At 40.1% G+C, this 138,160-nt stretch overlaps 3 protein-coding genes across 31 annotated transcripts in view; 1 reads left to right on the top strand and 2 right to left on the bottom strand.

The window, feature by feature from the left end:
- Positions 1-20,060: 20,060 nt before the first annotated feature.
- Positions 20,061-45,742, bottom strand: RHOH (ras homolog family member H). Of its 4 annotated transcripts, XM_027642633.1 has the most exons (5): positions 45,312-45,742; positions 44,055-44,117; positions 39,515-39,571; positions 38,299-38,403; positions 20,061-24,932 (listed from the first exon to the last, which is right to left on the bottom strand). In XM_027642633.1, exon 5 carries the CDS (start codon positions 24,703-24,705, stop codon positions 24,130-24,132), a length of 576 nt encoding a protein of 191 aa, XP_027498434.1. In that variant the 5' UTR covers positions 24,706-24,932; positions 38,299-38,403; positions 39,515-39,571; positions 44,055-44,117; positions 45,312-45,742; the 3' UTR covers positions 20,061-24,129. The 4 variants fall into 4 exon arrangements, with proteins under 4 accessions (XP_027498434.1, XP_027498436.1, XP_027498433.1 ...); XM_027642635.1 differs by lacking the exons at positions 44,055-44,117; positions 45,312-45,742 and adding an exon at positions 44,722-45,101 and having other exon boundaries at positions 39,515-39,537; XM_027642632.1 differs by lacking the exon at positions 45,312-45,742 and having other exon boundaries at positions 44,055-44,288.
- Positions 45,743-49,442: 3,700 nt separating this feature from the next.
- On the bottom strand, positions 49,443-92,958 carry N4BP2 (NEDD4 binding protein 2). 18 transcript variants are annotated; one of them, XR_003527560.1, is made up of 21 exons: positions 92,870-92,958; positions 86,429-86,543; positions 85,962-86,134; positions 84,102-84,262; positions 78,795-79,134; positions 75,878-77,099; positions 74,906-75,030; positions 73,629-73,717; positions 71,879-71,955; positions 69,951-70,106; positions 66,520-68,858; positions 65,028-65,113; positions 64,304-64,346; positions 63,201-63,442; positions 61,673-61,791; positions 59,084-59,219; positions 58,791-58,976; positions 56,412-56,580; positions 54,482-54,605; positions 50,475-53,707; positions 49,443-50,440 (listed from the first exon to the last, which is right to left on the bottom strand). XR_003527560.1 is itself a non-coding variant. In XM_027642616.1 (21 exons), the coding sequence occupies exons 6-21, from the start codon at positions 79,009-79,011 to the stop codon at positions 53,662-53,664; spliced, it is 5,376 nt and encodes a 1,791-aa protein (XP_027498417.1). In that variant the 5' UTR covers positions 79,012-79,134; positions 80,169-80,270; positions 84,102-84,262; positions 85,962-86,134; positions 86,429-86,543; positions 92,870-92,958; the 3' UTR covers positions 49,443-53,661. The 18 variants fall into 18 exon arrangements, 16 of the variants coding, with proteins under 16 accessions (XP_027498417.1, XP_027498422.1, XP_027498427.1 ...); XM_027642616.1 differs by adding an exon at positions 80,169-80,270 and having other exon boundaries at positions 49,443-53,707; XM_027642621.1 differs by having other exon boundaries at positions 49,443-50,553; positions 53,629-53,707.
- An 18,872-nt stretch (positions 92,959-111,830) lies between these two features.
- Positions 111,831-138,160, top strand: part of PDS5A (PDS5 cohesin associated factor A) — a 78,299-nt gene continuing 51,969 nt past the window's right edge. For 2 of the 9 annotated variants that reach the window (XR_003527574.1, XM_027642842.1), the window contains exons 1-2: positions 112,615-112,820; positions 112,890-113,060. Coding sequence is in view for 8 of the 9 variants with exons in the window: in XM_027642842.1 (XP_027498643.1) it covers positions 112,674-112,820; positions 112,890-113,060 (318 nt within the window). In the remaining variant the exon portion in view is untranslated. Of the gene's footprint in view, positions 112,101-112,614; positions 112,821-112,889; positions 113,061-138,160 lie in introns of those variants that run through there. The other 7 variants (XM_027642847.1, XM_027642843.1, XM_027642848.1 and 4 more) reach the window with 7 other exon arrangements.

The following is a 138,160-nucleotide window of genomic DNA, read 5'->3' as shown; positions in this document are numbered from 1 at the left end:
CCGCACTTACCGGCCCCGTCCCGCACTTACCGGCCCCGTCCCGCACTGACCCGCCCCGTCCCGCACTTACCGGCCCCGTCCCGCACTTACCGGCCCCGTCCCGCATTGACCCGCCCCGTCCCGCACTTACCGGCCCCGTCCCGCACTTACCGGCCCCGTCCCGCACTTACTGGCCCCGTCCCGCATTGACCCGCCCCGTCCCGCACTTACCGGCCCCCGCCGCGCCGCGCTCCCCGCGGTGCCGGGATCCGCCCGCCTGCCCCGCCGCCTCGGTGCTGCACGGTGCTTCTGGGCTGCGACGCGGGGAGGTGACTGCCTGCCCAGCAAGGCCCATCTCCAGCCACTCCATACCTGGCTCCCGGGCCAGCAGCGCCAGCATGTCCCAGAAGGGCGCGGCGACAGGCGCAGGTGGGGCGCGGGCACTGCAGGCCATGGCAGGAGGACCAACCCAGCTGATGCCCCGCAACCCCGCGCCACACGAAGTCTGCCAGAGCTGAGATCCGCGGGGACCTTTTATGGCTGCGGGTCCGCCCGCTGCGTCTTCCTCCAAACAGCCCCCCCGGTCCGGAGCGCTGCCCCTGGAATGCGAGAAGAGTGTGCGGAACCGGCCCCCACCTTCGAACTGAAGTTGCAAAATTTCCCAGTGTTTAGCACATTGTCTTCTGACAAAGCCTGGAATGTGACTGGATTTAGTGATAAGGTTAAAAAGGAGAGAAAAGTACTTGGGCTACCAGACAGTTGTTTTCCTGGACTCTCTAAGACGGGGCTTCCAGAAAGCTTCCTATAGAGATAAGCTCAGGGCAGCTGGCTCCGTTCTGATTTACTCATCAATCCTCCTTCGCTGTTCATTACAGACAATGCATTGAGATGTTTTTGCACAGTGTAACGAGTGTATCTTGCTCATATTCATGATATGTGCCCTTCCACAGTAGCTATCCCTGTAAAATCCCAAGAAAACAGCAAAGGAAGCAGGCTATACAGCCAACAACTTGAGCTTTTGGCTTGGTTTTCCTTTGGCGTGCCTTCACAGAGCCCACTTGCACTGGGGAGAAGGTAGCTCGGTATCCCAAGGGCTCCTGGCCGTATGGGACACCACCTGCCCCTGCTTGCTAGTCCTCTCGATCTCGCTTTGAAGAAGGCTGTGCCGGGACGCGGTCAATCGCCTTCCCAGGGAGCCTCCTTTCCTTCAAGATTTAACCATTACTCCTGGCAGACACCGAGGCCGGTACCGTGCTTGTACCTCCCCCTGCTGCCAGCTCTCTTATTTTAGTTACACAAGGTTTTAGGCAGGAGAGAACAGGGCCAGAGCCAAGGAGGTCAACTCACCCGTGGGCCAACCCTCTGTTCCTTCCTTAGCCCCCCAGTTGCAGCACAGTGAAGGCGATAACGGGCCGCTGAAGCAGTTCCAAGGCAAAGTCTCACTTACAGGCGACTCCCACCCAGGCCCGTGGGAGGAGGAAGCAGGATGGGGGGAACCCCGCGCTGACCCTCAGGCACAGGCTCGGGGTGGGGCGCAGAGATGCACGCAGGGGGGCCGTGACAGTGGGACAGAAGTAAGGGCCGGGCTATAAAAGGGCAGCGCGGCGGCACCACTGAGAGGTCGCTGGTTCGTGCTTCTCACTGAGCGTCTGCTGTTTTGTTGTTGATGCAGAGAAGCAGGGTTGAGCTGCCGGCTGCCCTCTCACCCTTCTGGGCGCTGCTGGCACTGCTGCAGCGGGAGCCCGGTATGGGGTGGCTGCCGTGCAGCCCGGATGGCTGCAGCAGAGCACGGCGTACCCGCGGACTGGAGGCTGGCAATGGGGAAGAGGCTGGTGAGTGTGGCCTTGGGGAGTGTTGGCCGGCTTTGTGGTGGGGAAGGTGGGCTTGGCACGTTTTTCCATGGGGTCTGACCCCAGTGCTGGAAGACTTCTGGGACCTCTGTGCACTGCTGAATCTATTACGGGTTTGTGGTGGTTTTGCCACTCCCAGCCCCTTGTGCCTACCGAAGGAGGTCTGAAGTCAGAGAAACCTTGCAGTAGGGTGTTGCATCTGTCACCGGGCTTGAGATGTTGCTTTAAAGAGATAAATAGCTGGGGGGTTATGATTTTTGAGAATCTAATCTTTCTCCTGTGGTCTGACTGTTGGAAGCTGTGTAGATGAGAACCATAAGAATGCATGGGACAGGCTTTTTTAAGAGCAGTTCAAGTAAAAGCTGAAACATGTTGAAAGGGAGGGAACTTCTATCTGCTTTACTGTCTGTGAGACCACCTTTTTTGGCATTGCTAATGTGGCTTTCTTTCAGCAGATGAACTCAACCAGATTCCTGAGAAGCATCCCTTGGGCCCTTGGCCCCTGAAGGTTCTGCTGTTACTGGAGGACTCGAGAGATAGACACTTGTGGCAAATCTACCATGAAGGCCTGAAAAACTTTCTTGCATTTAGAGAAGGCATGGCTCTGTCCGCAGTCTGGCCAATTCCAGTCGATCAAATAAGAGAGTTGCTGGTTGCCATGGAGTCCCAGGATCTGCCTCCCACAAAAATAATAATGTATATGGAAGGACTGTCCTTTATCTCCATAATGGTAGATTATCCTGATCCTCTTAAAGATCCTGTTATCCGTTCCATGATATCAAGGTTAAAATGTAGGACTCACCCTTCAAATTATGAATATTGTCCTGTAACAATTGAAGTGTTAAGATCTCTCCTGGGGACTCTGGAGTCTGTGTGCAGCTCTCCTTATGAGTGTATATTGTTCCGTGCCATGTTTACTGTAGCTTTTTTTGGTGCACTCCGTATAGAAGAGATGGTGGCAAATCACCAAAATATATTACAGCCAGAGCTCCTGTACTTGAGTGACCTCCAGCTGACAGAAGGGAGCGCACACCTTTGTTTGCATACATTTCATATGGTCCAACAGAGGTATTTGATCCTACTGAGATTATCTGAAGAGATGTGGGTGTGTCCTGTTGAAGCTCTCCGTATCTGTATCTATGTGGCAGCACGGCCACAAAGACAGGGCACTCTCTTTGTGCACTCAAATAGTATGGCTGTGACAAAGAGGGAGTTCCTAGCTGTCTTCTGCCGTGCTCTTAGGTTTGCTGGACTTTCTCCAAACCAGTATGGTATGCATTCCTTCTGGCTGGGGAACTGTAACAGCAGTATCTCATGGGTATTCACATGAAGCGATTAATAGAATGGCAAGGTGGTGGTGAAGATTCATAAGAAGACATAGTTCCATCTATGTATTGGGCTTCCACAGTACAGGGTATCTTCTGCAATGCACAAATTTTATACTTTATACAGACTAAACTTTCAGTGCTCTGTAAAGTTAGAAAGAAGGGGAGGAACAAAGTAGAAGGTGACTTTTCCCATCTATGGTGGTTTTGAGAATGAAGTGTCATGGTTTTAAAATTGCTGGGACTTGTGGGGCAGTGTGTATGCTATTCAGCATGCTCTTTGTTCTAATTGTATTTTGACCTTTTGTATTAAACAATGTTTTCTTTCAAGAACTTCTCTAGTCCGTTTCACCCTGGTCAAAGGCTATTAATTGCAGTGGTGACAAGCATGCACTCTTTTTACTGTCTAATGTGATGACAGGTAAAGCTAACTGATAGTTGGTGATTGGAAGCTGTTAGTGTGAAGCTACTAACTGAATGTGACACCAGCAGGGAAGTTGACCATCTTGTCCAAATTGCAGTTCTGTAGCAGCTGCATCCAACCTCACCTGCTGCAGTCTCCTTACCTATAGAAGCCTTCCCCTTGACAATTCTTAGTATCTTTCACTGATCCCTCTTGAAAGGATGTATCAAATTTGTATACTGATAAAAAGTAGCCTTTAACTGAAGTGTGACTTACACATCAAAGTTGACTCTGCACAGTTCAGAAGTAGCAGAGAACATAAAGAGATAGATATCACAAATAACGCTCCCTCTGTAATTTGTGCACATGTTAAAGATGGACTTTTAATACAGATTAAATAACTAAATCTGACAAGCAGGATCATAAGAAGGTTGAGTGTCACCTTTCACACATAAGGGTGTTTGAAATAATTGGCATCCTGTGTAGTGCTCTGCATCAACATGTTCAGGAGCTACCTTGGTGACAACTAGATACTCAGAAAACAGCCAGCATTAACCGCACTCCTCAGTCCCCAAGCTAGTTTCCAAGAGGATCCTTAGTTACAGGAAGTTCACACTGCAAAGATAGAGCTGTGATAGTAGATAGCAATCTGTTAATTCGCTGGCATACGTTTGGTAGCTCCCCTTCTACAGCTTTACTACAAGATGCTGCAGAATTAGTGTAGTCTGATGCTGAGTCCCAGTCATCTTGCTCATATTCATGATGAAATGTGAAATGGTATGTCAGAGTGGCTAGATCTCTCTCTCTCTCTATGATTGCAAGGTGATTGGTTTGGTAAAAAAATCCCCGTGAAAAATGTGCCAGAGGAAGCAGAGGTCTCAGGCTGAGTAATGAGAGAGAAGGAAGAGTTTGGCTCATTGACCTTGGTTATTGAGGGGAGGCAGGAAGAAAGCTTGCTTCAGGAGTGAGAGGAAGACTGGTTTGAAGTCAGAATACAAAAAATTTTTCTGGCTCATAAATGTTTTACTCAAGAAGGAAAAGGGAGTTGTCAAGGAAGGACAAGTAGGATTTTGCTGATGGTGGAGATGGAACTGACTGCACAGGCACAAGTGTTTGTGGGCATGACCACCCAGCCTTATGCTGTGCGATCACGTATGGAATCCTGGACTGCTCTTTCATCCTGAAACTCAGGGGCTGGCATGTGGCAATGACATGTTGGAGGAAAGTGACAGGAGAACAAAAAGCTGAACTGACCCAGCTGAGGCCAAGTAAGTAAATGGCATAAGTTGGTTCTCCTGCCAATAAGTTTTCAAACTATGTCCTAAAAACACCTTTGTGGAGTAGTGTTTCTGGGGTGCTCTCTTCCTACAGTGCGGGTAGATGCAGACAGATATTTCACTGACAGATACTTGTTTGTTCTCTCCAGGCTCAGTCTGCAGCAGAGTGGGGCAAAATCGTATGTAAAAATTATCATCAGAAAGTCAAGGTAAACTGATGTAAAGACACACAGGTTCCTTACAAAGATCAAGCATTACATCCTACAAGTTTGGACTTGGAGAGCTCAGACCTTAAAATTATTAAAGCCTTTTGTGCTATTTCACACATGCATTCTGCATTGAGGATTTATAAAGAGATCTAATACTCTTTCAACACAAATTCCAACAGCGTTATTTAGGCTGGACCCCAATATCTAATACAAGTCACTCGGTTAGATTTATCAGGTTTTTATTTCCTGGCACGTTACCCTCATTCCTTTAGAAACTATGATTTACTTTAAGACTAGGTCAATCTGGAACCAAATCTTGCATCTCAGCTTGGCTTTCATGACAATATTCTGTGGCATTAGCTGCTTGGTCACTTCATGACACACTCCATCATCTCATCCCCAGTTGCTCAGCAGTGTGAGCTCTCACATCCTCATACCACAGACTTGTTTTGCAGTTTGCTACTGACCTTGGGAATGAAAGCCTTTAGGGGTTTAAACAGCAAAATTTATAAAGGATTTTACTGAAAATGCTCTGCTGTTTGTCATACACTAGAATAAACCAGCACATGTAATACTAGCATCCCCTGTGCACAGTGTCTGAGGGAAATTTAACCATAAAGTGAACTGCCACAAGCACAAAGAAACAGGGGCAATGCCTGTTGTCTGTAGAGCTGCAGCAACTCACTCAATCATTATGTTCCTTTTACAGGTCTCCTGCTCTGAATATATGGATGTGGCTATATTTCTGCCACTGAAGTCACTTTAGTGTCAGGGCATTATTTTCTTCTTTTTCTTTTTTCTTTTTCTTTTCCTTTTTAATTTCTTTTTCCTTTTCCTAATAAAGATATTCTTTATTCAACTGATATTTGTTTTAACCAGCTGATACTTGGTCTTTTCATGCCTTGACACCAGATGATCACCAAAGTTAGTTCCTCCACAAGCATTTTTGCAAGCATCCAGACAGCATCCTTTTGGCACACTTTGGCAGCTTCACAAAAGCCCATCCACTACAAATCAAAATGATAAAAGAGGTTTAGGAGATTCATCCACCCTGTCCTGATAGGTGGGACGTGCTCACAACAAGCAGCAGTGTGAGCTGCTCAGGATACAGTAGCTCCCAACCCAATGCCATCCTGCTGCCTCAAGCATGCTCAGCCCTCAGAGCAACCTCTGTCTGCAAGACTTGCTAACTACAGTCACCCAGACACTTGAAGGCACTAGGAGTGAGACCAAGTGGTGGTGCATAGCACTCCAGACCCTGCTGCTGCCACCCAGAGCAACTGCTGCTCTCATGGTCAGGAAGCAACTGGTGGGCTCAGTGCACTGCAGACCATATCCATCCATGCATCTGTATGTGTATTCATGTATGTTATGCATGAATGTTATGCATTGGTTCATCCACGCATCCACCCAGAGGTGTGAGTAGGAGATGACACTTGGAAGGCTAAGAGCTATCAAACCCAGATGGGCTTGCAAGGCTCAAGGGATGGCTTTCGTGGGCCACAGGTTTTCAGTATGCATGGAAAACATATCAGATTTAGGCAGCTTGCAAAAAAAAAAAAAATTGCCTGTGCTTTTACTGGGCCCATTTTAGCAAAGTTAGCAAAGTTAAACTTTTAGCAAAGTTAAAAGAGGCAGGACAATTTTTTTTCCCCCAGATCTTGACAGTTAAAAGTGCCCCAGCTTGGCAAGCCTCCCTTTTTTTTTTTGCAGGAAGAGCAGTGAATTGTGCACAGTAGGGAGCTGCTGAAAGGAGGAGGAGGCAAAACCGTTTAACTGTTTGTCCAGTCAGGCATTACAGACTGCCTCTCTTCTGCAGATGCAGGCTGTGAGCTGCCCTGGGCTTTTGTCATACAAGCCACATGTCAAAGAGTTCAGAAGGGACAGAAGCAGCCAGCTGCTCCTCCTCATGAAGCACCACCAAGCTATCCCTTCAGATTACTGAAATGCAAGGTCATTGTTCCAGCTGAGGACATGATATCTCTTTTGGTGAAACAGAGGGTCCAGGCCACCCTGGGCAGTGCTGCAGCACCCCTATTTCTGCAGGACCAGGGTGGGTGTGGACCCAGCTGTTAAGATCTTATTAGTGTTCAAAGTCAATAATACAGATTTTATTTAACAGTGACTGTGAGGTACAGAGATAGAAAGAAATAGAAGAGAGGAGAGGGAGAGAGAGATCAAGCAGAAGACAGTCACCACCTATGGATCCAGGGGTATTCTGTTGGTCCTTCCTTACCCTGGGTTTCTTGATAGAGGGGATCCTGAGATACTGCAAAACTTTTCACTATTTATACATTTTAGCAAACATGAATTAATGCTCATTGGCTACACAGTTCTCTTATTCTATTGGTTAAATGATTGCCTCACTTCTAATGCTTATTAGTCCATATGGCTCAATCTTTCCCTTCTTTTGAGTCGGTGGGTTTCTTGAGTCTGTGGGCCTTGAGTTGGTGGTCACAATCTCCCCCTGCCAGAATTACCTTTTACCCAGTCAGAGCAGATTTTAGCACAGTTGCTTTCCTTGTGGCCTGTAAATTCTGCTTTCTTTGTGTCCATAATCAGTCATACATTCTTCTCCCTCAGCTTTTAACCTCCTCATAGATCTGAGATAACACCTAGACAATAGTACGACCTTTATCTTAGGTTCCCACTGTGGGAGCTTATCTTACAGTCCAAGTTCCTGGTATCCACAAAAGCATATTCAGGGAAGGGCTTCAGTGATCATTAGTGGTTGCAGATGCCACCTGTCCCATAACTTGGGGTGATCTTTGTTTGACCAGTGATGTGTATCTGAGCAGTTGCTTCTTTACACAGTTTGCCACAGAGGGAACTTTTGTCTGGATCTGCTAACCAGATCTCACCTCTGCTAGGCCTGGAGTTATCACTATCCTGTCTCTCCATTCTGTGTTTACCTCATGGCAAAGTCCTGTGGCCTTAACAGTGTTTGAGACAGACAACTGTGCTCTTCGGTCCGTGCCTGGTAATAGCGTACCTTCAACTAGGCTATCTGTGAGTTCAAAGTTCTCATACAAAATACAAAAAAGTCCTCATACAAAATGTTCTCATGCAAACACATCTTACATCAGGCTCATACTCTATTCTCCAGAGAATAGAGTACAGTTCTGTCATAATTTAATCCTGACACAAAACAGAAACTGGCTTTACAGTTGGTGGGATGTTAAGTGAAATTTTTATCCCTTTTGAATTTAGTTGTCTTATTCCAAGTTGCTTTTTTTTTTAAATTTCAGTGGACAAAATCACATTCCTTTACAGTTGCTGTCACAGTAAATTGCACTCACAACTGGAAGTGTGTGTAGTGCAGAATGCACTACAGTTACCATATTGATTAGCATAAATAAAAGAAGTGATGTAAAGTAAAAAAACTTCTTAGGACACATGGTAGGAAACATTAGATTAGGTACATTAGATGTGTTCAAGTGGGAATACAAGTGGCATTTTGTATGTAATGTCTAACATGTTTGGTTCCAAGTAGAGTTGCTTGGCACCTACTAAAAGACTTTCTTGTGTTCTATCCATATTCCATCTGCAGTCCATGACTGTCCCTCCTTCTGGTCCAGGAAGGGGGACTTAATCCTTTTCCATGTAACATTTTCTTTTGTTTCATTCAGTCGTTAACAAAAATCAAACTAGCAATACCTAAAATGATCTGTCTTATATAATTCTGCTAATATTTGGCCTCCCAACAAGTTGTTCGCAATAAAAACAGAAATCACAAAAATTAATAAACTGATAATACAAGCAATTATGTGAGCAGTTAAAAGTTTCATTGGTTTCACACAGCTCAATCTCATCTGTTAGCAGGTTCCTATAAAAAGAAAAGTGAAAATTTGGCCTATTACACACCAATTATTAAAAGGAAGGAACAATCCACTGAATGTTGATCTGGTTTGCAAAGCTGATATTTGCACCCCTGTGTCGACTAAGAGACACAGGGGTCCTATGGGACCTATGGAAAAGGTTATCATAAAGCTTTCTGTGAGCCTTCTAAGGTGTCTCCAATGCCCATCCCCTGGCTTGCTTACTGTGGATGTCCCGAGGAGTTTCCCAGCTCCTGCCTGCTTAAATCGATCAGCGTTCCAACAGGCAGAGCTGAGGCATAGTCTCAGAGGGACTTGTGGACAAGGGAGGGTTTGCCTTGGGTGGAGAATTCACCCAATTTTCAATTAATGCCTTCAAATTTGCATCAGACTGGCCCTGCACAAGGCTTCTTGGAATACCCTTCTGTATATCTTTAATCCAGAACACATATCTTTCCCCTATTGCTAGTGTTTACTCCTTCTGATGTTGTACTCCCCAGAGGAGGGGTGTTCTCACCTCCTTCTGCTGAGCAGCGGCAGTACCTTGCCACTTAGCCTGGTGGATGGTAGTCTTAGAGGATGTTGGGTTAGGGTGTCCAAAACACCTGCAATAATTAATCAGGGCAACCTCATTTCTGCCATAAGTAATCTGGGCAACCTCACCCCACGCCCACATTTTTCCCCTCAGTCTGCTCAAACGTGGAGCGTTCACTGTCATCAGCTAGAGTAGAGCCAATTTGATCTTCCCAGTGAATTCCCAGATTCTTTAATGATTCTGGGAGGTCACGTATTAGTAGGATCAAGGGATCTGGATCCACTGGCATGGTCATTGGGGAGCCTTGGTCAGGTTCCAGCGTGTGCTGATGCATTAATTGGAGATAGGCAACCATTTGGACACTTTCAGTCAATTGATCCATACCAGTTACTATGGCAATTGGATCACCTCTCTCCCAGGGGATTCAAACCCCCAGGTGGCTCTTTGAGTGAGGGACCAGGGAGCTCTCTTACTACCTGTGGTTAAGAAGACCCTAGGCCCCCAGTAGCCCTCAGGTTCTGTTTCTATTAGCATAATTCATTCTCCTCCTGTAAGGGAGACTCTCTGCACATATTCTGTCAGACTCTTTCTGAGTGTGACTGTATTCTTCTTGTATTTAGCCAATTCAGTAGGAGTATAAGGTATTTCTTTGGTAATAATGCAAGGGAAAGCATCATTTATTCCCTCATATTGATATTCTGTTTTAATCAATGGCCATAAGTTTTTCATATACAATTGGCACAGTGTGCTGCCTTGAATTTAAACTGATGTACTGAGTATCATCTCCTGACCTGTTGCTGTATGGCTGGAAGTTTCATCTGGGGCTTTTCTTTGTACAGCCCAAGTGAATGCAGCCTTTTTGGCAGGTGTTTCCTGCAGAGAAAGAAAACAGGTCCCTGTGGTTAAGCCACATATTTTACTTGAGTTCACTCACCAATCAGCACCAAAAGCAAGCAGCTCCCCCAACTTATCTGAGCCCCTGTGAAAAAGCTCCAGAACAAGGAGAGTATTTTAACACCCACTACTAACGTCTGTACTTAATGTTATCCAAAGAAGGTAACTTAAAAAAAACCAAACACACAATAATTTATTTAGGTTTTTTGTAACAGTGGCTGCAAAAGCTGTGCTAGGGCAATGGTCCATTGGGTGCTCCCATACCCAGGAAAAGCTTCCCAGACACCCCTGCCCCCTTAAGCATATCCCAATTGCTAGATTTGTTCATCTTAATCAGACTGGAAGTGTGGCTACCTGTCTCCTTTCCAACAGGAAGACTGAGGTAAAATAAAGACCTCTGAAGGCTCCTGGAGGAAAATTAAGCAGCAAAATTAAGCTGAAAAAGCCAGTGATGGAATACATGGTAATACTTCCACAGGCAGAGCACAGACAAGCCCAGCATGAGTGCAGGAAACAAAGAAAGGCTTCCTGGGTTAAAGATTCAGGTGCATGTCTACCTCTACACCTCCAACCATACAGTAAGCACTGAAGCAAGTTCAGCTTTTTTCTTTTTTTCACAATATTTCCCCACCTTATCCTGCAGAAGCAAGCAGTAATCTTTTTTCTTGTTCTTTTTGTGGCTACAAACCCTGAGAAAGGGATTTGTGTGCCTACCAATTTAAATTGAGGTGTTGGCACCTGAGCTGAAGATGTCACCTTCAACACTCAAGCTCCCATTTCTGCCATCAGTCCCTTCCCTTTGCAGTTCTCTAGGGCTGACCCTGTGCTGCCAAGACCGTGGGGAAGCCTGCAGGCACTCAGTTTGCAACTATATGGTTTCTCAAACACTTTATTTTCCTACTACACAGCAACTTTGTTCTGACATCATATCTTCCTCATACCTCTCCTCACTCACCATCCAGAAACAGGGTGTTCCTCTGTCTAAAAGCATGGGCACATAAAGGAATTTAATTGATGGTGTGACTTTACAGCATGTCATTTCTTCCATGGTAACTACCCATGCATACACACTCCTGCTCAACAAAACATAAGGCAAAAATATGTAAATGACTTCCACTTGATCAAAGAGCATTCACCCAGAGGTTTCTTAAACAAGCAGTTTACTCCACAGTAAGATTTGCCTTACTACTGATCTAATCCAGACTAGACTGTGTCTCTTCCTTTCAGGCAATTAGCTCCCTGTCAAAGATAAAGCTTTCACATGTCCTTTAATCAAATGATGTGTCCCTATTTTGAGGTGTCGTATTTCTGTTCTGTGGTTTAGGATTGTACTGGTTTAAAGGTAAACCAGCAGGGGAAATGAACTCAGCTCAAAAGAGAGATTATAAATCAGAATAACAATTTAATAAAATAATACAATAAGTACGATTATACAGACAAACAATTGGTTTTAACCCACAAAACCCAAATGTATAACCCAGCATCCTGGGGCATGAACAGAGTGGTGTTCGTTGGGCCCTCTGAGTCCAAAGTAAAAGGAGAGGGGAAAACCTGTTGGTGAGAGTGCTGTTGCAGTCTGGTCAAGAGTGATGATTGCAGTCTGGTCGAGAGTGATGGTTGCAGTCTGGTTGAAAAGTGGTGGTTGCAGTCCAGTCAAGTGGTAGTCTGCAGTCTGGTTGAGAGAGGTGGTCTGCAGTTTTCCTCTGGATCCCATGAGAGGTTCCAAAAGTTCCAAGACTCCAAGATTATATATTCTCCAGTTCAGGCAGGAATGCCCAGTACTTCCCTCAGTGCGGGGAGTTCCACAAAAGAGTGTGAGGACAGAAGCATCCTCCTATCTCGCAGGCCTTTTAATACCTAGTTTATAGCCTGAGGAGTCAGGCTGCTCTGGGCAGAGGGTGTAAATAGTCTATTGATACCAGTTTCTGGGAAATGGCATGGAAGGCTATAGAATACACAGTTTTGGGTTATACCCATACAGTGATGAACCGGTCCCAGCTGTTCTAACTAGGACAAGGATAAAAACCACTTTGACTCCTTTTCAAGTGGTCAGGCTTCCAGTGAACAGGACCTGTTATCTCCTATTAAGTGGGAGGTAAAAGGACCCAGTAGCCAAATACTTTTTAGTGCAGGAGTCAGAGTCACAGAGCTATCTAGTGGTTTTACTTATGTGATGGTATTTCTTCCCATCCTAGGTAAAAACCAGCATTCAAAATTCAAAATAGGAATGAAGTGACACAATCAAGAGCTCTTATCTTGAGCCAAGAGCCTTATCTTCAGACTTGGAGCTGTACACTTGCAACTGATCAGACTGGCTAAGTCAGGAACTTTCCAGTCAGTCTCTTTAATTTAAGTTAAGCAGCCAGTGGCATCTCACCACCTTCCTAATGGCATTTGTCTGTGAAAGAGGGGTGAGAAATGCTAAGAATGCAGATTACAAACTTTTCAGTGAAATATTTTTTATTCTGAAATCATCATCTAAGGAATACTCCAGGAGAAAGTTTATGTAAGGACTGGTGAATGTTAAAGGGGGAGAAACTATTTGCTGTAGGAGGATGACACAAAGTTGGGGGGGAGCGTTGATCTGCTGGAAGGCAGATCTGCTCTGTAGAGGGACCTGGACAAGCTGGAGAGATGGTCTGATTCCAGTGGGATGAGGTTCAACAAGGCCAAGTGTCAGGTCCTGAACTTTGGTCACAACAATCCCCTGCAACGCTACAGACTGGGGACAGAGTGGCTGGAGAGCAGCCAGGCAGAAAGGGACCTGGGAGTTTGGATTGATAGGAAGTTGAACATGAGCCAGCAGTGTGCCCAGGTGGCCAAGAAGGCCAATGGCATCCTAGCCTGGATCAGGAACAGTGTGGCCAGCAGAACCAGGGAAGTGATTCTGCCCCTGTACTCAGCGCTGGTGAGGCCACACCTGGAGTACTGTGTCCATTTCTGGGCCCCTCAGTTCAGAAAGAATATTGAGGTGCTGGAGCAGGTCCAGAGAAGAGCAACGAGGCTGGTGAAGGGACTCGAGCACAAGTCCTATGAGGAGAGGCTGAGGGAGCTGGGGTTGTTTAGCCTGGAGAAGAGGAGGCTCGGGGGAGACCTCGTCACTCTCTACAACTCCCTGAAAGGAGGTTGTAGCCAGGTGGGGGTTGGTCTCTTTTCTCAGGCAACCAGCAGTAGGACAAGAGGGCATGATCTTAAGCTCTGCCAGGGGATGTTTAGGTTGGATATTAGGAAGAAATTTTTTACAGAGAGAGTAATCAGACATCAGAATGGGCTGCCCAGGGAGGTGGTGGATTCACCATCCCTGGAGGTTTTTAAGATGAGACTGGATGTGGCACTTAGTGACATGGCGATGTTGGATCAAGGGTTGGACTTGGTGATCTCAGAGGTCTTTTCCAACCCAGTTGATTCTGTGATATGCTGCATCCTTCTGAACAACTTCCCTGTTCTGCTGGAGACCACAGAACAGGGAAGGTGTTCAGTACACAGAGCCCCGTGACTGCTGATAGGTTTTTTTTGCTATAGATAACAAATATGGCAAAATTAATATAATTTGTAACTGCATACTAGGCATACTTTATAGTTAAAAGCATTCCCAAATCATAGGGAATGATGCTCAGTGCAGTGATCTAGAGATGCACATAGTAAGGGAGAGCGAGGTTCGTCTGCTATTAAAGGAGGGACTCTGCATCTGAGAGCTGCTGTTTCGGCTCTCATTACAGCCTTCTAATAAAAGCACAGGAATGTGCCCTCATCTCCCCAAACATTTTATATAGCAAACATTGTCTGGTACACAGACAGGAGAGGCCTCTATTTCACTGCAGTCTCCCTGAGCAGTTTCTTATGTGTGTGGACCTCAGAGGACAAGACCTAGTCCTTTCTAGACCTAGTCCTTTCTAGGTCTTGTCTTCTTTTTCTCCTGCATGAAAGTAGGAGAGCTCAACTCCTCCCCAAAGGTACTATGGACTGAATTATTGCTTGAACTCTAAGTATGATGCCCACTGCAGCTTCAGCTTTCCTCCCCCAGAATCTCAAGTAAAATTACTAAGTGCTTAGCCAGGTAGAAATAGTATTTCATTCTGATAATTCAGCTGGCATGCACTTCTGTAGTAAGACCACATCAAAATGAAACTGCAGTCTCATGCGGTTGTTTGCAGAGTAGATGAGTCAGAGCCTCTCTCTTTCCATGCTGCAGCTCACTAAACCTGTGCCAAGTTTAATAATTTCCACTCCCTTTAGGAGAGAGGATCACATTCAAGCTGGGTGATTTCCCAAACACTCTGCACCATGTAGTGAAAGATTTTAAGGTCTTAACCTTAACATGTAATTGATGAACAATTCTTCATTTAAATTGTTAGATTTATCACACATCTGCTTTGGCAGAAAAACATCATAGCTAAAAATCCAAGAGCAGATAAGTTTCACTGTTAATTCAATATAAAAATGAACTCTGGATTCCTCTCTGGATTTAATTGCAGCTGCAAAGTTAACAGGAACTATTTTACAAGGGAGCATAGCTATAGAGGGAAGGCTGCTGGGTCCTTTTACCTCCCACTTAATAGGAGATAACAGGTCCTGTTCACTGGAAGCCTGGCCACTTAAAAAGGAGTCAAAGTGGTTTTTATCCTAAACCATGGAACAGAAATATGACACCTCAAAACAGGACACATCATTTGATTAAAGGACACGTGAAAACTTTATCTTTGACAGTGAGCTAATTGCCTGGCACAGCCTGATGCTAATGTTGTACATCCCTCACACCCCATCAGTGTCCATCCCTGTCTCAAAAAATCCTGACATCAACTCATCACAGCTAACTTTATATTCCTTCCAATGGGAAGCTTGTGAAGTGGCTGATGTGAGATTGAACGCCTCAAATGCGCAGGGTAGGATATGCCTTGATCTTGATGCAGAAGTTGAACTTCAAACTTTTAGGTCCATAAACTTATCTTTGTCTCTAATTCCTCTGAGTTTTATTTGATTGTACTTCAAATATAGATTATTGTACCTTTATGCTGCTTTCTTGCACAAAGTCATTCCTGGCACTTTATAGTTCTGCCTCAGGTGTGACAGGTGGGGGAAAAAACCTTTAAAGTGCAATTAACTTCAGAAAGACAAACGATAGCTGTGACAAGTGCCTCCATCCCTCTCAATGGCATCATAATATAAAATAAGGTTTAAATGCAAGTAGAAATTTGTTTGTTATATCTCTGCCCACAGTTTCAGTAGCAGCATCTCAGTCATGTGTATTATGTTGCTGAATAGGTTGTTTGTTTGGAAGATTTTTCCCTAGGGATCAGAATAAGCACAGAAATAAGGTGATCGCTCTACTTGTCTCAATTCCTAAGAAAACAAGGATTATGTGATTGATTTCTGCTTGTTTCCAACAATTTGTTCACAAATTGGCAAATTTCAATTAAATTCAATGGAAGAGTAAAAACCTCAGGGCTACTCAGGTCTTAAAAATGTCTTGGAAATGTGAAAAAACTGTGATCTGAGTTGGTCTCATCCACCTTTGAGACATAGATCCCTGGGAAAGACAGCTTCACCTGTTCTGCTGGGATGTACAGGCACCACAGCAGCAATAGCTGCAGCAGGACATGTCCCTGAACCAGGGACATGTGACCTGAGCCCTGGACGAGGCTTGAGAGAGGAGCAGGTGGTGGGAAGGTGTGCACAGGGCCATGCACAGGTGTCACAGCCTGCTGCAGCACAGGCACAAAGCAAAGTTGTTTTTTTAAGGGAGCATATTACACTTTGGCTTTAACTGCCTGAAAGCACTGGCTTGAGGGTGGCCTTAGCTGTCCTTCCACAATTTGCTGTATCGTAGAGATCGACCTCAGAGGAGAGCCCTTTGATTTGACCATCAAATGCAGGTCATTCCTCATGTTGCCCTTTGATCAATGAATTCCTAGTTTGGGATATCACATTGCTCTTCTGACAGAAGAGGCATCAGAATAAATTGTTCAAATACCTTCTTGTGCTGTAAACAAACAGCTTTTGAAAACAGGATCACAGAGCTGAGGAAAAGATTCCTTCAGCCACATGATCTCTTGTCCAATTTCTTCAGTTCTCAGTAACCTTTTTCACTTTTTACAGCCTTAGCTATTTCCTTTAACTACACTTGAGCTCCTACTTACAGCAGCCCACCTCTCTCCCCTCCTTCGCCCTCCTGCCTTCTTTGAAGACCTTTTTGAGAGAAAACCACATCCTTACATTACTCTCATTGTTAGAGCCTCCACCAATGTTGCTGTTATTGTTCTTCACTACTTTTTGATAAAGCAGTCAAGCACAGCTCTGAACCTAGACTGTTCTTCAGATGTTCCCATCTGCAGGTGTGCAGACCATCCCAGTAAACTACATTTTACATATGTTTGAACTAAGTTTCCGTTAACTACATCATATATATCTCAAAACTGTAAATTATTCCTTGCAATAAGTGCAAGGCATTGGCTGTCACCTGTTGCAAAGATTAACTATACCAGAACTAGCTATTCGTGATGGGTTGTGGAGTAGAAGCAACTTCCCAACTAATGTTTTGCTAGGCAAGGCTCATTGGATTTTTTCATCCGTAAATTAAAAGTTAAATTGTGACATATGTGAGAGTCAAAAGCACGTGTCAGCTATGAATGCAAGAGGGAAATACCTTCAGTAAAGGTGCCTCATTTTCTTTAAATGTCTCTGGGTATTCAGGGGAAAATAACAAAGCTATAGCCCTACACAACAGAGAGCCAAAAACTTGAGAATGCTCCAGAGCAAGATAGTGCATCAGTTTTCTTGGCAGCCAGGTAGAAAATTGTGAAAGACATGGAGCAGAGTCAGATGCTCCTCTCCTTAACTTAACCTCCTTAAGTTATGTCTTGTACTGCATTGTGAGCCTGGGTCTCTATATGAGTAACCCTGACTGCTCCCACTGCAAAGGAGCTATTTGAGGAACATTGGTAATTTCTCTCCAGTATTTTATCATGGAAGGGTAAAATTCTAAGGGTAAAACGCCCAGAGTTTCTCACCTCACAGCTACTCTCCCAGGTCAAAGTCCCTAAGGCTAAATTCTTGCTGAGATTGTGTTCAGCCTCTTTTCTTTACCGGTAGAGGAAACAGTAATATTTTCAAGGTGATGACATTTCAATGAAACCTGTTGACTGGGGACTAAATCTTTACTGTAAAAATGTCCCTGTTGCATACATTGAGATCAGTCCATCCCAGAGTCCAGTAACTACAGGGAATGCAAGAGCATGCTCCAGAAAGAGGAACAGGGATAACTATGGAGAGACTTTCCCTCTATTTTAGCCTCCCAGCATTCAGCATAACTCCCTCAGGAAGAATTAGATTTCTAAATCACTGATGAATCAGATGCTAACTCAGCCTATACCATGTTTTGTACAGTTAAAAATGTCATTATGTTGATTACAAGCTGCTAAAACAGTAGTCGTTAATACATCATTATATATTGTCCCTTCTTTTTCTGTCCCTTATGTTTACCTACTCCCTATGACTTCAGTGAATTGAAATGCTGGAAAGCCCTAATCCCACAAAGTGTATTATAGATCCATTCAGAGCAAACTCCTCATGTCAAACCTGTCAGCAGGAACATTTGACAGACCTGACAAACACCAAAGTACCCACCAGCACAAAGATCTTTTATGACTGATCTGAAAGTACTTTAAAAAAGGGTCACTGCCATCTCCCCATATCCTGTGGGGGGCCAGCAGAGCCATGGTTCAGTGTCACCCAGCTGCAGAAGTGGGGCCAGGGACAGCCAGGGTGTCTGTGTAGTAGCATTTCATGCCTGCAGTTCATTGCCTGCCATCTACCAATCAGCCACAGAGAGCAGGTCGGTCACACCAGCAATCTGTTTGGAGTTGTGTATCTAAAACTTATTTGTGCAGCCTTACATAGGCCTGGTCCAGAGCCTGGTAAAACTTAAAAGCTTCCCATTAACCTGATCTAGCTTTGCCAGATCTCCTGCACAACGCAGGAGAGACTGAACAGCTAACATTTATTGTCGAAGCCACTGCTCTAATCACAAGCCAAGGCTGCAGCTCTGGTTTAGTTGGTCAATAAGTCTAAGACAGATCAAATACCAGCACAAATTCTACATACTAGATAATAATTTAAAATATATGTATGTATTTTAATGCCCAAGATTCATTACAAGTTCTAAACCAGTCTCTTAGGGAATCCCGCTTCACAGTGATAGATAAATGCAAGAGTTAAGGTAATAGCCAGAAAGTCACTTAGCATTTTACATATTAAAAACCCCATAATTTTCTGGGAAAGAGAAAATTCAGCAGTGCTTATGTGTTGCAAGCGGTTTGGCACATAAGACACTTAAGTCTCCATCCAGTTGTTTCTACATATTTAATTCATATACCAAGTTGAGGAGTATCAGCTTTGGGTCTCTCCCCTCACAGTCTGGGACTGGCTGTGCGTCTTTGGCCACCACAGCCGTGCCTGTGGCTAGCAGATACAGCCACATCCTGGGCAGCTAACATTGCAAGGGATCTTGGTTTTCAAAGCAAAGCCAGCACTTGAAAATCTCACCCTTTTGTGGTACCTGAACAGCGATGGAGCATTTTGGGAAGGCAACCCAGGCAGTGAGAGGAGAATCCCAGGTCTTGGCATGAGAGCTGCCCCAGGAACTTGCATCCTCCAAGGCAGAGCTGGGAGCTGCTGGGGTGCCTATGGGAGTCAGTACCCGGTGGAGACTTCTTAGAAACGCTGCCAAAGCGGGTGAGTGAGCGCTTCACACTGAGCACAGACATCAATCATCATTTCCTTCCTCTTTTCCAGAGACAGAAACAACCACCACCAGGCCCATGCCCTGCTGCTCCACCCCTGCATGAACATACCCAAGGTGAGAGAAGCAATGACAGAAACCCAGCCTTGTGGTGGTTGTGAAAGACCTGAGACAGATATGTCACTCATTCACTTCTTCATAACCAGAAAGGCAACAACAACTATTATTTTGTTAGCTGTTAACTGATTCACATCTCATGCAAGGCTGGAGGCAGCTCCCCACGCTCAGGAAGGGATGGACACAGGATTTAGCTTGGTCCTTTGAGACCCCAAAATGTAGCAGCTGGAGTCCTGCAACATGCTGTCAGCACAACAGAGCCTGGATAATGACTTGGAGACTGACACTGATTTTAGAAATGGCACACAAAATAAATCTGTTACTGCAAAGGCACCTGCAAGCGACAGAATTCTGACTGCGGCAGGGCCAGCTCTGTTTGCAGAGTAGGGCAATTGCCTATGATGCAGGTAAGAGGAGCCCTAAGCAGCATCTCTTCTACCCTGCTGAAAATGTAGGGCTGCTTAGTAGTGATGCTCTTCTGCCTCCTGAGTAACAGCAGCTGTGTTGTTGCACCGTGATGGAGCAAGAGGTCCAGGACAGGCGAAAGGCCCCCATAGCAGTAATTAAGCAGTTATACAATATAAACATCTACATATGCAAAAAGGTTGCTCTGTCCTCAATTTTGTTTTCAATAGCTGGCTGCTCAGAGCACAAGGTGAAGGGCACACAGGTCAGTTAGGACAGGTACACACTGAACTTTTGCACTGATGACAGTGAAGGAAATCTCTGAGACATAAAATATGTTTTCTCACATCCAGAGACAAAAATTCTTTACTGTCATTTCAGAGCAAGGAAGTTTGGCTTGTTTCAGAGGCTGAACTGACTTATTAATTGAGTAAAGGTAGTTAACTTGCTCACTAAGGCAAGAGCAGACAAGCATTCTGATGTTCTGAAATGAAGTTTTTTATTCTTTGTATATTAACCTGAGCCATGTGCAGCAGAAACGTTAGGAGAAAGTGTTAGACAAGAATCACTTCATTTATTAGAAATTATTTTAGTGGCTGCATTCACTTAAATGCCATAGTAATACAGGAAAGGCTGAGATGTCAGTGTTAACATTTCTTTTTCCTTCATGTCTGATCCCTGTGGTGACTTCTTTTATAATGGAGCCACATATAGCGTCCTTTAAACACATTTTCTTTATCAACACAAGCATCAGGTAGTATGTATTCATACACTTCAGGAATCGCAGAGTACTGACAAAAATTGCATAGATATTTGCAAACTGTTGATTGCAAATATCAGGCAAAACAGTATCAGTTATATTTAACAGGCTTGAATAATGTTCCGTATGAAAAACTGGAAGGCAAGATGGAAGATCTGAAACATATTATTATTATTTAATCTTATAAAATATTGATATTGTACACTGCATATCAATAAGTTTAAAAAGCCTGGGAAATCTGTGTTTAAAATAATGCAACTTGTACTCCCCTCATTTTGCAAATTACTGAAGGAAAATCCTTTTTTTTCCTGCTATAAAAATACTTTCTAATTTTAATCACAACAACATATATATTCAACTTTTTATCTGACTTGCAGAATTCATTAAAGTGATCCAAAATAACTTTTGCTGTCAAAATGAGAAGTCAGACAGTGATGAAAATAAATAACAATGCTATTTCTTCTCTCATTTTAAGTTCCAAGTGTTCTCTGGTTTTTTTAAACTTTTAACCTATGCTAATAGCAAGCAAAAATAAGATTAGCAACAGAGTAACGAACTGAAAGGGATTGATTTGAGAAAAAAGAAGGAGAATATTTGGGCAAGCTCTCTTCCCTCAGCTGAAAGCTTGACTCGACTGAGGCAAGGCTGCACATTGTTTTGCTGTTTTTCAGAGCAAAAGAAGTTGAAATTTCACATGTGTCATTTGAATGTATTTTGAATTCCAGAGCTGGATTTTAACCCCTAAGCGATACCCAAGGACACTGTTGCCCAGGTAAACATAAGCAAAACTACCCTGGTAGGGTTTCACAGGAGACCTCAGCAGTCCGTCATTGTTCCACCACAGGCAACATGGATGCAATTGTGCAAGCCCCACACCCCAATAAGCCATTTGGCCAAATTTTCATCTGAATTCCGGTGTGTCCAGATTTCAGCCTCTGTATTGGGGTTGTCACACTTCTTGGGCACATCAGTTGTACAGCTGCATAATTACAGGCACTAAAATATATGTGCTTTACAGTTGGTTCCCTGCGAAAAATGTGGTTTAGCTTTGAGAGTTTCAAAATAAGCAGGCTATGAAAATTTGAACCGTTTTTTTCACAGAGCACCTAACCAAAATCCCACAGTTACTTTATACTCTTTCCAATTTGATTTTAAATATCATCTGGCTTTCAGTGGTCTCACACCTTGCGCTGCCTCTAGGCACAATCAAGAGTGCATCAAGCCATCTTAAATTCCCTGTGCATCCTGTATCATCAGCTCAAGCGACTCAATGAAGCCTCTCCACTCTGCTTCACTAAACTGCAGCAAACACTGAATTCTTAATTTTGTAGCTTTGTGAAGCTTGTTATGGTGTGATTTTGGAGCACACCTTTATCTGGCTTTGTCTGAGACAGCAGGTCTCTGGAGCCTTCTGGTCCCTGAATCTGGTACCCCGTGGCAGATACCACAACACAGCATTCTGGCCTAGCGGTTACTGCTCTTCAGCACATAAAAACATGAACTGTTGTAACCAAACCTTAACCCTTGAGATTAAAAAAAAAAAAGACCATTGAATAGAGCATGCTGGAAAAATATGTCTCAAAAAATGCTGAAACCAGGTATTAAATCTGTTAGTGGAGTGGGGAACATAACAAAAATGTCCCCAATAGTAACAGGCTTGAAGAGTCGTAACATGACATTTTGCATGCAATCTTTAATGTTCGAACAGTAACAATGAATACTTTCAAATTATGGTTATAAAACCCAGGAGTTTCAGTGAAGAGGCACTGCAAAAGCTGAGATATAGAAACATATTTCTCCCAAAAGCCAACAGGTTTTTAACCAAGGACCGCAAACACTCAGGCACTTGCGTAACTCCACTTAAGTCCAATGGCATTCAAATTCTTTTACAAATATGTCAGTTTTAGTGTTTCCCAGGCAAAGGACTTGCAACCAACACCTGAGGAGAAAGAGAAGTAGGAAAGAGAAGAGTTCAGGAAAGACGGGTGGTGGTGGGAGTCCTTGTCTTGTGTGCACAGGTGCAGAAGCTTGAAAAGATTTAAAATTGATATAAAAACCTCAGATGAGACCAGTATATTTTTATGACCAGAAGCCTCCCTTATAATCAGGTTGATAAGTGGTAAATATTCAACAGTCTAGGAGCTGGTGGGACAATGACATCAGGTGTCCTGTGCACCACTGGTATTCAAGGTTCCGGCAATGCAAATACTTGCTCACCTGCATCACAGGTGAGATAATCCTAATGTGCTATGTGCCATCTTTTATGGCACCATGCTATAAGCCCCTCAAAGGTCAGTGCTATAAGACCCTCAAAGGTAAGCTCTATAAGCCCCTCAAAGTGAGCTAGTTGAAGGACAGGGAAAGGGACAAAGAAAATCTTGCTGTACTAAGATATCCCCCAGTGGATTTCCTCTGTGGGCAGCAGAAACCTTGGGATGAGACAGATCTGCAAGCCCTCAGAGATGGTGCAGGGCAGAGGGGATAGATAATCTGAGGGGGAGGGGAGTGCCACAACTCACAAGGAATGTACAACAATGTGTGTGCAGCCCACTCCATCTTCTAGCAGAGTTCTCTAACATACCTGGAGTTTCTACCTGCTTAGCCTGACTTTCTGTGCAGGAGGGTAACTTGGCCCGAGTAGGTACGTCAGGATTTGACTCTTAGAATTGACGAGCTCCCTAGGATGCAAAGCCTGTTTCAATCTTCCTTTGATACAGCCCAGGCAGTTAAACTTAGTATGCAAACTCAAAAAAATATATTGTTTAGCCATTCTAAATACACAAATTAAACACTGTCATGTACTTAATTTTTTACTAATGTAAGTGACTGGTTTCGCTAAACCCACTGCGTCAAAAAAAAAGTGTACTAAAAATATGTGAAAATTTTAGTGCTCATGAAAAAATAGCTTTCATCCCTGGAGACTAAAATCTTTTGTGTCCAGAATTACAGTAGGCACAGCAGAAGTGATGGTAGGTAGCACGGATTCATCTCTGCCACCCCAACCATATGCCTAAACCAGCCCTGACTGCAAGCCCTTCTGGGGTTGTAACCCGGTGAAGTCTAGGAAGAATCAGATTAGTTTTCCATGTTTGACCACATTGCTGAGGAACAAGATGAATGTAACAAAATAAATCTCACAAAGCTGCCAGACAGCTGTCAAATGCCACTAAGTTTTGATCATTCCTGTACTGGATTTGATGACTGTTATGCAATGACTTGGGCATGTCTAAGAAGTGCTAGGCTTCCCTGCAGGCCATTTCTGACATGGATAGGACAATTTGCTTCTGTGGTTAGCTAAAGGGAAAACCTCCAAAATACAAAAACAAACTTTCAGGATTTTAAACAATGTATACAAGAGTCCTTTAAATAGAATACACAGTGGTCAGATTTTATATATCAAGTTCTTAAAGAAAAAAATCCACATGGACAGAGGTAGGGGTTGATCCAGGCAGAAGTTCATCATTAAATAAATGCAGATGCAGACAAACCATCAACTGAGGAACATCAACAGAAACAACAACAAAATCAGCACAGCTGTTATCTGCAGATCTCCAGGCTAGGCCTGCTCCAGTCCAGGCTAGCAAAGTCCAAACACAGGCTTGTGAATAAGGGCGGGTACCTGCACCTTTTGTTTTTCAAGGTAGTGCCCATGTGTGTTTGGGAGGAGAGAATCAGATAGAGAGTACATCTGTCTCATGAGGCACCTGCGCTGTGGTCCTGCCAGGAGCCCTCCTTTGATTCACCTCCCATTCTCTCTGCCACAGTATCTTTGTGTGAGAACAGAAAGAACGAACATGAGCAAAACCACTGCTGAGAGTCCTCAAAAGATTTTGCACTCGTTAATGGAGAAGAGCTTCCGCCTGTTCCGCCTTTTGTCTTGATTGACTGCTGTCCTCACAGCATACTCAAACACCTGCTGCACCCCTCGGTTGCTGAGGGCAGAGCACTCCAAATAGCCTTTGGCTCGCACATCCTGGGCGAGCCGCTTCCCATCTATCGGGCTGATGCAGGAGGAACGGTACGGACCCGTGTCACGCTGGTCAGTCTGAGTGGCCACCACCAAAACGGGGATGCGGGGCAAATGGCTGCGGATCTCACCGATCCATTTGTTCCTCAGGTTCAGAAAGGAACTATGGTTTGCCACTGAGTAGCACATTAATACCACATCTGCCTGTTGGTATGAAAGGGGGCGAATGCCTTTGAAGGCATCACTGCCAGATGTGTCCCAAAGGCCTAAGCTAATCTGCACACCATCCATGAAGACATCCACTCCAGTATTTTCATATACGGTGGGTCTGTAGTCATCTGGAAACATCTCAGAGGTGAAACGTACCAAAAGAGATGTTTTCCCAACCGCAGAGTCTCCCACCAGGACACATTTGACTGAATCCAGCATTTTATTAACGTCCAAGGCCAAGAGCAGTGTATCCGTGCAACAGGAGTGGGATGGAGAGATGCAGTGGTCTCAGAGGCTTTCTAGATAACTTCCATTTAGTGAGAAACCATCCAAATCTCTTTACTTCTTATGACTTGATTTTGCCACTTGAGACTAAAATCCCCTTTCGTCCCACATGGCTCTGTGGTGCTGTCGGTTTTAAATCTTCAGTGAGTCAAACGACGTTTCTGGAACGGTAAAAATAAAATGTAACATTTATAACCCACAGTGAACAAACCATTCCTCAGCAACATAAAGGTGCTTGGACATGTCTTTGGACAGCCATGAGGAGTACCCGACTGAGGATGATGAACTTTGCCATTCCCTCCCAGTCGGCTCTGTGTAAAACAGTCATTTACATAAACAACCTTCTTGCTGCTCCACAGGGGCTACCAGTCTTACCACCATTGCCATTTTCCACTGACACCAACTATTTTTTTCCCTCCAATTGTCTAAAAAGTAATAAAATTAATTTAACTTTGGTTTAACTGCTACTAACCTGCTTTAAGTGAGACATTTCCTGTCTCTGACTTTCACCAACACTGACAGAATCCTGAATCCTTAAGCGACCAATTCAGATTCTCTTGAAAATGTACCCATGCTTTCCAGGGGTAGTCAAGAGAAAAAAAGTCCTTCACTAACCAATTCGACTGTTTAAGCAATCCTATATGGAACAGTAACACAGAACCACTTGTGATAATGAGGAAGCAAAGACTTCAGGTGTGAAACTCAAGCAACATGAACCTTAACAATTTTCAAAAGCAATAAAGGATTCACAGGAAAAGTACATTTAAAATTAATTTTTTTCTTACAAATCACTTTCAACAAGTAAGAAGCACAAGTCATAGGAAGCCCCATTACCTATACTTTTCCCAATTAAACCGTTTTATTTGAAGGGGACTCAACTGCCCTGACATTTACTTTCTTGTAAAACTGAACTAAGAGTACCTCTTCAGAGTATGTAATTGCTTTTGAGCTCCTGCCAGCATTCAGTCAAATTTTCCTGTTTTGAAAGTGTTTGCCTCTTCCCCAGTAGCTGTGTGCAAGACTCACTGCTCACACAGGGCAACACACAAGATGCTCCAAAAATCACTAGCGGCAAAACTGAAGGCAAATTAGTTCTGCTCAACAAAAGTAATTTTAAAAAGTATCACTGCATAATTTCAAAACGTCATGTGTATGTTACATAAATAATATATTTCTGTTTCCTTCATATATGAAGGGAGTCACCACAGCAGAAGGTTATTTGCTCAGAAATTAATGATGGCCACTGTATGTTACTTGAACACTCTCCAATTTCAGTACCCTAACGCCACCGCCCCCACCCCTCACACACATTCCTAGTACACATAAAGCTTTGGTTTACTCCACAAAGGGGAAAAACAAAGGAAAAGGAAAGTGCTAAATGAGCTTAGAGAGAACATTTTAGAGGCGCTGACAACGGCTATTGGCAACTCATCTGCTTTCATTTTGCAGCGAGGCAGCGCCCTACCTCCTCTCGCGTTGCTGGCATACCTGCACCTCTCCCCCGCGATGCACCAGCTGAAAGATGTGCGGCCGGAGCATGTTGCTTTATAGAGGAGGCACCAAGCCTGCGGGGCCGTCCTTGTGCGTACTTGAGTTACCGACAGCTACGGGAGGCATTGCAACAGATGGCGCTTCCTGGCCTGCCAGCGCGACCGCGCTCTCACCATCTCAGCTTTTTTCTAGGAAGTGGGATGGAGGCCTAGGCTGCTTCACGACATTCCTGGCTGCCGGGAAACAAGCTGCTGCATGACTTTAAATTTTGGTGGCAGCAGTTGAAAATTTGCTCTTAAAGATTCATTAAGTCTATCTCCACTCTCTCACCCTCTCCATCCTCCAAACAAGCTCTCAAGGGAATTAAACAAGACCTTTACAAAATACATCTATGAAAAATTCAAACAGTATATGTAGGATACACAGTCCAGTTGCTTAAATGCATCATCATCTCTCCTTCAGGGTATTCTACTTAAAATTTTGTCAGCAGTACAGTTTCAAAACACCGCAATTCACTACAAGCCAGTAGCATATTATTCAGACAAAACTGCATGCTCCCAGGAGAAAGTTTCCATGTACTAAGTCTCCTTTTCAGAACAAACATTTCTTTGGTGCAAGTGGTCCTTAGTGCCTTCAGATTCATTATTTTGTGTATATGGGAATGTGGGAGAAAATAAGGATATCCAAAGCATGACTTTTGTAATTTCTTAAATGCCAGAACAGAGAAAGACAGATAAAAGGATTGTTCTGGTACTCAACTTGTTGATTACCAGATTTGATTATACTGGCTATTTTGAGAGAAAGTATATAAATGATAAAAACCTGAAAGAGAGATTAAGGAGTAGTGAGTATGGCTAGTTGATACACAATAACAAAAGCTGAAATATTCCACTGTAACAGTGTGGAATTGTTTCCAAAGCAAATGATATTGTTCTACAATCCATTGATGAATAATAAACCCCCCCTCAGAATATAACTAAGTCCATATTCTGGTCCTGTGGACAAATTGCCCTCAGTGGCCCTGATCTTGCATTTGTTCATAACCACTTGGAGTTCATGTGCTTCCATATATAATTGGTACTACATATGTGCATATTGAAGAATTATTTTTAATTAAACACATAGCTGGTCCTTGTTGCAGCCTCAGGGTAAGAGCAGTATTAGTGTATTAAAATAAGTACACAACTTCACCTCAATTGACTCTCGATTAAACATTAAAAAAAGGCTTTAAAAGGACGGGCCAATTTTGGGTACTTCTACACCTCAGTATTCAACCAGTTGTGTAAATATTTGCAGAAGTTTTGGTTCCTTTCTCTCATATTCTGTCTTGGTCTGACAGAACAGTGTGCTACACCCATTACAAGACTGCACAAAACCTTCTGATCACAGATCAGAAGTGGAGTCTAAGGTGCTGATGGTTTGGGGTTTTTTCCCAACAATTTGATCTTCCAAATTTTACCAACTTTATTATGTTCATTTTGTATCTGGAATTTCAGATATAAAGCTGTATCTTCTTTTATGTTTTTTTTGGTTTATGCTTTCATCACTCCTAACAATCGAAGATATTTGAATAATAAGGTAAGACCTCTTATAATATCATTAAGTATAAGAATGCATGTCTTATTCTTGTGTAGTCATTCTGAGCAGTGCAAACTTCAGATTTTGTTCCCTCTGTCTTTGGAATATGTAACCCTGGCTCTAGTATGTGATTACAGAGCCCTCGGACCTCACTGACTATGTGAGCACAAGAACCTGTACAACAGTCACTCTCCAGGCACTGTCTGACCTGCACCTCAGCAATCTCATGCAAGTAAAATGCTTCAGACTTGATCATGGCTGAATATGATACAGAGGAGGTGAGTGGTGTTACCAACCTGCAATGTGATGGGAAGGGGAGCACAGCAGCACCAAGCTCTTTCCAGGTAGAGGCTTCATATGAATATACATCCCATGAAAAACTAATGTAGTATTTGTTGAAACCATTCTACCAACAAAGGAGAGCTGGACTGCTGTGTCAAAAGGCGTAAGTTAATCAGCTGAAACAAACAGGATTTTCATTTATGCCAAGAATGCCTCTGGCATCTACTATAAGATCATTGTGAGCATGGCTCACTGTGGCTAAACATCTCCAGGGACAGCATCTGATGACAGGAAAACAAAAACAGCCAGAAACTTCTAATTTCAAAACCTCTCTTGGATATTGATAGTGCAGCCTCAGGTAGGCTGATATTTGAAGGGAATTAGCTCATACGTAAACAAATCACGCAGGCAAGATGACAGGCTTTTTAGATCAGGCAGTCACAAAATGCTTAAGAGAGTTGAAGCAATTAACATGCTAACTATTATTGCTATTATCCAGTTCCTACCACAATTATATCTCAGTGTAGCTCCTGTTAATATCAGGATAAAAGCAGGCGAATTTTTCAGTTTGAGCACCGTGTATACTAGTTCTTGAAGAGATCTGACATTGCAATGAAATAAAATATTTATACTAACAGGAAAGGTTGAAAACCACTGGAGAGACTTCCACTTGCTGTGCAATGCTTGAATGTACATATTGTCTTTCCCTGTTTACACTACTCCTGTAAGTCCCACCTCACAGAGAGGTTGGGTCTGCAAAACAGTGCCTACAGTTCTCTAGTGTGTTGATTGTAACTAGTTCTCCTTCTAACTGCACCACAGGTATGTCAGAACTCTCCTTGCATCTCTTAGTAAGAGGCTGTCGAGGAGAGGAAGGACGCATGAAGACTACCCTCACGGACCAGAACAGTGTGCAGCTTTACACCTTCACCTCCACGGGTGCAGTGGGCACTGTAGGGCACAGACAGGGCCTGAGAACAACTCCTGCAAGTAGAAGGAGAGGAGGGAGGAGGAAGGCTGGTAGGAATCAAGACAGGACAGAGATGCTGTTGCCTGGTTAGTGACAGCATCCAGAAGATGCAGACCGTGTAACAGAGAAAACATGGCTGTTGTGAATCCAGTCTGGATGTTCAGCTAGATTACCAGGTTGTCAAGGTCATGCTACCTTGTTTTCAACTCTGTGGATGAGGTGTACTTGCTCCATTCAGATACAAACCTCTAGACTGCTGCCACAGCACAGGGCTCCTGAAAACTAATACATAAGCTGCAGTCCGTCTGGAGGCTGCAGCTGGTCTGCAAGCAAAGGGCCCCTTGCTGCGAAGTTTCCCATCATGAATTCATTAAACTAATGCTCCGACTTTTGCATTAGCTGCCTCCTGCTTTTTTAATTCCTTTTAAGACTATTTTGATCTATAGGACTAAGAGGCCCTGTCTTGCCAATCAGCCTCCCACCACCTCAGTGTCAGCATTTCAGTCAACAGTTGTATTCAGTTGTGGTACCACTGCTATGAAAGCACAGCCTTTACCTTTGCAACGTGCTGCACCTTTTCCACAAACTACTCCACCAAAAATCTGCATTCAACTCATTCGCTTTCCAAGCAGGGTACCACAGGGGCCATCTCTACTCTCTGACCCAAGAGCAAGATGGCATTATGCTTCAGTTATCTGATATATTTATAATACTGATGGATTAATTGCCATGCTATCTTTCAATATGGTTTTGTATTTTAAAGAGTTGAAAGAATGTTTAGAAGCTTAGGTGAGAGCTTTTATATGGATATTTTATCCTTAAGTACAATCATTTCTGCAACGGTTTCCTGAAGTTAGAAGAGTAAGCAACATGCAGAGAACCTCTATTTTCAAAGCCAAGATGCCTTTTCATCTCAAACACAATCTCTTCCAGTATTAAAAAAAAAAATGTAGATATAAAAACTTAAAATTTTTTTTTCACTCCCTTATTCACAAAACTGACAATGCTGTTCTCAAATTTCAATGTATTGTTTTGAAAAAACATAAAGCTAAATTTTGCTTTTAATTTCTAATTTATGAAATTTAGAGAAAATAGACAATCACTTCCTTAGGAACCTTTGCAAAAAATCACTTCTGGATCAAGACAACACCTGAAAATACCTCAGTTTCTTTCTTTGGCACTTTTAACAACTGAAACTGAAGAAAAGGATTTATAATCAAATATTCAGTGATCTTGTCAACTTTATTACTAGCAAGGAAATTCAATTTATCAGACTTAAAGGAAATTCCCTCATATTGAGAATGTGAAATCTTGCTATAAAATAACAGCAAACACAGATCAATGTTATATACAAGATGAAATAAGACATGAGGTCCTAGTAATGGGATGAAAGCTTTCCCTATAATAAAATTTACATATTTACACACGTACTTACACACTGCCCATATAAAACTGCTTAATGACATATCTTAAATAAAAAAATTTCTATTTCATTACTTTAGTAATAGTACCTATAATAATATATATATAAACAATGGATAAAGACTTGTCTAAAGATCTATTAAATTTACTATAGTCACTGAGAAAAAATTATTTAAATCTCATTTTAATTATCCATTTAGACAAAAGTAATATTTTTTTTTATCTTCAAGAACCCTCTTGCTGTGACTAATCACACCTTAATTCAGCTGCTTACAAATTACACAAATTATTAGAACACAACACAAACAAATTTAGAGTGGTTCTAAATTATTAGAACCACTCAAAAAATTAACCAAAAGCCTGTAAGACTCTCAGGTACTGATCCAAGATCCTAAATTTAGTAGAACTCAATGAGATCTGGCAGTGCTAAGTACCTGCTTAAAGATTCAAGCCATGAGTCTGAAGTAATTTTTCTCCACGTGTTTATGGCATGACATGGTAATTAAGCCCTATGAGATATTCATGGCACTACAGGGCATTTTCAAAAATTATCCATTTTCAGTATAAATGTTGCATCCTCTCCAAATAAAAATTTGTATAAATCAAGTGTAGGAAAGTAATCTTGTCACAGAGGACCAGCTCATAAGCCATTCTCAGTCTGATCCAATATCTTCCAGAGTTATCAGAAATGGAGTGGCATGTCGTGCCTGAAGTGTGGCACTCGCCCTTGTGTTTACCTAGTGTTTTCCTTATGCAAGATACTGGATATGTCATCTTTCTTTTCCACCCTTCTCTGTGATAATTTTTCTTCTCTGCTCTTAAGCAGAGAAGAAATCCTTGCGTCTCACCACAGATACAGCCCTACATGGAGCAGCTGGTGTGCGAATGTCACACACGTGTCTGTTCGAGCACAGAAGTTCATCAACCATCTGTCCATCTGCCTTCCCTCATAGTATCTGTCTTTGTACACACGCACATGCCTATACATATGTACATATATATTCACCGCTGACATAGAACTACTTTTGGATCCAGATGGGGATAGAGATAAGCTTGCAGATGAACATGGATAAAGTGCTACGCACTGACTATAGCACTATCACATGTATCCATGAAAAGTCACACTACCAGAACGGACTTACAGGTCAAAAGCAAATTTCCAGCAAGTCTAACTGCAATGTAGCCAAACTGAAGGACCAATATTATAAAATACATTAGATTTAAGGAACTGATTTCAATCAGACAACTGTGTGCGTAGAATTATTCTCATGTGGAAATGTTTGCAGCTTTGGGTCACAAACCACTTCAAATTTTTCATGCCACATCCTCTTTTAACACAGTTAACTTTTCTTGAAGTTTGAGACGAATCAAAAAGGCACTCACAACATATTTTTGTAGGGGTTTTTTTTGCAGATTTAAGTCTTCAGAATCTCCCCAGATTCTTTTGGCTGACAAAATGTGAAGTACTCATTTATTTACAACCTTCAACAATAATTGCATTTTCTTTCCAGAAAGCCTAACCTTTTCACTATTTCTGTTTGGGTTTTTTTTTTACCACCTGCAGACAGGCATAATCATAATGAAGTATCCATTTCCTTTTCATACACAACTAATATTTCTTAGTTTTAAAAAGCATTCATAATTTCTTGCAGGGTGATGCACTATTTGCTAGACTAGATTCATAGAAGTGTATATGCACACATGCACATATATATACACACAGAAATACTGAAAATAAATCAGTGTGTATTTAAAACATAACTATTTCAATAACGAGTCAATACATCCATTTACAAAAAAATTACGTCCATATTTACATGCATGTCTGTATGTCTATATACATATATATTTACATATAGACACATTGATATGAATTCGTTGCAAAAGACATTGCTACAGATTGCTGTACAAAACACGTATATATTTTCAGCAAGATATCTGACCATTAGTTGAAAATCTGCATACATATATTGCATCAAATGGATGCACTATTGAAATTACAGTGGTCTTTAAATTTCTTTATTTCCACACATATGTATGTGTGTGCACTTACATACACATAAGCAGAGACTACTGCTGTGCTTAATGTGGATTTGCAATAACCTAGGTATATAATTGACAGAGTTTTACAATTAAATTTACATAGTCACACATTGTAAAGAATTCCATTTCTACCGTAGATGCAGCCATTAAATTTTTTAGACACATATTACAGTATGTTACAATGATTTGTTGTTAAGGAGACACATGGATCTATATTGAATCCCACAGATGTGTAGCATGGTAAAATGTTAAAACAAACTGGCAACTCCACACACACACACTTGCATTTGCATGCAAAAGGGCTTCCTCTCTTTATAGCCCATGCCAAGCCCAGTGGAGAGGGCCGACTTCTGTGTGTTTTGCTCTAACCTGGGGTAGCCCTGCATTCCTCTTCCTTGTTTGCACACTACCTGATCTTCCTGACTGGGTCCCTTAAACACTACAAAGTAATCAATATTAACAGTATAGCTAAAAATTAATATATGAATGATACAGGTCATACAACCTCCTCCTCAATGTTAAAAAGTCTTAAAAAATTGTCCTCCCATTTCTCCACTGTCCTCCATGGCTTCCTTGCAAGATCTCCAGTGTTACTTTCAGAGATCTCTTCAGGTTTAACTTCAGTCTGGTTTTATAAAATGCCTATCACAAAAAAAAAAAAAAGGAGTCTCTAAAGTCCAGATCTTCTTCCCCCATTCTCAGGGGGAGGGGAAGGCAGTTTTCCATGTTCATTAAGTCATGTATTTGCATAGGTTTGATTTCAGTGGGAGGTAAAAGTGGAGGAGGAAAATATTAGTTAGAACAGAATCTGACAATGTTTAATGGAAGATTATTTTTGCATATTTTGTGATAAGGAAAATATGTGTTGAATGTACAGATGTTCTGAACAGCAAATAATGATGCTTCAGTTGACCAAACAATTTACAATAATGCCCTCTTGCTAAAGCATACTGATTTTTTATTTTTTTTAATTTAGGAGGAACTCATATTTACTGCATGTCACTGTTCTGTATTGTTGTGATGAATGTTAAACTTCTGAAATTAATGAGCAAAGCTAGTAAAGGAAGCAACAATAATTTGGTTGGTTATTTATTTTATAACACAGAAAGGCAGACCAGGGGAGATTTAGGGTGATATTAGGAAGAAAGTTTTTACAGAGAGAGTGATCAGACATTGGAATGGGCTGCCCGGGGAAGTGGTGGATTCACCATCCCTGGAGGTTTTTAAGATGAGACTGGATGTGGCACTTAGTGCCATGGTCTAGTAACCACAGTGGTAGTGGATCAAGGGTTGGACTTGATGATCTTAGAGGTCTTTTCCAACCTGGTTGATTCTATGATTATTTTAGCTTTTTCCCTTAGTTTTGCTAGCAACAAAAAGCTTTTTCTTGTCTCTGTATATATCAGTGTTTAAAATCATAGTCTACATTTCAGCCACAGTGAAACAGCCATCTTTAAGTCCATTCTTAAATTTTGTGTGCACACATGTACATTAAAATGTTAAAAATTTTGACGGTTTACTCAGAAATAATTTCAATTATTTTTCAAGTAGAAGGTGCAATACAAAAGCTACAATTATCATAACTTGTCCTGCATTTGTAGATTTAAAGTCTTTATCCTTCTGATTTGTTTTATAAATTAAAAATGCAGTTGTCTTCCACAATCTATCCCACGACTAGTATTCATGTACTGTATCCAGCACAACGATAAAATAACAGATAACATGTATCTACAGTACAAGTAGGATTTTTTTTTTCTCACTGTGTAGCTTCTCTAGAATTCCTGAATTGTAGCAAATTAAATTAGGCAAAATAAACAGGCATGCATACTTGCCTACATCAAACTGTCTATGTCCTATGCATAGTTATAATTAAAGCCCAATTTCAAAAGAACGTGCAGGCAAGATTTCTTCTTTTTTCTTCTGGAACTAGCACAAACCATACCTGGTAGCTCAGATTTTACATTGATTTATATCTTACACCAACCATACGCCAGAGCAAAATATATATTTTAGTGCCTGTTTTCCTTGACTTTTCTCTGGTTGCAGTACAACCTTAATTTCTTCCACTTTTATATAAAACAAATAATACTGCAGACAGCAGTGGGTCATATGGAATAGGTCAAGGGGAGAAAAGACTCTATTCTTACCACCAAAAGTAACACATAAATCCTTCTCACTCATTCTTCAGCTGAGTATTTTGAGAAGCCATTTCATATACTTATAGCTGACGTCTACTTGGCTTTAAGTTGGTTTCACGATCATGCAAATCCTCACACTATGGTAAATCTTAATGCAGAGTTCTTCAGTGAGAAGCATAGAAAGTTTTCCTTGATTTTCTTGATTTTTACATATTTTGAATGAAAGTGATGACACATGAAAAGAGATATTTTAGGAGAGCTGTGTTTGAACATTATGAGACCATTTACCATGCTTTATTTTTTTAATCCTGGTGGACTTGATTCAAACTCAGAGATATTTTACCCAATGGCTTTTCATCCAGAATTAAAATTCCACTGAAAGATACATGAATTTAAAAACTTACATTTAAAAACTTGCATTCAAACTGATGGAAATTAAAGAAATTACATGAAGGATTTTTATGACAGCTGTTTTATAGTATATTTTTATAATGAAAAAAATACAAGCTCACAGATGATGAGAGGAAGTTAATAGATAATTATATTAGTAATTCATTACCTTTGAACTCCAAAGACTTTTCAATAACTTTGTACCTAATAACTTCAAACTGTCCAAAGACAGTTTTTAAGCAGAGTCATTTGATGGAAAAAAAAAAAGGCAAGCTGAAGACTGTGTGTCCACTGGCATGCCTATTAATGAAAGGAAAGTACAGTTTTCTTACAAGAGTGAGAGGTTTCATATTCTTTCAGTGACCGTGGCATAGGAGACAACCAGAAGAGACCCCTTGCTACCTAGGGGTCTTGGTCTCAACTTTTATATTAGGAGAGCCAGTTATATCTGTAGTTTGACATAAACCAGGATAATCTTTAAAAGCAACTCACTGTCACTCATGAGAAAAAGAGATATCACCAGATGGTACAGCAACCTCCAACTGGGCAAGTGTCAGTTACTGAGACTGGCACTCCACACTCACACTTGCATGCGAGAAGCGACACTGTGCACAGTACGTAACCACAGCCCTCCGTGCCAGCTTCTACCAGTAGAGGTGTTCGTTCCTTTTCCAGCATATGCTGGGTCTTTCCTACGTGATAAGTCACCATGGTCCCCTCAGGGAAACCCCCAAACCATAGCAGAATCCTCCTGTGGTTTCCAGAAGGTTCATACATTTCATCAGGTAAAGACAAGCATGCTAAGTTCAGCCCCACCCTCATCCCTTAGGAATTTACACTTCTTGGCTTCTGTAACTGAAGATCAAATGTGTTTCCTTGTGCAAAAGAAACACGATGCAGACACAGCAGCAGGCAGGGTGGGAAAGATAAAGGATTTGCCATAAATCCAGGGCACAACCCCAGGCAGGGCTAGGCACAGGTGAATTCTCCTGTACCTGCTCCATGAGGAATACATGCATGCAGTAATTGTTCAGACTGTGTTCCCACCTATCCTCCAGCTGCCAGTGATAGCAATCTTCCAGCACAGCCTCCAGCAGAATGTGACTGCTAGGACTATTGCTCCATTTCACTTTGGCAGCTGCTTGTTTCTGACTGGATACACCAAGGTTTTGTACCCATGACACCCAGTGCTCACACTCACTGCTGCACTGCAGAGGTTTCACTGGCTCCAAATATCTCCCCTCTCACTGTAGGCTGACACTTCTGGTGGATTAGGAAGGTTTTCCAGTTCTTCACTGACATAAGAATTGAAGGACAACTAAATTCTGCCAAGCACATAGGCAACTCTATTTGGTTTTGTGGAGAAGAGCTACTGATAGGGTACAGCCCACAAATCTTGTTGTTACATTGCTTTTTGTATTTGTGAGATCCTGTTCAGTATTTTAAGGCCATAATGCTTTAATAGTTGGCTTGAGACAGCTGCAGCCAACTTCCTTTCTTAATTACTATGCTGGGGTTATCCCAAGACATTTTTCAGCTGTAAGCTGTGTCATAGCATGAAAACATTTGAAAACTGCTGATTTAATAAAACTACACACTGCTGGCCAAAAAAGTGAGAACCTAATTTGGAAATGATGTTAATTAGCTATATGGCGTGGTGTCGGAAGTATCACACTAAGACTTTGAAAAAGGCAAGTTTTGCAGTTGCTTCTATCTCTTTTCAAACAATAATCAAAAGCATAATAAAAAAATCTGCAAATTTTCACTTTATGATCAATGTCAATCAAAATAATCACTTAAATGGTGCATTCAGTAACATTCGACTGTTTCTTAATGAAAACTATAGAATCACAGCACCAACATTTTACAAAGAAAATGGGGTGGGTGTTTGCTTTAGAGAGAAGAGGTCTTTTTCATTGAAAATTTTTTCATTGAAAATCTTTTTCATTTAAAGTGCCTAACCCAACTGCTGCTATGCACCTAGAACTGCACAGCAAAAGCAAGAGGAGAAACAGTAGCATTTCATCTCCCAGCCTGGGTGTCCTCCTGGCTGATTATCAGAAAGCAACACCAGCAGAAGCTGGTGCAGACCTGCTGCTCAACAGGATGGGCCAGAGGCTCAGCCTGTGAGACCGCCACCACGGTTGCTGCTCATTTCCTGTGTGCTCTGGGTATACTGCAAATCACATACTTACATATTTGAGGATTTATATGCCTTGCCCCTCACTGCACTAGAGATTACCTCCCTAATATTACTGGCACTAGCAGCTGTTACCAGCGATGCGACTTTAGCATCAGCCTCTCGGTTGCTGGGTATATGCAGCAGGGAGAGTGCTTCCATTTTCTCTCCAAATTCAAACTCCCATTGCAGCAGCTGAGCCAGAATTTGTTAAACCAGTCACCAGGTTGGAAAAGTATTTTTAGTGTTTAATATTTGTAGTAACTTTGTGGAAGTACAGCTAAAATATCATGGTTTTCCTCCATGATATAGGGATTGATATGTGTGTAGATATAGGGATTGTCCTCTGATACAGGCAGTCATGTGAGGCCTGATGATCTTCTGATACAAGCTGATTTCACACTGCTTTGGCATAGTAAAATTACCTTAATATGGGATTAAATGACAGTAATTTAGAGCCATGTTGCCCTGCTGATGGACTATGAATTTACTATACACGAAAATCATGCCCATTTTTAAATTTAATTCTTTGCTCTGGAACTTGGACAGTAAGTACAGATTAGTTATAAAAACACAGATTCTCTATAAATACAAAACTACTATTTTTCCTGGTTTGCAGCACCTAATCTAAGGAATACAAAACTTGTCATTATGCCTCATCAAGGCCTACTCTCTAAACTCAGCAGGAAGCAAGTGCATGTGCGGTTTTTCAATCCTGAAGTAACTGCCTAGGTCTCAAACATGGTATTCATATTACATACCACTTTTTCTGGTACACTGAATTTCACTTGTATGATACATCTTTAGACCTGTCTCTGAAAAAGAAGATGAAACCCCATTCTAAAGTCAGATAAGTATACACATATGGTCCTTCCTACTGTAATCACACACTGGTCTAAATTGTGGGGGGCGGAAATGTGAAATGCGAAACAGCACGATAAAAAGCACAATCCCACCTTATTCCAACAGCAGCAGACACCAAAATTTGCTAATAGATATGCCTGCTAACAACTAACTAATCTCATTTACCCTACCTTTTTCTTCTGCAAGTATTTTCTTCAGGATAAATCCCATGCTAAAGCTGGCCTCCACAAGATGCCACAGCTGCACTTCTGCCCCATCCACAGGTGGAAACACTGCTGAAAGAAGAAGTTAGAAAATCTTAAATCCACATTCAGATTTTTTGTGGATGTCTGTGTCAAAGGAATGGTTCTGGCCTCAGTGTGCTCCATCCTCATTTATCTTTTAGGTTAACTGCATCTCACTGGCAATGTGACAAGACCATCCCATTGCCTCTAGAGCATCATAAAATGAAGGTTTTGTAAGCACGATCTAGAAATGGGTGTGCACAAATGTGCACACATGCATGCACACACAAACTGCTCTCTAAGGGGACCCCACACCATAAGCATGACACAGTTGGCTCAGAAAGCAGAAAAGAAGCCGTGGGGGTAAGTTGAAAGCAAAGTTACAGACATGGCCATTGAGACCATGTCCTTCCACCTCAGAAGGTGGCACACAAACCTGTTAGACCCCAGCAGGACCAGGCAGCCGCCGGAGCCACAGCCAGAGCCAGATACCTTGGCAAATTAAAAATACATTGAATCTCACTTCGGTCCTAAGACCAACTTTTCTCAAATTCTCACAATAAAATCTTCACCTAAATTTGCTTGGGAACTTTAAGATGAAGCAGAACAGTTTTCTCATAAGCATAATGTACTTCACAAATGAGGAAGAAAACCATCTTTTGAGGTGCTGCAGGTTTACACATGCCTATCACTCGCGGGTTCCCAAATCTTCGTTCGCAAAGCCCAGCCATGATGATGATCACTCGCGGGTTCATAGTTCATACAATGGCAAAGAGCATCAGAATCAGACCCACCATCCTTAGAGTAATTCCCATTTGCTCTTTTTAATTCTCTCAGTTAACATGTTAAAAATTGGCATGGCACAGCGCATCACACCCCTCTTTCTACTTTATACAAGGCCTTTTTATGCTGAAGTGGAAACAAACTCTGGAACAAGTGAAAATCCAGAAAATACACAATCTGGACCAGTGTTCAATTCTGTATCACAATACTGAGTAGTTACCAGATGGTATTAAAAGTCAGACTGATTACATGAACCAATGTCACAAACTTATTAATAAAAGTAATTAACAAATGTAAAACAAAAGATACTGAATTCAATTCAGAATATCAATTCACATTAAGACTTTTGGAAAAAAAAAAGAAAATGCAATGAACTCACCAGAGACAGGAAGCTGAAAGTGGCTGTTGAAAATAAACGTTACGGAAGTCAAGTATTCTAGACGAGACAGGGGAAGAAAAAAAGAAGAGTGGTGTTCTGTGTTCTTGGTTTTTTCAGATGGACTATTTTTTAGCAGATTAGAACAATTATATTCTTGAAAGGACAAAAAAAACAAAACCTCAAGAGGTAACCAGAGACCACTGCACATTCAGGCTAAATTAGTCCTGCAACTGGGTCTAGTTCATCTGGAGGCAGCACTGACAGCAGACCCAGATGCAGTGTGACGAGAAAGAGTGGAGAGGTTTAGCGTAAGTCAGCTTCCTGGTGAGAGCTTCTCAGCTCTGCCTGTGTGGGTTTGTTGTGGGTTGGTATATGAGTGTATATATCTTTCTCTCTGTGGTGACTATGGGAGCAGATGTAAAAACCTTGACTATGGGGGAGGGGGGCAAAACCTCCAGCCTGCAGAAAGCTTTCTCTTTGCACTCTGCTGCTCCTACAGCTGCCTCCTCTCTGCTACAGGGGCTAATGGCATAGGGCAGCCCAGCAGCTCCAATGTGAGTAGAAACAGAGCAGACTGACAACTGCCTGGTAGTGCTACATGCAATTCCCACTCCAGTAGCATGAACGAGACTTGGGATACTTTTCTGCAAACTGGAATATAGTCCTGCCTTTAAAAGGAGAGTACACGTATTTAGCTGACTTTGTGCAAAACCCAAGGCAGGCACTTTTGGGCGGATTCAACATTGGCTTTGTTGTAATTCAGTGAGGATCCCTCTGAAGCATTGGTTAGGATTGATTAGTAGTATCATTTTATCAGCGAGTATGTTCTCTCTTCTACCAGCATAAAGAGGCTGAGCAGGTGGAGGGACTACAGTCATTGAGACTCCCACCTTTACCAGCATAGACAAATTGAGCTGGCCAGATTCTCATCATTTGCAGATTTCCTTCCACAACACTGAAAGCACAGCTGTGATGATAGTTTCAGGATTTCAGGTGTCTATGGTCTACACTCCAGGGGCTGTCAGCACAGGATGTTGTCCATTTTATGTGATTAGACAATCAGACTGCAGGGACGGCATTCCTGTCCCATACTCCTTAAGCAGCCCAAGCACACCAGCACAGCAGAGCTGCCCCACAGCTGAACACGAGGGGCCCGGATGACCAGCACAGTGGACTTTCTGGTCCTCAGGCAGAGCAGTGGGTTCCCATAAGCTTTGAAACCCAGAGGCACAGAAATGGAATCCAAGTACTTTTCAGCAAATATTTTGGGTCAGTAAAGCCACTTCAGACCATCTCTAGCCATGAAATAGTAGGAACAGGTTGCCTGATCCATATTGAAAGCTATGAATTTTATGTTCCTTGCAGGAGGGGAACTCTCTGAAGACAGCTAATGAATTTGTCCACTTTAACAATGCGACAGTTCAGTGCATTCCAAGATAAATCTTGCTTCCAAGAAAGATTAAAAACCAACAGAATAATTTACAAGATAAAGCAAAAAGGAAACAAAAAAGAAAATTTATGTGTAGATGAAAGGCAGTTGTGCCAAAATATTAATAGCTGCTGAAAGAACACACCCTATGTAAACATGCTGTAAACCCCTGGTGATACAAAGCTTGCAGAACAGTGCTGCACAGTTAGGATGGGGAATCAGTTTGTTTCTTTCCCCATGAAATGAAATTGATTCAGTTAATTACCAACAGGGATGAAGGTAAGAAAGGATGGCTCAGAGAAGGCATTTATGGAATTCTATTTTATTAAAATCTTTAATCTTCCTTTTAGTTTGAGACAAAATTTTGGATAAGGGGCTTCAGTGCACTATCAGCTTGCATGAGAAATTCTGTTACTTAATTTTCACATTAAATATCTATTCATCTGTTTTTAACTGAGTTTGGGTTTTCCAATACCAGCGTATGCAATCAGGCAGTAAGTTTCCAATGCAGTTGTGATAAAGAAAATCAGACACCCAAACACTTTGAAATGTTTCCATCAGAAACATTCAGAACTGTCAGAAGCAGAGAAATAAATACTATTCACAAATTATACTGATATAAATGTCTTTGGTGATCATCACCAAGTATAGGTCTGCCGCAGAGAGCAGATACTTAAAAATGCAACTACTCCTTTCTGTTTCGTGCTGAGACTAATCCAGATGTGAGGCCATCTGGCTAAGTGATTTGCATTTCTGGAAAAAGAGTGCATCCATCTGTAAAATACTCCGTAAACAACTTTTGAGCCGAGTGAACCCAGCAAATAAACAAGACTAGAGTATAAGAAATGTGATCTAACATGTCTTGATTTCCACCCATTTCCCTCCATCGTGCTTCCTGGAGGAACTTGACTGAATAACTTCCAAAAAATAGTTGAATTTGATTAATTTGAGACCTTTCTTAGGGATACACATGCTTCACACATTTACCATGACTTCACTTCCAAGTGACCTGAAACTCCAACAAAAGACCCTCATCTCCATGCTCTCTGCACAACATGTAAGCAATGCCAAAGGTAGGTGTAATCTTGCACCCTGACCTGTTTCACTTGATCCTTGATTGGTTGTAGGGCTTTTTTTTTTTGGTGTGTGTGTCTTTCTTACTGCAATTTTTCTGCTCCCTTTCACCTCTTCATGCTGTGCAATGAAGGGGAACATCTGGCTGTGAGAGAATAGTTAATACATTAAAAAATACATCACTTCTCCTTTTTTTAAAACTCATTATGAGTCATTATCTGGGATATTCAGAAATGAACACTTTGTTGTGGAAAATAATTACAGGGCAGGGTGGAGGATTGCAATTTATTTTTGCATTGAAAAGTAAGCTGAGAGCAAAAAAAATAGTCTTAAACTGCAAGTAACTAAGGGTTTGTAACAAATTATCTAAAATGACGTGACCCAGGGTTTTGACGCGGTTCAGTTTACAATGAAAGGTCACATTTGTTCTTCATCCACTGATTTCTGTCCCTCTTGGAGAAACCAGCAAGCGGCTGATGGTAGGAAGGTGTTTGAGATTAAGGAAGGAAGCTGCTCCTATCCCCCCTGCCTGATTTCCTTTTTGTTCTCAGATTCACTCAGCTCTGATTTTGGTCTGCCTCAAACAGTATGGTATGTGCAATGCTCAGGAAGTAAACCATGACATTCTTAATATTCACTGTATTTAGCCCTACAAGCCTTTCTCCTGTCCTAGAGGATCATTATATTATAGAAAATAAAGCAAATTGTTGATTATATCTAGCCACTGCACCAGAGCTATAAACAACACACAAGAAGAAGTGTGCTTATTTTTTGTTTAAAAAAGAACTTAATTCTCTTTTTTTTGTATCCTTTTCAAAGAGAGGCAAGAAAAATATATGTGGTCAAGATGCCAGCTGTGCATTGGGAAAACTGGGATGCGGCTATTTGCTTTCATTCAAGTTTCTGGGCAGTACAGGGGAAATCAGGTAGGTTGCCCCGACCCATTTCAACCCAGGGGGTGAAAGTACTCCTTTCCCAGGAACAGATACCTCAGCAAAAGGGAGGCTTTCTCACAGTATGGCAGAGAGCGTTGCTAAGAGAGTCTTTAAAGCAGACCAGGCACAGCAACTTCTGCAGCATTACTCAATGTGAGAGCACTAAATCTGAAAGGGGAAATGAAAACACAGTTTCATAAGAACTTCCTACATGGATTCCGGTGGAACTCTCACGCTATTTACTATGCCTTGATGAATTTAGGCTCTGGTTCCTCAGCAAGCCAATGTTGTGTGTTAGACACCCTCGGGTTTGGTACTGCAGTGGCACAACCTGAAGCATGTGGTGATAAAAGAGAGTCCAAAATCTAGCATTTGATGCTATGTTTCTGACACATTGTGTGGGCAGGACTAGAAGCCTTCAGAGGGTGAGTCAAAGCCCTCCAGCATACTGAGGCTGGAGCATGCCTGACAGAGAAGCCTAAATGAGGGAACCTGCCTGAAATGCCACCCCCTCCCTATGGACCCTCCTGCCTCCCTCCTGAAAGTTCAACCTTCAACTCAATCCAGGTGAAGCCCCGTCCCATGCCAGTACCTCTTCCCCTTCAGTGACAGGCTTGCTTTAGGTGGCCACCTATGCTTTAGGTGGCCACAGAACAGCCCTCCAGCTATCCCTGCTCTGGGGGATTTGGCCCTTGGCCACCCAGTTTCTGAGTGTAGTGCTGAGATGGATCCAAGGTACTGAGCAATTCAGACCTGGGCATGCCTGAGCAGCACAGACCTCTCAGGCCCAAAACAGATAACCCTGAGTTGTGCAATTGATGATCAAACTTGGGTTTGGCATCAGCATTTGCATCCAGCCTCTTTTCAAGACTGATGCAGCTCCATACATTAAACCCATACACTTGTGCAGGTAAGGAAGCCAGAGATTTCCCCATTTTCTGAGACGAGAGCTTTCTGCTATCTTAACTACAGAACTGCTCTTTATGACTTTTATGTGTTTTCTCACTGTGTACAGATTAATAATTAGCTATTTCTCTGGGATATTTCTGTTGAGATTATATTGTCAGCAACATGTGCTGTGACAAAACTAATGTTTACACACCTTTTTTTTTCTTGCAATCTGATACACAGAAGCCAGTGTCCTAACTTCCTAGCACGATTCCTCCTGTGACACCAGCACAAAACTGGTGGTCAGCACAACGTACAGGAAGTGCTTTCCTCCAGAGCAATATGAAAACCTACATCCTCTTTCTTGAAAGTGAAGCGTGCTTAGGAACTGTGCTGAGGGTTACTTAACTCCCCCATCTCTCATTCTGGGACAGCCTGTGAAAGCAGTCCCATCACAGAATAACAGAATGTTAAGGGGTTGGAATAGATCTTAAAGATCATCTAGTTCCAAGCCCCCCTGCCATGGGCAGAGACACCTCCCACTAGACCAGGTTGCTCAAGGCCCCATTATCCAACCTGGCTTTGAACACTGCGAGGGCTGGGACATCCACAACCTCCCTGGACAATCTGTTCCAGTGTCTAAGAACAAATTCAATCTTCTTCCCCCAAATCAGGTACTATTCCCTAAATATCCATCCACCCTATCGAGGGAAGAAGATTCTTTCCGTGGTTGTCCACTTGTTATTTTTTTTGCTGGAGCTCTTGGGAGACATTTGCCCCCCACTGGGCAGCCCTGCGGCTGAGGGCAGCCCTCTCCAGCCGGAAAACGCTTCCACAGGCAGAACGTGCAAGCCCACATCTGTTTCTCCGAACCGTCAGACTTGTGCAGTTTTCTCTCTCCCGGGGGTCATTTACACTTCCTTCCCCCATCTGGATTTAATGCAAAAATAATCCCAGTGGCTTTGCCGAAACCGTGGAGGAGGTTCCAGTGGTTTCCCCTGTGAAGTCACACCCAACCAGAGGGTGCCCCGTGGCTTCAGGGCCAGCCGAAGGCCCTGTGCTCCGATGAGCTCCCAGCGCGGCTGCTCGGGGCAGCAAACGCTGGCGCAGGTGGGCAGCGCTGGGAAACGCTGGTTCCTCCTTTGCTTTCGCCCGGGAGGCGTCCAGCTGCGCTGTGTCGCAGCAGAGAAGTGTCGGAGGACGCCGCTTTCCTCAGCAGCCCCGCTGCAGCCGCCCCGGGGCTCCCCCTTCCCTGCGCCCGTGCCCCGGTCAGCGGCGGCTCCGGCAGCTCGGCCCCGGGCCCGCGGAACCGCCGGGCACACGGAGCCTCCCGGCACCCGCGGCGGGAGCGGGGCCCGTGCTCCCCGCTCCCTTCTCCCCAGCCGCTGCTCCTGCCCCAGCCCCGCTCCCGCAGCCTTGCCCTGCCCGTCGTTGCTGCTGTGTGTGCTTTAGCCTTGTCAGGAAAGGAAACCGGGCCTCCCGCCCCAGCTGTCAGAAGCCGTTGGGGTTCCTCTTGGTAAACTCAGCAATCTGAAGGCAGCAGCTGGTTTTGTTTTGAATGTACTTTTCCCACTTGCTTGTGTTTCAAAGAAGGAGATAGGGATAGTTAAACTTTGCAGCCTAAGGCTTTCTGCTGCACCAGCCAGTTTCTCCTTTCTAGTCCATGAACATGGAGATGTTGCCCCAGAACAAGGCTCAGAACAGGAGCTTGATATAGCTGCCCTGAACTGCTCCCAAAGCATTCTTTTGTGAAAGCCTCCCTGCCAGCCAGGGGGCATCATCCCTACAGGGATGTTCTGCTCTCCCTACAGCATATCAAGATAGCTACTTTACATGGTTATCTTGATAAGTGCCGAAAAGCTGAAGCTCCCAGTCACCCGTGACTTGTCTATATGGCACAGCAAGACAGTGAAAGGAGATAATCTGGAAAGGCAAGAAGGATAAATAGGTGAGGAAAACTACTTCTGCCCTGATGTTGAGGTAGGAATCTGAGGCAATGCCTTGAGAGTTAGCTGACGTGGAGCAAGCACTACCATGCAGAACTCCCACAGGCTAACGTGACAGGACTACCATTCCTCCATTTACAGACCAAACTGATTAAATCTGTGGCACAAGCAGAGGACTTCCACTGCTTGCTCTGCTGGCCAGTGTGTATGACTAGCCACAGGTGTGTACACAGGAGGAGAGTCCTGTTTCTCAAGATACACAAAAATAATACTGATCCATACAGTTGCTTACCAAGCTTGTAGAAAGAACATTTGTCATCACAGCACTGCCACACTCAAATGTTCTACTGCCCAAAAGAAGTTGTAGATATCAGATCCTGATCACACAGAGGAAATGCATCAGCATTTAATATTTTGCTATTCTTTTAGCATTCCCCAAGTCATGCAAGATTTCCCTGGGCCATGTTCCCTACTCACAAGGGCTACACAAATCTAGTTTCAAACCCAACACCATGACAGAGGACACAAAACAGCTTTGGACAACAGGGAGGAAAGAAAGCAAGATGGTGGCTTTTATCCTGTGGTCCCCCTCAGTCCTTTCTGTTTCCATAGCTTGAGTTAAAGGTCAGAGAGCATGACAGCACAAGGGTCTCAGGCCTCTAGTGGCACTGAGGATACAGGAATGTCTTTTTCAACCCTTGAAGTGGCAGGGATTGCCATAATGTCCATTGTGGATTGGATGCCAAAGCCCCATTTGTTCATCAAAAGCTACCAAAACTGCAAGTCTTCCCCACCACACCCCTAAAGTCTGCAACATAGTTTTTTTTCTCAGTCAAGACAAAGATCTGTGTAGTATTCTTAAAATACAAGTGTTACATAAATAAAGCTAAAAGAGGACCCCAAACCTAAACGTGGTACAAAACAAGGATGTTGAGCCCTATCTACTACATTTAATTCAGCAAGACCTCTGAATGGTGTATGCCAGTGACAGCCTGCTCTGAGAGGCTGGTTTGGATATACCACCACTGCTCTACTGGAGCTGAGGGAAATGGGCTGTCCCAGCAATAGCACCCCATCTATGCACGGTACCCTACTTTGTGATCCTGCAGCCCCTCAGGGTCTCTGAACACCTCTGCACTGCCCACTCACCACTCGACACCCTTCCCTATCAGGTTTTGCAGATCCCTTCTAGTGTTTGCCATCCTCTCAATTCACTGCCATGTCCTTACTTGGTGCCACCATCCATCCTCCAGCATAATGTCCCTCATGCTATAATGCCTTTCTTCTTCATCTCAGCAGTCTCTTGATATTGGTCTGGATCCAGTAGCCAGCCTTCTCCACAGCTCTTTCAGGGCCTGTGCCTGCACCTGGCAATGTGGTCGCTCAGACATGGCCCATCTACATGCCTCCATAGATCTTCCCCACAAGATTCTTACAGCTTACAAGGCATCTCTGTACTCTGTAGGCTCCCTCAACATCTCCCAGATGAATTTTCAGCTGAGATGTGGGGGAGAAGGCTGCAGAACTGATTCAGCATCCCAAAGGCTCTCCAGCAGTCAGGAACACAGGGCAGACTGGCCCAGAGAGTGGATCCTCTGAAGGTCCTAACTGTTATTTAGGACAAACACAGGCCCCGTTCATAAGAAGGATTCTCTGAGCTTATCTTCAGAAGACAAATGCCTCCCAGCTTCATGCCATGTAGAAGCCACTCAGGCTACAGAAAAAAGGAACTTTAAATGATGCCAACTAGTGAGAAGCCACTGCTAGCCCAGCCAGGCCCCCATGATGCAGAACGTCAGCCAACATCAAGAAGATCCACCCCCATGAGGGTTTTTAAGATGACTGTGCCACCAGCAACATCCACAGTGGCACAGGACTTCACCTGACAGCACAATGCCTTTATATCCATCTCCAAACTGATATAGCCATCTCCAGACTGATCTGTCCAAGCAATCAGACAACCAACCTACAAAAACCAACACAGTGCAGTTAACGGAGAAACCTCAGTATTATCATCTTCAAACCTGAGTGCAAAAATAAACTTGACTTGCCCATCTTTAGCACAGAGCAGCAAGTATATCTTAAAAACAAGCTACCCCACCCACCTGTAAAGAAGAAAGGTCACCAAAATAATACTCTGAATACAGGATTCTCCCCGAGAAAGAAATTAACAGCTCGTGATATGTAATAACATCCTTTAGCGCCTGTCATACAGAGAAACAACAGCTCTGGTAGGGCACAGTAAAAACTGCTGCCACCATCACTCTGTGCCGTTGGAAAGGGCACCACCTATTGTCGAGCTACCTGATATGTTCCACCAGCAGACACAACATTTAATTATGCTTTAATAATCTGGGCTGAAAATTTCTGTTTGCCTCCAGCAATATTTTTATATTACCACACTTCAATTGTCAAAGTTCAAATTATTTCCCTAAGTAAGGACAGAGAAAAACATTTCATTTCTCATATTTAAATAGGGAGAAAGACTCTCAGAAATCCCCAGAGTGCTGTTGAGGAACATCTCCCAGCTGGAAGCAGAGAGGAGCTCAGGGCTATTCCAGGACTCAGAGGAAATAAGGGCAAGAACTGAGACAGAGGCTAGTGAATCAGGATGGACTGTTTTAGCAAGGGTAGGAGTTAAGCTGGGTCTCCACATTGAACTGCAGTCCTGTCTCCAGAAAGAAGGCAAGTCCACTAGCAGTACCTCCACTTTAAAATGTCAACTTAAGAGACTAATCCCCAAGCTGGTCCTTGAATCACACTGCCAGAAGAAGTCCTGTAAGGAAGGAGCACACAACCAATAAGGCATTCACCAATGTTGTGGTCTAGTAATTGTGGCTCGGGATCAGCCATGTCAGATCTAAAACAAGATCTGCCAAGCTTTCTGTGTTCCCAAAACCTGCTTTCCCTGCTCTCTTGAACAGCTTGTGTGTTAGGGCTTTGCTGTGGAAATGCACAAGGCTGACTTGTTTCTGCAGCAATCCAAGCTACAAGGCAATTAAGTCATAGGAACAATTCTGCAGGAGTCAATTTGGGTCAAAGCCAGTTGTCCTTAAGCTGAGCTAATAAAATAGGCTGCACTCTAGCCAGCACTTTGGTCTCAGGTGTCTTTCTGCACTTCCAGGACAACACAAAGGAATATCTGCATCTGACCAGAATAGAGCAGGTTTGGAAAAAGCCAGACAGGCTTACTTAGCTCCGAATCCACAACAGTACAGAGTTGTGCTTCCTCAGGATCCAGCCTGTCACTGGCCCTGACCTAAAGGGTCTTGCTAAATCAGGTCTATGCAGAACACTTCCCTCCCCCAAATTCCCATGATTCCAGTGGTCATACTGGCCTCTCTCCTTGACGTACACCACTGCTCCACTCTCCCATAAGTAAGCTAGGCTGGAATAGCATATTTTCAGCTACTTCAGGCCAAAAAAAAAATCTGACACCACGATCCTCATTTTCAGTAATGTGAGCATTCAGCTCCCACTTGCAACACTGAAATTCAGGCCACAAATCTGTTACTTTTTATGCCTGCAGATGGTTGCTTCATCTCCCTACAGATGGTATCCTGAAGCCAAGGCAAGTGGCTTTCATGAAGAACTCCAAGGCTACTATTTGACACAATCTGAAGCCTAGTTTTCCAAGGAAAGACAGAACGCTATAATTGTGGCAAAAATCTTTATTAATAAACTAGATTTTGTAAATTCCTTTTCACATTAGAAATTCTAAATGCAGATTACAAAATTATTTCAGTAAAAAATGAAAGTTATAGTTAACAGCAAAATTACAACTTTATACAAATAAAAAAATCATTTTTTATTTTAATTTAAAAATAGAAATTTATATCTTCCAATATACTTACTGGTCCTAACAGCTTTTACAAGTGGTAGCTGCAGTACTAGGTCTTTTCACATGCATATTCACATATAGTCATTTAATCCTCTGCACAAGTTATTTAGCTAAAATAGCATGAACAGTTGGGCTTTGGTTGGGTTTGGGGGGGATGTACCACATGATATTAAAAGCAAAAGCCAAAGTATCTTGAAATATTTTTTAAAATAACATTTTTGCCCTACTACTTTCACAATCAACTGAAATGTTTTTCAACAGTCATGTTACTTCAGACAACTTTCTGCATTGCACCTCTGGGTCTTTTTTTTTTATACTGTAAGATCACTCATCAATGTTAGCACAAGCATTAATTTTGTACAATAAAAACAGGATAATTTTCCTAAATTAAAATTTGGGATAACTATTAAAATGTTTTGTAAAAAAGACACCAAAAGTCATATATTAAAGTCATCACAATCACATGCTGCTGAAGAACAGAATAAAAAGTAGTACACAAAATAGGTATTTTAACAGTTGCACATTATTTTAGAGTGCTGGTGGCAATACTACTGTTTTAATTAAAAGTGTAAGATGATACAGAATTTACATGATACTTCAGGATTCTCACTGATGTAATTGTAGAAGACATCAGAAAGGCGAGAACTTCTAAAATGTAACCTACTTTAACATACCATTTGGAAACAATTATATTTCATAGAATTCGTCACAGAATACATTATAAAACCAGTCAGAGAATACAAGATCTCCAGTGTTGTGTTTCTGGAATACTGGCAAGTAGCTGAAGGCATGAAGATCCTTACTGATAAAACTCTACTTACTTAGATCCTTCCTGATAAAACTCTACTTACTAACTCACTGTGCACTGAACTCCTGCTCCATTCTGCATCAAGCTCAGCACAGCTTTTAAGCACATGCTTAAGATCCTACAAAAGAAGAAGCTTGAGCTCATCATATTTTCTCTGAGTTGGAACTGCATCTTGAATTGCTGAAGCTGACAGAGGCTCTGTCACTATTTTCAACAGAGGCAAGACTGGTTCTACCCATGTTACAATTTTAAACCATCATCTTCCATCACAGTTCAGCTGGTAGTCAAACAACTTAAACTAGGTGAATGATCAGCCTATAACCAGACAGGGTTTAGTAGTGAACCTAAGTAGAGTACTGTAGTGAACCTCAACTTGTACCCAAAAGGACAATTAAAAGAGGAAGAGAGAAAACTACCCCAAACTGCTCTTAAGTTGTGAATGTCTCTGCTGACTTTTGACAGACTGAAAAAAAAAATTCTCCAAGCAATGGGTGGAGCAATAGAGGTTTTGCCCTGAACATTTTAAACATATTTATCCAAATAGGACTAAGAGATGGAAAAATAATATGGAAGGACACTGAAGCTCAGCGGGGACAGCTGCTTTTCTGAAGAGTCCTGGCCCACTTCCAGAGACTGTTTACGCACTCTTAATTCTTCAACCTCATTTGTCCCCTTGATCTCGCACTCTTAGCTTGCAGTGGCGATTTTGAAAGAGGCTCAGGAAGTGGCGACTTCAAAAATAGTCCCGAGTACATTGGTCAGAGCATTTTTCTGGGGAAGTGAGAGTCAAGTGCCATCATTATCATCCACTTGTGAAGCCAGAAGGCAAAAAGCTGAGTGTTTCTTATCTCCAGGATAAAGTTGTCAACTAGATTATGATGAACAGATGGACAAGACAACAACTCTTTCTGTTCATCTTTCAAAATAAAATCTAAGCTGTCTTTGTTCATGTTGGGAATGGTATGAATATGCTCGAATGAATCAGGCTCCCTCCCAAAAAAACCAGAAGTGTTGGTACTTTCCTGTTTACAAGCACATCACTGTAGGACTTGGGCATCCAGAAGCTCAACATGCAACAGCCACTCAGGCCGAGCAACAGGGTTGGTACTTCAAAGAGCTGTCCCAGAGAGTTGTACCTTGATTTGTTATAAACAGTAGCACTAAGGAAAACCTGTTCAGGAGCACAAGGGACAGCTCTTGGTGCAAAATAAAGATCCTAGCTCTGCTGGGACAAGACAGTTGATAATCTGAACTGTTGTCTTGAGGCCAACTGCCTAAATGGCACCTCAGTCCATTTTAGGCACTGTCACAGAGGATGAAGTGTGGGCTTCACCACACAGGACATTGTGCAGTGGCAGTGCTCTGCTAGTGCTGTTTGGGGAACACAGGTCTTTTACATTTCATCACTGGTTACCAGAGCAGGCCCAAGAGAAAGAAACAGAGAAAGGACACAATTCAGATGAACTAAGTACCCACAAAAAATATAAAACTTATTATGGCAGTCTATTATTTTAGAAAGAGTCCCTTTGATTAAGTATTATTCAAGCTACTCTTCCACTTGAAATCACCATGAAAACATTATTATATCTGGTGAAGCACGACAAACTCATTTTTAAGTCTACTGTGCATTACATTCACTGTGTATGTATCACAGTAAACACGGGTATTCAGGAAACACCATGTCTTTCAGCTTGTCAGCAACTTATACAGACACATTTTCAACTGAAATCTATTTCTGTGGACAGCTTTTCTCACAGAAGTTCCTTGCTTATTAGTATCCATGCACACAAATGGCAGAACTTGCACACACATATGGATTCATACACAAACTCTTATGTGCATGTAGGTCCTGCAAAAGTGGTTAAAAACTTTAAAAACACTCCCATTAATCTTTAACCTATTAATATTATTCCTAATACAAAACTCAGACCTGTTCTGAAAAAGCCTTACAACAAAATTCATATTTTAAGAATATGAATATTTCAAGAGGCAAAGATGTAAATGAAAGTAGTAATGCATTCTAGAAGATATTTCTATTTTAAAAAGTGTTCTGATTGTCTACTGGAAACACTTGCCAAAGTACAGATGTTTATATTTCACTGTGGAGGGGTTTTGTTTGCGGTTTTTCTGTGTTGTTTTGGATTTTTTTTTTTAAATAGGTATTTCTAGATGCTGATGCAACACCACCAAAACCAGAACTTTTGTACTCCTAGACTTTCCAGTTAGGCAATTACCAGTGCAGTATTAGCATTCACTTTGATGTTAAAAATACATTTAAAATGTTTCACAATCATATTTTCTACAAGGAAATCACCAAACTTAATACACAGAGAATGAAGACATCACTATTAGACACTTATTAAGTGAAACAGTACTCAATTTGGTTCACTTAAAAAGCCATAAAATAAGAAACACTTTTAATCCAGTAGATGGTAAAGGCAAAAATGTAAGGGTATTTCCTGCAAAATTACAGTTTAGCCATGTGTAAGAAGAGACTGAACTACAGCATTGTGGGTTTCCCTTTAACAGACCACACTAAGTCTGCAAAATTACCAAACATGGAGCTGGTCTTAATGCATAGGCCATTATATGCAACTCCCAGACTTGAGAGAAGTTTAGAATGGAATAAAGACAATAGAACCCGTCAACCCATCCCAACATAACCACTAAAGCAAACTTTTGAAGAAACCTGGAAATATTTAGCACTCAGCTGTAACTGTATTTGAAATATCAGTAGTTGCCCAGTTTCACCCTCTCCTTTTGTTCTTCTGAAGGGTTTAACACAAAGTTCTGAATCACAAAATAACTTTGTACAAGGTACTATGTTTTAAAAGCACAGAAGTCATGGCAATCAAAATGTCTGAGGGTCAAAAGAAATAGATTAGGTATGCTGAGAAGACAGTTATATTTAAAAATCGTACCTTATCTTCCCTTTAAAACATCACATATTTCTCAGCAAAATTCTTGATCTGCATTTCTGAGACTTCAAATCCCTTAAGTATCTTCTTTTTTTGCAGGTTCAAAAAGGATCCATTTCACACAAAAATTTTATTGGAAACATTATGACAAAACCACTTACTGTAAATTGAAATAATTTCTAATAAAATATCATCCTTTAAAACAGATTACAAAATACTAGTACAGTTGTTCAAAACATCAATCTTTTTTCTGTTATCTGGATGTAATCCAACACCTCAGTTTCTATATTCCTCTTCTCCACAACTCCTCAAATGAGCATGACTTTCAGGCAGCCTGGTTTTATTTCTGTGAACCTATAAAACAAGAAAAAATGAAGCTTCACCATGAAAACTATGTGCAATGCCATCTCCTTCAATCTTCAAACATATGGAAAGTGGTAAGGTTCTCAGTCAAGTATACGTGCATGTGAGTCAGGAAATCAGCACTATGTCCTCAGATGTGACAGTAAAGGAGGATTTTACAGAATCCGGAGATGTAAAGAGCTGGAAATAGCAGAAACTAAGATGAAAATCTAAGAAAAAGCTGCCCAGTATTCTTGGTTATATTCATTCTGCTCCTCTATTCCTGCTCCCCATTCACTCCCTCTTCTTTAAAAATGGATTTTAACCCTTGTATTCTGTAGAAGGTAAGCAGGAGATGGGGACAGAAGTCTATGTTATTTTTGAGTCACCTTCACAAAGTGCTCTAGAGAAAAAGCAGCACTGATGCTGGCCAGACTTGCTAAATTGCTATCCCCCATAAACTGAGCAATAAGGCAGGTATTGAGAACCAATAAAAAGCAGGATTAACAACTTTTCACAGTAAAGACAGCAACCTTGAATGGAAATATGTAATTGAACTATCTCAGAGGAAAGGATCTAACATGTAATAGGTGCCCTGTATAAAGTGCTACTGTGTCACGCAATTGCACTGGATTTGTGAAACAGCAAATTTACTTTAATCTGAAACAGAAGACCTGCCTTAATCTCTGTAGTCGCTTAATAGTATTCTAAAACTAACTTCAATTTTCAGTTAGTTACATGTGGGTTGAGAAAAAAAATGTATCAGTAACAAAAATCTAAACTCACCTGAAGTTGTGGGTTGTGAGGTATCTGATAGCTGCTGGTCTGATGCGAGCAACTCCTCCCTGACTATGGCTTCCTCTTCCCGTGATAACAGTGAGATATGGTTTACCACCAGTCTGCTGGTGCTCTGTAACAGCAGGAATTGTAACAGTTAAAATTTTCCCTCAGCAGAGAGTTGGCATTTAGTATATACCTTCAATGCATTCTTCTGAAAACTCTCACTATTGATTCAGAACCTTGCTTTGCCATGCTGGCTATGCATGTTTTATGTAAAAACAGCCATTTTTCCCCTGTTCTAAAAAAGATACTCTGAAAAACAAACATAGTCAAGCTTTTTAAATCTAGATTGCTTGCAATATGCATGTTGTGATCATCACAAAATCCTTCTAATTTCATAGCAGCTTTACTGTTTCTGTCATCTAATACTTAATTGGAATTTACATCCTGTGACATAAATTTAAATTGCAAAATTAAAAGAGGTGAGTGTAATTTACTCAATTTTTAAGTGACACTATTGTTTCATATTGTATCTTAAATTAATGTGAATAAAGAAACAACATTTTATTGAATAAAGAAATTAAGAAGAAAGAAAATATAAATCCAGCATTTTTGACATTTAAGTCACACTTATTTGGATTATCTTCTGCTATGCTGGAGCATGATCAACAGATCAAAACATTCCATGAGCTGTATCTAGCCCTGACAACAAAAGAAATTGCTCTCTTCCCAGAGATAACTTCTGAACCTCAACTGATGAAGAGTTTGAAAAAGAGGAAAAAAAAAAATTAAACTGGATTCTCAAAATGAGCCAAGATTTGCCAGTTTGGAATTAACAGTTTTCATGACATCCTTCCTCAACTACTCCCTCTCTCTTTCTCGCATAACTTTATTTAGGTTTTATATCATTTTACTGCCAGCAAAAAGTTCCTAGTATTGATCTCTTTCCCATGTCCATACACTGAAATTAACTTTTTTTTTTTAGATTTAGGTGAATGGACTGCACAGAGAGGCACTACTATCAATTCCAGAACTGTAAATGCAGTTCTGGAAATTTAGCTCTAAAAAGCATTAGGTTACAGCTTAAATGATACACAAATATCATTGCAAGAATAGCACAACATAATGCAATTTATTGCATATTGAAAGAAAAGGATTATCTAAGGCCCAACTGAACACTTCTGTTTATACTCTGTGGAGTAGCAGATTCAAAAAATCAGGTTTGTGCAGTCGTATCTTGCGTAAGAAATATTTCTTATAAAAGCATTCCCAGTGTGCTTAAATTTATAGGGTAAACTAGCAATGCAGAAAACTTATCTTTTTACAGCAAGTACACTCATGAAGTACTTGAACACTCCACTGGAAGAAAAAAAATGAGCCCTCAAGCAAAACTGCAGAAAATGACAGGTCTGGAAGCAGCAGTATTCTGATCTCAAGAGATTCTGCCCACAAACTGATAGAGAAGTTTCTGAAAGATGGCTCAAATCACACGCTTTCATGTAAAAGTTGAAGTCAATATAATCATTGTGGTTAGAATTCCAACATAATAATTTTTCTTTAAAGATTAAGAAAGCAACATAGTTCTGACAAAGTAATGCAAAGATGACACAAATGTTTGCATTATCACCTCGGTCAAAAATGTCAAGAAGGACAGATCATACAAAAAAAAAAAAAAAAATAAAACAGAAGAAAGATTTTCAAAGAAGTATGGGGGTTGGGAGTAGGGTGCAAGACAGAAAAAAGCAAGAATCATTGTCATGTCAAAGAAAAACAAACCATGGGTACTTTGAAAATAAGACAACACAAAGCCTAGTTGTTTTTAACACACATTATTAAATTAAATTAATTCCCTCTAATATTGCCATGAATCATGATTTCTTAGTAGAAAATGAGGAGAATAATTCTTAGGGAGTAAGAATTATTATCTAAACCCTACCTTCACTTTTTTCCTGCAGCACTCTGGACAACTGATTCACAGCTTCATCCACATGGAGACCATGCAAATCCAACACATTCATAGGCAGCAAGGAAGAATTTACTCTCTCAAAGATTTGCACAGCAGCAGCATGGTTGGCTTCCTTCATCTTCTGCTCATGAAGGCGACTCTTTATTCAAAAGCACAGTGACTATTAGACACCAAGACATAATCTAAGCTCCACACTGGTCATTGCTTTCAAAATGACAGGACTAGCAGGGTGCTTTTAGCTCACGGTTTGAAGCAGTAAAATTTATAATTGCAACAGAACTTCTGCAAGAGGCTCAGTGAGACCTACTCACAAGGAGATTTCATGAGACCTGTTCATAAGAAACTACTCAAAGCTGGCACAAAGAAGGAATTATAACAAAAGCCTTACAAGGAAAAAAAAAATGCCAGACAAGGCACATAACCATAAGTTCTTTACATAAGCTAAAAAGTTACACTCCATGCTGAGTTTCAGATTTATTCTTGTAACAACAGATTTTTATTTTCTGCAAATATTTTGCTAAAATTGTAATGAAACAATGTCACAGAAACTGCCCAATAGCTAAGGAAAAACCTGTTGACTGTTACATTTGAGGTTAAGTCTTCTGAACGCATTCCCTAAATTTCAGACAAGCCAAGAGTAACTGCTCTTTTTTTTTTAAATAGTTGTCTATTATCTCTCCTAATACTTTTGACAGCTCTTTTATGATTGACAAGGTCGATATAGCCCCTTCTTGAACGAGGGTCAAGAAGTAGTACAAAGTTAGTCATCTTACAGAGTAAACAACTACCAACTACTTCCCATGAACCTTGCAGTGATAAAGTCTGAGAGATCAAAGCAACAAATTATGGCCTTGAAGATCTGCAGGCACAGTCTGAAAAGGAATGGAAGACTTAACTCCAGGTATTAGACTGACACGGGCTCAAGAGAACAAAAGTGACAGTCTGTCTTACACTTTATTAAAATGGATCATCTGAAGTGTATTAGTGTCAGAACCAAGACAGCAGCTCTGTAACTCTCACTTGCAAAGGATTCTCAAGACAAAGGCCACCAAGCATAAAGTATTTTTCATGAATAAAGGTAGCTTAGTTTGCCTTTTTATTACCTAAATGAAAGTGTATAATAAATGCATTTCCAGATTGTATTTGTTCATATGGCTAAGTACAGAACAAAAGAGAGGACCTGAAATTAGATTTCTATTAAGAATCATGGAGACCTTTGTTTAGAACTTCTAAAAGCTTCAAGAATGTATGAATAAAGAACATAAGTTCATTATAAAGACTGATAATCAGTATTTTCTACATGCACAGTAACAATCTAAACATTCAGAGTTATACCACTTATGTGAGAGCTTTTTTAATAAGCAAATTCAAGTGAATTATTATTTCATTTTTTCTGTTATAATGCAATTCATAGATTAGAATTAAATGCCTCTATAATGTGGATTCTTACCAAATTTTTATATGCTATTAGATCAGGGAAAAACTGTTACCTTTGAAGACATTTGTAACAGAATTTTTAAGAGTGGTATGAATAGAAGGGTCTCCTGTGAAGGCACTAAGAAACCAGTGTACAGGAACGCTGGTTACAAGAACAGTTGATAATTAAAATCAAGAATATGATCAACTGCAATGATCAGCAGTAATCAAACTGGTACACACAGAGAAATGTGGTTGAACAAGACCAGAGAGCACACAAGACTGATCAGCAGCAGATCTACATGCCAAAAACAGATGAATTGTTAAAAGCCTGACATGCCACACCTCCTTTATCCCAACCCAAGACAGACTATAGCCATAAAGACAGACGAAATGAAGAAGCAAAGACAGCAGGCAGCAATCTTGCCCAAGATTTATGGTGGATGAAGCAAGCATGATTCTGTGGCAAAAGATCACATCTTAATACCCATCTGACTCCTAAAAAGTACAAAAAACTAAAAACAGTTCAGCACCAATTAAGAGGAACCCAACAGACATACAGAGGATTCAAAAACTGATGTTTGTTGCAGTACATGTCATACCCCAGTGAACCTGGTCAGATCGCATGGACACAAATTTTGGTGCTTACAAGTTTGTGGATGTGAGAGAGATCTAGGACAAGAGAACATGTGTGACTAAGCACTATCACCCTTCATGAGGTCTCACACTGAATTTGGTTACGTAGCTTCCTGTGCCAGTATCAATTCTATGAAAGGGAGTTTACTTGTGATTGTCACTATAACAATTACACAGGGAACAGTAACTGAGCAAATGTGTCAACTCTTAGTAGGCACAATGTTTTCCTTATCACTGTCAATTCAGTATTTAAGTACCTCCCTAAATTCAGACAAAAAGCACAATATTTAAGTTTACCTGATGTGCATAAAATGCTGCCACAGGCTTCATACCCATCCGATAGGCCTCCCCAGCCTTTTTCAAACATTCTTTTCTCTTTTGCTGGTGACAAAAAGCTTCTGCTCTTAAATCATCATATTGTGGATACTCAAAGTCTTGAAATATTTCACTCAAAGGATCATCCTCCTCCTTACATTTTTTTGCCTGTAGGAATTTGCAATGTTGAAGGTAAGTATGCATTGTAGGGTGTTTTCATTAACATAGCTTTGGATATCCTTATAAGTACTATTTAAAAAAAAAAATAAAAATACCTTTTTCTCCCGGTTTTTTGCACTGTAGGAAGTAACAATTTCATTTTGCTGGACACTTTCTTGAGCTATAACTGTTTTTACAGGATCTGCCTCCAGGACACAGTTCAGAAACTGTTCAGTTTGTTCTAAAGAGTAGCTGTAAAAGATAAGTAAAATCTGTGACCTCACTGTCAGAGACTGAAACAGTTAATGATTTACACATTCTAAGATCACCAAAAGACTTTTGCAAACTGAAAAGAAGCAGTTGCTCACGCAGCAAAGCCCACCCCTCCCTGAATACTGCCAAAGGACCTTCTGATCAGATAAGCAGGTGCCAGTGCCCCATATCCTGGGGCAGATGCCAGTCTGAGGAAGGGAAGAGGCTAAAAAGAAGCAAGTCCTGCAAAGCAGGAAAATCCCTTTTATCATGCCGATGTCCTCATCTAGCCTGGGCTATGCATCTCAAATGCTGGACCAGGACTGATGTTGGCACAATAGGCAGCTGCAGCTGTCTTTGGAGATGTCAGAGGTTCATGGCATGGTCCCATGACACTATCCATTCTAAAACTCCCTGCCCCAGGGAGGTACAAGGCATTCCCACCTGAGCTGGAAGTATATAATAACTCATAACATCTTTGAGTTGTGTGGGGGGGTTTCCCCCAGCCCCAGTGGACCAAGACCACCACTTCAACCAACAGACATGGAAGCTGCAACTACCAAGTTTCATCGCTGGACCCAGAGGGCAGTGACTATATACTTCTTTCCACCCTTATCCTTTCTTTCCTTTATGCATTTCCTTAAGTGTTACCTTTATGCTTTATTGCTATAGATGCTATGCTTTAACAATGCTTTATTGACATAGATGCTTTAATACTGCTATGCTTTAATAGTGCTATATTGCTATGTTTTAATCTACAGATACTTTAGTATTAACAATGCCATATTGCATAGATGCTCTAATATTGCCACGCTTTAACAGTGCTATATTGCTATGCTCTAATATTGCTTTACTGCTACAGATGCTTTAATATTACTGTGCTTTAACAGTACTATATTGCTATGCTTTAATGTTGCTATACTGCTGTATAGATGATAACATACATACAGATGTTGTATTGCTGTAGAATGATAACACCCAACATGGCAACATACCTGTTTACCTTCGAAACAAAATTGTTCTAAAATAAATCCTACATATATATGTTTACAAACCCTGATTATTCAGTGTCCTTTCAGTCTAATCCATCTCAAGGGATTTATTAATACGCACCTGGGTTACCCTCCCATTTCTGGGGCGGGTCACAACACAAATATATAACAGGTGCTCTATTTAACAAAAGGCATATTACAAACCTTGATATTGTTACAGAAATAGACTACACTGGAAATAAAGCACTGGAATGGAATATTCCACTGGAACAGAATATTCCACCTTATTGCAAAAAGGCTTGCAGACTTCCTGGCATTACTGACGTCAACATACATGCAATCTTGGTTGACTGAACTGTAATTGAGGGGCACTTGAATATTAAAAGGAAAATGACATACTAAAGTAAATTGCATCCTACCTTGATCAAAGAGACATAAGTAAATGCTGCTTTTTGGGTTGGATAAGATACTTTATCTTAAATCTTCTCTGGTCAGGGTTAGATAATGCATACTAATTTAAAACTAGCTCAGTTTTCTGAAACTCTTATGAAGGAAAATCCTTGTATTTTTAGTCAAGCTTTTTTATTAAATTTAATTAAATACTACATCAGTTGCCATCAGCTTTCTAATAAGCCCTCTTCTTTACTCTTGCTGTTCAGTAAGCTAACAAGAAAAAGAATGATCAAAAGTAAAGATAGATATTGGGAAATGCAACACTATGAAGAGAATTTAGAATGTGAAAAACAAGAGATGGTAAAATGTATGAGCTATAGAGATGGATGAAGGACATATTTTAAACAGGAAAGATTTTTATAACAACCTGGACAAGAAGAATGACTGAGAGGTAGGCATGCAAACCCATGTGTAGAGACAGACATTCAAATGGCTGAGGATAAAAGACATTTCTCTCCAAAAAAAGTTCAGTTCTCAGAAGAGTTCAGTTCTTGGATTTAAGAAGGTAGACATGTACCCCCGAAATATATTGCAAAAGAGAGAATGTCAGCAGGAAGAGATGAAGAGATGGTTCATTCCTTCAGAGCTGCTGTAGAAGCCAGGAAAGTACTCACAGCTAACATCAGGTGATGGTACTTTTCCTCTTGGGCAGATGACATTTTAACTTATTATTACCACACCCACTAATTTCTCCCACTTGATTTAAATCTCAGCTCTAGAGCAAATATGCAGTTACACTGACAATCAGCCAGTGGTCAGTAGCCATTCTTCTCCCAATGAAAGAAACTGTTCTCCCCCTCCACAAAAAAACCCCAAAACCAAATCTACACTGAGAGTTTTTATGCCCTTTTTGCCTTTAAGACCACCTAATTTTGCCTTTACTTAAATTACCAAAAAGTGTGCTAGTTTGTAAAAAGCCATTTTTTTGCAGTATCTTTAAGACAGCAAATGTGCACTACAGAATGTTACTGAGTACCATTTTTACAAAAACCTGTAAAGATTTCTTACTTGTTGTCCCTGAAGATATCCATTAAGAAACTTTGATTAATGGTTGGAAACATCTCAAAAAGTTGCTTTTCCTTTAGTTTAGCAGCACAGTCTTTTCTAGCCGTAGAAGGAACACGATTCTACCCAGACAACAAAAGAAAAATATTACAAGTTCTTGATTAGAAAAAATTATCATAACAGGGGAACCAATCAACTTTACTGTTATTTGTTAAGATTTAAAAAAATATCTACTCAGTTGGTATGCACCCACAGCAATGACAACATTCCAGTATCAGCCTGCCACACTGATCAGCATAAGGAAGGACAGGTGAGTTCTATTATACACCACTGCAGTACTCTGCAATCATCTGAAATTATGTAGCTGGAGCTACCTCATAACTTGGAAAAAGTAAAAGCAGGATTTTTTAGGAGGAACTTAGGTTTTGGAATTTATTCCCTGCTAGTCTATCTAGTCCACTGCTAAGCTTGTGCAAAGTCCATCTCTCTTCTCTATACTGAGGGCCTGGGGTTGAAACAACATTTTATTATTAAGCAGCCTAAACAATTTTGGTTTGCTGTATCTGAAGCTGTACTATAATATTCTTATTTGTGAAGTCATCTGAGAAGATGACATAGTTATAACTCAATATAAATCAGACTCATCATTCCAATACTGATTTTAAAAAAATAATTAAAAAAAAGTAGTCAAAATAAAGCCAAGCTCCATGAATTCAAACTGAAAATAAAGCTGCAGTCACGACACTTGTTTTTATCAGTAGGACACATACACGCAGTTCAAAGAAAGAATCCACAAGCCATTTTTCAAAGTACAGGCAAATCCATCCAACTTTCTATACCAGTTCAAAGCTCCTCTTTTTTAGGACAGCTGCTTATCAGAGACAATTACAAACTAAAACACCTATTCTGAACACCAGCAGGGCAGCAGAGGGCAGTACTAGGCACAGGCCAACAGGCAGGGTATGGGAACTGTGTAGAGAATAAAGAACCAGTAAAGATCTATTAAAAATTTACTATATTCTGACAAGAGGGTACAGAAACTTGTTTGAGATTAACCTCAAGTACTTATTTCAGTGTCTCATCTGCTAGAAGTGTTATAGGTTCTCCTTACAAAACATTAAAATCAATTCAATACACTTTTAAACAAACAAGGCATGGAGCCATTTAAGAACTTTTTTTGATACTGCTGTCACAATCAAAAGCATGGCAAATCACACTGATCTGTGCTTTTGGGTGAGCAATCAAAAAAGATTCAATGAAACAGAAATGCTAACCTATGCAGTGAAATGCACCATGATCTGTTTGGGAAACAATCAAAATACTGCATTCTAAATAAGACTATTTTTCAAACAGAACCATCTACCAAAAGCAAACTCCTGTATCACAGTAATCAACAATACTAATTGGCACACATTTGTCTCATAAATTCAGGCTGTAATCAGCAGCACAAATATGAGTCACCAAAAAGTCACATTCTGTTTTATTACTAGTAGTAAATCTAAACTGCATAGAAAACAGGCACTATCCATACCATGTCCTGTCTCTCCTGCATAGCTAGTTCTTCAGAAATTATTTGCCTGAGAGAAACTTTCTGAATCTGAGCATTCCAGTGATCCATAAAAGGAAAAACATCTGATGTTGCTGGTTTTTTCATCTGTATGTCATTAGATGTGCCTGAAGCCCAGCTCATTTTTTTCTTCTGTATTTTACTGTCTGCATTCTGAGATAGCAGCATTTCTGAGTCATCTGTATCTATCTGCTGAATCACAGGACCTTCAAAAGCAATAAAAATGAGGTGACAAATAAAATACTTATTAGCTTATATACAAGCAATGCCAAAATAATTAAGACAAGTTTTTTAACCTAGACAGTTTGAGTTTTGTTAAAAGAAGATTATTAATGCTAAAACAGAAACCAACACATTGTTTTCACTTTCCTCACTTCCATTTTACAAAGACTGTCTGATCATCTTTATCTACTTTGTGAAACAAAAGCAAAACAATCATACTTCCTCACCAAATTTGCAAGTGTTAAGACGTATCTTACAGCTGTAAACTACCCTGTAGATACCTTAAGTGTGTGTGGAGTTGTTTGCTGTTATAAGAGATCTGGTTTTACACTTCTACAAGTTAATGGCAACATCTGAATGAAAACGGGGTTGCCAGAGATGTTAACACTTTTTGAACAAGGCATCCACCTTCCTGCTACAATCATCTTTGACAAGAACAACATGTGAATGTTGCATTTCTGACCTCCATTCCTCATCTGCAGAAATTTTACTCTGCTAGTAATTCTCTGACCACATCTTTTCTTGTCACAGATATTACAGAAGTCACCAAACAGCTGTCTGGTTCAGCCAGAGATTCTTTTTAAGTTGTCTGAATTACACAAAAAATTATAGGCTCTTTGCTTGCATCTACTTGGTACTAGTGATTCTGCTTATAATTCTCTCCCCTCCCCCACACCTCCATAAGAGAAAGGTAAATGGATCCAAGGGCAATAAAGTTTAGCTTAATAAATGAATCCATCATTTTTCAGACAGAATATTTGCAACCTTACTTAAGTTTCAAAGAATTAAATATTTTTATAATGAGACCTAAGTATTTTTACAATTAAGAAAAATATACAACGTACCTTCTGCAGACAACTTACATGATTCATCTCTCCTCTGACGCTTCTAAATAAAAATAGTAAAATCATTAGAGTTATAAGTTATAGATTTCACAGCAAAACTTCAAGTAAACTTTTAAGTTTCTAAGTAAGCCAGCTACAAAATAAGATCTCCCAAAGATTCAATATTTTAAAAGAAGTATATTTAAGGAAAGTAATTATGAAGTGGAATTTACAAGCTAGAACTATCTTTCTGAAAACACAGACTAGAGGAATATGCCCCACTGCTAAGACTTCATAACCTTAATTAAATAAACCAAACAAAAATTTTACCCCAAAACACTCAAAGTTTCATATAGCTATGAAGGAACACAGGCTGAAGAACTCATCTCAATTAATACACATGGAGATGTTTTGTATACAGAATAATTAATAAAAGGATTCTTTTTACATGTCAAAAAACCAGTAGTAAGTTTTGGCCAGTGGAATTTTCGATCAATTTGGAATGAAATTGTGCACTATCAACCTTTTTTTTTAAAGAATCTCGGGTTCACGATGAGGCACTCGTGACATACCTTAAACTTTCAACAGCGTTGATGGTTATGACATACTGATATACTCCACATATTTTAAATTACTACTATATTTTATCATTGTCCTTACACATTTAGACCAAGAAATATGGAGATGAATGGTCTGACAAAGCACAAGCGTGCCATACCATATCACAAGCAAGAAATCTACTAACCAGAATAGATTCTTTCCATTTTTCATGAATCACTTTTGCCAAATTTAGATCAATGTGAACCACACAATCCTCAACAGTCAGTGATCCTTGTGGAACAAAGAAAATATATTCATTAAAGCATTCTACAAAACTTATCTAAGCAATTAAAGTACAATAGCCAGGACTTATAAATTCTAGTTCTGGAGATTCTGCATAAACTGTCAGGCTTGAATAAAACCTGCAACTGCCAAGTTCAACAACAAAAAAAGCATTCCACAGAAATTGTTATCTGGTGTTCAAAAACTCAGAAAGGGTAGGAAAAAAGCAAGTTAACTTTAATTGTATATTGTTGAAATGTGACTACCTGAACAATGGTGTTTTTTCCTTTTTTCCATTTTTCTAGCAAAACCTTCTTTTACAAAGCCATTATTAATTTACAACAGTTTCATTCGTGAAACTGTGACTCTCCCTATTCCACTGCAATCCACATGGCAACTGCTCTTCTGTGCCACAACATACCCACCACAGCCCAACATCAGTCACATCCCTTCTTTCAAACACACAAACTCAGAGAGTCAAATTCCAAATATCACCTCTAACTCTAGAGAAAGTGGTAGGAATCATCATGGTATCAAAATGATACATCTTTTCCCTAAAAGATCTTTCTGATCTTTCAAAAATAAAAAAGCAAGAAGCACACATGTGTCAAATAAAAATGCAGGGCATATTTCAGACACAATAGAACACTTTTCTGCTACAGGAAACAATCTTTTTCTTTTGATGAGGTAGGCATGGAAGGCAAAGAGGCCAGCAGTCAAACCCACCAATAAATCAGGTATCTGGGGTATCACATCAAGTAATCTTCAGGATAAAAGAGGAAAAAAAAAAAAAGAAATAAAAAGGGGGGGGGAAGAGAGAGAAAATCACCAAGCTGTATATTCCTTCTATTTTCTTCTCTTCCTTTTTCAATCAGTCTGTAACTTTTGAGATGCTTGTTCAAGCTGCTTGTGGCTTCCTTAATCATAATCTCCCAGCAACAGACTAGTCTGTTTTCATCTTTTAAGTACAGCCACACTTCATCTTCTCTCTAAACCATTTATCTTCTCCTTCCCCAACTCTACTGATGCCTAAAGCTTTCTTTTTTCTTTTTTTTTCCTAATCAGCCACAATTTGCATATTCCTCATCATCTTAATATCTCTTCAGTTTGAATATAGGCTCAAAGGCCTATTGTTCAAAATGCAAATAAGTCCATGTATTTTCTTAATATTTTAAAGTATGTACATGTACAAAAAGACAAAGGCAAACGGTAGCATTACTGCATTTATATTTTATGCCACGCTTAATTCAGTTCCATTTTTGGATTAACAACAGCAAACAGTATCATGAGGAATTATGCAAATCTAATCCCTAAAACTGAAGCATGAAGGAAAAAAAGCACAGGCAAATAAAGAAAGGTTTTCTTACCTAAACCAAGGTTTTTTCATAAAAACACAGATATAATTATGCCCGTACCTGCATCAATGCCAACAGGCCCAAATATCTCTTTCAGCTGGAGTGCCAGTTCAGGAGGTAATGTTAGTTCTAGGCAATCTATGCTGAAAGCTGCATGTGATGCTGGTACAGGGCTTTGTCTCTTGGCTTTAGCTGCAGACCAGCTTGGACTTTCGATTTCTTCTTTACCACATATCTCCTCAGAACTTTCCCAGGTTTCTTTATCCACCTCCATTTCTTTATCACTCCTAGGACTGACCAGAAGCGCATGATCCATTTCCAGTAAAGAAGCAGTCACTTTGGAATTCTCTGCATTGCTTTCTGAGGGATTAATGTCACTTTCATTATTTAATCCACATTTCAAATTGGCAGAAGTTGTGTTAGGACCATGAGGCAAAGTCACGGGTGTACAGAAGGTTGCATCAAGTTGTAAAAGTGATGGCTTATTTACAGTTCCTTCAACAAGACTCTCAGACTCTACAGACTGCTTTCCTGAAATGGACAGCTCAGTGACACCTGCTGCTGAGCTGTTTGTGTCGGTTCTAGGGGCTGCATCCATGGAATTTTTCAGTTCCTCTGTATCATTCAGTGAGGTAGCAGTGAATGAGTCAGGTACATCAGCATCTGTCACAGCTGCCTTGGCAGCCCTACTTTCTGCAATGCTGAGTGATGAGTTCTCACCTTCTGAAGCCTCAGAGATACCACCAGCCCCAACTACTTCTGCTGTTGGTTCGCAGTCTTTGAGATTCTCATCACAGTTTATACTTGCCTTGAAATCAAGGTCTGTGACAACTGGCTCAGCTTCTCTTACCTGAAAGCATTCAGTATCAACAGCCTTGCACAACTTTTCTTCAGAGTCTAACAGCAAACCTGTGGCCCAGTCTATGTCTTTGTTACATCTTTCATAGAGATCTTTCAGAGCTTCAAATGAAACAGACTCAAAGAGCTTACACAGTGTATCCAGCTTTTCAGAGTCATCAATATTGGTAAGTTCACTTTCTTCTACAAACGTACTTTTATCATAAGTAACTCGATATGGTATTTTTTCCTGAGAATCTGAGGCATTATCAATGTGCTTGGGTTTGAAGCCATCTAGTCTGCCATGCAATACTTTGGTAGTGTCAGGAAAAAGCATTTTCTTCTCTAATCTCCACAGGAGAGCAAAGTCCTGTGATTCAGTCTGTGAATGGCTACTTTTTTGTCTACATAAGCACGTGTCCTGTTTCTCTTCTGTAGTGTTAAGGTTCGACAAGTGGTCCTCTTCTTTGGGATGGGGCAAACTGTTGTTTGTAAAAGTGAGGGCTAATCTGTGATGTTTCTTTGTTCTCTTATTTTGCTGGCTTTTTTCCTCACCTCCTGTTTCACTGGTTACTATTTCATCTTGGTGCATAGGAAAACTCTTTATATCTGGTTGCTCTGCAGTGCTCACAGGTGTCCCACAAAGCACATCTACAGTCTCAAGAGCATTTATGTCAATGTCACCTTCAGGATTTCTACCTTCATCAGACTGATTTGTCGTTTTCATTCTCCTTGACCTTTGTTGTCTCTGTTCTAATGACGCTGAGATAGGCCAATGTCCTACCATTTGCAATTCCAGTGTAACTTTATCTGAACTAATAGAGGAGCAGCTAGAGGCTGGATTTTCTTTCTCATGTCCTCTCTCAACAGTGTATGTCTCAGGCAGGCCCACTTGCTCTTTACCTAACTCAGGATGCTGCTGACGCGGAGTTTCACTTTCCTTATCACTCTTCAGAGAAGATTTTTCTAGTCTTCTAGATCTTTTGACTCTCTGTCCCATTGTTTGTTCTACAGGCCAGTCACCCAGGAAGTTTAGTAGTTCAGGTTTCCCTGACGTGTCAAAAGCTGAACTGCTTGGTTCCACTGTGTTACCAGTTTGTGTTGATTTTGGTTCCGTACATATGGAATCCGATTGTTGAACTTCAGTTTGAACATTGACAGTGTTGTTATCACTGTGTTCCTCAGCTCCTCCTGTATGCAAATTCGCAGTCTTTTCAGTTGTGATGACATCAACATCATCTATTTCTGCTTCAGCATTTTTTTCTACTTTTTCTCCCTTTTCTTCTTTCTTCTCCAAGGGCAGCTCTTTTTCAATGCACTCTGATAAACAGACATCCAAGTCATCTTGAACAGCGCTGTTCTCAGAATTGTGTTCCACTGAGTTATTTTTCATTTCTTTTTCCTCTTGCTGAAAATGTTCAGGATCACAGCTGCTTTCTAATATTAGAGAATTACAGGGAGAAGTTTTATCAACTTCAGCTAATTCAAGAGGCTCCACATCAAAAGCAAAAGGTGGTTCTTCCTTTGCATCAGAATGTGCCTCTCTCTTTCTGAAACACAAACCGGAATAAAAGATAAACACATTTCAAACCTTCTTAAAGCATTTGTATACTTTAACTCCAGTTAGAACTAGAGTGAGAGTTTAACTCTAGTTAGAACTCTAGTGAGAGGAAAACAAATTTACAACAACTTAGCCCTAACTTCAACGCTCCTCTACAAAAAAGAAGGAGCTAAGGAAAGACCAACTTTCCTTGGTAAGTATCCCCTTCTTACTACAGAACAAGACTAAGAACACTTTCTCAGGAGTCAATTTTCCCCCATTCCCAGCATTCAGTTATGTACTGAAACACTCCGCTGCCAGATATTTCCTCATTCAGATAGCAATCTGGTAAATATACTTTTATTTAATGACTGTTGTTCTCTCCTGATGCCTTAATGCTAAATAAAATCTAGAACTAGGAGAGCATGTGCCACTTCTTGTCAAACCATTCTTCACAGTCAACTACATACCATTAATTATCTGTGCCAATTTCATTTCAAATACGTTAAGCATGCAAAACCCAAATGAAATAATAACTACAGTAAAATCTGGGTTCCTCTGCATTATGATACACAGCATCATTCAAATTAGCCACTACAAAACAGTCATGTATACAACCAACATAAGTCCAGGCAAGTTTCAATTAAGTATATTGAAGGGCAAATAGGTAACTCTGCATGAAGAATCCACCTTCTACCACAAAGATAACATCAATACTAACATACAGATCCAGAAATAGTAATTTGCTCCTCTTTGGGACTACACTCTTCTAAAAAGCATTTTATAGATTTTAAGCGCTTCATATCTACAACATACATCCAACAGCATATTTCTATGGTAAGAGAAAGTCAGTCAAAATTGGCTTCTTGAAAAGTAACACACAGCCATAATGGGAGGATTTCAAAAAGCATTGGAAAGTGACTAGATCCCTTAAATGCTCATTTCTAGAAATCCTGAAATTCTTAAAAATTAGGAAAACTATGTAGTGTTTTGGTTTTTTTAACTATCTTTTTTAATGCATTCACTGTTCAACAGTATTATTCAGGTTCTGTTGCTAAGAAGTCTTTTTCGCCTTTTATTTGAAGGCTATACAAAGCTAGTGAAAGAATCTAACCTATGGCTTTCCTCCTGAGAAGGATCTTCACTCCAACCAGCAGCTTCTGATTTGTCTGGAACTGAAGAATCCAATATTGATCTAACAGTAAGGCAGCGTTCATATCGTTCCAACATTCTTTTGATCTTTTCTTTAGATACACCATGAATGTTTCGCCTATGAATTAAAAAAAAAAAAAAAAAAAAGAAAAAGAAACATTTCAGATTTGTGTATTAGAATGACAGAAGAGAAAAAGTAAATAATAATTTCATAAATTTACAGCAAGACTAATCAAAGAATTCATGGGGCCAGAGGAAAAGCTGTGAAACAGCAATTCTTTCTGTATCAGTGCATTAAGGCATTCCAAACAGGGCATCTCAGACAAACTGCTGTTCCACTTGACTTCTCCACCCCACTTGGTGTCCCTGTACTGCAATGGGATATTTTGCATACTACTAAAATCTATAACTTTGTCCATAATGCATCATCTTCAAATAAGTTTCAGAAACATGCCATATCAGATCCTGACAGTGATGCAGGATACCAAACTAGATATGGAAGATTTCTGAACTCAGTCTTCTTTCTCTGGTTTTGCTAAACTAAGAACTCCTTGAGCCTTGAGGAAAACCTATTCACCTATTATTTTGGACAGGAGTTGGCTTGAAATTTTCACTAACTCTGTTAAACACCAACTGGCACTGTGTTCTGCAGCATTTGCACCTAGAAAAGTGAATCCTGCCAAGGATGGCAAAACAGAAACTGAAGATACGGGAGAATAGGTTTAAGATCTATTTTAACAAAGAAACTAATCTTCCTTACCTCACTTAAAAAGCGGCCAATCTTGAGCTAAGTATGCAAATTCAGATGACAACTTATATTATGAAATCACAAAATAACTTATTTTGAAAGGGATATCTGGAGGCCACATACTTCAATCTCCTACTCAGAAGAGGTACAGCTAGATCAGCTTGCCCAGAGCTTTGTAATGTCCAATTTTGATATCCCAAATGACAAAGTCTACAAACTCTCTGGGCAAACTCTTTCAGTACATAATCAACTTTAAAGCAAGTTTTGGGTTATTTTTCTTTCATGTAATCAAAATTCCTGAAGTTTCAACTTGCTGATGTTTGGTTTGCCCTATCCCTGCAGAGTTCTTCTTCATCTTCTCTATAACCTCTCAAAAGGTAGCAGAAAACAATGTAATCCTTCCTTAATGTTCTCTTCCTAAAGCTGAATAAACTACCCTTGCTCAGTTCAGTATCATCTTCAAATTTTCTATGAGTGCACTCTGTCCCAGGATCCAAGTCATTAAAAGGACATTAAATAGTTGCAGTCCTAGTATTCATCATAGGGGGACATCAGCCTTCACTCTGGACTTTGGACACTGATCATACCATTTAAACCTGGCATCCAGCCAATTTTATTATTCACTTACATATGGATTATGTCTTGCTTATTTTGGCTCTAGGTAACAGAATGTCCTGCTAAAGAAGAGGTAAGCAACAGTGGTGATGCACAGGGGTTTGCCCCTCTCAGGCCATGAGGTGCTGATTGCCCTAAACTCAGTGACAGCAGAAACCTTTCAATTAAGGCAACAGACCAGCTGGATGCAAAACCACCCCAACTGGACATCATTTTTCCAACCTCAGGAACCCAAAGGAAGAGTCACTGTACTTTAAACGTAAAGAACTTGGAATAATGAAAACATCCCATAATAGGTATTGCTAACAGTATCTTTTGTATATAATTAAACTAAGGTGACAAAAAAAATCTTTTAATACATAGAAAATCACATAAAAGTTAATATTGTAGAAAGAGAATGTTAAAAAGCTACTTATCATCACCAAATCTGGACTGGTATCTTGTTACTTCATTAGCCACTTTGCTTTTTAAAAATCATAGTGTAAAAGATATACTGTCTAATGTGGTATTTTCCTTTAAAGTCTTACCTTTCAAGTTCTTTTGGTTTAAACTTCCACCAAGTGTCTGGTTCTCGGAACATTACTTCGTATTTGAACTGCTGAGCCTGAATAAAACAGATATAAAAAAGAACAAGCCACATCACCCATTTCTTATTTCTATGACAAAGCACACGATATGCATAGTCTGCTTTTTCAAAGCTGTTTTTCGTATTTTTTGATACCTGTTAAATACTTGGAATAACACTTCCATTCAGTGTTTCACTTATGTTTATGTAAATGGAGATTTTTAAAAACACGTATATGCATCTCTTACTGTAAAATTAAATGTGTGCCATGAATTGCCTCCTCTGAGACAAGACTGCAGAACATCTCCTCTTTCCAGATACAGCATGCATATGTCTATGCAGCCTCTCGAAGACAGAGAAAAGCTCTCTGCTTACATTCAGAGCTGACCAGACCCAAACCAGCTCCAAAACAAGCAATTCAGTTACATTAACAGAGCTATTGTGGATGACCTTCCTGCCATATGGGAAACCTGAGTGAGCTGCAAGTAAATGGTTCCTATATGGTCTATTCTCACCATGATAGAAAAGGAGTCTAAGTCTAATCAGGAGAAACACTGTGAGTAGTACTGTGCTGTTTCTCCCCATTCCTGTTTTCGGAAAAAATTCTTGTCATCTTACCAAAGAACTTTTGTTGCACCTTTATTTCAATATACAGCAAAATCAAGGACATAATTTATGAAAGAACTGCTAATCTGACAATTGTTAATAAATACAAGGAAACATTTTATTAATAAAAACTATCTGTGTTAAGTCCCACTGTTCACTAATCCCTTACCACATGCAGCATATGTAGAGTATCTGCTTAAAAGCCATCAATTCTATGTACTACACTCTCTGATGTCTTTCTGTATTGTGTAAAGAGAAACAGATCTACTTCCTAACATTTCTTCCAATATATTATTTCTGTTAATCACAACCAATTTCATAAAATAATGCAGTTCTATAAATACCAACCAAAACACTGAATGCCCAACAGCAAAATAAGAGCTAGAGTCTGAAAGTGCTGATGCCCATTTAGAAACTATTAAATGAAAAGGTGAGAAGGTCCAGAAAACTGGAGTATGAGAAACCTATAACAGAAGTTCACAGAATTATTTAAATAATTAAATATAACTTTGAAAGTTAAATGTAGATTGCATTAACTTAATAAACTAAAGCAGGTCACTTTCAGTCACTAAATAAAAGCACCACACTCCTACCATAAAATAGTGCAGGTGCATTATTTTGATTACATCGCTTCAGTAAAAAACATTAAGTAAATCTGCATAGCTTCAAGCAAGCTAGCAACATCTGATAACTCTAGACTTCCAACTGGTTAGCTGGTATCTGTCTCTATGTCATATTTAAGGTGAAACAGAGACTGAGTCTTCAAGTTTCACAGAGCATCAAATATCATTCTTACTGATTAATGTTGATTATCTTTTAAAGTAGATTCTAATGTTACTAATCATATGAAAGAGGAAAAAAATTTATTTATTTTTGGCCTCAAGTACAAAGCACTTGGCTTTGCCTCTAGGAAGCCAGGTCAGGTCAATACTTGGATATGCACAGAATATGACACGGGGTAATATGATTCCATGTAACACGTTTTTTACTCCAAACTTCATTGTGGAATAGCACCTAGACTGAGAAAGACAATCCCCTATTAAAACAATGTTGTTGCCATCCTGGTCAACAATCCCTTTTCACATTGGTCAAAGTGTAATACTAACCAAAGTAACATAAGGCTTCATCTCCCATGCTTGTATGTTGGTGTTGTCTATTATTATAGGAGAGATTCCCATTTCAAATGCTTCTTTGGCTGAAAAACACACGTACAAAAGAATGGGATACAGTTAATTTCATTATAATAGGGTGACCACGTAACATTTATACTAATTCTCTAAATTTGTTTTATTTTAAAGTACATAATCCACAATGATTAACCACTGTGTGAAAAACTGTTGCCACAGCTTGATCTCTTCCAAGACCCTCTATTTCAGAAATCCCCCCTCACACATAAAGCTACTGAGTTATGGCATTATTCTTTTGAATTAAGGTAGGTATGATAATCAAGAAATGAAAATGCAGATGTAAAATGCACCAAGATGACTAATCAATCAGTAAATTAAACTAAAAAAAACTACATGATCACCTTAAAGTGGACTTCATTGTTGCATACAAAATTCTTGGCTTTATAACAGTCTTAAGATTAGCCCACTCTGTAAACTGTATAAAATACGAAAAATCAAATGAATTATTGTAATTTAAATACACAGTAATGAAATGTTTAGAATCACTAGCTCTGAGACACAGCATCATGTTTCTGTAGCTATGTTACAATGAGTCTGAACAATCACATTACTTGTTGAACCATATATTTCTACCAACCCATTTCTCCACTGGTAGAAATATCACAGTAGAAAAGTGATCATGGTTCAAATTTAGCAAATGAAAGCTTCAAAAGAATTGTTCTGTGGGGAGTTTAGCATAAGGCACTGTCAAAAAATAAACTGATTATGGAAAGGGGAAAAAAAATAAATCTTGTCTTGCTCTTGTAATTTAGTTTTAAATTTCCCAACAATTTAATGCTCAAGAGAAAAAAGGTAATGAAGAGCAGGAAAATATCTGTGTTACTTGTATCAACATCCTCATTACTTATTGCATATGCATATTATAATGGATCATCTCAGAAGAAGTATTTTTGGGAGAGGATATAGGTAACCACCCCAGCAAGGGGACACAAACCAAAATACACATCATGACAAAACCTGAGGATAAAATAATCTTGTGACAAAAACAAAGGCATTTTTAGTTGCAAAACACACAATGAATGGATGACTTCTGAGTTTGTGCTCATACTATTTTTTCACACATATTAAAAAATACTTCTATGATGGGATAAATGCTTGTCCTGTGATGCAGGCATTACAAGCCAGGCAGGTTTTTTTAAACAGCACACAAGCACTGAACTGTAAATGAGCAAGCTCATCCCTTATTTACTTCTCACCTCGTTTCCTGTTCCAGTCATGCGCTTCCCCTAAGCAATTGGGATCATAATGGTATTGTCCATGTTTATTAAAGTAATCATCAGTACTAAGAATGATTCCTCCTGGGTTATCCTCAAGGATATTCCTGTGAAAGATCAAGAAGTAAATAGCTTTTCCCCCTTCTTCTCCCAAGCCCTGATACCTGCTACCACACATACATTTTTTTTAGTCTCTTGCACAAAACCAAGATTATTTGGAATGGAAGCAGCAAATTTAGGTGAGGGGAAAAAAAAAAATCACCCTCCAGGCAAATAGTCTATATTATAGGTCTATAATACTTTCTGTCCTTTTTCCAAAAGCTGAGGATTTATCTAGGGGAGAGAGCTCACAGAGGTTCCCTTCAAGTCTCATTTCAAAAAAAAAGAAGAGAGGTATTTTTCCATCTACATGAAATGACACACTTTCACACTGACAAATACACAGTCTTAATTGCACCAAATGTTTCAAGTGCCAGCCAAAGGAGTCTAAGCTCAATCTAGGCTTTTGGAGAGTAAGAAAATAAATCAAAAATTCACCCCAAGAAGCTTTACAAATACTATCTATACAAAAGAATTCCCACAGCGGAAGGGGAATTTCTGCCTGTAAAGAGCTGGCATATTTCCATAGATGTTATTTGAAGGAAACACCTGAAATAAACAGGGACTAGAAGAACATAGCAGATCCAACACTGTGGCAATGGTACTCTGCTGACAAACTCCTTCATCCAGTGACAAGTTAAAGCTCACCCTTACTACTTCAGTTTCCACTAGAGGTCAAGGAGCTGCAAGTAACTGGGCTCTCAGCAATTCTTAGTCATCACGCTGCATGTACTGTGGCATTTAGGGTATAAGCACAAATATTTACAAATGTCAGAAAATTGTCTCTGCCTGTGCTAAATCCTGTAAACAATTAAGTGATTTTTTTTTTAGAAGCTCACAATATAAATGTTCTACCTTGCCAAATATGATTTTCCTGATCCTGGAACACCTCTGAGAAGAACAAGTACTTGACCTACAAGATGCATCTTTTTTCTCATCATGTGACAAACACGTGGTTGCTGTACTTGCGAGAGGTTCAATTTTGAGTTTCTATCTTGATTTCCCCATACCTTCAGAGATGGGTTGCTATCCCAGGCATTTGAAACCACTGGGGAGAAAACAAAAAGTCCTTTTTCTGAAGTCCTACAGTCTGAACCAGGTCTCCACTGCCCTGGACTGGTAGCCACAGGAACTACAAAGCTGTGACTTCTACTGGATGGATAAAACACAGGAGCCATGAGATTCCAGCGTTGCTGTGATTGACCTGATGGTGTAGAAAAATTTAAGTTATAACCCTGCTGAGTTTGCTGAACATCTGCAGGTTTTTGTGTTTTCAAACTGGATGTTTCAAGAGAGACATATGCCTCTGGAAGAGAAGTGCTCTGGTAGCTGTTAAAGGCAGTCACTACCTCTTCAGGCTGTTCCAGGCACCTTGAATTAGGATCTCCAGTGACTCCAAGTTCCAGAGGGCTTTGGGAGGACTCACCAGAAACAGGAGTGACACTACTTTGATCCAAAAAAGTATCTTGTGTCTGATCAGAATTTTCAGATGATATTTCTCCATTTAATTGTTTATAGACTTCTGAAGCTACATCATGTTGAGCATGTATTTCCAACAAATCAGAATCTTCCATTATCTGTGTAGAAGTGCCTGATGCAGCTGGTGAGCTCGTCTGGATGCTCAGCTGACTCAGTGGTGGCTGAGAACAGAAGTTTTCTAAAACCCCATTATTTGTTTCTGCTTGCTGTGGAAAAAGTAGGACACTGCAAACTGAATCAGACTTTTCCCACTCGGAAAATTCAATTAAGCCATCGTGCTCCACAGGGTGCTTATGTACTATTTGGTCATTTGCAGAATTAGGTAATTCATCACTCAAGCTGTAACTCTGAAAGGCATTTTCTATCAAGGAATCCAGTTCTTCAGTCAGCTGCACATCAGATGACAGGACCTTTTCTATGGCTTCTCTGGGTTTACTTCGTTCTGCAGTACTTTCCACCATTCTTTCATTTGCAACAGATCTTTGCTGATTGACAAGAGCTAATGATGCTGCTGCTGAATCAAAACTCAAGGTTTTTGAAGATGCTACTCCTTTGGCATGGGTGGACAGCTCTAGAAGATGATCCATAGCATTTTCTACTGTTCAAAAAGGTAAAGAGAATAAAACATGGTCAACGAACAAACCCAACATGAGGTACATGCAATTTTTTTACTTGAAGAAGTATTTATCACCACTAAAGAAACAACCAAAAGACAGTTTACCAATTCATCTTTAAACACACGTTCTGCAACTCCCTTGATCTCATTAGAAGGCAGAACTTAATACAGATATACTAAAAATAATAACCTAATAAGCGTAAAAATTACAAAGTTTAACTGGAAAAAATATCAGCACTGGATGTTTAAATGGATACTTATTTCTAAACTGTCTCATAGAGGTGAAGTAGTGTAAAAATAACTGAAAAACTACTACTGAAGACAAAAGAGATAAAAGTCCATGAAATATGTTCATTATGGCCCAATTTAAAACGTCCTGAAAAATCCAGTACCTGCATTAATCTTTGTAAAGCCACTAAATAGGTTGCCAGTGATCAACAATATGAAAACCTGGCACAAGTACCATCTCAGCCCTAAGGTTAAGTTTCTGTTTTCCTGAAAGACAGTGCAGCAAGAAGTCTAAGTCCATTAAGGTCCGACTCTTTCTCCATACACGTTAAACAAAATCCCCATCATCCTTCCATCTTTAAACTACTATTGATAGTACAACACTATCAATTCCACGTGTTTACTGAATTCTCCAATAAGCTTTACATAAATCTGTTATTTTGATAAAGGTGAATCTTATTAAATAAGAGTTCAAAGCATGAATTGGTAATTCCATCAAATTCAATTTTAAAAGGAACAACAATCATAATAGCACTCTCACTTTTTTATTCAGTTATAAACTGTACAATTTAGGCAATAAAAACAGTCCTTTTAATGGCTACCTAGCTTTCACATATATTAAAAAAATTGCCAAACTCTGCCTTCTTTCAAATATTCTTAGAAAAATCTCAGCTAATCACACCTGATCATAGGAATATAGATTGATTAAAATGCTCCATATATGACATTCTCCTGGCAAATAACTCTTCAGACGTTGCTATCCAGCATCTCATCCAGTATTTTCATTACAAGCAAACAAACTTGCATATAGAAGAACTTTAAAACCACAAACAAATGGAAAGGACTGGGCATAAACATGAAAACAGTCTGCCAGGAGAGGTGGGTATGTAGCTTGACAGAATACAGGGAAAGAAACACAGTTAAAGCAAGACTGCAGAGAATTAAACATGACAAAGAATTTATCCTGCAAAAACTAATCCTCAGTGGAGATGACAAGATGACAGTGCAAAATAAAAGTAAAACAAAAGCTCAGTTCAAGTATTAAAAGAAAAGCAGCTGTCAAGATCACACATGGTACACCATTAAAAAATTGTCATCTAGAATATAAAATATCCCTCCTGCAGAAACAGTTTAGGCATTTTGCAGATATGCACAGAAACTAACTGGAAAAAACAGATTCTTCTCACAACTCCACTACTGCCTGCTCTGTGACACAGAACAATCCATTTATGAAGCACACTGCTCCATTTACCAGCCTCACAGAAACGTCATCAAACTTGGAGAATCTTGCCTGGTTGTAAAATTTCAAAATATTATGACTCACCTACTCATTAAAAGCTAAACTCACAAATATGCTTGCAACACCCCCACCAACTTTTGTGGTGTCACCCTAGTTCAGAGCTGTCTGCATATAAAACAAAACTGTAATGCCAACTGTACATTATTTACCTTTAAAATCGCATTCAGACAGAACCATATAAACCACGCTAGGATCTAGGATAGAAAACATCTCTGACATGCTGTTGAAAAGCTCTTCTTTATTGACATAATGCACTGCTTGAGACATTAAGTGACTTGGGTCCCCTTGGGATACAGCAAGAGCAGTTCTGTCAGAATTGCCACTCTTCTGAGAAGGACTCCCACCAGTTTTCCTTCTCCGTGGCATTTTGTTTTCTAAAAAACAGCGTGCTTTTTGTTTTGGTTTGTTCACATGAGGCTGACAGCACCACGCTCAAAAGTCACAAAAAAAGCTCTCATAACTGGGACAGACATAACAGAAACAGCAGACCTGAAATAAAAAGAGAAGAGAGAAACTTTAATAAAATACAGTCACATTTCCATGTCTCCTATTTAGATAGCTAAAAGATCAAAAAATACAAAAGCATACAGGCAAGAATTTTGTAGAAGTCTGCCTTTCTTCTTTTCTAATGGTTGAAAGCTAAAGAGTAGCCTTATTTTCCAATTAACTAGATATTGAATCTGCATCTGGAAGAGAGAATAAGTAAAACACAACTTAAAGGAAATCCAGAAGAGTAAAGTTTGCAATGCAAGGCAGTCAGTTCACAAATATTCTTCTGCTCCTGATGATCAGTTAACATTATGGAAAACCTATATTCCATTAGCATTCAGAAATTTTACTTCTCTTACAAAAGTACTGGAAAACCAAACACACAGCTCCAAATCTTCTAGAAGTCTTCATGACTTCCCTTCACCCATGATCTTTTAAGAGTAAACAGTTGGGGTTCTTCAATATTGAAACACTGGCATAGGTTGCCCAGAGAGGTTTTTGGAGTCTCCAATCACACACATTTTCAAAACCTGACCAAACACAGCCCTGCTTGACCCAGGCTGCTTCAAGGCTCAGGCAACCTGCTTCAAGAGCCCCTGCTCGAACTGCTGGGATGAACCAGATGACACTCAGAAGTGCCTCGGCCTGTGTGAAATTTATTTCATTATTAACATCGTTTACAAACCATAAAGCAAGAATTCTGTCCACCCTCCAGACTTCTGCATGAAGCCTTTGAGTACATCTAGTTAAAACATTACGGTATCTATAACTGCAATTACTGCCCTAATCTTGTATAGAAAAGGAAACCGATTATTAATTGAAATACACACACACACAATGGCATGGTCTTCCTTTTTTTCTTTATATCAACAACAAAGCTCTCTTGTGCTCTGGTGATGGTCATAATAAACTAGATTTTTTACAAATAATCATTCAGAAGACTAGCAAACCTTAGTGAGGCTCAAAATCTGAAGCTAATTACAGCAAAGAGTCACTATTTATTGATAACAGTTACGGATTAGGCCATAAAATACCTGTTTGTAAAGACTATTTTGTCAGTGATGATCAATTCAACACATGCAGATAAATCAATGGCAGCACTTCCAGGTTCACTTAGTCCTTCCCTCCCTGGATCTCTGGCACAAATGAAATGCCAGATTAGTGGCAAATTCAGGTAGCACATCTCCATTATTCTCCAACAATCTCTTCCAGCAACCAAGAGAAGTATCAGTTAGCAGAAGGTGGGCTGTTACGTTCTGAAGTCACAGAAACTTAAGAAAGCAAAACAGACAACTCCAGAATCTACCACATGTACACGGACCTTACACAGACAAATGAGACGGATGTCTGAAACAATGAAGAGGTCAAGAAGTCTGAAACTCACAAGGAAAACAATACACAGGAAAAGGAAGAAGCAGACTTCCAAAAATAAAGGAGAAGCCACAGTGAAAAATGCTAGTTATCCAGACTGAGCTGGGAAAATTGCAGCTGTTTTTTTCATCAAACATTTTTTTGTTCACTCTCTGATTAGTCATCCTTACACCATTCTTTACCATCATGAAAAAGTATTCAACAATCAAAAAAAATTACAGCAAGTCCCATCTTTCAAATTTCTATTTCTAATTGATTCATCCTCTAACTTCACACATTGTCAATGCTAAAAAATGTGACTGTTCCTAAAAAACAGGTTGTGGTGGTTTGAAACTCCTGAGAATTTAATTTTTAAGTTCAAGTCCCCCTCCCACAGTTTGCTCTTGTGAGAGGGTTTAGTGATGGTATGGACTTGATATCTTTTTCACCTCATGTGTAGAGTTTTCAGACAAAATACAACCATTCCTTATTGGGGGAAGGGGAAAATATTTACGAAGGTTTATTTACACCCACATATATATTTACATTAAATTACTTTTCTCCTCTTCTTCAATAAAAGTCCAAGAAGAAAAGAGAAAAGTCTTTCTATCACTTCTCAGGCCACAGTTCCTTCATTTCAGTTTTTGTGGCACTGGTTAGTGTCCTTCATTTTCCTGAGGCAGCAGATTTACATGTGGCAGTCAGGATTTTTGTTCTTACTTTGTGGAAATTCCAAACTCCAAGCCCGAGTCTTTGGGGGATTTCCTTGTGGATCTCCACTCCTCTTGGGTTAGAACATTGAAGGCAGCTTTCAGTTCAGTCTTACCCAAGCTCTGTCTCAGCTCAACAGCTTGATAGAAGCAGAAGCACCAGCAGCAGAGGGCACAGCCACCTCCTCCGCATTCCGTCCTGGCTCAGCTCTCAGGACAAGTCAGGGTTTTTCAGCTCCTTTCTCTCTCTCTCTAGCTGCTGCTGCATTTTGGGACTCCCTAAAGGTTTGGAAGTCCACCCCTCCTCTTCAAGGAGTCTCCGGGGTTTGGGAAAAGTAATACAGTCTTACCCCAAACCAGCTCTGTTGAGTTTACCTCTGTTTTGTTGCCAGCTCTCCCTCTCTGCCTCTCTCAGCCGGTTTCACGTTATCTCGTTGCTACTGGCTATCTTTTGGCTTTCAGCCATTGCTGTCTCTGTTCAGGGCTGCTCTGCTGCCGCTTTCAGTGTCTTCTGCTGCTGCTGACAGTAAGGAAACTTTTCCAGCTCTTGATTACGGGACCCGGTCCAGCTTTGACATTATACCGGGTCTCTCGTAGCCTCAGCTGAGGGCTGGGGGCCCTTGGCCCCCAGAGGGGCTCATTGGCCCCCTGCCTCCTCGTGGCTCAGATCATGGTTACCAACCTACAAAACTATCTTCACTGCCTTCTCTTCCGTTTCTGTGGGCATGTAATTTCCGCAGGGCGCACGTGGACTATTGATTGGCCCAGTATTATCAGTGGGGCAAACCATTACTATATCAAAAAAAAAAAAAAAAAGGTTTTTCAAACCACCACACAGGTTCAGTGACAAAGAAAAGATCCTGCAAGGGAGAAAGTTATTCACGTTCTTTGACATTACTGTGCAGCAACACTTTAAGCAGAACATTTCAAGTGTTGTCAGTGTTTTAATTCAGCTCTCATATAATGATCAATCCTGTAAGGACCTGCTGCTGAAAAACGTGCTCTGTAGCTAGGACTTTATACCATTGATTGCCTTATCTCACTGCAGGATATTCCTGCATGTATTTCCTGCATTGGGCTGTGTATCCCACTATATATTAGGATGCTTTACTCTAAAAAAGCCACACACTTCAGTCTGGATTAATCTAAATCAGCAAATCTGCAGTGCATTGCTTCAGGATTATTAAGGCCTAAACTGTCAATCACAACTAATCACAGAAGAGGAAAGATGGCAGAAGGGAAAATGACATCAGTCACCTCAGAAATTACACGCAGGTCAAAACCTTGGTGACCCCCACCATGTCCCAGTATGCTAAGGAAATGCACAGATCCACACTTCATTCCATCTCTCCATCTTCAGCCTATCAAAAAGATAGATCCTCATTTCCCAGTATTTCACTTTAGCAAGGTATTTATCATGGCCAGTATCTCAGACAGATATTTTGACAGAATCTCCTTTGTTTATCACAATATAGACAGATTCTTAGGAGATAGCTTCTGTTGATACTACCAAGGACAATGAAAATATATAGAAATAGATGCTGATGAATACTTCTTATGCAGGTGGCCTGACCTGCAAGCTGCAAATTGAGACTGAAATGCAGATTGGGCACTGGGTGGGAGCCCAATCTCTGGGATAACAAAGGACATGAAGATGGGTGACAGCCAGCCAGGTGAATGAACAATTGAAAGATTGTTCACAGCAAGAGCTGGGAACTGTGAAGCCAGCAAGGTGGATGGACATGGAACAGCGAGTGAGGGGGGCAGGAGGGGAGAACAGAAAGAAGAATGGGACTGATGCTCAGAGGAGACTGTGAGGGTACAAAAGCTTAGGGATTCTCGGGTTTGGGGATCTCCTCAGAGGGACTGTCTTGAGCTGTTGCTGTGATACTGTGCCAGGAATAAACTGCCTTATGGAATGGGATGTCTTGTACTCTGCTATTGGAAATCTGGGGTCGAACCAGGAAAGAAACCTGGTCTGGCTGTGTGGGGAGCCATGTGGGGACCAGTCAGCTCACTGGAGCCACCCACCATGAGGGGGCCTTGGTCCAGCAGACAAAGTCTCTGGCAGTAGGAGTGTGACAGTCAGAGAGCCTCGTGAATGGTCACATTGGGAAGTTTCCTTAACATAGGTGCCTGCATACAAACAAAGCACACTTTATTATACTTCCTAGGAGTCAACACTAGTGCACTCAACAGAAAGGAGTAATTTTCACTTGCTTTTAAGAGCATGCCCTGAACTTTAAAAAGGGTTTTTATCTAGGGGTTTGCCTTTTTATATACTTACATTTTTTTTTGACTATTACCTTTACCAAGAAAGAGGAAATAATTCCAAATAACCCAATAGCCTGACATGTGGCTCAGTTATATTCCTTGGTTCTGGATAACATAATATGAATCAGTCTGCAGTTTGCTGTGGGTGGGGGTGGTTTTTTTCCACCTGAAGATGAAAATAGAGTTGTAATAACATAATGATTAGGAAGAGCAGGGCTGTGTTGAACACAGTGACTGGGAATTCTAGACAATTAGTGAGAGGCTGCAATGTACTCAGAGGTTCAGTAGTCAGTTCTGGGTACCACCATCTGACACACATCCAATCAGAGCAAACAGCTGTTTCATTTCAGCACAGATAAAAAACAATACTGCTGTGAAAAATCTCAACTTCACCTTTAAAAACACAACAAAACAAAATCCCTAAGCACTTCTTCACATACAGTTCTTCAGATATACACAGCTCCTGACATTAAGGATCCCCTCACACTGTAATTCAACTACCATAAACAAGCACGTATACAAAAATATGCCTGTAAGAAAATTATCTTCCAAATTATGCAACCTTACAAATAAAGCAGATATTAAGATACCTGCATTCTCTACAAAGTAAGATAATTTTCAAATGCTACTAACCTAGGAAAGAAGAAGCAGACTTGTCAGGTCAGGGTGCTTTAACATCACCATCTTTCTAGCTGGCCAGAGTTTATTTCTGATGGTAGATTATGAGCCTCAGGTGATGCCTGTTCCAGTACTGCTACCCCCCTAAGGAGCTGGACAGATGCATCATAGACATTCTGCAGATACAGACCAGATATTATTACAGGCAATCCAGTCACTACAGAAACAGGCAGGCACCTACGTAATCAACCTAACACAACACATTCTTCTTTTCTGTTTGACAGATAGAACAATGAAGTGTCGAGAAGTGGCCAACCTGGCACAGCAAGATGATGGACCAAGATATCAAGTCTCAATCTCAGCATCTTACTAACAACATTCAACTTTCCTTTTCGGTGGAAAGGAAACCAATCATTTAATAAACTAGTTCTAAGAATGCATTTATAACTCCCATGGGGAACTTAACTGTAAGGTGTCCTTAGAAATACTCAAAGTGCACTCTTACTGATGACACGTAAGCTAAAGAACGCAAAACATTTAAACCATCAAAACAAAAATCTAAGGGGGAAAAAACAATCCCCAAGACCCTCCAAAACAGAATCCATTATTTTTAAAATATCTAAGTTTTCATTTATTTTAGGAAATAATCATTAACATACACCCGTCACACACAAGTCACCACGTTGCTAACCAGTACAGTCATGTCAGCAAACTTTCTGCAAAGAATTCCTAGTACTCCGAAAAAAGTTTAAAAAACAAGGCTACAAATGTATGTTCTAAAATTAAACTGAAAGGCATGAGTGATGTTTGTACTGAGGTTATATTAAATTTGTCCAGTTTGTTTTCCATAGCAAAAGCCAGAAAAACTCCCTGGCTTTCTAAGAACTCCTATATATTGTTAAAGAGACATATTTTTACAAAATCAGACAAAAGCAACTATGAAGAGTATTAGGCACCAGAAATTGTAAAATTTCTGGAAAAATAATATAAATCTCAGGTTTGTTTCATTCTCAATGTAATATAAAAATGTTTACGTAGCTGCTGAATAAAGATCTGATGAAGAGCTGACACATGTCATACACCTTCTACTCTGGGATGTCGTCTTAGAAACCATGTATGGTAGCTTGCCTTTTCAGGATATGTCAAAATTCTCAAGTAAATTGGACTGACTGCAAGTTCTGTTGGAAACCAGTAGTATTCAAGAAGAGACAGAACATACAGAATAAAGGAAGAAATACATTAAACTATTTTTGAAGTGAGTTAGATAGTCGATACCAAAGTATTCACAAAGCTCTTTACATCAAACATACTGCATCAGCAAAAAATCAACAGTAAATATAATTTTTCAAGGTCATTACAAGAACTTATTTTTTAAGTAAACAGACCAGCAAAGTATTCTAACCACTATGGAAAATTTACTAAAAGCACTAAGCAGTACGAGACACTTCTGGTTTAACTGTGACCAACTTCAAATGACAAATGTTATCAAAATTATTTCTACTCTTCTTTTAAGGACAGAGGAAGTCTCCAGTCTTGACACAATGTAAGATTCAAGCAATATGAATAAAGTTGCCTGATTTACATATATTTTTAAATTTCTCTGAACAATTTTAGGAAGTTAACTCCATACATATAAAAGAGGCTGGTTTAGTTTTGGTTCTTTGGTGGTGGTGGCTTTTTTTATTATTTTGGTTTGCTTTTGAGGTTTTTGAAGCATATTTTAATTTTAAATTATATAAAATATATCTCATGTAATGTTCATGTTTATCTTCCAGTTTTTAAAAAACACATATGCACATATACAGTGACATGATGAGGACTGAAAAAAAATCTCAACTGGTAATACAAATAAAATAGCAATGGCACAGAACTTACATTTTCAGCTTCACTGAATTGTTCTGCAACGGGTGTCTTCTCATCTTTCCAAAACCACCACTGATGGCACATTTAATAAAGATCTGCTGTTATAAAATATAATGCACTGTTCTGTCAGGAAACCATGCCTCCCAGCATAGAAATCAAACATCAGCAGAAGTAGATTCTTCCTCCTGACAAAAGAATAAGCAGCATGCAAATTAAAATTTGCATTTTGCAAACTATAAGCAAAGTTTTAAACACTGAGCAACACACTTAATTGGTTTTAGTAGATTAAACACAGCTAATACTTTAACTAAGTACCCAATATATCAAGTTGAGCTCAAGTGTAAGTCTTCCAAGGATAAAAATACCTACTTGATTTCAGCTTTTAAATGATTTCTTATCTAAAAAGGCTGACTTATGTCAGGTAAACACATAACATAATGGCAGAAAAATTAGTTAGAAATAAACGTAAGTTTCCTCACTTGCCATTCCACTTGGTTCTTCACCACAGTTCTTAACCATCTTGAAAAGGTCTACATATCCATGCTGGTCAAGAACAGATTTGTTCCATCATGTGGGAAATTAGGCAAAGAAAACCTGGTACATCAAAATAAGATTATGTTACTTATACCACTTCTTTGCAATGCTCTTCTGATGCTAAAGAACTGCACTTCTGTTCATCAAGCGGATTTAAACCCCTAAACCACTGTGTACACACTGAAGATGTTTACATCTACTCAAAGCCTGACTTAATTCCAGTGTACATATTAGCCTAGAGCTCATGCCTAACAACAGTCTTGTGCTTTCAAAGTAAAAAGAAATAAAACCAAAACCAAACACCAAATTAAGCATATACACCTAATCAGGCAAAGAATATGAAACAACTATTCTGTCACACTCATAACATGACAGGTTGATGGCTCAAATACTTTATAACATTCTTCAGAAGAGATGAAGAAACCCATCTCACATTCTGCATGTAACCTCATGCCACTACTCCTAAGCAATAAGAATTGCCATCAAAACATATAGAGCACTTCATGTGAGCAAGAACTTGATGATGAGTACCCAAATTTACAAAGGATAGGACAAGTTGCAGACACAGAATGTTATTCACCTCACTCTCAAACACATGGATTCAGAAAAAACCACACCAGGAAAGGCTGAAAGCCATTCAGTGGTTTTACAGAACAACTTTTTAACAAAGGTTATTTCCACATTTGCTCATTTGCATTTTGAGGTTTCATATATGGAGCAAAATAAGCATTTAAACACCAGCACAAGAGAAAAAAGCAGCCAATGAAATCAAACTGAGACCAACTCATTGTACTTTCTAGCTGTACTTATAAAAAAAAAGAAGCTTTTCTTTTTGTACAATATTCGAGTCCCCTCTCTAAAAACCAGAAGGTAAAAAAAGGGAAGAAAAAAAAGGAAATAGCTTCCAGCAGATTTTTTTCAATAAGCCTGAGAGTAGCAAAGGAGATGGTTTAGGAGCCTTTTGTGTTCTTCCATTTCCACCAGCAGTCAGCAACAGAATGGGCCACCTAAACACTTTGTTATTGAATGTGAAAATTGATACTGAGCTAGAGACAAAGTGCTTCTAAAAACACTTCAAGTGTGTGTTCTGCTCTTCCCTTCTGTCCCTCAGTAGTATTCCCACTGGTTGTTCCAAGGGCTTTGGCTAGTTCAACAGTTTGAAGTAAGATCCTTTTTTTCCCATCAAATTCTGTCAAAGTGCATAACACCGAAACATAGAACTCATTCTTAACTAATGTGCATACACTTGCTTTATGCAATCTGTTCTGCTAGGATTTTTTTCCACTTTTATGATTTTAAAGTCTGGTCCAAGCCATACAGATTGTTTTGAAACTGCTACCAAAAAAAAAAAAAAAAAAAAATCTTCCTTTCAGTATGAAACAAAAATTTCATCTAACTACGCACACAGTTCCAGAGTACAAAACCAGCACAAACTCATCAGAAGCAGATGCTTAGGAAGTAAACAGAAGGAAGAACAGAGTCTGTTTACTAGGAGGGACTCAAAAGCTCTTCTCCACGTGCCAGGTCACAAGAAGTCAACCTGCAGTGGCAATCAGCTGGTATTTGACAGGTGACAGAAGCTGCAAGCTCCACATCATGCAGTTTCCTTTTAAGCCAGGAAACTGCTCTTGCTAGAAGCCCTCCATAGAGGTGAGCACAGGCTCATGTACACCACGTGCTGGGTGTACATGATTAAAGTAGCAAGGCAGGAGGAGGGAGAGCCACCAGTGATCTTGTTCTCCAGCACCAAGTCTGCTTGAAAAGAATTACTTTTGTATTCACCCTCCTGTTGCTGTGTGCTAAAGGTCAAAGTCTGGCCTTGGGATTATGGAAGTGCAGATATGTAACCTGACAAGCTGGAAAAATCAACAAGCAGTTGTTTTCCTTGTTTAGGTAGAGTGTTGTTGCTTGTTATGTTTTGAGTTCATGCATTTTTTTTCAGAAAATAGTAATACAGAGTATCTGCAAAATGTATTTCCAGCCCTAGAGAGTTGAGAGTTAGTCGATCCTTTCATAGCTTCCCTCCTACGTCCTTTGGTAGCCTCCCACACAGCTCACAGCCCTCTCGAACATGCAGAAGTAAGGGTTACCCATGGTGAACTCGGCTTTGAGGAGAGCTCTTCCAGGATGCAGAGCTCTCAAGCTGCCTGGGCCGTCCACACAGCTCAGCTACACTGCCATGACCTATGCCCAGCCTCCAGAGCAATGCCACAGGCTGCAACAAAGACCAGACTCATGTTCATGGTGGTGCTTCCGCAGTTTCACACCTGCAGTCAGTACTACTCCTTAAGGTTGTATTCCTGGTCCACACTATGAGACACAGAGAGGTATTTGGAAAGAGGAAAGAGAACTCCTCCCAGGTGGAGCTGTGACTTCCCACATTATGCTTCTGAAGACTGCTCAAAACTCAGGCTGAAGGGCAGTGAATGAAACCAAGACATCTCTGGAGAATTAACATTTCCTCAGCATCACAGAATTTCCTTTCATGTCGTCTCCAGATGAACTTTCATAACTGTCTCTGAAAAGCCTTTCTAAAGACAGCAGTGCCTGGATCTTGTAATTCAAGTCTTGGGGCCTGAGTTGCAGGAAATAGTTTGTAATCTTTTATAAATTGCAACTCTGGCATTATCTAGCTAAGCAGCTATGCCATAGTACATTTGAGGCTGATAAAAAAAGGAAAATGTAAAGTTTTTTTTTCTGTGTCTAATACCTGGCCAAAGGATGAGCATTTATTTTAGTGCTTGGAAAGCCAGCAAAAGGGTGGCAGTGAGGGTGAGGGCTGGTTCTATCAAGATGAGAAGATACTGTAAAAGAGGAGTATTACTGAAGATCACAAATGATGCTTATTATTATGGGCACACACATGCAGGTGACATTATGGAGGAAGGAAAAGTGGAACATTAAAGGAATACTTTAATTTAGACTTTTCTGCACTGGCAGCAGTCAGAGCTGGCAATAAATGCAAATGCTACTTCCCCAAATCTTGGCTTGCTTTAGCTGTTGATGTAAATGAAGACAGGTTTACTTTCTTATAGATGATGCTGCAATTCCAACACACCCGGGAACAAAGGGAAGTGTCTGTCAAAGACTAAGGCTCCAGAGCATGAGTCTTCAGACCTCTGCAGACACCTAACAGGGCTTCTGCAATGTGCCCAGGTCTTGGTTCTGGTGCTTCCACACAGGCTTCCACAAAAGTTTCTCAGCTCTCCACCTTTCCTTTGTGTGTGATACATAGAACAACTCAAAGGTAGCACTATCTGGCCAACTCTCCAAAATAATCTCTTCCTACCTGAAGGTCAGCTTACATTCAAACTGACAACACACACAGTGCTGCACTCCAGTGATCCCCAGCAGCCACTTCCCTCCAAACAGCCTCATACACTTTTCAGTGCTGTGACTCTAAAGGAAGGTTTGTTGCACACTGGGACAAAGCTGAAGCACAAGAAATTTTTGAACAAAATGATGTACTCAGGTTTGCAGAAAGCACTTGAAAAAACGGGAGCCTGAGGAGATCATGCTGGAGCATCAGAACACAAAGTGTGCTGGAACTTAATATTTTTCACCAAGGTGTTACCTATTAACCACTGACCTCAGAACGGTAGCAGCCACAGGGAGAGCAGGAGGCAGGTTACAAGGAAACATAAAGCAGTTTATGAATTTTCCTGATGGCCCACATGCAACAGGAACGTGAGAACCACTCCAGAATTTCCTGAACAGGAACATACCATAGTGATACCTAATACACTTCACCAGCTCACACTGAGTCATGTTGCATCATACAATTACAGCTTAAAAAATAAAGCCAGAAAACAAATCACATAAAGAAAGCATGATAGCTTATTCATGAAGAGATCTTAAATATTTTCAGGGGGGAGGGGAAGGAAATAAAATCACATGTGAGGTCCCAGGCTGGACATTTACGTTGATCTTATCAGGGCAATTATTTCTACTTCATATGTTCAAATGCACTTCCACTGCTGAATCCACCAGGCCAGTTGAACGTAGAACACACACGGCCATTACACAATAAACACTATTCTGAGTTTGATATAACCCATAGATGGATGCCCATCCTGATCTAGGTACATCAACAAAAAGCTTACAGCCTCCAAATGACTGCCATTACTTACTTCATAGATCTGGACTTAAACCTGTCATTTACTTTCAGAAAGTAGTTCACCCGAGATGCCTAAGAAAACATCAGCCAGAACCATTTGAACAGTTTTAAATGGTGGTTTGAGTTAACACAGGCAATTTTTGAGATGGAACAGAGATTAGTTACATAAACCAACCCACTGGTAATCAAAGAATCCCCTGCAGAATCATGAGAAGAAACAGCTGTAAAACAGCCTCTTCCACGACCACAGCCAGATTGAGGTGAAAATGTACAGCATTACTCACTTCTGAGGCAGTGTAACTGACAGCTAATTAATAGCCTACTGACATTTTTATAGCAGAGCCTCTGTGAGAAAAACAAAGGCAGCAACTTCATAAAAGTCGAGGATTAATAATTCACAAACTTTTACAGAACTAAATTCATATGCAGAAGAACTCCATTTAAAATACTAATTAGACTAATTAAGTCAGTGATTTAACACAGACTATAGATCAGTACAGTGAGTGCACTAACAGTGACAGACTGGAGCGAAAGATGAGATTGTGCAATACATCAGATCTACAATCCCCCAGTCCCTAATACAATATTTCTATATCTTAATTCAAGACAAATTAAAATTCTCTTTTGTAAAATGGACAAGGTAACAAGTAACAAGCCACCTACACCATAAAGTGAAAGAGCTGTAAGTCTGGATGGATGTTTCCTAACACCATGCCTAGGCTACCATTTTTGTCAGGTACTACTGCACTTTCACATTGTATCATTAAGAACTTCATTTCCCTCTACATCAGTAGCTTGCCCAGCTGAAATGCATTAACGTTAATACAACACAAAAGGAGTTCTCTAAATAAAAAGTGTAAACAAAACTACAAAAGAATTAGAGGACAACTAAAAACCAAAACAAAAAGTAAAAGACAATAGGAAAAAGCCTATTAAAAAGAAAACAAAGGATTTTAAGATGTGCTTCTATACTGTTAAATTTTCCTCACAAGTTCTTCACTTAATCTACAGAACATAAACTATTGCAACTTGAAAGCTGCAAACATGTGCTGCAACCACATGACACACACAAGCCCCACCCTACCCATGGTGACCCCACCCAGATGAATGAGGGCTACAATTTTCAAGCTTTACAGACCTATACCATACTTAATTTTTCCTGCCCTTCTATAATTTTCCTCATGTTTATATTTCAACCTTTGGCTCTCCCATTACATCCAAAGACACATGATCTAAAACTTCTTTTTCTTTTTGGAGGTCTTTTGCTTAAGTTCTTAAGCTTGCTTATTTTGCTTAAGTTCTATATAAATTATGCTCATCTTTTCACTGCAGGTGCTACTGCAAGCCTGAGATGCAGACCAAACTTTGTCAAGACACTGTATAAAAGCATTAAAGTGTTTCTTAAGAGTCAAACTGTCCTTAGTCTTTTAGAACAAAAGTTAAGAAAAGTAATCTGGTTTTTATTCTCGCCTTGGAAGTCAGACTTCCTCCCAAGCCCCAGTGACCTTATCGTACGTGATCAGCAAAACTGCACACTGTGTCCAAAGCGTTCAGGGATACTACGCTATGGAGTAAACGCGTGGTAAACACCTTTCAGCGGTTCTCTTGTTCAGAACGCACAAGCCCTAAGAGTACTTAGAACCTTCTGATTTCATTTAGAACGGGGTGAATTCATACTGCGGGGCTCTATTTTACGAGACGAAGTTCACGAGCACTCCGCACTGTCTGCCCGGGGCAAGCGGGCGAACCCTTTTCGCCGACACGCCAACCCCGACCCTTCCTCCAGCGGCCACAGCCGCCGGCGGGGCAGGAGCCGGGATTTCTGCGGAAGGCCGGGCACCGCGGTGACGGGCGAGGAGGAGCCGCGGGCGGCCGGGGCAAACGGCGCCGGCTCCGCGGAGCGCCGCCAGCGCTCACCACAGCGGCGGGGAGCGCCGAGGCCACGGCCAGGCCCTGGGGAATTCAGGCCCGAGTGGCGGACCCGGCCTGGCGGCGGCGGGGCCCACCCGCGACCGCGCTGCCCCAGCCGCTTCCCGCCAGCGGCAGCCCCCGCCCCGCCGCCCCCCCTCCCACCCGCAGGCAACTCCTCTGCAGTGACGCCGGGGACGGGCCCCCAGCGCAGCCGGGCCCGCCGCCATGCATAACGCGCCGCGGGGGCCGCCCGCCGCCCGCCCCCGGGAGACCGCGACGAACAGCCCCGCGCCCTATCGTGAGCAGAGGGAGGCTGAAGCTCCTCCCCGGCCCCGCCGCCAGACCCGCCGGCCGTTACCTCGCTCGGCTCAGCTCAGCTCAGCTCAGCTCCCCTCACCCGCTGCCGCCGGCGGCGGGCGCGAGGCTGCGGCCGCGGGAAGGGGCGGCTCGGGCGGGGCGAGCGCCGCGGGGACACAGCGCCGCTCCCCGGCCGCCCGGGGCAGCGCAGCCCGGGAGGAGGCACCGCCCCCGCCCCTTTCCCGCGCCGGCCGGCTGAGGGCAGCGCTCCGGCCCGGGAGGCGCCCCCGCCCCTTTTCCCGGTGTGGTTACCGGTCACACCTGCCTGCCCATCCAGCTTCGCGTGCTCAGCTTTGGGGAGGGTCGCAATGCTCTGCCGGGGTGAGAAACCAGCGCGGGAGGACGGAGCTGTCTGTGGGGGCCGCGCTGCTGGGTACGGCACAGGTGAGGTCAGGAACAGCGGGGGACCCCCGGGGTTGAGCACGGTGACTCAGCCGTGTAGTGACAGGTTTCACACGTTTAGTTTCTCGTACCGCTGCCCTGTGCTACGGAGCATTTTCTCACGTCGAGAAAGCTCCCACAGTCTGGAATGATGCCGTGGGTCAGAGGGCTGATGCTGAAGGGGCAATGGCAGTAAGCAGCAGAGGAGATAGAGAGTTTTTACGAAGTTGAGGCGTCTGACGGGATCTGGCATCAGTGATTGCTGTGGAAGTGAAGAGCTGCAGCAGGAGAATAGAGGAGCAACTGGTTAGGAGGAGAGGGCTTGGTTATCTCCACCAAGCAATGGACGTTTGATGGAGATGGACAATGGAAGATTATGGAAAGATGAAAGAGAGATGTGCGTTTGACAGACTAAGATGATGATAAGCAGCTCTTAAATTAGAACTGCTGTGAAGCCACCACAAAGGGAACTAAGCATCTGGACAAGAGTTTTGAATTTATCAACACATTTCTTGTGTTGATACACAAGATGCAAAAGGCTTTTATGGGCAGAGCTCTTATAATAAAATGAAAAAATAATTAAAAAACAACACTCGAGGAGGTTCTGCAAGAAGAACTTTCAGGTAGTTTTATAGAAGTTCATTGATCTGAGAAATTTCACAGTCACCAAACAGGCTTTAAAATCTAGTTGGGAAATTACATCTGAAGTTTACCCATTACTGATTTCTAAGAATAGGACTTCATTACATAGCCATAGGCATCCTTGTCAGCTCTGTCTCCCTGCCTGTCCCAGCAAGATAACAGGCAGGGTCTCCACTACTTCAGATGCTAGTACATCTGATTCTCAGATGGAGCTGAGCACCTTCTTATGCCCCATTATCTTGAGACATCTCCCTGCCATCTGTATGCGACCACCTCCCATCAGGGCACAGCGCTTCAGGAGGACGTTTGCTGGAGGTGTCCCACTGCGATCCTCCTAGGGAACAGAAATATGACACTCCTGTGAAAAGGGAGAAGCATTTTCCCCAGAGGAGTGTCACGACCCGCTTGGTAGGATGTGTGATGTTCTTTATAAATTCTCGTCAGGCTGAACAAAGACACCAGTACTTATGTCAGGGAACTCTTATGGTTTATTGTATCTTAACTTCTTTAACTCCAGCAAATAGCCCACTATTTAGTCTCAGATGTGTTGGCAAACAAGCCCTTAACTTTTACAAGAAACTTCAGCAACCTCCCAAGTCCCGCTGTCCCACCTCTGCAGGACGCTCCCCTCTCTTCCAGTCACAACTTTCCTGTAGCAACAGTCAGAACATTTGAGATAAAACATGCTTACCTTCTTATACCTGGTCCTTCACAAGGGGACTAAAGTTGTCTCCCAGTCCAAAGATCCCTTATATTGTGCTTCATCCCATTCAAAGGAAGGGGCACCCTGAGTCTCATTTGTCATTCCTTTTCCTTCAAAGAGGGAAACATGGACAGACTGCTAAAACGCTGCTTATTTAGCATGTAATCTAACGTGCTTCACAAGAAAGACCAAGAAGTCATGGCCAGCTTTGTGTCTGAGTGACTCATACTCCCATTGCTGCTTCCTTAGAGGCCTGGAGAGTTCTCCTTCTGCCACCAGGATGCACCTGTTTGCACTAGAAATGTAACTTTAGTTTTAATGCCAATACTGAATAAACACGTGCAAAAATAATAGATAGTTCTAGGGTGAACTAAGTATGCATGAGTAGCTCACTACAGTTGTTTTATGAAAACTGTGGAACACTGCACAGAGTAATTTGTCTAGAATTGTAGGGATCATGGTCCTAAGGTGCTGGCTATTTGGTAGCAGCAGAACGGCAAGTATGTTTTATATATAGGATTGTATACATTCCTCAATAAAAGTAGTGTTAGAAAATTAGTATTCAAAGCATTTAATGTTTTAGGAAATAAATTGATTTAGGCATTGCTAATTTGCCCATCACTTTGCTATTTCAGTACCTATCTTGTAGCAATATAGTGTGCAATATTTAAATAAACAAGGACAAACATTCCCATTTCTAATACAATACATAAAGCCTTCACATCCACAGGATGTGCTGGTAAGCCTCAAAAAAGCTGTCTCTTGCCACGACTCACAAAAGGAAAATAAATAATTATTCAACATGCTGCTATTGAGAGCATCCAAAAATCTGCAAGAAAAGCATTGATCAGAATTTGTGTGTGCATGTGGTGTCAAGTAACAGTTTCATGGATGTACTGGGAACAGTTTCCTTGCCTCATGTGTTCAGTATCTGGATAAGTATCAGAAACAAAATCGTTTTTCTTTAAGGGTGTGATGCTGGTAATGTGTTAATCATACATTTGGAAAAATAGGTCATGTAAATTCCAGTGTAATGACTGTGTCTTTATATTCTTAAGGTTGCCAAAAAAGAGGAAGAGAGAGGTTTTCAGTATGCTCTAGTGTGATAGCCTTCTTTAAACTGCATCGCTTGGGATGTTGCTGCTGGCACTTGATGCATGAAACTATGTTGTTCTTTGCCAGTTGTACATATTACAGTATTTGACACCGTGAAAATACCAGACTAATTTGGATACTGGCAGATTTCTCACTACCACAGTTAAGACTTTAAATAGGAGAGATTTTGATATCTAGAAAATGATAATTACTGTAATAGGGTCTCTGTCAAGTATTCATGTCCTTTTTTTTTTTAATTTTCACACAACTTTTTCAAACAATACAATAATCCCCTATTATTTATTTTGTTGTTGTTTTAGGTTTGGGGTTTTTTAATTCCTTTCTCTCTCCTTATGTCTCCAGTTGGCTTGTTTTTACTTGGAGTGGTTTGAACATACAGCCTGTAATCTGTGCTGTTTGGCTCAAGTGTTTAGTCTGGTCTTCACTGAATACTTTAAGAACAGATTTTCCATTTTAGTTTCTACAATGCTATCTTCTTAAAGTAAAAATACTTTACTATGTTCTTGCTTATGTTATAAATCACAATAAAATAGCAGTATTACTAGAGTTGGGCCATAAAAAAAGGAAATGTCAGTCCCTATAATATTTCTGATTATATACAGCCTATGTCTACTCAGCAAATTGTCATTTCCTTTCTTCTATACTCAAAATGTCTTTATAGTTAAAAAAATTATTAGATTTTGATTTGCAAGAACCATTTGCAATTAGACTTTTGGTTTGAAGAACATTCTGGCATGGCAAGAAAGACACATTTAACTTTGCCAGTTTTAAAGACTTGTTTTTACTTACAGGAACATGTTGAATATACAATAATAAATATTGTAGGAAAAGCCCTGAGAAATTAGTGGGCATTAAAAATTAATGCCTGCCTGCAGCAAATTTGAAATAAGTTATCTTTCCAGGAACTTAAGGTACAGTTTTCATAAATATTCAGAACTTTACTTTATACATTAATATACATAATCAAAGCCCCAAATTATCATAGGTTTTTCCTTCTTTCAGAAAGGAAAGATGAAGAGCCCTCATCTAGTTCCTGCAGAAATCATTTTCATCAAAGTTAATCCAGTCCCTCCATGCAGTAACCCCTCCTCTTCTGTGGAGTCTTTCACATTCTGTTGCCAGCTTCAAGTTTCATTTACCATTGCAGAAAATAAAAAATGTTAGCCTTCCCCCTCTATTTTTTTAATTGATTAACCTTAATGCTGATTTGAGATGTTTAACTTGGCTTCTTGGAATGTCTGTGTCTCCAGTTAATATTACTTTGTCCATGATCTTAGAGTTTGTGTTCCTACAAAAGATAACTCTTCCCTCTGCCAGAATTTGATTTTCGAAGTACAAATTTAATTCCCTAAGGAAAAAAAAAAGAGGGGAGAATGGAAATTTTATAATAACAAATATTTGCAGAATAACTCACATAAGTGTCTTGTCTCCTCCACCCCTCTCTAGATTTAAGTCAAATGCATAGTGATTTTTGGTGCTTTATCTCCATAAAGGAACTCCATATCTGGCTTCTGTACTTGAAATATATTGATCTTCTATTCCCTATAGCTATCATTTCCATAGTTAACTGTAGAAACAGACTGGTATCACTGCAGTAATGTTAGTAATTTCACATAAACATTTTTTATTCCAAATAGTACAGTTTTACTATACCTACATTAAAATAATGCCTTAATTCCCTTTATACATGGTTCTATTTCAGCATTATTTTAAACAGGGAAAACCCCCAGTATTTAGAAGCAGCAGAAATCTAGATTATGAGGCACTTTTTGCCCCACTGAAGACAATAGCAAAAATTCTGCTGGTTTCAATAGGATCACATTTTTAGATGAACAGGTCACATTAATTCCAGCATTATCATAAATGAATACTAAAGAAGTTACTTAAGAAATCAGTACTTCTGTTCACATACACATCAGTAAACTATCAAAGGAGTTTATAAGGTTATTGCTGAATGTTAATAGTTGTAAATTTTCAAATTCTGGTTTAAAGGTATTCTAAAGCAGCATAATACCAATCTTCATTTAAACTACTTGTACTTTAATGAGATACTCCAGATACATTCCAGAACAAAAATAGAATTTCCTTATTATACCTGGTATGCTAAACATCTCCAGAATATATGAACTACAAAGATGCCTGGGTTTTTGGAAAGAAGATGCAGAGATATGACAATGAACACTATAATCCAAGAGCAAAAGAATTACACTTAACTGTATCTTCTCTGCAGGCATAGAATGAGGTTTTGCCTATGTAGCTGATAAAATCCTCACTGCTACAAGGACCCTCTGAAGCTGAATAAGCTCACACTTCAGATTTGATTTGTGGTGAATCTGATTCCTGTATTGGATGTTCCCTGCTGTGCTGTCTTTATCAGTCTGGTACGTCAAATTCAATAGACATCAAAAATACATCCTAACCTGTTCAAAGTGCGAAAGGTAGAATAAACAATGCTTAATATGCTTCCTTGGCATATGATGAAAAGTAGTAAGCTGACTTCCATTGTCATGTTTTTATCTGTTGCATATCACTGTCTTTATTTTTTAAAACTGCACTGATCCTATACCATGGCAAATTTAATATCAGATATCTTAGAAATCCATGTATTTAAGACATGGCCTAAGAAAAAGGCTAGCAGTAAAATTGTACCTCTGTATTATTTTTAAAAATCAGATTTCATTTCTATCACTGCAGTTATCAATCTAAGCTTAACAGGAAAAAATTAATAATGGTTGACACTTCTGTAACTTCTACCATCCCCAAAAATGCAAGAGCTGTTTAACTACACCATGCAGTACCACAGAGTAGATTATTAGGCAGTTGTTATACATCTGAAATCATAGGAACTCTGTAAGCAGGGTGCTGTTATCTGAACTGGAATTTGACCAGGATGTGAAAGTTTACTTACTGTTTTTAACAAAACTACTATTGTATGCTGATTAAGAAAGAGGAGGCTTCCAAGGAACAGTATCATTGATGGCCTCCAGGCATTCATAAAGCCAGACTTGTAAGAACAAAACTGCCCTGGGACTGAAAATCTCCAAGTGTCCCATCTGCAAGGTATCTGCCTTCAGGCAGCTGATAAGAGGACAGGCAGAGCTGCAGAAGTTGTTGAACTGATTTTGAACTGGACTAAAATTTTCTAAGTTAACACAGAACTAACATACTTCGAGAATTTGCAGTGACACTTCAGCATTTTATTTTCTTGGGTAGCTGAGCTTCTCCTGGGATATCTTACTGAGAGTCAAATCCCTAGCATAAGTGATAGTTACTGAATCCAAACCATTCTATGTTGGACTTTGCCTTCACTAAGGAAAAATTAGGGCAGAAGTAGAAAGGAAAAGAAGTTTTTTTTAGCTAGGACAATAGCATATTATATGTATTAGAGGGTTAAAATAGTCTTATGCTCCTACCTGTTTGCCTTCATTGAAATAGCAAGTAATTACTACAAACTACCTTGCTCGTATTAGGATTTTATCACATTAAGGTACTCTGTATTTCCTAAAGTAAATGTTTTCCTTACAGCAAAAGAGATGCATTTCCTCAAATATATTAATTCCCAAGTTTACTTAAGGTGACCAAATTCATGCTGAGATGCAGAATTAAACACTTGGAAAACAAACCATTTAAAAAGTCAATTTGAAATAAAATTTTTAAAAAAGTTATCAGTTATTATTTTTCTTTTGACTATATAATATTTTAAGTAAAAATTTAGCTTATATATTTTCATATTTTATGGGTTTTGTGATATTAAAGGCTATTAGTCCATTTCACCTTACTAAAATACTGGGGAAAAGTCATGAAAACTTTTCAATGATTCTAAATAAAAACCAGTACTTTCATTCCAGTGGAAATTTTGGGATGTCTCCTGTTTGCTTCGATTCAGAAATTTTTAAATGTTAAACTATTGGACCTTGATGCAGAATCGCATTTCTAAGTAGATCTAATGATAAGTACAAGCCTGAATTTTAGGCATGTTTCAGTCATCTGTTGATGTTACTTGAATGAAAAAATGCTTTTACCTGTCAAGACAGACTCTACTTCATTGCCCATAAAATTCATTTACCAACAGTTAATTGCTTGCCAATCTTAAGTGATTTACAAACCTGTTTACCTCAGAATGACTGACCTTCAATTAATATAAGATTAAAACCATACAAAAATCTATTTTATTTCTTTCCCAAAATAGTTTCATAGAGACCTTATTTTCAAGTACAGATCCTATCCAGACCTGTGTATTTTACAACATTTTCTGATACCACAACTCAATGGCTTCAAAATTTTATGATAAATATCTTGCAGGTATCCTGCTTGGTGTCAGTTTTCCTCACTCACCATCTGTTACACAAAAGCTGCTAGTTACAGCAATCCTTACACTTCACATCTGTCACAAACATCTGCAAATTATTTCAACTGCTTGTAAAAATAAATTAGGGAAGTTGTTATGGTCTAAACTCACTAGCACTCATTTATGAATTAAATTTCACTGAGTAGTTTCTAAACTTGAATAACTTGTGTGCTGCACATCTTATGCTGAAACAAGAAGCCAAGGAGATGGGGGAAGGGAGCAAGGAGTGAGTGATGTGCATTTAAAAACAGCTGTATAGACTACTTCTTTTTTTAATGGAAATCCTTTCTTTAGTATGTGATTCTTTGTAACTGTCACATGATGGAATCTAATTATTTAGATAGGAAACCAACTCTATGGCTATTTGGTTGTTGCTGAAAGGGGAACAAGGCCTTCCTTTGCTTTCCGGTAAATTCTGACCTCTTTGGTTGTTTTTTTTTTTTGTCTCTTTAAAATCCACCTATCACTTCTATTTTTTAACATTTCACACCCTCTCTCATTGGAAATGGGGCCACATTCTTTCCTGGTGAATAACTCCAGCAACAAAAGAAACTCAAATTTAGAAAGCGACAGGCAGCTAAGAAGCATCTTACAGAGACATAAAAGGACAGTCAATCCTTGTAACAGGACAGTCTATGGTTTCCAATTTATTTGAGGACTAGGCAAAAATTAGTTAGCTTGGACCTGTCAAATTCATGACAATTCCAAGTCGAAAAAACAGGAGACTCATATCTTAAGAGAACTTCACTCCACCCTGCTCTAGCTCATGGCAGTCAGATTGGTATCTGCAACCAGATATAGCTCACACACACAATTCATGATGGAGCAGAGGTGGTGTCATTTGGATCTGAGCCCATCTGTAATAGACAACTTATTAAAAAAACAAACCAATAAACCCAAAATCCAAACGAGTTGATACAACCAGCATGAAAACATGTTTAAGCCTTCTTAAAATAGATGATGAAACACTGAACTCTTTCAACTGATTTATTCCTCTGATTACATTCCCCAAAACCTGGAAGAAAGAAGACACTCATTTAAAAGAACATTGAAATAGGAGTAATTCAGATTTTCTGTGTAGTTCTTCAGTTTCTGAGTTAGTTTTTCTTTTTCTGTGCAGTGGTAGTGGTTAGGATAGAATGATGTGTACCTCAGCACTAAGTAAGAATTTTATCTTTATACCAGTTTTTATTATGAACTTGCCTATTTTTCATGTACAAAAAAATAAACTATATATACTACACAGTACTGTAGAGTAGAAAATTAAAAGCAGCAGAACACATTGCCGATTTCCCCCTAATTCATTGTGCTGGTTTTGGGTGGGGTAGAGTTAATCTTCTTTGCAGTGGCTGGTATGGGACTGTGTTTTGGATTTGTGCTGAAAACAGGGTTGAGAATACAACAGAGATGTTTTTGTTATTGCTGAGCAGCACTTACACAGTCAAGGCATTTTCTGCTTCTCTTATCACCCTGCCAGTGAGGAGGCTGGTGGTGCACAAGGAGTTGGGAGGGGACACAGGTGGAACAGCTGACCCCAACTGACTAAAGGTATATTCCAGACCATATAGCGTCATATACATATATAGATAGTGTCTTTTAAATCTGGGGGAAGAAGGAAGAAGGGGGACGTTTGAAGTAAGAAGGAGGAAGGGGGGATGTTTGGAGTGGTGGTGTTTGTCTTCCCAAGTGACTGTTACATGTGATGGAGCCCTGCTCTCCTGGGGATGGCTGAACACCCGCCTGCCCACGGGGAATTGTGAATGAATTCCTTGCTTTGTTGCGCGCGCAACTTTTGCTTTACCTGTTAAACTGTCTTTACCTCAATGCATGAGTTCTCTTACTTTTACTTTTCAAATTCTCTTTCCCATTTCACTGTGAAGGAGTTATTGAGCAGCTGTGTGGAACTTGCTTGCTGGCTGGGGTTAAACTATAATATCCATACAAATGTTGGTAATTATTTTCCTCAGCAGCATTATGCAGTTTCTGACGACTCTTAGAGGCACGTTTTTGGACTTTCCTAATTGTTGCTGGTTATACTTCTACTTTTCAAATTCAGCAACTATAAAAGACACAAGTTAATCTGTATCTGGATTATGTTGAAACTTATTATAAGAACAAAATAGAAAACAAACAACATTTCCATAATTTAAGCTTGTTTTATTTACCTTTCAAAACTCTACACTGTCAGGTTCACCCCTTTGTGGATGGAAAGTTGTGTCACTCCCAAATGCAACTGAAGCCACTGTCACACATATGTTCTTCCCCAGGCTCAGCAAGAAGGCTAACCATGGCAGCATCAAAACAGCAAGCAGGAGATATGCACACAGAAATAAAAGCTCCCAATATATTTTGATGTAGCTCTCCAGTTGACCTGAAACTCCCCTTTGTATGTAAACAGGGGGCAAAAGAAATCCACAACAATCTCCTTTCTAACTTTGAATTTTAATACTATGCTGTTTTTTAAAAATCTTCTTGCAAGTTTGTTCAGCTAGTTTCAGAAAAGATTATTTTAGTGGCTTCCAAATACGCAAAGACAAAATTGAATTTGAAAGGAGCCCTAATTTTAAGTAAATAGAACTGTAGCTATAACTAGTTTTAAGATATATAACAGAACGTTTAATCATATTGTTCTCAGAATTTAGCTTCTCCAGTTCAGCTTGAATTTGGCAAAACTGTACTTACAGCTCACAAATAATATTTAAAATATACTTACAATTTACTCAGTGCTATTTATTTCACCTTCTATCTCTGCATTTTTTGTTTGCTCACGTGAAACTCCCTAGTGCCCAGCCAGCTTCAGAATCTCTACCAGGTGTTCATATTTGCTCCACCCATTTCTTCTGTTCGTTCATACCTTTTCTCCTGTTCCCATTTCCCACACTCAGCAACAGGCCAAGGGGCAAACCTTTCAGAAAGGAGCACAGAGACAAACACCAAAATAAGGCTTTGGTATGACAGACAAAATATTACTGCAAATTTGCTTAAATTCAGGAAACTGTAAAGGCCTGGGGTTTTTCTCACCCATAGATTATGTCAGCCTTTTTGTACTTCCTTTAGTGTTATTTCATACTTGCTATATGAAGCAGCTTCCTTAGGGGTTTAAGAATCTATTTCTTTTCTCCCCTAGAAGTAACATTATTCTGTTCTGACTTACAATATTCAGAATCTGATACACTTAACATATTTTTCATTTAAATCTTTTTTTACTATGAAGCTGTGAGAGAACATATTGTTACCGGTTTTGAAGCAAAATTCAAGCCCAACAGTGCATCCAGGCAATGTTAAGCTAAATGATACTGAAAACGGATGAAAATATGGTTCACTCAAGTTTTCTTCTCCATGTGCTGGATTAGAGCAGATCTTCAAGGAGGTTTAAAAATTATCGATTAAATATAGATCAATGGCATTTCATAAACAAAAAACGAATTCATCTAAGGTAGTGACTTAAATATTCACATGCTGGCTAAAAGTCTTTGCTTGCCTTATTAAAGGACTTAGATAAAAGAAGTTTACAATTTTAGCAAGTGCTTCCCTGAAAATATAAATGATTAGGTATAAGTATGCAGTGTCTGGAAGATAAAAAGCACAGAGATAGACTTAAGAAAGCAAGTGTTTATGTGCTTGATACACTGTAGTTATAGCATATTACAAAAAGTACACATGAGCTGCCTTGCCAAATTCAGATAAGATATAAAGAGTGGTATTAGATGTTGGTGAAATTGTAAGTGGATACATATCAGTTTTTACTTTACAAGCAGTAATCCCTCTGCTGGCATTTAATATCATCACCTTCATTGATCACCATCACAGACTTTTTCATATTTCATCATGGAGAATTTTTGGCTAGAAATCTGACTATTGTGAACAGTTTTGGTATTACTAAGAACATTCATGTTTGTCAAGACAATGCTTTTCTCGTATCTCTATTTGCTATTGCCTTGTCTAGGCTACTTCTCTCTTTGTCTGCTCAATGCTTGATATTCTACGCTCTCTTTAGACACCAGTTCATCATCTGCTTTGTTAAACACTCCAAGTATAGGCTCAAATAACCTTAGTAAGGTTCTCTGCTGCCACATATCCAGAATTTAGGAAAATCTTCTTCCACTGATACTCAGTATCCCCTGCTGCTGGATCACTGTGTTATCAGTGTGCTACTCTTGTCATGCTGGCTGATGACCCGCACGGATGCAAATGCCCAGTCCGTTTAACTGAAGTAGAATTCTACAGATGAAGTGACCAGAGGGGCAGAAACCAAAGAAGTAATTTTATTTCGTAAATTCAAATGCAAATTGTCCTTTACAAGGGTTTGAAATTCCATCAGGTTCCCAAATAGTGTAGTGGTGTAACTTGTTAATGATTATCTCCTCAAGCCATTCACAGGACACATTGACTGAATCATCATTAGTTGCTCCCCTAGCAGCATAAACCTATATGATCAATATATTTCCTGACTTTGTTCAAAGGCAAACTGTAATGATTCTGTTGCTCACAGTCATACCCACACACTTTGGTGCTTCCATGAGTTTGATAAATGCAACCTCTTTTTAAGCCTCTGAATAATACACCACATAACCTATCCATCAACGTGAAATGACCCCGTCATTGCAGTACAGCTCTGAGACTGCACATCCATTCATCAAACGCCTTTCTTTGACCATAATGGTAAATTCCAAGTTCATAATAATTTGTAAAGTTTCATATAATTCTTTTCTGTACTGAGACCAGCAGACATTATATCTGTGAAAGAATTAGGAGCTGCAGCATCACAAATATAATCAATACTTTTCACAAAGGAGCCTCTCAAAGAGAACTTGTTGCTACCACATGTTCTCATTTTTTAACAGATCATAGGACAGTTATCATCTAATGGGGCAGAGGGAGAGACTCATATTGTCTTCCCTCCAGAAAATAGCTGCCGTGGGCTAAATATATTGCCAAACTTTCCCAATATTCCCAGTGCTATTTCCTCTGAGCAGTCCCATACACTCAGAATTTCCCCAAATCTGCCTTGTTGTTTGAAAAAATAACAAGTGAACATAAATAGCCATATGCTACTATTAAAATTACAGGTAACTGAATTTCCTTGCAGCCTGGCTGGGACCAAAAAAAAAAAAAAAAAAAAAATCTGGGAAGGACCATACAGAATGGAAAAGTTTGATTTGAAATGGACTCCTTTTAAGTGACCTTTGGCTGATGACATAGTGTTCTGTCACAATGGCTTCTGCTGTGCAGCAAGTATTAGAGAGCCAATAACAGGGTAATGAAAAACACAGGGCATTCTTGAGTGTGCCATAAATAAAATATCTTTACTTAATTAATAAAAATAGCATATAAGCTCACTTCATGCTTAATGGTCTAGCTACAGAGATTGTCCATAAATTCAATTACCTGGGATCAAATTTTTCCAATCAGAACCTGTCCAGTAGAAACTGGAAAATTTTGAAGAATAATTGATAAGGGTTCCCTTATAAAAGCCTGGAAAAAAACCCACCACAAAAGTAGAAAGATTTGCCTGGTGAAATGCTTAATTTTTTGCTGTAGCAACTTACAAATGTGACTTCTGGGAAATTATTGATAGTGACAGAAAGAAAATTGAAGCTTTTGAGATGCGGTGCAAGCAAAGACTCTTGCATATCTTCTGGACAGAAAAAAAAGATAAATGCTCATATTAAATATATTACTGGAGAAAAGTAGACTTGGTTGTCAGAAATGAATAGGTGTAAATGTATGTGCTTTGGACACATCAGGAGCAGAGATGGAAATAACCTTGAGAATGTAATTATGGAGTGAATGGTGACAAGTCATCATAATTGAGAGCAGCTAGAAAGGAGGTGGATAGATGACATGCAGTAGGCTGCTGTGCCTCCAGTTTCTGAATGCTCAAAACTAGCAATGGATCACAGAGGCTTCTAAAAATTCTCCTGTGAAGTCACCAGTATGCAGATGCCAATACATTGATTTTACTTCACTTGCAAGCAAAGGAAACAAGTGCGATCATTCTGTCAATATAGTGGTTTGTAGATTACAAGTGTATTCACAAATACACACTGTTTCACAGTGGCTTCAATGTTACGTACAATGACAATCTTTCTCATTTCTGAGCATCCCGGGATATTACAGAAGTAGTAGACTTTGTCTAGTGGCAAGTGTAACTGTCTCTGGCAAGTATATATAGACAGACCAGGGAACTAACAGATCGAGAGCAGCCCTGCTGAGGACTTGGGGGTGCTGGTGGATGAGAGGCTGGACATGAGCTGGCAATGTGCTCTCACAGCCCAGAAAGCCAACTGTATTCTGGGCTGCATCCAAAGCAGCGTGGCCAGCAGATGAGGGAGGTGATTCACTCCCTCTCCTCGGCCCTCAGGAGCCCCTGCCTGGAGTGCTGTATCTAGCTTTGGGATCTCCAGTGTAAGAGGGAGTGAGTTGGAGTGAGTTCAGAGGAGGGCCATGAAGATGATCAGAGTGTTGGAGCACCTCTCTATGAGTAAAGGCTGAGAGAGCTGGGGTTGCTCAGCCTGGGGGAGGCTCCGGCGAGACGTACTGTGGCCTTTCAGTACAGATGGGGACAGACTTTTTAGCAGGGCCTGTTGGGATAAGACAAGGGGTAATGGTTATAAACTAAAGGAGGGTAGATTTAAACTGGATATAAGGATTTTTTACAAGGGTAGTGAAACACTGGAATAGGTTACCCAGAGAGATCATGGATGCCCCATCTGTGGAAACATTCAAGGTCAGGTTGGACAGAGCTCTGAGCAACTTGATCTAATTGGAGATGTCCCTGCTCACTGAGGGGGGGGCCGGACTGACTAGACATTTAAAGGTCCCTTCCAACCCCAACTATTCTATGATTCTGTTACAAACTGCCTTATCTCCAAGCATGTCTCAGAATAAGGACATTTTCAGACAGCACAGATAAAGCCCTCCTTACCAAAATGGGAGCAAAAAATAACATTTAGACAAATCATGGCTAGAGATCAGTTTCAAGGCGGTTTTTCATCCATACAGTATCTGGTCCTTCCCTTTATTCAGAACTGGGGGTACTCTATGAAAAGTTAGTGAGTTGTGGGACTCTTCCACAGCAGCACTTTGCATCTCCAGGTGATTGTCTTAATGAGATCATACACACAAATCCCCCTGCACTCTTTTACAGGTTTTATCTTGCAAGTGTAGAACATGGGAGACACAAAAGTCCCTGGTTTGGGACAAAACTCGCTTCCTGGTCTATTCTTAGAGTAATTTCACTGCAAATACCCTCTGGAATGGAACACTTCTGGAGCTTTTTTATTATAGCAATGCACGTTGTGAAGAAGCCCACCTCTGACCCACCTCAATTTACAGCAGATGTAAAATGCATCAGTTATTAAAATAGGCAGTTAAAACAATTAGGTGGTGTTATCAAAGACATGTTACACTGCAAAGTTTAATTAGAAATGTCAGGGATAACTCTGAAGGTCCAGGGTAGCAAACTTAGAGGCTATAATTTTAACTGGACAAGCTGCATGCAACTACATGTGCGAGAGACTCAACAGATGGACTAAGAGGAAAGACAACCAGAAACAAGGACTAATACCACAGTCAAAAAGCTATGAGGGAAAGCTTCTGTGTAAAACTGAGGGCAAAAAATTATTTTCCAGGGTTTGCTTTTTACTGAGTTCAGAGGAACTGGTATATTGTAGGAAACAATGCTTATCACTGGAAAAAGTAAATAGGCTTTCATAAGGAGAGGAAATAAACACCAGCATTCATAATTAGGAGGCAATCTGACAGAGAGCAACCTTCTAGATACAAAGAACTGGCCAGATATTACAGTTGAAAACAAGAAATTAAGCATTTTCCCCCCTCTTGACTTATTTGATTGTGATTTAAAAAATTTAATACTGAAGGACCACACTCCACCACCTGGTTCTGCAAAGCAGGAGCTTTCAAGAGCATAGCTATTATTAGGAAGACAAGTGCTTTCCTAACCTACTGGATAGGATTTCTTACTTGTCTGCCCAGCTGACTGATAGGTATTTCTTATTGTGCAGTTCCCAACACACTGTCATGCTTTAATATGACTGTTTAGTTCTTAGTCATTGTTACTGTCCATGTTTACTGTACTAACAAAGACCTGAGGACAACCATTAAGCAGTTCCTGGAAATGTGAGCATAGCTTAATTTAATCAACATGAATTAAAGGATTTTCTGAGCTTAAAGTAATCACTCCATACTCTCTTCTGTTTCACTTGAAAGCTGTTTTTTCTGAAAACCCTGTGCTGCATTATTTCTCCTACCAATAAAAACACATTTTTCTTTTCTTGGTCCTTTCCATGAACCTCTCCTGTCACGAGAAAGCACTTTACAGGTGTTCAACACCCTTTATTTCAGTCTGCTTATAAATTACACTTGCAATCATAGTCTAAAATATATTAATTAACAAACAAACAACAAGCAGATCAGAGTAAATACATCCCAATAAAAATAATGTGAATAAAGCTAATAAAATATCAATGGAAACAATAAAATCTGGGTAAAGACGAAAAGCACTCAGTCATATTATTAGACAGAGCTATCCATTAAAACTCATGGGATCATGTGAACCTGGCTACAGCTGTACAAGAAGCAGAGTCCAAGTCGGATCTCAGCTGCTTGCTGAAATTAGAAGGGTGAAGGTCAAACAAGCAAAAGCAACAAACCAGACACTAGCAGCTGTAATCATATCTTCGAGCAGATTTCGGGACTATACAGATTAAGAGCGCTACAAGTCAGATTACCTGAAGGTTTTATGTTTCTACATTCTGAAAATGCCATGCATATATTCAAGCTAATTGGCAGTTAAGTGTTCATCCATACCTCCCTTCCTTGGTTGTGATATCAGAACCACGCGCTCTGTTTTAGCGCTTCAGAATTTCAAATGGTGCAGAAGTACACTGCCTCTCTTCTGAGAAAAGATGGGATCTCTGCCTAATTAGCCCATGATTACAGAATTTGCACCTACTCCTCTCTCAGCCACTTGCTGATCATGACTTGTCTAAGGCTCGTTCAAAGCACCATATATCTGGCTAACATACTGCTGACTCATTATTACCTGTGAAAGCAGGAGTCTTGTGTGAACCTCTCCTAGACAGTCAACTTTCCGCTGATGCTGTTCAAGACTTCTTCTGTGTTATACAAACTTCGCTATTTGTCTGAAGTCTGCAAGAAGAGAAAGTTCTTGGTCCACAACCAAGAGTACTTCGGTGTAGGGATTCACAAACAACTTGCTCAAGATGAAATACAATTTTAATTGAATGAGCAAACTTTGCCTGGCACTTTCAAGTCAAACCTTTGAATTGCCACGTCTAACTACAAATCAGTTTCATTGTTCCTATGCCTTACACTGCAAGACTTTATCTTATTCTTCAGTGGAAAATAAAAGTGATTAGAAGTGCATACTAGAGGATTTGCACTGTGTTTGTCCTTAACTTAGACTAAAATCACGTTGTGGGAGCATAGCCCTTTACTTTTTCATTCTTATTCCCACTTCACAGCCCACTGTATAAACATTTCTAAGATGGTGTCAGTTTGTGAAAAACTTGTAACCACAAGTTACAACAAAAAGTTATTACATTGTAGGTCACACTAATTATATGCATAAAACATTGCTTTTCAATGACAATTAAAGAATACTCAAAAATAAACATTAAACCCCAAGAAGTTCAGAGACTTAGGTGAAGTTTCTGGAATGCAACATCCATAATACTTCAATTCTGCCCGTGAAGAAGCCTGCCCAATATCTTTCTAGCTTTATGCTTGAGTCATGAAAAAAAACTCAGCAAAGGTCACTTTAAATTTATTTCTTATGTTATTTTTACTAACTTATGTTCTCTCTTTTTCTATTTAAACTGAAGACAGCTCATACAGGTTTTTGATACATGCTTGCTTTATTTAGTTACAGAATAATCTTCCAGGATTTGTTCCTGATTTATTGTGTTAATAGAAGTGTGTTAAAATAAAGAATCTACATCAAATGAATTGTTTATATTAGTAATTTGATTTGGGAAGCAAAGTACCTAATTAACAAATGTAAGGACAGAAAACCTAAATTAGTTCAAAGTATATTAGTTCTGACAGTACCTCTTATTTGATTGACAACAAATTAGAGTTGATAGCTAGTCTGAGTACTTCAGCTCTAAGGGAAATCTAGCTGGTGCCTTTAGTTTGAATTAGGAAAAAAGATTACATGCTTGGTATTGGCTTTATTTATTTACTAAATTCAGTACAACCTTGTTAAAACTGAATCGTGTATCCCAGTCTTACAGTCACCTGTCGATTGTGAATGCCCAAATCAATCCATCCTTAAGCCTGAAGAGAATCATTTTATCTAAGTCTGGGCTCACAGCCAAATTTAAATGCCTGGTCTGATGACACCCTTCTAAATTTCAAAATCAGTGTCCAAGATCTTCAGTGTTCCTTGCAACTCTCAGTCATTTTCCCTATAATCCTTCTGAGCTGGTTTCATAGAGATTACGGACATTCAAGGCTTTAACACCCCCAGGACAACACTGCAGGGAGAAAAGAGCACTGCTGTAGGAGAGCAGTTTGCTACCCACATGCTATTACACCAAAAGTTCCAGAGAATTCCTCAGTCTTTGTACATTTTCCTCCCACATCTTGTAAAGCTGAAATTTAGCATACTTCACCATAATCTTACTTACTTACTTAGCCCTTTCCCATCCCCTCACCCTCCTGCATCTTTCCTGCCGGCTGCCAGGCCATCCCAGCCCTTCAGCTGTGCCCAGCAAGGCCCCTGTCCCACATGTGCAACCCCTGTGGAGAAACCCGTCCCTCCACAGAGACTGGCCCTGGCCTCCTGCCTTCAGTTTGCTCTAAAAAATATTCGTTAAAGATTTTCAAAACTGAGAAAAAATTATACTCTCAGCTGGTTCGAATAATGAAAAACAGTCAGCTGAAGGCCCTGAATTAGACTCGATCAGTTAAAAGTCATCTTCCAGCTGTCATGCACCTTCTCTGAGCAGCAGGGGCATCTGGAAAACACTTAACAGCCACCTATACTTCAGACGTGCAGGGCACATAATGCAGACTCAAAACAGACAGATATATCCCACTCTGCTACTGGCGACTTTCCAGACATACCCCATCCTCTGAAAATATGAATATTAAATTACAAAGACATTTTACACAGAAAGATTTCCTAAGTTGGCTGGCGAGGGGCTCCTTTGGTCTGCATATTCAAGTTTCTCCTGAAGATTTAGAAGCAAAGCGTGAATGCTGCTCTCTCCCCACATCTGCCTGGAGAAGGGCTGTTCACTCCGGCCTGCCACCCCACACACCGCTCCCCCACGTCTTCCTCTGTCACGCCGACCAGGCCCCAGATGCCTGAGGGAGCGGCCAGACGAGCCCGCACAGCCATGAGCGGCCCGGGCTCCGTGAGGCAGCACCAGCACGACTCTCGTCCTCCCGCCCCGCAGCCGGGACCCCACGGGCTCGATCCCTGCCGCTGTCGGCAGCCGGACATCGCACTCGGCGCCGACCGCGGCCGCCCCGGTAGAGCCCGCCCAGCCCGACCCGGCCCGGCCGCTCCCGGGCTTTTGGCGCCAAGCTGAGGCAGCGCTGCGGCGGCCGCGCCCGGAACCGCCCGCCCTGCGCGGGGCTCGGCGCCGTGCGAGACTTACTGGGCGGCCTCACCCCGGCCCCGGGGCTGGGGGCTCCTGGAGGGGCGGCGCCGCGGGCCCCGGACGAGCAGGGGAAGGGGAAGGGGCGGGGGCGGCGTGGAGGCTCCTCCCGGGCTGCGCTTCCCCGGGCGGGCGGAGAGCGGCGCTGGGTCCCCGCGGCGCACGCTCCGCCCGAGCCTCCCCCTCTCCCGGCCGCCGCCGCCGCCGCTGCTGCCGCCACCGAGCCGCTCCCCCTCCCCCAGCCAGCGCTCCCGAGCAGGAGCCGACGCGCCGCGGAGCAGGAGGCGGCGGGAGCCCCCAGGGCAGTGGCCGGCGGGGTGGCGGCGGAGCGGCGAGCACCACCCGGCACGGAGGCTGCTCAATGCTGCACCTTCCGGAGCTGCATGAGGTAAAGGCGGCTCCGGGTCCCGCTTCCCCCCGTGCCCGCTCCCCGCTCCCCGCGGCCGCGGGGGTGTGTGCGCGGGGCCGGGGCCGCGGAGAGCTCTTTGTGGGCCCGGCTGGGTGCGGGGCGGCGGGGCGGCGGGGAGGGTGCGGGGCGAGGGCTGAGGGGACGTGAAGTTGCGGGAACAAATGGAAAGTGGCGAGTGGCCGGGCCCCCTCCCCGGGGGGGCTCCCGGCGGCGCAGGGGGGCGGGCGGGGGGCTCGGCGGGGCAGGGGGGCCACGGGGGGGTTTTGTTTGCGCTCGCCGCCGCCTCCCTCCCTCCCTTCCTCCCTCCCCCTCTCCTGTTGGCTTCTCTGCCTCCCGATAGTTTTGAGGCCTAACTGTTTAGGCCTCGTCTCTCGGCTGCGGGGCCGCTGTGCCGGCTCCGAACCCCCCCCGGCGCCGGGAACGGCGCCCCCGCCCCCCCCCCCCCGGGCCGTAAGGGGCCCTCGGCCGCGGGGCATCCTTCGATCGGGCCGCAAATTTCATTGTAAAACCGTCGGCTGCGAACTAACAGTGTTGGGCTGGAGCAGCTCCGCAATGAAAGGAGGCGCTGGGGGGGAGCGGAGGGGCCGGAGCCACGGGGAGAGGCTGCGGGCCGGGCCCCGCTCCCGCCGGGATGCGGCGGGGTCAGCGCCGGGGGGCGCGGCCGGCGGGGCGAGCACCCGGGCCTTCAGCGAATTGAGGGTGAGGAATGGAAAAAGAGGGTTAGAAAGTCGTTTCCATTCTGCTGAACTTTTGTTTTCTAACCGATAGAGGCCGGTAGAGGACTGTGGAGAAGGAAAGTTTATAACCAGCAGCGCCAGGATGGACTTCCCTGCTACCCAACCAAAACCTGCTGCCGACGGTAAAATCATCTACTATCCTCCTGGAGTGAAGGAGATTACGGACAAAATTACCAACGATGAGGTGGTTAAACGGTTAAAGGTGAGCATCCCCCCTTCCCTGCCACTTCTGCTCGTTAAAGTAAACATTTTTCCACTGGAATGGAGAACTGCCAGAGATTCCTTGTCCTTGTTGCCTGCAGACATTCATGGGAATACCACTTCCTTGCTTTTCCTTAAAAGAGGAAGACTCGTTTTTATAATTCACGACTGTTCTCTTGCAAGTTCTCTCAACGCCAGAGTTGATACAGTAAACTGCTAATTTGTACATGAAACACATCCACAGGTTTGGGGAAAAATCTGAAGTGGAATCATAGGGAATACTTACAGGATGTATTAGCAAATTTTTTTGTCAAGCAAGAAAGTTTTTATGAGTTTCAGCACTTTAAGCAAGTATGGTAGATCTAGTTAAGGGTATTCTTGACTGAAAAGACAGGACTGTTCACAAAAAACAAAGATTAATTTCTGGAGGTTTTAGATGGTATTTTGAAGTTGTTTCATGTGTAAAACCTTCCTCAGACTTTGCACTGTAATATAATACGTGTTGTTTCTTTCCTATTCAGTATAACTGGTGTCTGGCAAAGTTGCTAAATTTTCATAAGTAAAAGGGATTGTTGTAGAAGCATCCTCTCTGCTCGTTTGACAGCATCCTGGGAGCCTGTGAGGCTTATCTCTGATTTTTATTTTGTTAATCCCTTTTTCTGCTGGGAAAAAAGTGAAATGCTGCTGTGATACAGTGATATTATTTCTTAACTGTATGCTGAAAATAGAGAATAAAGTTGAGCATTGATCAAATATTGACACAGCTCGTTTGTTAACACCACGGTCTTTGGACCAGAAAGTTTCTGTAACCTGGGATTTGGTCCTATGCCCACGTTGGATACGTAGTATTAATTTTTAGAGATTGGAAATATTCTGTCATCTGATGATCTGTGTCCCATCACAACAGTGACCCCACAAAAACTGAAAAATAGAAACCAGAGTCTTGACTAGTCAATACATTGAAAAGTTGTCTTAGCTATAAATGTGAGGAAAATGTAGGCTTTGTGCTTTACTTTCAAAGCAGCAAGGCACATGTCAGTTGTTTCATTGAAAATGAGCCTTGTTGTCCATTTACAGTTTTGTGGACAAGTCCTGCCTAGTATTTTTAAGACTCCAGTGGAATATTGCCAGTTACAGGAGAAGATCCTAGATTTGTGATTATTTAGACAGGCACCTTGGATCATAGTCTGTGTGGAATGGGGAGAAGTGCAGTTTTGAGGTGCTTGTTGAAATGGGTATTCTGTTTTGTCCCAGTTGGAGGACTTGCAGTAGTGAGCTGTGTCATTCCTAGATAATAGGAATAATAGAATTTCAAAATCATGTTTATATGTTTTGCTGAATTCACGTGTTTGTGCGTGGATTGAACATAATTTTGAGGCTAAGAGAAGAATTTTTTCTCTCTGTTTTTAATGAACTGTTGTTCAGGTGGCCAAAAGATTTTAGACTAAAGGGGAACAAATACTTTGCTAGTGCACTTACATCACTGAAAAGACAAAGATTTTTCTTACCATATTGGTACTGTTTAATCTGAGTTTGAGGAAGTTTTTTGGTCAGATATTGGCTTTACTGAAGCATCAAGAAAATTGGAAGTACTGTACATTCTAGAACAAAGTAAATTTTTTTTATGCTTTTGTATATATATATATAATCTTTATGTAATCTGTTCTTCTTTATATCAACTTGATTTATAAAATCAAATTCATTTTGGCATCTGGAATATTATGATGATGCAGTGCATGGGATGGAAATGCTTGAAAAAGATGTGTTCAGTTAAAAGATAACTTTCCCAAACTTTAAATATGACTTAAGGATAAAAGCCAGCTTTAGCAGAATGTACAAACTCAGGCATGAATCAATTCTTGAAACTGTAGATTTTTTGCCTGCTTGGCCACACATGAGCTAAAGATGCTCTTATAGAAGATGTTTCTTACACAAAGTGCATAGGCAGCTTAAATTAGTGTTTTGGCCACCAGGCTCTGGATCAGTTCCTGCAGATTTTGGTTCTTTTAGCGTGTTGAAGTCATGGTCAACTTAATTGGTTACAAATTTGTGTCCTTATTAGCAAATTTTCTGGTATCACATCTGTATCTGTATTTTTGTGACCAGACCTCTTCTCCTAATGAAAGCTTTTCTTATTATTGGAACTTGAGACGTTCTGGGCACCTGTCCCAGAGTGCCTGAGCAGCAGCTTTTGTGCCAAGGACTTCTAAAAAGAATGTTTTTGTATCCTTTCCCTCCTTCTGCTTGGGGTTGTGGGTAATAAAATGTAGGCCAGATACTTTCAAAGTGTTTTGATACATCTGTATGATAACATTATTACCGTCCTGAAAATGAAAATATTGAGAATTTTAAAATCAACATGCGTCTTTTGAGCGATGTAGGAAGGAAAAGCCTCAGGATTGCGTATGTATAGCAAATGAAACGCAGGTTCAGGTGCTTAAGGGAGTCAAAGGTAGTTTCTGATGCGTTAGATTACGTTGATGGGACGGTGCCCTAGAATGGGACAGCATGTGATGTATAATTTCAGCTGTTGAGGAAGTGATTTTAACTGTGGTGTGCTGTGGCTGGGGAAAGTGTCCATTTAGTAGATCCAATTACGTTTAACCAAACTAGGCAGCTGGCATGTAGGAATGTTGAGGTTTACTGTACTTTTGACTACAAAATGATTTTTTTTTTCCTTAGGTCAGTCTTCCTTTTTACAGGGCAACTCTTCAAGTTATATAGTTATTGATTTCAGGGCTGTAAATCCAATGCTGGCCAATTTGGGTAAGGCTTGTGGGAAGAGGTGATAACTTTTATTTAACCAAGTGATAGAAGGGGAAAACAAACAATTCTAAGGTACCCAAGTACCTTTCCTTCAGTTCCAAACCAAGCCAGCAACTAAATAAAAGTTGAGAGCTGTTGTACTAGCAATATTATATTTCTTTCCATAAGATAGCTGAAGGTTGAAAGAAGTTTTAGAAACTTGACATCTGCTTTGCTGTGAAGCTTCTCTACAACTATTGAAATTTTTTCAAAATTGACTTAATTTTACTGCCTTGTTAAAATTCTAGACTTGTATCTTGCTGTCAGTAAACTGTTACATCTCAGGTATAACTCTGTGTGATCACAAGAGAATATTTTGATGTCATTTATATAAAACCATGTAGTAATGATGAATAAGATTTACTGTAGGGTATTTAATTGTCAGATGCACTACCACTAGCCCCATCAATCCAAAATGCATAGGGACTGACTTTTTCAGAGACCGATGTAAACAGTCCTTGTAGGCAAAGGGAGAACTGCCACCCAGAGAAGTGGCACTCTCTGGTGCTTGTCCCAACCCCAGTTCTGTACCCTCTCTACAAGTATTTGGTTTTGCTGCACACCAAAACAGATGGGTCAACAGATCCAGGTTAGCCCCAACTATGTTAATTTTAACCTGAACCATTTTCTTGTGTGACTTATCACGAGAGCTCACAAATAATTGGGCTGGTATAGGGGAAAAAGCAACTTCTTTCCGTGGCAGTCCTACCTTGGAACGCTGAAGGAACTTCACAGTCAATTTGAATGTGAAAGTTTGCAAATGTTTTCTTTTGAGATAGAGGTGGGGACTTCTGCATTGTTTCTGCAAAACTATCTTGCCTGCTAGACCTTTTACCATAAAAGAAATACTATAAGATGGTGAGTTCAGGTGCAGCTTTGTACTAAAGACTATACAGTTTGGTATAAGTGTATGACAAGTCTGTAGAAAAACAGAAAATATTTATAGTGCAGGATTTTTTTACCTGTAGATATCAGTGTAAGCAACACTGATTCATAAAATCTGTAAAAAAAAAAAAAATTCAGGTTTTTGTTTTGAGGGGCTTTGGGGGTGGAGAGAGTGATTTTTCCTTTGATTTTTCAATCTGTCTGGTAGTCTTGTTCCTTTTCCCATGGTGACAGTCTGGCAAGGCATTTTCTGTGAAAAGTTCCGGATGATTTGCACCCCCCCCTTTCATTCTCTCTCCAGTAGTCCCTCTGCCATCCCACCCCAAGGCCTAGCTTGTGATCATCTGGAGAAGTTAGCACTCCTGGTGAGCCTTGAAGTCTTCCTTATCTTGTCCCATGGCATTTCTTAGTTATCTGATATGTATTTGTGCCAGAGTGAAACAAACACTCCCTCTCCTTCTTCCCATTGTCCTTCTGTTTGTTCCTCTTGATATTAGGTATTGGCCTCTTTGTAGTTGGGCCTGTTACATTTTTATCTTCATATCACTAGAAGTAGCTGATGCTAGCAATTTACCTTATCATGCACAGGTTTTTTAGGTATCTGTTACATAATGTTAAAATTGAGAAAGGTTTATTGTTGCTATTTAAATGTTTTGGAGTAGATTGTAGTTCTGTGAGAGGAAAAAAAAGCTACTCTTTACTCACTCTGATATTTCTGCATAAGTTAATGACCACTCTCTTAAGATTGTGTAATTAGATGGAACTTTGACCTGAGCTGGCTGTGCCAAGATAGTTATTTTGAACAAGACTGAAAAATACAAATTAGAATATCATCTGGGAGAAGAGAATCTGTTTTCCCCTGTGTCACGCACTAGAATTTGGTATGTTTGAGGGGAAAATGTATACACATATTAAGTATGTTGGATTGTGTTGGTTAATAAGTGCTCTTTGATGGCAAGACTTAGATGACATGGGTACTTTCATGGCTTAGACCTCTGACTTGCGTGTATTTACATGCTTATATTTAAGAATTATAAGTGATGTTGTGGAGGTCATACAGCCAGGTTACAGAAATGATCTGCAGTTAATTATTCTAACAGTTTTAAAACTTCCATTAATTGTATTTAACTGCAGACTGCAGTTGCAATGTTCTTGAGCTGTTGCTGGCCACAGAAGCCTAAAGCCAAATTTCTAATTTGATTTTGCTCATAGTTTAATCTTTTTAATTAGTTTGACTCTTGTAACAATCAAGTTTTTCATTAACTAGGACAGGCCACTAGTCAGAGAAGAAATTGTGTTCTGATTCTTTTTTCCAATGGAATATTAACCAATTGCTTTGTAAATGTCCCAGTTTTGTCAGTCCTTAGAGGAATAGACCATGTAAGCTCACCCAGTTCACCCAGATGTTACTGAATTTCAAACTGATTGATGATGACACCCTTTGTTTTTTATCTGATAATTTTCTTTTCTTACAAGTGCATCAGTAATTAATGGCAATTTCACATGTACAATATTATTCTAATGGTTTCCCAGCAACAATAAGATAAATGTATTGTGAAAGAAAAAGAAGCTGCAATTTGAAAAGGGGGGAAAAAAGAGGTTGCTAAATTAGAAATGATAACTTCTGATGTCTGACCACCAAAATGGACAGACTAGTTCAGAAGTCTTTATGCCCTCGTTTATTCTATTATAAACCTCAGAGAATTATTAATCCTATTCTTATGCTAATGCTTTTTTTGTGAGGTGACTGCATGATGTTAATCGCAGTTAAAAGATGAGGAGCTGAAAGGGAAAAAACAAAACCCCAAGCCCAGAAAGACAAGCTGGCTTCGTATGCCTGATTTGGCATTTCTAAATGGTGACTTCTGAAGTGACTGTGCATTCTGTTGCATTCTACATGTTCAGATCACAAGTTCCTTTGATTTCAGTTACATTTCTGAGTTCCTAGCACTTTAGTAAACCAGGCTTCATCATCGCTCCTTAAAAACACAGAAAATGACAAATGTTTTCTGTGAAAATTGTGTTCTAGGCTGTTTAACAAGCATTGTATAGAAACATTGTAATAGGTGGGAGGCTAACATTCAAGTCTTCTGACTTAACTGTTTGAAAATACGGCATAAATATTCCTTTTGTGCAGTATTTTTCTTCAGTTGTAGAATTCCAGCTTCAATAAATAAGGAGAATGGCCTTTGGGCAATATGCTTCTCTACCAACAACCTTGATTAACTCCAGAAGATTTTTTCTGTGAACTGAACCAAGTAATGGCATCAAGTTTTAGGTTGTGGTGTTTTGGTTTTGTTTTTTATCGTTGTGGTTTTTTGGGGGGGTGTGTGTGTAATCACTTACCAAGTACTGTATTAGCATTAGGATTGCAAAGTCTACTAAAAGCTTGAGAAGTAAAGGATTATTTACCTTAGAAAAGAGATGAATAGGAGTTGTGATAACAGCATACAAAATTACAAATGACAGATAGTAAATTAGGAATTTCTGGGTTTGTCCCTCTCCCATGAAACAGAAACAAACTGTTAAAAGGCTAAATATTTCTTAGGGACATACTGGAAGGCTGCAGCAGACCAGAGCTGTACTAATGTTGTCTTTAGTGTAAGCGACATGATTTAATCATATAAATCTCTTCGGGTGGGTGTGTCTGTCAGTGTCTGTTTTTATGGTATAATGTGGGAGACTTTTTGTGTATTTAAATATTTTCAATAAAGTTTGGATACACAATCCTTGACATATCGCTGCACTCTTGTGAGGAATTTGCATGCGTGAGTTTGCAGGGATTTATAAAGGAAGTGCTCATCTCTCGACAGCAATACAAAGTGAAAGAAGAAACTATCCCTGGGCTTGCAGACAGGTGATGGATAGGAAGGGAAATCAAAAGTATCTGAGGTTACTTTGCTGCCTCATCTACTTGAATCAATCCATACTATTTTGTCTGCTTAATGCCTATATGCATCTTCTTCTGTGAATAAGAAAAACAACAGGCAAAATAATTAGCATATCCTTGGTTCACAATATATATTATAGCAATTTTGGTAGTTAAAGAAACCAAACTTTTGTCTAGTCCCCAGTCTGTTAAACATTCTTCATATATGATTTTTCTCTGGGCTGCAATTACCTTGTTAATCACCATTGTTACCTAGAAATCTAAAACACATGCTTATTATTGGTGTCACTCAAAGCAATATGTGTTTGCTGGCTTTGCAGCTGCAGTAAACTAATAAATTGTATTCCCACTGCTGTGCTGACATCAGAATTTGGCTATTGCAAAGATGTCTTAAGCATGATGAAGTACTGTTAAAGCTAAACAAAGATAACATTGGCACAAAGTATGTTTCTTCTCAGTAATGAAGATTGAAAACTTTCTGATACCTAGATAGTGTGGGGATATTCTAAACTTAGGTTTTATTTATGAGAGCCAGAAGATGCATACTTAGCTGATGGAGATGCCAGAGGTGCAATGTTAGGATGGGTTTTGCAGCCACAGTGGGAAGAAAGAGTCATTCAAATTTACTGTGAATACTGATCAGCCTTTTTTATGTCGTACTCTGAAGCGAGTTCCTGTTTCTTTCTGGTTGTTCAGTTACGTTTTCTAATCTTAATCGTGATCTGTTGTCTTCCATGGATAGAGCCCGTCACATTTGCTGAAATACAGTTTGGAAGTCATTAGCAATTTTAGACCTTACGTTTTTAGTATTGTATTTTAATACCTAATGGTAGAAATTATGACATCTATCTCCAGGAGATTTATCAAAACTTTCCAAACAGTTTAAACAGACAAAAAGTTTTGTACTGCCAGATTACATTGCTAAGCATTAGAAGATACATGTCTTTTCTATTTATCAGTGATTTTTTGAACAGGCACCAATACTGAAGATGAAAGAGAAGGAGAAGGAACATTTTTAAAGGGTTTTGGAGAAGTTTAGAGTTTTGCCCCCACACCATTCTTTGTTGTCTACAGCACTTGAAAAGTGCAGATGCTTTAAAAAAAAAAGTTATATTAGTGCTTAGTAGTATTACCATTTCCTTGCAGTCATTAAAGAATTCTCTTTCCTCTGCAATCGTAGTCTCTGTCTGTCTTACAGCTCTCTGTGGAAATAACCTGATTGACCATCAGGGAATAGCTTGACATCTGCAGGTTTACAATATTTTTTTTTTAATATTGCGTAACTTACTGGTCTTAAAACTGTTCTATCAGTGCATCTAACATGAGAGACCATTGAAAAACCAAGTTGTACTTACAATGAAAATCTTATTACTGTTGTTTTAAGTACCTGGGAATCAGTCTCTCAAAAACAGGAGGAAGACATATGTTTTTCAGTTTACTTTGTGTAAGTAATAATTCTTTGCCTGCAAAAATGTTTTTAGCTTGCTTTTCTAATGAAATAAGTTTAATTTCTTTGTTACTGATTTAAGTTACATTAGTTCTAAACTTTGTGGCAGTTTGACAGAGGTTTCAGAGGTGGAACGTTTGTCTAACTGGTGCTGAGCAGAACAGAGGCATCCAAACCCGATTTACACAAAGGAAAATGGACCAGCACTGTGAAGTGTTTCAAAAGCCAGCAGCCCCTGTGCTAGCTGGAATAAATTCAACTAATTACTGCACGGGTGTTTCAAATGTTGTAGGAGATGTGCTGCCCGCTGCCCAGTTCTCCAGGCACGGTGCCTGGGGGGCAGGTAGTGCCGGAGGATGAGAGAAGGGCAGCAGAAGGGAGTGAGTTGGAAACCCGCTCGGAGGAGAGTGATGGGGAACAGATCTGTTGGAAATCAGCCAGTGGTAATTTTGTTGCTTATGAGAAAATTACTTTTATATTGCAGCAGTACTGAAGGTAAACAGGTAAAATAAAGCACAAAAGCTTTTTAATACTCTTTAACCCATGAACTGGTAGTGGGCTGTGCATGGTATTCGAAAATATTACTAGTTTTTAAATTTAAAGTGGTGGGTTTTAACAGTTGAAAATGATACCTATATTCTTTGATCATCTTGATGAAAATTGCTTATGCAATATGCTATTACAGAAAGGGTAAAGCAAAAATGAAAAAAGAAAGCCGACCGAAAAACCCAAATGACTCAAAAGTAGCTAAAAATCTCAAAAGCTCTTTAGTTGTTGTTTTGTGTAGTACTTTTTTACATAATTAACTTTTTCAGGGTTTTTTTGGTTACTTAGAATCATGATGATGGTGCAAATGCTGAAGAAAAACGTGTGCAGTGAAAGTAGAGTTGAAGTTAGGAAGTGCTGAGTATAAAGAAATTTTGCAATTTGAGCATTATGATGATGTCGTAGTGTGGATGTGAAAATAAGTTTGTTATAATAAGTTGTTCCTTGAAAAAAATAAGCTAACTGGCTTTACTTGTACCAATTCAATGAAAGGAAAATGTGGTTGCGTATTTCCTCTTAAAATTTTTACTCTATCTTCTTGTAAAGAGAATAGTCAAAGTATGGTAAACCTTGTTATTTTAATATGATTTTGTGTTTTAACTGTGTTTTTCTTGTACTGTTTGAAAATATATGTATGTACTTAATTATCTAAAATGCATTAATGGTTCATAATAAACTCATTATTGAAATTTAATCAAAATATATTAATAATTTACTAGGCAATTATTTGAAAGTAAATTTTGAGGAATATAATAATTGTTCTTTTCTTGTAATTTAAACCTGATTTTTGATCACTTAACTCTGACTGCAGTGCCTTTTTGTGGGCCTTAGTCCTATCAGTCATAAAGGAAATAATTTTTGTTTAAAAACTTTACTTACATGAAATAGTGAAGAGTAATAATTCAGAAGTTATGTTGCTTTGTTTACACAATGGCACAATGTATCGTGGAGTATGTGAAGGGAGGTTTAATTCTTAAGCTGTTACAGGCATAAGAATAAAGTAAGTAAGCTCATTGCTTACTACTTTTGATGACAGAAACTATTCAGTGTTCTGGGGGGAAGTGGAAAAGGTGACCCTATATGGTTGCTTTTTGACAGGTGGTTCTTACCACTGAAGTGCTGCAGAATTAACATTCGTTCACCTACAAGGCAAAACAAAGAAATGCAAGGCAACTTTAAAGCTTTTCTTCTGAAAATACATGTGTATTTAAATTCCTAATTCACTGATCCTTTGTAAATGTAGTTGGCATGTGTCACTATTCCTGAAAAATTCTAATCCGTCTCTTCTCAAAAGCTCCCACTTCTGCTATTGCCAGTAGAATTCCAGTGGCAAGAAAAGAAGTACTATTTTTGCTCATGTGGAGTCACTAGAGGAAGGTCTAGGAGCTGTTAGTGACTTTTTTTTCCTTAGAAAATGCATGTAGACTGTGAAAGTAGGCATAACTCTGCAGCCTAAGGGAAAGTGGGAAATCTGGAAATAAGATTTCAGCTTTGTTCCACTTGGAACTGGTAGTCTAGACTGCTGTTAAATTATGAGAATTTTGCTTTAGGAAATGGGAGGGTTCACCAAGTACAAAAACTGTATCTCTGAGAGAATATATACACATTGATACAACTGGAAGTAGGTCAGTAGAAAACCTAATAAGTCGTTAAAAAGATAGAAGTGAAAATCAAGTTTAATGTCTGTGTTTCTAAACCTCAGTTTCAGGGAAGTGGAGGTGGCGTGTAATGTTTTCCAAAGTAATGGTCTTTCAGTCCTAGCCTATGTTTCCCTTTAAAGGCTAAATCACCTTCAGTCAGATTACAGTTAAAGAGGCTACCATTTAATTTTGTTTTATTTTGACACTTCTACCTGCTGTCCTTAGTTTACATTCCTGTGCAAATCGGATTATTCTCTGGGTTGGATATGTTATGTAGATTGAAGCATCCCAGAATTGCAGCTCTGTGTGTCGCTCCGTGTCCGATGCTAACATTGGTTTCTGATACCCCTATACATCTGGGAGGATGGAGTTCTCCACTAGCAGTGGAGCTGGTTTGAGAGACACCTTCAGGGACTCTAATTCACAGGCTCTGCCTCCTGAGAATTCATACCGTGAACCTGTGCCCTAATTCACATTGTCTTGGGACTCTTCTGAGTCACTCTGACTTCAGTCTGTATGAGGGCTATCGTGCTTCTCTTTCTGTATACTATCTGAATTAATGCCTCTCAACACTTTGATTAAAAGCCTGGCATCATTCAGCATCCCCATAAAACTAATTTTAAAAGTAGCTTCAAAATTTTAGAAATTAAGACAATATTAATTGCTAGTGCCTTTAGAGGATTTGTTGAGAGTTTCCCCACTATTTTTCATCATCTTTATCAATTTTCTGCTCAAAAATGAAGCTATGGGCAAAAAATAATTTCATTAGGAAGGTAAAGATGTGGAGGGGTAAGTAACGACAGGTTACTTCTGCAGAATATTGCAAGTCAGTTTAGTAATCTGAGTTGACCTGTATAATGGATATTTTAACACAGTCAAAAGGAAGTTAGTTTACCTAAAAATAATAATAATAAAATACTAATTCTCTTTATAGTCTGTCAGAATTGTGTTCTGGAAGCTTGACATCCTGACACTGTTGTACCTGACTACTTTGAGTACTCTTAATTTGCTGCTACTACTTAAGGAAACAGTTGCTCGTCTTCACTGCAGCTGCTATTGCTGTTCAGAGTTCTTTTCCTTATTTGCATCAGCAGCACTCTTAAAGTCATGGAAAATGAAGTTTGTGAAGACTAAGAGGAGAAAAAGTAAAAAATAGAGGCACGTAGAGACTAGGGAAGGGAAAGTGGTATCGTTGGAAAGGATGGAGTTGCTGCAGCAGAAGCTGGAGAATTGCACTGAATCAAACCCTGGTGTGTGGAAGCACAAACACCAAAGCCAGCATTTCCAGCCAGTGAAGTACTCTTGCTACTTGTGGGCCATTCTTTTCCATGTGCCAGCCCAGATGTGTCTGTGGCCTGCAGGATATTGCATTGTGGAAGTGATCCTATTCAAAAGCAGTCATTTTTTCCGCATAAGTTTTTATTTGGATTAGTGTGATTTATAGTCACCTACTACCCCCTCCTTGCGTTGGCAGAAGCTATATGACAATCTTGGGGTGGCAGAACTGTTACTTGCAGTGACAGCCTAATTTGGAACACTATGTTCATTGGGTCTGACCTTACTAAATCAACTTTAGGTTTCGTTAAACTACACCCTGAGATTAGGCTGAAGTAATGTCACCCTTCCCTATCCATTTTTACAGCCATGTAGTGAGCTGGTTAAAGAAGCAGATGAATCTGAAAAGTAACCTGGCCAGAAAATGAAATTTTTCAGTAGTGTCACTGGTCAGTCACATACAGGAATAATGGAGGGACAAATCTGACAGATTTGGGTTGACTCGCACAACCATGAACTGCACCCTAAGAAATTCTACAAACATCCACCCACTCCCCTCTATTTGTGAGGCTGTATCTGTAAAAAAAGAAAAGTGTCTCTTGTTTTGGGGAGCTGCAAATGTGCGTGCAGTGAATGATGTACTGGCCTTCCGTGTCTGAAAAAAGAAACTAAGAAACAGAGGAGAATATTCTATGGTTGCAAACAGTGGAAATCAGTGCTGTGTTTGTACTCAAATGTGTGTATTTTGCTGGTGTCAGTAATTTTGAGCTAATGTGAATGTTGTGGAATCCACGTGAATTTTCTAATGTTTATCTGCTGTAATAGATCATACAATTCATCCTAATACATGATTGCTTTAAAAATAAATTGATTTTTATATTGGAATTCAGACTTGATGTAGTAGTAGTAGAGAGAGATACTTAGATACACCTCCCCTTCCTCTAGGATTGTTGGGTTTCCTCCTTTTTCCCCTTATTGTCTTTCCCATTAGTACAGAAGAAGCAACTTGATGTTTCAGTGTTTTTGAGGCCTCCCTACACCTGATGGTTCACAGTTCTGTTCCAGTATTATGAGTATGAGATGTGGTCTGTGATGTTTAGGCTGGTCTTTTCCTGTTCTGCAGTCCAAACTACTGAGTCTTGTGCCGTGACTTGAACTAGAGTAGGTGGTACAGGCCAGTGCTTGCAAACAGATTTGTCTTCATGCCAGCTCTCATTCTTACTGTTTTTCTCTTCCTGATCCCTGCTGTAGTTAATTGTTCTTTAAACAAAGGCATGTGCTAACTTACAGGATATGTATCTGTCTGTAGGGGAATATGTGTGTGCATATGTACACAGAGATGAATGCTTTATTTCCAGATAATCATACATGCAAAAAAATTGTACTACCCAGCAGATTAGGCACCATAAATAGCTTTCTCCCTCTAAGCATGAACTGATAAAATGCAAGTAGTAGAATAATTTCATGTGTCATCCCAAAGCCAACATTATTAACAGGGCTCCTAGCAGGAATAGACCATGAGTTTACTCCTGCAGGTGAAGCTCTTCCAGAATAATTATTATTCTTTAGGTCGTTTAACTAAAATATTTTACACTTCAGGGCCTTAGAGTTGAACAGAACATATTGTTAAGGACTCCTTGATAGGCCAGAAATCCAGCAGCTGTTGAAAGATGTCACATAATTTTATTTATTCTTCAAAGAGACAGTGTTTACAAGGAGCTTGCACTTTTGTGGTGGTTATATGCATTGAAATTCTGTAGTTGCCAAACTTCATCCAACCTTAGAACTGAATTTTGCCTGCTTTTTTGGTAGTAATGTCTTTGTATATGGAAACTTCTATGAAAATAGCTGCATGGGAACGCTGCCAGAAACTTTTGGATGAAGTTATATGGATAATTTTGATTATACAAGTCCTCCCTTTGAAATAATTTGATTTCACGTCATGTTATGGGACTTGTGGCTTATTGGTTTTAGTTGTTTCATTTTTGTATTATTATTAAAGTAAGCCTTTACTTGTACTCTTCAATGTAGAAAACTTAAAAGTAATGCTTAAGAAATGAATGTCTGGATATATTCACCTCTCAGTAGCATATTGGGATTTCCTGGGTTCAGTCTTTTTGTTTGTAAATGGGTTTTGGGTACATTTATGGGAAGCTAGATGGAGACTAATACCAATTTTACTATAAACTGCCTTTGTGCTGTCTTAATTCTGACCAGACTGCTTGTAAAACCATCATACTACAAAGGAGGGGTGAAGATATTCTGGGTTTCCTGGGCTTCTCTGAGGTTGCTGACTAGAAGATACTGCTTTCTCATCCTAGAGAGGTGATGAGCATACAGGATACAAAATGCTTAAATTGGAAGAGTATCTTTAGTGATGGAAAACTACTTTTCTCCTGCTTGCTCTCTCAGTACCCGATTAACACGAGAATCAACTGTCTTCTGACATCTGAAAGCAGCTCCTAAGCAAATTCAAAACAAATCTTGTAGACACAGTGTCAGCAATATGCAGGTGGCCAGTACCTGATTTGAATATTACTCTGTGATATTACCATTTTTTGAACTCTGTGTGTGAGCAGTCAGAGCTCTGGCAAAAGAAAGATGCTTGAAGTTAACGCAGAGCAAGGCAATGGTTTCAAGCAGGCAACAGGAAGCATTTTTCTCCATACTTCAGTTTTCTTTGCTGGATGTTTCCCTTTGGTACTTCTTTTTGATCCTTAGTGTACAGGGTAATACTTACCTTTAATGAGGGAAGTGCCAATAGTGCTACCTGGGAGTAACACCTTTTCAGCTCTCTACTTGGTTAGGAATTTCAGCCCTGTCCAGGTTATGGTTATTTGCTCTACTCTCAACATCTGAAACAGAATTCTGTGATTAATCTCATCATGAATGTTATCAGTATTTTGAGACTACCAAAACTAAATACTGAAGCATTTTTGTCAAATAAGTTACTTGGTCAGCAACTGCTTGTTGTTTCCTCCTACACTACTTTTCCGTAAAATTTATTGTCCAGTATTACGTCTCAGCCATTTTCTTTAAGGTGCTAAATGGCTTCAGCTTAATACCTGAGTTTTAGACACTAAAGATTGTAGTTGACAGGTTTTATTTCCCCATCATAAATCTTAGCCAACAGCATTTTTCATTTTTAGGATGTCCACTGAACTCCTGCAGCTATTGAAGAGTATTGCAAACCTTCACAGTCTGTAGGTCGAAGTGCATTTCTGAATTCCTTCTTCTCTCTGTGAAGATACTCTGCAAAATGTTTTGATTTTGAATTAAAAAAAAACAAGACCACCAATTCAATCAGAATTAAATAGGGCATTGTTATATTTTTCTTTTTAGGGTAGGAAGATGAGAAAGCAAACATAACAAGGTACATTCCATAGGGGCTTTTTCTGTAAATGGGTTCAGTATAACAGTACATGGTTTGCATGCAATGATCATGAGAGTGATTAAAAAAAATTAAAACAAAATACACAAAACGGAAAAACAAATTCCAGAACAGGAATGAAGACCTTTCATCCTGTTTTGGCTTTTGAAGCATAGTAACAATGGAGCTTCATGTATTTGAAGTCTTCTGTGTGCAAACTTAAGGGAAACATAATACCTTTATGTGGGATTCAGGACCAAAAAGCAATAACTATACTACCTACAGTGTTTTTAGATAAGAAAAGTTAAATTTTGTGCTTATGTGTAATGTCTCATGTATACTTAATAAAGACTAAGTGGTTTGTTTTGACAGTCAGCTGATCAATTAGTTGTCATTCTTCTGCACAGTATGTGAAAGAGATCTGATGTGTCGTTTTATAGGTAACATTTCCCCTCCTTTTTCAAATTTCCCAATCCTTGTTTTTTAGGATATTTTATATGTGTTAGCTGCATTTTGAATCTTCAGCGTATGCATGTGGACTACTGTTCTGAGATCACTGCAGCTGAGCAAGTGAAGTTGTCTCTGTCATTTTTGAGTCATAAAAACAAAGATCATTTTTAAATAAGGTGTTATTTTGGCTTCAGGCTGCTTCAGTCCAGTACTCTGGATGAAGTGTGTGCTTTCTTGTGTGTTCTGGGCAATCATAACTTTTTAGGCCGAGGCTTGCTGTCTTCTTTGTAAGCTTCTCAGATATCTCTTCGACACTGTCTCTTTGTCACAGATGCAGATGTTTGTGAAATCACCGAATCTTCTGCCACTGGGTACCAAATTTATGTTCATGCTTGGGGTATAGCTTGGCATTGTTTTGGATGTCTTAAATATAAAGGGAATCGGCTGCATCTTCCAGCTATTTAGAGTGAAGGCAAAAGTTACCAGGCAGTGATACTGTTGTAGCACTAGGAATTTATTGAGTGAGTTTAACTGTACTATGAGACTCAGAAACTGTAAAATTTAATGGGTAACAAAACATTTTATTTCTAATAAAGTATTAAACTAGATGCTAAAGTGACTTTAGGTGCATAACCTCAAGAACCTCTCTCTAGTCTCACCTCCACTGTGGTTTTGTACATAGAAATTTCTCAAATTTTGTCATGGAGATAAGTGATTTTTCTGAATGAACATGCCAAAGCGTTTTGCCAATACAGAGCTACTATGCCTCAAGTGCTTTTTAAAGTATGTTGGACCTTTAAAAATTTTGTGTGATTTTGTGTGATTCCTGTTCTTTAAGGATGTTGCTGGCAGCTATTTAAGTTATCTTTCATACTTGTAGGTTGCTGATTCCAGCAATGTAGTTTAGTGAAATGTTATTTTCAACTAGATTCAGCATGATCAATTCTGAGGCTGAACTTAAATGGTGTATTTAAAATATATAAATTGAATATTAAACACATAAGTAGTGTATTTTCTAATAAAAAACAGTAAAAGACTTTCCAACCTTTAGCTTTGAGAAATCTGCCCGATTTGAGTTCTTTGTTACATAGTTATATGATTTTATTTCCCCCCAGAAAATTTATTCAGAGATAATGAAATTGTTACACTAATTGGAGAGCTTCAAAGTAAAGCAGAAATTAATGTAAAGGTCAAAATGAGAAAACACTGCATGATGCAAGTGATGTGAGTAGATTCACCAAGAATGGATTGGGAAAACTGTCTAATGGTGGATACCTGATGTCTGAGTGACAGTGGTTATACTGTCACTATATATATGTCTTTATCTGAATTCTGTTTCTAACAGAGAAAGGAAATTGAAGTGCTCTCTATGATTTTTGGGACATTGGTGATCTTTATATATTTCACAAGTGAAGCTTTAATACAAGAAGGCTCCTTAGTGGAACCTTTTAAAAAACTTCGGTCATGTTTTGAAAACATTCTTAAAAAGACAAAACCAGCCTTGCGTTAATGCTTTATATCTGATATACTGCCTGCTTCTTATCTTAGCAAAATCAGTAGCCATAAAACTGTGTGAGTACATATGAGGAATGTTGAGGGACAGGTACAGCCTTATGGTCATTCTCTAGCTATCCAAGGGAAGGAATTTGATGGAACTGATAGGCAAAATAGTTGCAGAACTCTTGTGGTGGAAACCAGGAGTTACTTGAAGTTCTCAAAATATTAGAGAATTCCCAGAAAAGATTTTATTAGCCCATAATTAAAATAACTACCTAAAATCAACGAAGTCACCACTACTCTGGGACGTGACATCCTGTCTTCTAAAACAGTATTCCTGATCCAGAAAGGAATAATAGTGCTCTGTAAAAGCAGTAATTTGGGTGGTTTTTCTTCAGTTGGGTAAAAAGAGAGTCATGGTTTTGTAAACAGAGTGCATATTTTGGATGGGAGAAAATTTTCAATCAGCTCAAGGTAGCAATATTGCTTGAAAATATCACTAAAATGTTTAGCAAAGTTAGAAACGTAGTCCTCTTACTGGTGATTGGGTGTAAATGTCAAGACTCAGCAAATAAAAATAAATATGAGATAGAGACATGATGGGAAAACCTAATTTTTTTCTGTCTTCCTTTCTTTTCCTTGCTCTCCTGCCTCTGTCTTTTAATTTTTCATTCTTATTTTTTCCTTGGACAAATGCAATTACTCCCATACCCAAAATGGAAAAGTCTACATTATGAAATACTATATCATAAAATGTACAGTAAAAACATTAAAAACCAACATTTTAAATACTGTCAAGTCCATCAAAATGCTTTCTATAAATATATTAATTTTGAAATATTTCTCTGCTTTTAATATTGCCAATTATGATGAAACGATGAATTTCTTGAAGAAATTTCATATTGTTCTTTGCTACTTACATTATAATAAAATGTACAGACTTATCATATTAATTTTAGAGGCTTATTTCTCAGAAAGTGAATATCATACACATAAGTATTCTTTCTGTCTTTATCGTCATCCTGTTGCTGAGCACTGCAGATTTGGCTTTCCTATCCTTGTATAAGCAATAATAGTGTCTTATTTTTCCTTTAGTCTCCCACCTCATTTTAATGACAATATTTACAATGGAAAATTTCTTTAAAATATTTTTTATTATTTTTGTTCATTTCACATGTATCAGAAATCAGTCTCCTACTTAGGGATACTTGTAATTATTCACAGTAAAATAATTTAGGCTTACTAAATGAATTCTACGAATACAATGCTTTCCATATACTTATTAGACATAATTTTCTTCCTCCTCATTAAAGAATTAAATAAGACTTACAAACAGGAAACCATTCCAGATGTGTTTCAGGTCCAGATTTTTAGGCATCATTTTTCTTCCTGTGCTTCAAGAATTTCCAGAAACTTTGTTTTTAATGGGGCTACTTTAAAATAAAATGAAACCACAAGATGCACACAGAGTAAGGAAATTGTTGTGTTTTGCCTTCAGTCCATTCTGTAGTGCCTTAGTTCTGAGCTTGGTACCTGCCTGAAGGCAAAGCTGTGGGGTTTTTTGGTATTTTTAATACAGATAATTGTGTGCAACAGGTAGCCAAATTTTCTGGTAAAATAATGCTTCATTGGAGAAGGATAATTCATCTGAATAGAAATTCTTTGCAGCAGTGCATCTAGTTTGTAGGTGCAGTAGCTGGTTCCTCACCAGCTGCTGGCAGAAGTTTGCTGCAGTGTCCACGTCAACCAGTGCCTTCTGAGGAACTTGTTCTGGTTTGATGTGCTGTTGGTTAGGGATTTTTTTGTAGTTCTTGCTGGTTGGTAGTCTTAGTTTTGACTGTGAAAGATGAAGGCTTTTTACAGTTTTACAATTCTGATTTTTGTTCAGCCTTTCACATGGGAATGGAAATTCACAGTTTCTGCATTCTGTGTAGTCATATGACAGTCCCGTACTATGACTCCAGTAGGTGACAACCAAAAATTTTTAATTTTAGTGCAGTTTTGTCACTAGGTATTGTTCATGCTGGAGTTTCACATTATTTGTCCCCTGATTTTTCAGTCCTAAGGCACAGTGGAATCTGGCTCCTAAAGAAACCAGAAAAATTAGTGTTATAGCTAAAGAGTATTTTCTTGTTGACCATGGTACCTTCTGGTGCTACTGAGTGTGATGGTATTATGTGTGATTGCTGGTCATGAGGTCCATGAAAGAAATTTTAATTCCTTTTTTCTCTTACTGCCACAGACTGTCCAATCAGAGTTAAAGATGGAGGTACAAATATTTCACATAATTTTATAGCAAGGTATAGCAAGTTTTCAACTCAGCACAATTTACAAGATTGCTGAAATAGAAAAACTCGGTTTTCTTAGAAAAAAATGTCTTTTTTTGGACTCATTTTTTGGTTGTGTTGAAACACAAGCAGGGAAAAGCATGGTGTGCTTTATACATGCCCCACTTTTGGATGACTGAGTCAGGAAGACTATATGATGTACCATGGGATGCATCTGCACTGCAGCGTAGAAAAAGACATGAATATAGTCTTTAAAACATCAGTATTGCTGGCAGCATAGCTCTCTAGTTGTGTTTTAATGTGAAACTCTAATGCATAACTGTGTTGTGAGAACTGATCCTTAAATACTCACTTCAAAATGAATCCTTACAGTCAATTCACGGTAGAAATGCAAATGCCATTTTTGTTCTTGTCCAGCACCACCTTCTCTTTGGAAGAGGAAATGAATTATCACACAGCAGTGAATTGGTTATAAAGAGTTCTCTCTAACATCTGGATGCTATTATCAAAGTACTTGGGAAACTTCACATGGAAATAGGAACTACTGCACCATGAGGATACGATTTGAAGAATTTTGGGGGTTTGCCCCAGCCATATATCACACTTGCCAGTATACCTAGGGAAAAAGGGCTAGTTAATGAAATGCTTCTAACTGATGATGTCTTGAATTATCATTTGAATGTTTAAAAAATAGACTCTTTCAAGTCCCTCTGCAAATACTCTTATGTATCTACGTATGTGGAAGTGAAGTTTCTGAAAATTTAGATGACTTTCAGTGTTTTAATTTATGAACCTTCTTAGAGTATTTCAATTGTTAGTCTTTGGCAGGAAAAGTGCAAAGAATTCCATGACAAATATTCCCAGTAATAAAGACTGCTGTAAACTGAGTTGCTTAAAAAAAATTAAAATAAAAATTGGTGCTCTGGCACTACACTTAAATCATGGATGTGTAAGAGATCAAGAATAGTATTAATATGAAGAGATCATGTGCTGATAAGCATATGCACTGTCTTTTCATTATTTGAGAAGTATACACACATTGTTAAAATGGGTGATTTGATCCACAGTATTATAGTTTGTGTCATAGAAAATTGTGTGAAACAGTTTAAAACTGAGATAATAAAATACCTTCAGGATTTCAGTATTGGTAAGGCCAAACTAGGAATACTTCTCAATGTTTCTTACACTAAAAAAACTTAAAAAGGTCTTGAATTGAGTAGCGAGGTATTGTCATGCATTAAAAGCTGATTGTAAGCAAAAAGTAAATATCAATAAATAATTTTTGTTATTGACAAACCATACAGTGACCTATGTTAGATAGTACTCTGCACACTTGAAACCCTTGTAGCTGTTTGGGAAATGTGATGAGGTGTTCATCACAACCAGGGAGAATTTCTCAGAATTCCTATTAAGTTAGATAATTTGAGTGGGGCGAATCCAAGTGGAAGCTTTTAGGTTCACTGTTGATTAAAGCAAGGTGACAAATAGTGAGAGAAAACAAAACTCTTTACTGACTTCGTGAAGTTGTAGAGGACTAAATTAGGGGATACTTACGTATCAGTCGAGCGCTTAGTGAAATCTTTGACTCAACAGCTGCTGTTGAAAAATCTTATAGAATTTAATGCCAGCTAAGGAGCCAATTGTTAAACACTATGGGTGTTATGCATCCCTTATATAAATAAAATATATGTGCAATACTGAAGTTACAGTAAATCTTTGCCTCCAAAGCTGTGAGATGAGGATGTGATGAGAATGATAAGAACCTGGAAGGCAAAGAAAGTGGTGGCCTAGAAAGGCGAATGGGAAACCTCTGCTGTCTCAGGTCATGATATAAACCCAAGAAATACATCATTAAATTAAAACGAGTAAGTTAATTGATACATTGCATACGAGTTCTGAAAATTACCATAACAACGTATTTTTAAGACCTTGAATTTAAAATGATCAGAGATGACATCTTCTGCCAGTTTCTACTGAATAGAAGTACAGGTAAATTTTCTGGCAGCCTACTAGGATTTGGATATAGCTGCCCATTTCAGGCTTCATGTGCTTGCTGCTATTAAGTTCAAGAATTTATGTCACTGTTAGATTGTTTTTTAAGAGTTAGTGCACTGGAAGACTAAGTAATTCTTCCCTTCCTGATCTTTGCCATTGAATTCTATCTACCTTCCCTTCTACTAACTCTGGAATGTATCAGATATGTCTGTGATCTAACTATGCTTGTCAGAAAACTATCCAGGACTTTTTCCAGGGAGTTTTTCAGACAGATTAGTAGGTTAAATTGACTCATGGAGTTATTCAGCAAGTGTTGTGTCCAGTACAAAGTGTACTGTGGCACTGCATGGCCAGAAGCAGGACAGGGTGAGTCATGGGAAAGGGAGGAGATAGTGGCTGCAGGTGGTTAAACTGGATCTCCATGTCACAAGGAACCAATACTACAGCTACCTGGGATTAAGACGTGATTTTTTTTTCATTTTATTTGTCTTTTCCTCCTACATCTGTTGCGTTTATTTTGCTGTGGGGAACAACAGAACTGGAATTCTGCTGTGTGTTGATTATGAAGATGTAAGATGTGGGTAATTGAACAACCTCTCTCACAAATTGGTAACATTACTTGTCCTGTTTTGATTAGGATGCTGTATATGTGTGATATTTGCATTCATTATGTAGTTACTTAAAAATGTGTATCAAGGAAGTTAAATAATCCCTGAACTAACTGCTCAGTATATAGGGGTTTATTACACATAGTAGCCAGTCTTTCTGCTTTTTCATACATTAGATAAATTTAATATTTGGGCTCTTGGAAAATAGTTGGATTTGCTTGATGCAAGGAAAATAATACAGAATATGTCGTTTTACGAATGTGAAGATAGTGGTAAATTACAGATCTGTGACTTCGTTGCGTGTGATCTGTCAGTTGGCCACACTCCAGTTCAGAGACAAGAATGTTTTCTGGGACAGTGTCAAATGCTCAGCTCAAGTTTAGGTAGGTGACATCATTTGCTCTTCCGTGATCCACCAACACTAACCCCACTGCAGAATGCCACCGAAATTGTCCCCTTAGGGAAGCCATGTTGGCTATCACCAGTCACCTCCTTAGCATAGTTTTCAAGAGGATCTGCTCCATGATCTTAGAGGTGAGACTGACTGGCTGTAGTTCCCTAGGTGGGCCCTGAGAAGGAGTTGTTTGCAATGAAGTGAACCCTGCGAGCAGGTGCTGCTCCATGACACATGCTTCCGTGGTCAGAAAGCAGCCCCATTCTGAAGCCGGAGATCCTGCAGGCTCGTTTTCTACCCATTTCTACTTGCAGTGTTTTTCCAGGGCGTGAATGGCACTCCTGTATTTAAAGCATACTAAAAGGATTATAGAATCAGTAAGGTCAGAGAAGACCTTTCAGATCATTTAGTCCAACCAGTGCAACAAGTGGTGAACTGTTGTGATCACCACTAAACCATGTCCCATCTACATGCTTACAAACACTTCCAGGGATGGTGATTCCTGCTTGACTGCTCTTTCAGTAAGGATATTTTTCCTAATATCCATCTGAACCTCACCTGGCACAACTTGTGACTGTTCTCCTTGTCCCTTTGCTTGTTACCTGGGAGAAGAAGGTAACCCTCAGCTCACTACAACCTCCTTTCAGGTAGTTGTAGAGAGTGATAAGGTCTCCCCTCAGCCTCCTCTTCTTCAGGCTAAACAAGCCCAGCTCTCTCAGCTGCTTCTCATAACACTTGTGCTCCAGACCCTTCACCAGTTCAAACTTGGTGTTGTCTGTGAACTTACTGAGGGTGCACCCAATCCCCTTGTCCAGATCATCAATACAGATACTGTCTATACAGGGCTGGCCTCAAAGAGAGACCTACAGCTGTTGTTTCAGTAGGTTAATTAGCACAGTCTGGTAAATATCCTCTTACAAGAAAAGGCTTTTGGTAGCCATCTTCTGTACTTTTCAGTTTTGGTTGTTTTTTTTTTTTTTAAATCAGTGAGGGTAATCAGGCCTAAGTAATGTTTTTCAAATCAGCATTTAGTATTTTTAGCATTTCGTGAGTTGTATTGCTGTTTCTTCCTTTCCTTCTTCTGTCATATCCTGCAATTGCATTTTCATTGTTTTCATGCACATACCCTGTTGTTGGCTCATAATTTCCTTACAATTGCTTAATAAATGTCCATCTTTCCTCTCTCCTGTTGTTTCCAGCTGATAAGCTCTTAATAACATAAATTCTTGGATTTAAGAGCTAAGCATGAGACCATTTACCAGCAATCAATTTTTGGTGTTTCTGTTCTCATGTAATATCCTGTCCTTTATTGGCAGTCTGTAACTGTGTATTACCATCCATTCCTACCATTCTGCACGAGTAAATTCATTCAGTTCCGAAGTGTCCTTTCAGTTTAACACTGAGGAGCTAAGGAGACAAGTTGCACTGATCTTCATCTCTTGCAGCATTCTCATTTTCCATGTGGCTCAGTGTAATGCTGTTCTTGACACTCGGACAAATTTCTTGTCATGGTTGATGTTGTGTAGAGTGTTGATTATCTTATTGAAGGCATGAGCTGTTACAAGATGAGGGTTAGCAAAGTAATTTCTTTTTTATGTGCTACCCTGTTTTTCTTTTTTGTTTATTTACCCTTCCAGATTTGGTTTGTGTTATGAAATTCTGTTGATGTCAGCCTGTTGGATGTATTGGCAAAATCTCTTTTCTTGATCATTATGTTAATATTTGATAGTTTCTGGCTAGTTGGTATCTTCCTTGTTTTGGGGGTGGTGGTGGTATGTGTCTGTGTGGTTTGTTGTTGGGTTTTTTGGTGTTGTAGTTGGGTTTTCTTGTTTGGGGTTTGTTTTGTTGTGTTTTTTAAGAAAAGCCAACAAAACCTGTGGTGCTAAGTTTGTGATATCATTTGTCAGGTATTTAAAGATTCTGGAATAACAATGATCTGATTCTCCTGATTTGAATACTTTGATATCTTTTCTTTTTGTTTCTATCCACACAATAATGTCTCTTCCATGTTTGTTTGGTACTTCCAACTGACAGATAGGATTGTATCTGAGGGAGACCAAAATTTCTCATCCTAAATATGCACCATGTAGAAGTATTTTTTCAAAAATACATGTCTGTGGATTTTGTTGTGTTTTACACAGAGATCTTTAAACAAAGAATATAATTTATTGTTAATAGTTAATGGTAAGAATTGCCTATAGTACTGCTTAAATCATGTGAGGAAAAAATGTAAAAACGCTCTGATGGCAGCTGAAAATTACTAGATTTGGGTGCACTGTAATTTTAGCCTTTTCTTGACATCTCTCACAGAGTTGTCTGAGCTCTTGAAGTGTCATCCGGGCTCACATCCATTTGGTTATGTTTTACTTTCAAATATCTTTTGTATTTAACCTTAGTACTGAAGTTAACTTCTGATAGTTTTCCCATTATAACAAATGGTATCAAATTCTCTCAATTGCTAAATTTCTTCTTTTGATGATTACAAAATTTTAAAATACTGAGTATCTTTTCCTGGTCTTTTTACAAACTGGTGGTGGTTAAATGTCACTACTTTTGGAATCCTTCGAATAAACCATTGTAAGAAGAGTACAACAAGTGTAACCTGCACACATCTTCCCCTTGCTGTGACTGGCTTGCAGGTTGGTGTTTGGCCTGCCAGCTGCAGCAAGGCTTTTGTAGATCTGCCTACTGCTTCTTCTCTGCAAGCACTGGTTTGTCTTCTCTCTACCGATTACCCTGTAGTCTCTCGTTGTTTATGTAACTCTGGAGTCATCAGTAAGTTTCAGCAGCAGCTGATCTTCCTGATCCTACAAACCATGTGCCTAAAGCTGCAGGATCTGAACATCAAAAGTTAGTATTTCCATCCGAGGCATAGATCTTGCACAAGAGCCACATGCAGCTGAGTCACATGAGGGCAAGCTCCCATCCTGATTTAGTGTCTTTGAAAACAGGCTGCACGTAAGCTGCCCATGAGGTGTGGGCAGTCTGTGAGCAGTGCCCGTGAGGTGTGG

Source organism: Corapipo altera, unplaced genomic scaffold (genome assembly GCF_003945725.1).
Source record: "Corapipo altera isolate COAL_440 unplaced genomic scaffold, ASM394572v1 22, whole genome shotgun sequence".
In the NCBI taxonomy this organism is placed as follows: Eukaryota; Metazoa; Chordata; class Aves; order Passeriformes; family Pipridae; genus Corapipo; species Corapipo altera.
Note: the sequence above shows the minus strand (reverse complement) of the source record. Positions and strands in the feature narration are given on the sequence as shown.

Coding starts and splice junctions, on each gene's coding strand:
- RHOH (XM_027642633.1), bottom strand. CDS start 24,705: ATGCTGGATTCAGTCAAATGTGTCCTGGTGGGAGACTCTGCGGTTGGG.
- N4BP2 (XM_027642616.1), bottom strand. CDS start 79,011: ATGCCACGGAGAAGGAAAACTGGTGGGAGTCCTTCTCAGAAGAGTGGC. Junction 64,347..65,027: donor AATGGAAAGAATCTATTCTG/GTTAGTAGATTT, acceptor ATTTTTATTTAG/AAGCGTCAGAGGAGAGATGA. Junction 53,708..54,481: donor CTCACAACCCACAACTTCAG/GTGAGTTTAGAT, acceptor CTTGTTTTATAG/GTTCACAGAAATAAAACCAG.